Here is a 144,179-nt window from a genome sequence, read left to right on the forward strand (position 1 = left end):
TACATTAAACATATGATCCCAATGTGTATGAGACCTTTCTGTAATAGTTCCATCTCTTTGTTTCTTGATGCTGCATTCTGAGCAAATTCTTCAGGGATGTTCTCCAGTTTGCTAACTGGTTTATTTCTCTTTAATTCTGCCTAACCTGCTATTTAGCTTGTACCACATTTCTGATATGTTATATATATTTTTATATATAAAAAATTTATCTCTTGTTTCTTTTTCAAATATTCCTAATTATTTTCAATAAACATGTGTTCCTTTGCCATACTTTCAGTGGTTTATTTCCTTAGACCATATTATTTTATATATTTTGTATTTGGTATGTGAATAGTCCAAAATTCCATTCTTGGAAATTTGATTCTGTTATTTTTTCTTCCATGGGACTCTTGCTTATGGTGACTTACTCTTAATATATTTTGTGTGTGTGTGTGTGTGTGTTGTTTTTTTTTTTTTTTTGCACATATGTTTTTCAGAAATTTATCTATAAGAATCCTTTGAAGTCAATCTAAAATATTTTCCTCCAGAGATATGTTTCCTTCTTCCAAGGGTCTGGAGGCACAGCCAATACAGCAGCACACTAGATGAAATTCTCTACAGTTTCCACAAGGAGTATGATTTCTATTCCCAAATTCATATGACTATGGGGATGAAATTAGCAATTTCTAGAAAGATGCTTTTTCCCCCACTCTACCCAGAACTAAGGTAAAATCAAATGGCTATTTCCCCCATCTGTCTGTGTAATGTGGGCATCCTCCTAGTACATTTATGGGAGAATCAACTTTGTTCAAGAGCCTCTGATCTGACCCCTACCCTCCTCAGAGCCAGCCTTTATCCACACATACATAAGTGTGACCCTCTAAAGTGTGACCCACCATAACAAATGCCCCTAGGCAAAGGCCAGATACAATATTTATAAGCTGCCTAGACTCATGCTTTCTCATTGTTTCTATTTTACTATAATTTTCCTTACTTCACTATTAGCTTAGCCATTTTAAAATATATTTTAATAGGCATTTTTTGTAATTTTTGATAGGATATATTCTCCAGATGACTACTCCATAAGAATACTGAAAATCAAAGTTGGCGCTTTTCAATTGATGTTTTGAAAAAACTTTGGATTGGCCCCCAAGTATTCCACTGAAAACTGAGCACCTGTGATTTTAAACACTGCCTATTTTAACAGGGAAATTCTAAAACACCAGCCTTTGTTCTTTCAAGGACTAACTTGATGAGTGGTGGATTGGTTTTGCTGTTTATCTATGAAAAGCAAATACCAGATGTTTCACTTTCAACAAACCTCATTTTTACTTCACTCTGTGTAGTGGAAGCATCATTTAGCCTATTTACAAATATGGATAACAAAATACCAGAATACATGGGTCACCGTGAGGAGTTGGATATCAAATCCATAAGTGGAAATGAAGGGAACGGAGTCCGGTCATCTCTTTCATTGTCCTTTGCTCTTCCTATGCAGGCTGTATGGTCCTACACAGATTAGAACTAGTTCATTTGTAAATAAAAACTGTACTCAGAAATATCTTAGGCTTATCACATGAGTGTCTGGCAAAAATGTAATAGGAGTCCTGGAAAAACACTTTGTACATAAATGTGGAGATGAATGCTCCATCTTAAAAAGAAAAAGGGGGGCTTATAAATACTGATGCAAGTAATAAGGTTAAGAAGAATCTGTTCATTTTTCCAGACTTGCACCAGTGTTCTTGAATGATGAGCAACAACACATCAGCTGCGTCATACGTCTGTGTCTTGAAACTGTCAAACACCCATAATAGTTCTTACTGCACCAGCCTGATAACATCTTCTGAGGGATTTGTCTGTCTTGACTAAAGCACAAATAAAGTGATGGTTGGAAAGGGCACATTTTAATCAAAGTTGGATGCTTACACTCTGAGACAAGGGCAGCAATAAGAAAAAGAAAAATTAGTATCAGTTTCTCCTTGATGTCTCAGGAATTTAGTAAACATCCACTGCCATTCTCATATATTTGGTTCCCAGAATGTGCTCAGTCCAGTTCCCTATGACTCTGAGGGTCGCCTTGGGAAAGGTAACAGAACTTGGCAAGGGCGGACAGGCAGACTCCATGGGTCCTAACAGAGCAGTGGGAAGTGTCTCACAGCACCCCACTTGACCTCTGTCCTTGGGGCCATGAGTGGAGCTCAGCTCTTTCTCAGTGTTGCAGCATTTACCCAGAGCACCACACATCCATAAGAGGGTCTAGGTTCAACCCCACACCAAAAAGGTCGGAATCTTGCTAGGAGCCAAGCAGACACAAGGTGCAAGTAATAAGATAAAGATTAAGAACCTGCCTCTACTTTTCCCATCAAGTTGCCTCTCAGTTCCCAGAAAATCAACTCCAAGCCAGTCTCAAATCCATCCATCTCATCAAGTGATTGGCTCCAGGGCCTTTGTCCTGATACTACCTCTGTAATAAGGTCAAGATCACCATTCCAAGTTCTATTACTGGCTCTATACTTGGATATTTCGAAGTGGCACTTACAGAAAATATGAACCTCTCTCTCTTGCTTAAAATAAATGACCTCGCCTAGCACAATTTTGATGTGTTTTTATGCCGAAGGACCCCACTTCCCATCATGGGTAAGGATGTAAAGGCTCACCTTATTCTCCTACAGCATAATGACCACCCTTGAACAGGATGTCAAATAAAACAAGACAAAACAAAAGTCTCAGACCAATCATCATACCATATCCATAGGGACAAAATCCTAAATGACATTTTATGTGGACATTGAATCCAAATAAAAGAACATGGATGAAAAGATGTTGCCAAGCCAAATCTTCATCATTACTTCCTTGGACGGTCTAGAATTCTGGAAACAAAAAGCCTAAGAGTATCTATTTGAATTCCTGTCTGGCACTGAGTTCCTCCACTCCTGAAGTTACAGAAAATGAGGAGGTAGGCCAGGATTCACTAAGGGAAGGAACATAAAGGCAGCAGGAGTCCCCTTAGTAAATAATCTGTCCATTTACCTTATCTGTTACACCATTTCCTCTAAAAATCAGCTGTAAGCTCCAAATCATCCGATCAGGAAGGACTCCAACTGCTGTTGCTCTGCATGGGAGGCAACAACCATAGACAGGGGCCCTCACTGCTGTTCACCTTCTGCATCCTTCCCAACACTCCACCATTTCACCAGAGATCTGCAAGCGGGAAGACCAGCATGGATATCTACAAATGCCTAGGCAGATTCAGCAACACACCCCAATAAGCACCTGATGTCTACAGAGAGGTTTCTGTAACTCTCACACTGTGTACCGAGTCTGCCACAATGAGCGTCTCTAAAGAAGATTCAATATGACAATGAGGAAAAGGGAAATTCAGGCAAGGAGACAGAAGACTGGCTCCAAAGACACCACTGGCAAAGGGGAAGAAAGAAGCAGAGGATTAGAGGGCACTGTATTCTGAGAGATGGTTTTCCTAATCAGCTTTTTAATTTTTAAAATTTTATGACCACTTTCAGAACATTTGAAAATAGGAAAAAGCAGTCACCCATAATTGCAAAGCTTAATGATATTTTCCTGCTGAATTAAATTCCTAAGATTTGTCCTTATGGATCTGGTTTTCTGTCCAAGTCTTACTGTCATTTTTTCGCCTCCCCATGCACAGTCTTCATTTTTCCTGACTCAATGTCTTCTAAAACTTTCTCTCTGGGCCATTTTCTCCAGACACAATATGCACCTTGGCTACACACTTGTTTCATGGCCTAGGCCTCCTCTGAAATGAGTCCATTGAAAGGGCTCTCAACAAACTGCAGAATATGTGTTCTTGTCACTCTTGTTATTGGTGCCTCCTGTCCTTTTTCTCTGCCTCTTTCTGCTTCTGTACCTTCCCACTCTGCACTGGGCCAGGAATGCTTACTCCTAGAAGAGGAAAAGAATGATTCTTTCTTCCTGGTAGGAAGAAGAACAATTTTTGTTCTGCTGTGGTGAAAATTATGTGTTATCTCCTTAGCTTCAAGAATTTTCTTTGAAAGGACTTCCCCCTTCTCCCTGAAATCCAAGTAAGTGCTGCAAACTACACTTCCTGTTCCCCACTGCAAATACTTTGCAGCAATTATACGGCAGGGCAAGAGAACTTTTTGCCCCTGAGATTACGGCTACACCTGTTAGAGATCTCATTATTATAAATTAGTCAAGTATTTCTACCAGTACATACCAGTTAAACTTGTAATATAGAGAAATTTTAAGGAAACAAGGATTAACCCTTTGAGACTCCTATGATGCTTGTTTTGAGTCATAATTAAAGGAATCACATACACTGAGAGGCATATATGAGCCACAATATCATTGCACAAAACATCGATTTAATTTTTTTAATAAAATTATATCTGACTCCAATCATTAAAATGATAAGATCTTTGATCTCTCCTGTTATTGTTGTATGTGTGTTTTTTTGTTGTTTTGTTTTTTGCTTTGTTTTTTTTGTTTTGTTTTGTTTTGTTTTTGGAGGTGGGGGAAAGGTCTATTTCCTTAGGACAAACTCAAACTCGGAAGAACCTCTGGGAAACCCAAAAAATGAGGCACAAGTCTGACCCTTAGGCCACTGTGACCAGTGTATTAATTTCCTACTACCTTTATAAAAAAGGACCACAAACTTAGTGGATTAAAACAATACAAATTTATTATCTTACAGGTTTGGAGGTCAGAAGGCCAGAATGGGTCCCAGGGCCAAAATCAGGGTGCTGATGGGGCTGCATTACATTAGGAGGCCTTTCCTTGCCTTTTGCAGCTGCTAGAGTCTGCCCATACTCTTTGACTCATGGCCCTCTTCTGCCTTCAAAGCCAGCAATCTCATCACTCCTACCTTTGCTTCTATCCTTATATCTCTGCCATTGCCTCTCCTGCTTCCTTCTTTCCCTCATTAGGATCCTTGTGATGACACTGTACCCATCCAGATAAATCCAACATCAACTCCCCTTCTCGAGATCTTTTACCAATCATATCCATGAAGTCCCTTTTGCCATGTAAAGTATCATAGTCACAGGTTTATGGGACTGGGACATGGATGTCTTTGTCACGACATGACATGATACCATGTCATGGTACCACTGCTGGCATTCATTCCCCTCTGTCCATCAGACACTACTGTCCTAGCTGTCCACAGAAGCCCTTCATCATGACTCCCTCTACTCAAACAGGCTCAGCCTCAGATCTTGTCTTCAGTAGCCCAGTCACTGGGTCTGGAACCATCCTTAAGCCACTGGCCTAGTGGGATCCTTGCAGCACACAGGGCTTATATCTCTGTTACTGGTGGATCCTCCAAACCCATCTCCTTCCCAGTCTCGAAAAAGCTTTCTCTCTGGTATGCTGAGCTGTCTTACTTCTCCATAACCCCCAACATGATCTCCAATGACCCTCTTCAAAGACCTTCAGATCCCCCAAAATCCTATGTAAGGGATTGTCCTCAGATGCTTGGTAACTTCTAATGTGGCAGTAAAACAGAAAAGTTTTTTAATAAGAGTCTCTAAGACAAGAGCTTAGACTCAGACACTCTGAGGGTTGTCTTCCCTCTTGAGAGTTATAAAAGTAAAAATAATTCCTTTTGCTTTATATCTTCTACAGAACATATGAAAATTTTGATAAAATTTTATGTCTCATCTATAGGAAAAAAAATTCCTGGGCACCTGGTTGGGTGGCTCAGTCATTAAGTGTCTGCCTTCTGCTCAGGTCATGATCCCAGGGTCCTAGAATTGAGCCCCGCGTCAGGCTCCCTGCTCGGCGGGAAGCCTGCTACTCCCACTCCCACTCCCTCTGCTTGTGTTCCCTCTCTCGCTGTGTCTCTCTCTGTCAAATAAATAAAATCCTTAAAAAAAATGTCTAAGACAAAAGTGAACAAGGGCAAAGTATTAGAAACTGGTATGACTAAGCAAGAAGAGCATATACAACAGAATTAGCAGAATTTCTTTCAGTCCATTTTCAATTAAATACAAAAAAAACATTATAACACTGATATTAGAGATAATCAGAGGCAATCCACAGTAGAAGAAAATTTTTACTTAATATGTAATAATTCCAGTCTTACCCAACAGCCCTTTTTTTAATCTATAAACTTTCTTTCTTTCTTTCTTTCTTCCTTCCTTCCTTCCTTCCTTCCTCTCTCTCTCTCTCTCTCTCTCTCTCTCTTTCTTTCTTTCTTTTACAATGGGGTTCTACTCCTGTTGGAAATGCTTTGAAAAACAGCAGGAAACAAAGAAGTTGGAAAAGGAAAGGAAGTGAACAATCGAACAGAAAAGAAATTCTTTTGTAAGGTCTTACAAAACACAGAACTAAACCTATTACATCTTTGAAATTGTACCATTTCTTCTAGGAATGCAGAAACTGAAACACACATCCAAAGAGCTACTGAGCCTGGAGAGAAAGGCACAAAAGCTTAATCTTGGGTTCTCAAAGGTTCAATTTCATTACAGAAGCTTCATTTATAGTAGCTAAGAACTGGAAATAACCCACAGATGTGACAACAGATAAATAAATTGTGAGATTTTCATGCAATCATTTTTATTCAGCAATAAAAATGAAACCTATAATATGGATGACTCTCTTACACACATTGAATGAAAGAAGCCAGATTCTGGGGAGTGCATATTGTTAAGTTTCTTATTTTATTAGATAGACAAAAGTAATATGTGGTGAGAGAAGACATAAGAGTGGTTACCACTAGAAAATGGGAATGGACAGCAGGATTCCAGACAACAAGTAATGTTCTATAAATCTTTCAGAACGGTGGTTACTCTGATATATTCACTTTCTGAAACTTTTGTGAGCAGTAGACTCAAAAATGGGTGCTCTTTATACCATATATGTTACATTTTTAAACTTAAAACAAGTCTACAGTAAAAGAAAACAAAAAGATAATTTGTAAGAACAAAGTGTTCATTAGATTTAGAAAAAGAGAAGTTACCTTTAGGTGAGAGCAGTTTTGTGGTGAAGTGCAGGGTGGGGAGATTCAAATGGGCACAGGCATGAAAGAGACATGAGAACATTGAGAAAATACCTTCCCTGAAGTGTATAAATGGGAAGAGAAACAGGAGACACATATACATATAATTTGCTTAGGAGGGAAGTGACTAAAGCATCTTATGCTGATGGGAAAAATTTAACAGAGAAAAAGATATTGAAGATAGAGTAGAGAGGGAAAGGTTGAACACAATTTAATACCTCAGACTATAGAAGAGATGAGACTTAAAGGGTAGAAAAAATTTTGTTCTGTGAAGAGAGTTAACAGTTCCATGGAAGCAAAAGAAAAGAGTTAAACAACATGGGATTAGGGGCGCCTGGGTGGCTCAGTGTGTTGAGCCTCTGCCTTCAGCTCCGGTCATGATCTCAAGGTACTGGGATCAAGCCCCGCATGCATCTCTGCTCTCTGCTCAGTGGGGAGCGTACGTCCCCCTCCCCCTCTGCCTGCCTCTCTGCCTACTTGTGATGTCTCTCTCTCTGTCAAATAATTTTTTTTTAATCTTAAAAACAAGAACAAAAACGAAAACAACAAGGGAGTATATATATGTAAACTGATAATTTGTCCACTGTGTTTTCTGTTTTATTGCTTTGGGTTGTTTTTGTTTTTGCTATTTCCAACAGTTTAAATAGTCCAACTGGGGGTGCCAGGGTGTCTCAGTCAGTTAAGGGTCTGACTCTTGGTTTCAGCTCAGGTCATGATCTCACAGTACTGAGTCTGAGCCCCAAATCGGGCTCCCTACCCAGCACAGAGTCTGCTTGAGATTCTCTCCCTCTCCGTCTGTCCCTCCCCCCTCAAGCTCTCTCTCTCTTTCTCCCTACAATAAATAAATAAATATTTTTAAATAATAAATAAATAAGTAATTTGTACCCAACTGGTGACTTCTCTTTTTCTGTGAGAGACAGATCATCATTTGAGTAATGGACACAGACATTAGACCCTGTAAGGGTTAAGAAAGGTTTGAGAGAGGGGGAAAGAAGCTGGTTAGATAAATATAGGAAAATCACTAGGCTGTTTTGTGGGGCCCAATTCAATGTCATAAAGGCATCAAATCTCCTCCTGGATTTTCTGTCTTGATACCCCTAGGATATATTTTGTTCAATGAAGTAGGTTGGAGAGCAGGGGGGGTTTTCTCTTTTAAACATGTTTTTGTCATGGTTCTCAACACATGTATTGAATAATTCATCCTTTGCCCACTGCTTCTAAATGATAAGATAAGCATTTATATACTTAGAACTGCCTCTGGATTTTCTATTCTAATCCTCTGATCTGACTTTCTCTTCAAGCTCTAGTAAATTATTTAGAGATACTGCTTTATAATATATTAATATATGGTAAGGCATGTATCTCTTAATCATTTTTTTGTATAGTTCTTCCAGTTTATGGTATGAAATAAGAATCCATACATCTAATTTTCAATTTTGACAAAAAGTTTTACCCTGTTTATTTTTGATCATTTCTATGCAAATTTGACAGTAGTAGTATTACACATATGAGCTCTTGATCTCAATTCAGGGCTTTTTTTTTTTTTATCTGAACTCATTGTTTAACACAATTTTGTGTTTCTAATTTACTTTAGTATTTTTAACTTCCAAAAGATCATTCTGGCTGGTCATCCCTTGCCTTCCAATTTGCAGATGAGCTTAGTCACTTCAAAATGTGTTATTTCTGCTTGAGCAACATAAAACACTGAAGTTTATGAAATAACAGTAATTTGGGTTTTTTCTCTTTGCTACTTTGCCTGACTTGATGATTCTTCCATATAAACTTCCATATTCTTCCAGAATAACTCTGCCAAGTTCCAATAAATGTAGCTAGTATTTTACTGAATTTATTATGTACATTAATTTGGGAAGGATGAGCATCTTCCCTATATTGACTTCCCTCATCTTGAATATGGTACGTCTTTCATTTTCCCCCAAAAGGGATCCTGCCTAGTTTTTATTTAGATTAATCTTATCTCATATTTTTATTCATGCTGTGAATGTATACTTTAACCAGTTAGTTCACATGTTTGAGCGTCAGAACTACCTGTGGCGCTCCTCAAAAATATAGAGCCCAAGCCATTAACTCTACTGATTCTAATTTTAAAAATGGGGGTGATTTGTGACCATATCCTTTTTTTACAAGTAATTTTGATGCACAGCCAAGATTAAGAACATATGAAAAAATGTAGAAAAATAGAAAGTAGGGGTTTTTTTTAAGATTTTATTTATTTATTTGACAGAGATGCAGAGAAGAAGGCAGAGGGTGAGAGGGAAGCAGGTCCCCTGCTGAGCAGAGAACCTGATGCGGGGCTCGATTCCAGGACCCTGAGATCATGACCTGAGCAGAAGGCAGAGGCTTAACCCACTGAGCCACCCAGGTGCCCCAAAAGTAGGTTTTATAATGCTTTCCATACTGACTTTTCCAACTTGATTTTTGAAAACAGTATTGTCTCTAATTTTCACTTATGTATTTTTACCCTTAACATTTGTCCCTTCTGTTAATTAAAATGTCTTTTAAATGCCAATTTGTTACCTGCATTGTATTCCATCTTATGGATAAATGTAGCACAACTTACTTAACTGTTCTCCATGTTTTCCCCCATTTTGTTATGAGCTTGTACAACATTACCTCTGTTTGGGTCAATAGAGAAAACAAAAGTAAATAACCCAGAATCCTAAATATGTCATTATTTTTCACTAAAATTTTCAAGCATAGACACCTTTGTTTAACTCATAGTCTTTACCATGTGACCTAGATGATGTCACAACAAATGAAACTCTACTCTATACCTTTAGTTTTACTTCTTAAATCCATACCAGGGTAGATACACTTAATGAAATAGTCCTTGTTGCTAAAATGAAGCAGAAACAGTGATATAACTGAATACTTAAGTAAATACTAGAGAAAGTTTTACTGGTATAATAATATGGATTGAATGCTTCCCCTTACAATTTATAACAAAATTATGCAAATATTGTGCTATGAAATCTAATGGAAAGACTTCTAGGCTGAAATGAATTTATAAATCATGTATATTCATACAATATATATAATTTTACAGTACAATTATAATAAATGAACTTAAAGTACATGTACGAACATAGGTAAATATCAAAAATATGATCAGAGCAATTAAAAGCAGTTGCAAAATGGTACTTACTATTCAATCTACATAAGTATTTGCAGTTTCAGAACAGTGCTGTATACTGCATAAGAGCTAATACATATGAATTAGGATTATGGAAGAATATGTGGGAATGATTAAAATTCAATTCAGAAATAGTTACCTTGGGGAAGAGAAGAATAAATATAAGAAAATTAAGGAGTATAGGGGAGTATATATTTTAACTGTATCTGCAACATTTATTCTTCCAAACAAAAAGAAAAATAGAGCCCAAACCTGCCAAGTGTTAGGATGAAAAGATAATGGATGATAGTTTCATGAACACTTCTTATGCTAATTTTTGTACTTTGGTATTTGTTCAGCATTTTTTTTTAAATCACTGAAATAACAATTCAAAGCACTAAATTCTAATGTTGATATTAATGTTCCTATTTGATCTGGAACACATTACTTACTTTATCTGTTCTCAGTAAAATGAAATGTTAATATTTGTCCTTCCTCACTTTACACAGATGGTAATTGGCTAAAGCAACTATAACTATAAAGCACATCAGGTTTTATGTAGAAATAAAACACTTAAATCAAGAAGAAAGATCTTTTTTCCCCTCTAGTAAAGAACCACTAATCTACAGGAGCAAGAAAAAAATCAATTGAAGGCCATATAACTTAAAAGTGATGCAATTCATCTTCTTTTGTTGCTCTCTTATTAAACAGAGTAAAACAAACATTCTACTTGTTGGACTTTTTTAAATTAACAAGAAACATTAAATGGTATCCAATAAATGTAAAAAATACAAAATAAACTTCCATTTTGTATTATTTTTAGAGAAAAGAAACAGATGAAGGACACCTCCTTCATCTGATAAAATAGAATAGGGGATAAGGGCTAAGTAGAGGGACAGGGACAAAGGGACTCAAACAGAAGAAAAGTGAGTCATTGGTCCTAAAAGAGAAACATGCAGAGATGGATCATCCATGCACATACAAAGCAGCACCTACAAATAAATAAGCACTGAGAAAACATCCAAGAGGCCCTCAGTTATGAAAGAGAGAATATCAGAATCACAATACACATCTAGACTTGTTTGCAGCCTCCACCGGCTTTATATAAAAACCACTCCATTCCTGAAGTCCAGTTGAAAACAGTGATGTAAGAAGACTCTCAGCTCGCCTCCTCCACAGAACATACCAAATTACACCTATTAATAGAACAATCCCTCCTGAAGAAAAACTGAGGGCTGACTGATCAGCTACTGAACAACCAAAGATGGAAAGAATGGCAAGAGAAGAGCAAGACAGATGGAGACATGCTCCCCTTTAAAAGAACATATACACCCACAGCTCCAGCCAGCCAGCAAAAGTCACCAAACATACATAATCCACATAGAGGACATCAGACAAAAGACCACTCCTTCTACTTTTGGAGAAGTAGGCATTTCTTCTAAATCATAGAAACAAACACAGAAAGTCAGGCAAAATGGGGAGACAGAGGAATATGCTACAAAAGAAAGAATAAGAAAAAAGGTCAGAAAAAAAACTAAATGAAACAGAGATAAGCAATACACTTGATAAAAATTTTAAAATAATGATCATAAAGATACTCGCAGGGATGGAAGAATAGGAAAATTTAGTGAGACCTTCAATAAAGAGATAGAAAATATTAAAAAGAATCAGAATTGAAGAATGTAATAACAGAAATAAAAAATACACTAGAGGAAATCAACAGTAGATTAGAGGACGCATGAGAATATATCAGGAATCAGGAAGGCAGAGTAATGGGAAGCACACAAGCTGAATAGCAAAAAGAGAAGAATTTTGCCTTTAATGAGGACAGATTAAGAGATCTTTTAGACAACATCAGGCAAATAAACATTCACATTATGCGGTTCCTAGAAGACAGAGAGAAATGTGTAGAAAACTTGTGAAGAAATGGTAACTGAAAACTTTTCTAACCTAGGGAGGAAAATGGACACCTAAGTCCAAGAAGTAAAAAGAGTCCCAAACAATATGAACCCAATGAGATTCACACCACAGCACATAATAATTAAAATGTCAAAGGTTAAAGATCAAGAGAGAATCTTAAGAGCAGCAAGAAACAAAAAGTTTCCCACAAGGAAAACACTATAAAACTATAGGCTGACTTTTCAGCAGAAACTCTGCAAGCCAGATGGGAGTGGCACAATATATGTTCAGAAGGCTGAAAGGAAGAGACCTATAACCAAGAATACCCTACCCATCAAAGTTATCATTCAGATTTGATGGAGAGATTAAAGAGTTTCCCAGTCAAAAGATAAAGGAGTTTATATGAACCAATAAACCAGACTTACAAGAAATGTTAAAGAGATTTCTTTAAGTGGAAAAGCAATGGCCATAATTAGACATAAGAAAAATATGAATAAAAAATGTGAAACATGACAACATATACATAAGATGTGGAGGAGAAAGCAAAAAGGGAAGCGAAAGGCAAAAAGAAAAAGAAAGATTTTTTTTTTCTGTTCCTGTTTTTTTAATATATTTGAACCGAAATGACTATCAAATTAATACAGACTGCTATTTACTTAGCATATTATACATGAACCTCCTGCTAACCACAAACCCCAAAGCTATGATAGATACACAAAAATAAAGAGAAAGGAAGCAAAAAACCCAAAAAAACAAACAAAACCATTATAGCTACTCAGCAATTATAAAAAAAGAGAACAAGCAAAGAAAAAGGGAACAAAGAACTACAAAACAACCAGAAAACAATTCTTTTAAATGGCAATAAGTATATTCCTATCAATTACTACTTTAAATATAAATGGTCTAAAAGCTCCAATCAAAAGACATAGATTGGCAGAATGGATAAAAAGAACAAGACTCATCTATATGCTGCCTATGAAAGATTGACCTCAGACCTAAAGATGCATACAGACTGAAAGTGGAGGGATAGAAAAACATTTACCATGCAAGTGAAAGTGAAAAAAAGTCAGAGTAGCAATACTTACACCAGGTAAAATAGACTTTAAAACAAAGAGTGTAAACAAGAGACCAAAAAAAGGGCATCACATAGTGTAAATGGATCAATCCAACAAGAGGATAAAACAATTTTAAGTATCCACACACCCAATGCTGGAGCACCTAATACATAAAGTAAATATTAGTGGATATGAATGGAGAAATTGATAGTAACAAAATAATAGTAGGGGACCTTAACACTCCACTTACATCAATGGATAGATCGCCCAGACAGAAAATCATTAAGAAAACAAAGGCTTTGAAAAACACTTTAATCCAGATGGACTTTACAGATATATACAAAACATTCCATCAAAAAATAAGACAATTCGTGTTCTTCTCAAGTACACATAGAACATTCTCCAGAAGAGATCACATTTTAGTCCATAAAACAAGCTTCAGTAAATTAAGAAGATTGAAATCATAACATATACCTTTTTCTTGAGTGTATAACCTGTCTGTATATATTGACAACTATCTAGATTTCTCATTTCTGTTTTCTGTTTGCCTTTTCCAGCTTAATAACACTATCTTGGTCTCTCATCATAGATGGTCTGCTTCTCTGGGAAATGTTGCTACACCATCTGAATGCTAGATGTGCTTCCTAAACTGATTATTGCATTTGCATCTTCAGCTAGGGTAATTCCCTGAGTTTTTAGGTAAGTCTGATTCTAGGTTCTAGTCTCCCCATCCATATCCTGAGATAAGAGGGAATACACCCACATCTCTGTAAAGGAGCAACTTGGGACCTCTACCTAGGTGACCATACATCCTAATTTGTCTGAGACTGTCCAGGGTATTTATGAACACTGCTCTCTCTCATTCCCAGACACTTGGAGATAGCCTCCTAACCACTATCAGCCATGTAGTCCCCACTTGATAACACTCATATTCCTCCCACAGGTGTTATCTCCCAATGACCCCAAGGCTGCAAATACCAACTCTCCCAAGTACTGCTGAACTCTCCAGATTCCTCAGTATACCATGACACATTTTGAGCAAACAAATTTGGGGACAATTCTCCTTTTTATTCCGCTTTTTCCAACAAATGTTTATTTTTGATTAGCACTGTGCTGGTCACTAGGGCTACAATGGTTTGTGAAGATGGACATAGTAACTGCTTCCAAAGAGCTTAGAGTTTAGTGAGAAGAATATCTAATATTTACTGATAGTATTCTAGGAATTATACTAAATATGTTATCTGTATTTGCTCCTTCATTGTTACAAGACCAGGAGGTAGGCATTTACATTGTCACTATTTTCTAATGTACTATAGTACAATGAATAATGACCACTCAAAAATTTTAGGTCCTAATTCCCAGAACCTGCTAACATTACCTTATAAAGGAAAAGACTCTTTGCAGATGTGATCAAGTCAAGGTTCTTGACATGAGAAGATTATCCTAGATTATCTACATGTGTTCTAAATCCAAACATAAGTATTTACTGTAAGAGAGAGGCAGAGGGAGATTCCACACAAGTGAGACAGAGACAAAGGAAAGGAATATACAGACAGGTAGAGCTTGGAATGATGCAACCACAAACCAAGAAATTCTAGAAAATTCTAGTAACCACCAGAAGCTAAAAGAGTCAAATAACAAATTCTCTCCAGAGCCTAAGGAAGCATGGTCCCACCAACCGCTTAATTTTGGAATTCTGGCCTCCAGAACTGTGGGACAGTAAAATTCTGTTTGCCACATTTGTAAAAATGTGCTATGGCAGCCACAGAAAAATAATACAGCTGGGAAACTGAGGCTTAGTGAACTAATTTGTCTAAGGTCATATTTTCCAGAATTTTATAGAGCTGGGATTAGAACTCAAGGAAATGTCTCCAGAACTCTCTCTTAGCAACTAGGGTAAAGCACTCACTCTATCTCCTCACCCTTCTGGGCAACAAATCCATGATGTCTGTGTCCCAGAATCTCAAAAAAAAAAAAAAAAAAGAGAAAAACAAAAAACAAAACAAAACAAAAAAACGTTTTATACAAAGAGCTTATTCAGGCAGCCTTTCTTCCTACAGTTCAGGTAGAAATTGGGGGGGGGGGGGGCTGATATATATGAACAATCCCTTCCACACACTCCATGCTCCTTCTCTTCCACTGGCTCTGTGTCTTTCTGTGTCTGTCCTCTCTCTTTCCACCAAAACAAAAATCCTCATGAGAAGAGACTCTTGCAAATCAACTTCTGTGAGCCTACCAACAGTTCCATAATTAGGTAAAAGAATGAGTTCAAACAGTAAGGCCCTAGATTTATGTTACCTGTCAAAAATGTATCTCCAGATAATTAATAAACTCCCTAGATATATAAATATTAAATAAAGAAGGAAAATAGAAAACCAGTCATAGGAACAGTCTCAAAGTAAACTAAGCCATTCCCTGGATTCTTTCCTTAATATTGTATTTTACGTGTTTCTGCATGTCTAACATGTTCAGGATCTCACTTGTGTTGCAATTATTCCAGCGCCTCCATCTATACTTTCCAATTTAATGAACTGACGATTTCTTCAAAGAGCATCACTGAAATATGCATTATGCAGAATATTTTTAAGGAAACTTTGCACAACCAAGAATCACTTTTTTTTTTATTGCAGCTAACAGAACTGATTTGAGGTGTCTCTCTAGAGTAATAGATTCAATTTTGTGAAACATTAGGAAAACCAGAAATAGTTCAGTGTTTCTGAACATGGAGGAAAGGGTTTCATTTTACTTCATCTTGGGCTCTGAGCTCAATAGACCTATCTGATTGCCTCTGAATGCAATGTTGCAGCACACAGAGATATTTTTTGATTTCATACATCATTTATAACTTCTATAGCAATTCTATAAAACCAATACACATTATTCTTCCAAACCAAAGAAGCACTATCCTGATTTTGTTATTCTACTGGTCACTGGGCCTTCCATTCAAGCATAAATAGCTTGTATATCTTTCTATAAAGAATGCTGACAAGTTTTCAAAACACCATCATGCAATTTTATCCCAGCCTGCACTCTCTTCTCACTGCTTCTTCACTTCCTTTCTCCCTCCACTTTTAATTACAGGTGTTTTCTGAGGTTTAACTCAGAAACTCCTTTCCTTTTTCTATATATTCAGTTGCCTTTCTTGCAATCACCGTGCCACCTCTGGTCTCAAATATCACGTGTACTCAATATTCTCTCCTACATCTGATTTATAAAAAATTAAAATAAATAGAACACAAGATATCTTAAATATGATCATGCTTAAAAGGAAACAGTAGTGGCACTGTCCCCAATTAAGTCAAGAACAAGGTAAACACAGCAAATAATTCCACTGCCATTTTTACATTGTTCTGGAAGAACTAGCCAATACAATTAGGTAAGACAAACAAATGAGATGCATAAAAATTGTAAAGGGGAAGGTAGAATTACCTCTCCTCCAGGTGACATGAACACACAGGACCATTGTGTTTCACGACCCCAGGGACTATCACCACCACTGTAGACTTGTTGTGCAGTGTAGCAAACTGGCATGACAGCATTCCTGGAAAACCAATAGAATCTAGTGAAAAACTACTATAAACAGTAAGACAATTTAGTAAGATGGCTGGAAAAGAAATAACATACAGCAAACAATGGCTTTCATGTAAAAAAACATCACTAGTTAGAATATGTGATGGTAGAAAAGAATAGCAACAGAAAGTATTAAATACATAAGAATAAAGCTGACATGGAAAGGGCAACAGAAGACTTCTGGTTTCCAGTCCAGCTTATAAAGAGCTCAGAAGTTGTCACTCTGCCCTAACAAGTAAAAAGCTGAACAAACTTCAGTAAAACAAGTAAAAAGCTTGAACAAACAAAATTCAGCAACTCTTCTAGATCTGTCAGAGAAATAAGGTAACAAGAACAGATCACTATCCACCCCCTACCAGCCCCGGCAAATGAAAAAAAATACACAGGAGAATACAGAGAATCACAATTCACCAGAGCAGAAACCCAGAAGAACTTCCCCAGAATGCAGTATCAGGGTAGGAAAACTGAAACTGTAACTGAAAAAATGCAGGAGGCTCAGTGTACAAAATTCTGAGAGTTAAAATCTCTAGGGGGCCCAACTCATACGGAGGACCCCACAGTTTTGTAGGGTTTACCTCCAGAAGCCTTACCAGGTTCTCACAGTGAAACTGAGACAAAATATGCCTTCTAGCAAGGGGAAAGGAAAAGTGGTAATTTTTTATACACCAGAGAATTCCATTATTCTGAAAAAAATTTGCCATCAAGAGAAATTATTTTACCAGACCCTAATCTACTGGGATTTTGTCAGAGCCCAAGTGACCTAACTCTTAGAACAAATAAATGAATTCAATAAAGTTGGAGGATACAAAATCAATAAATAAATATCAGTTGCACTTTTATATACTTATAATGAACTATCAGGAGAATTAAGAAAACAATTCCATTTGCAACTGCATCAAAAAGAATAAAATACTTAAGAATAAACTTAACCCAGGAGGTGAAAGACTTATACAATGAAAATTCAAAGACATGAATAAGGAACTGAAGAAGACACAAATAAATGGAAATAATACTTCATAATCATGAATTGGAAGAATTAATATTGTTAAAATATCCATATTACCAAAGCCATCCACTGATTCACTCCAAACCCAATCAAAATTCCAATGGCACTTTTCACAGAAATAGACAATTCTAATATTTGAATGGAGTCACACAAGAAACAGAATAGACACAGGAATCCTGAGAAAGAAGAACAGTGGTGGAGGCAATTATGTTTTCTGATTGCAAACTACATTACAAAGCTATAGTAATTACAACAGTATGGAAATGTATTTAAAAAGACACATAGATCAACAGAACAGAATAGAGAGCCCAGAAATAACCCAACACATACATGATCAATTAATTTACAACAAAGAAGCCAAGAATATACAACAGAGAAAGGACAGTCTCTCTGATAAATGGTACCAGGAAAGCCACTGGAGAGCCACATGCATGCAATGCCGAGCACCATCTTACACTGTGCACAAATATCAACCCCAAGTGGATTAAAGATTTGAATATAAGATCTGAAACCATAAGACTCCTAAAAGAAAACATATAGCTATCCTATAATCCAGTAATTCCACTTCTTCATATATATACAAGGGAAATGCAAACAGGATCTTTACTAGATATCTATACTTCCCTATGCTTAATGCAGCCTTATTCACAATAGCCAAGATATGGAAGCAAGCTCTGTCTGTCAATGGATAAATGGATAAACAAGATGTGATATATATATGGGAAATGGAATATTATTGAGGCATGAGAAAGAAGGAAATTGCCATTCGCAACAACATGGATGCACCCTGAGAACTAAGTGAAATAAATCAAACAGAGAAAGAAATACTATAGGATACCACTTATATGTGGAATCTAAAAAAGACAAACACACAGAAACAAAAATCAAAGAAGTAGTCACCAGGGACTGAGAGTGAGGTGGGGAGAATGGGGAGACATTATTCAAAGGATACAAGCTTCCAGTTATGAGTAAGCTGAGGAGATCTACAGTACACCATGGCAATTATAGTTAATAATACTATATTATATACTTGAAAGTTGCTAAGAGGGTAGCTCTTAAAAGTTCTTATCACACACATACAAAAAAATATGCTAACTATGGGATGTGATGGAAATGTTAGCTAACACCATGGTAGTTTCATTTTGCAATATTTAATATATCAAATCAATACCTTATATATCTTAACCTTAAACAACATTAAATTTCAATTATATCTCAATAAAGGTGGCCAAGGGTTGGGGAGATGCTCTCACAGTAGGCAAGTTGCAGAAAATTTGCAAATACAATCTTTGTTTTGCTTTCCCCACTTGTCATGCTCATAACGAAAAGCTTACATCAAAAGTTCAAGTCTCGGGGCACCTGGGTGGCTCAGTGGATTAAGCCTCTGCCTTCAGTTCAGGTCATGATCTCAGGGTCCTGGTATCGAGCCCCACATCGGGCTCTCTGCTCAGCAAGGAGCCTGCTTCCTCATCTTCTCTCTGCCTGCCTCTTTGCCTACTTGTGATCTCTTTGTCAAATAAATAAAATCTTTATTAAAAAAAAAAAAAAGTTCAAGTCTCAAACCATAAGAGACTCTTACTGTCACAAAACAAACTGAGGGGGGCCAGGGGAAGGGGGTTAGGGAGAGGGTGATGGGGTTATGCACATTGGGAGGGTATGTGATATGGTGAGTGCTGTGTAGTGTGTAAATCTGGTGATTCACAGACCTGTATCCCTGGGGCTAATAATACATTATATGTTTATTAAAAAATTTTAAAAAATTTTTAAAAAGTTCAAATCTCTTACATTTCAATGTCTTCCAAAAGTAAATGCATTTGTGAGTGAGGGGGGACAACAAAAACTTAATATGCATGTACCCTGACATTGCTTATTAACTATTCTGATTTTATATTTGCAGGAGGGATAAAATTGCTTAATAGCAAATACACAAGAGTGTGTCTAGAAAATTAGTGTTTCCCAAAACAGTATCAGGAATCTCTGGCTTCCTTGCACAATCAGAGACAGAATAATACCATTAGTTAATTTATCTGCTCCTGAAGAGGCTGACGGCTTTATTTAGTTTATGTAGTTCAGAAAGATAAAGTCCAGTGGCTCCCTTTTCTCTAGTATTACATGTGAATTACAAAAACAATTGTAAAAGGAAGGGAAAAGATCAAATGGCTAATAAAAATTCATTTGGTAAGATACCATTCAAAGGTAATAATGTTAATTTTTGAGAAATCTAACATCCTCTTGAATGATAATTATTCTCTCAACATGAAGGAGAAAAAGAGAAAGACAAAAAGAAATTCTGTATCAAAATGTATGACTAAATTGTAAGCTCTTTCAAGATTTGAAATGTAGGGGCACCTGGGTGGCTCAGTGGGTTAAGCCTCTGCCTTCAGTTCAGGTCATGGTCTCAAGGTCGTGGGATCGAGCCCCACATTGGGCTCTCTGCTCAGCAGGGTGCCTGCTTCCCTTCCTCTCTCTTTCTGCCTGCCTCTTTGCCCACTTGTGATCTCTGTCTGTCAAATACCTAAATAAAATCTTTAAAAAAAAAAAAAAGATTTGAAATGTAATTGTTTTCGTATCAGATAAACTTTTGTGAACTAGTGAGTCACTATATAATTCCATCTGTCAGTAATGTTTAACATTTTTTCCTCAGTAGACCAGTTGTACTTAAAGGAACACTTCTAACTAGTTCAAAAGCTTAGTCTGCTGGTTTAGTAAGTGTTTTTAGTACCTGGTATTCATAAACCTAACAGCTAAATATGACTGAAGGTGAGTGACAAAACTACTTTGATGAAGTGCAGCAACAATATCAATAATAGATCATATTTGATATCTGAAAGTAGTACTTATAAGAGACAAGCTATTTGGACTTTACTGAAATGCAAAGATAGAGGAAATTTATTTTTTATTGAATAAGATTATTTCATTCCATCACCTATAAAAGCAAAAACTTGCCTGGAAACTCTCCTCATTAATTAAACTAATTTTACAGGGTGATGGTCCTTCAGACTTGAACAGGAAGGGAAAGTCACAGCCTATTTTCTCACTTTTATAAACTCTTTTCCCACACATTACTTATTTCTGAAATCAGAAAGAGATTTGCTGTGATGTGTCAATTGATTTTTACCCACGGTCCCCCTCCCCTGAAAAAGAGCTCCTATCAATTTGCTGATCACCTTGGAATGAAAAGGGACTTAAAATCCAGGAATATAGATGAACCTATTTATAACCAAAAGGAACAAAGGGAGTTGATTTAGGAGAAGAATAAGCTGACAGAAAACAGTGGAAATGTCATTTCTTGCCATAAGGGAGTTGTGCCTCAAGACACTGTCAGTCAGAATGGTACTTACTTTTCCTCCTCCTTTTCTCCCTCCTGCTCCTCTCTCTACCATTAACTGAACAACGGCTTATAGCAGGCATTGTCCTTGCAGCATCTTACTTTTACACGGGTGATGTAGAGTGATGTGTCTTCAATCCCACCTGCACCATAGAATTTCAAAAACTATAAAAAATACAGCCATCCAGACCCATTACAGACCAACAATTTCAGAATCTGTTAAGGTGAAGCCTGGACATCTGTAATCTTTATGTCTCCCCGAGTGATTCTGACGCAGAGTCAGTACTGAGGGCTGCTATTTTTCTATACTGCTGCCAACCAGCAGTGAGCGCTTGGAACAGAAGCTACACTGACTCACATCATAGTCTTTCCAATCAAAAGAGGTAACACTCCCAAAATTTATAAAGCACAAGGAAAAAAAATAGCCTAATAAAAGGCATCACTTCCCTGATGTGTTTAGAAGAAGAGAAATGACCATAGAATTAATAGGTTTGAAATGAATTCTTGTAAGAACCAGAATAATATTAATAACTACCAGGACCTCAAGCACTCAACCCTGGACTCTAACTTTCAGTATATTTGTCATTTGACATAATTAGTGCCAAATTTTTAGTCACTTCTAGCAGATAAAAGACATTGGCTATTGGTAGCTAATTGCCACAGTAAAACCAAGTAACTGTTTGGAACTCTGAGGTTCCATGCTGGATGACTCCAACTATTTCTGGAAATACTCCTCTCTTCAGTTACTCCCCTTTACCGTGAGACTCACTTTAAAAAGAAAGTGTCATCTTTTTTTTTTAAGTGACAAAACAATTTTATGAATATTTATTGATAATGACACAGAATATTTATTGATAAGTCAGCCACAGCATTCAGTCAATAGATAGCAAAACTACTATAACCTTTTTTTAAATTTTTTATTTCTTTTCAGCGTAACAGTATTCATTGTTTTTGCACCACACCCAGTGCTCCATGCAATCCGTGCCCTCTCTAATACCCACCACCTGGTTCCCCCAACCTCCCACCCCCCGCCCCTTCAAAACCTTCAGATTGTTTTTCAGAGTCCATAGTCTCTCATGGTTTACCTCCCCTTCCAATTTCCCTCAACTCCCTTCTCCTCTCCATCTCCCCTTGTCCTCCATGCTATTTGTTATGCTCCACAAATAAGTGAAACCATATGATAATTGACTCTCTCTGCTTGACTTATTAGTATCTTGCTCACCCATGGTGGCTCCTTGGAAGCGTGTGTCTCATAGAGTAACTTTCATCTATTTCCTACAGCAGTATCCCTTTCCCAGAGAGACAAGCTAATTTCAGTGGCCCTGACATCAAATTCTCCTCTCAGAGAATTTGGCTTCTCTGAAGCACCAAAAAAAAAAAAAAAAAAAAAAAAAAAAAAATTCCCAGATTCAAAAAGAGCGTGCTCTGTTTTCTCCTTTCTCTCAATTTGGAATATGCTGACTTCCACATAGCTCGTGAGAGACCCCAGGGACAGCTTTGCTGGCATTCTGTTAGAAAATGGTGAGAGAAAACATATTTTCTTATTCTGATTATTTGAAAAGTAATGCAGTTTTAATAACATGTTCGCTGGCAACACAGAACCTTTAGGCAAAGGCTTTTACTCCATGTGCAAAGTACATGATGGTATCATGACGCATTCATTGAAGAGTTGCCCCCACAGACACCATATGCCTATTAAGCACTGGCAGTGTGCTTGATCCAACATGCATAAGCAAAAGAGATACATTCTGTTCTAAATAGCTGCTACTCCATTCTCTTATGGTCAACACGTTTAATTTTCTTGGGGTAGAACTGTGGACATACTTAGAATATTTCTGTCTGTGTGTTCATAATGGAAGAAGAGGTGCTGGTATACTATGGGTGGTCTTCCTCTGGAGCTGCATTTCATTGCTAATCAGAACACAATTCAACAAGCCATGATACACAGGTAATTGTATAGCTTTTCCTTCCATAATTTACTAAATACAAACCTTGCTCACTTACTTTCATAACTTTATCCATGACTAGTAAGAGAAATACTTTAAATGATGGTTTAAAGACAAATGTGTTGGAGAAATAAGGTTTAAATATTTACTTTAATTATACTACTGTGTGTGCTTTGGGCAATTACTCATTATTCAAGAAGATACTCAGCAATTTCTGGGTTAAAACACAGTACATGAAGAAAACCAAATAGTACTCAGCCCTGGTCCTCTTCAAGGAACTTACAGGAGAGTAAAAGAGACTTCTATCCTGAAAGTAATTGTGTTCAGAAATTGTTTGTATGGAAAACACATGAACAAGCTTAGTATCCAGTGAAGTTCTTCATATGTCTCTGTACTTTTTCATCATTATCAAAATAAATTAAAATACCTGGTGACACACAGAATACCTGAGATGAAAGGAGAGAATAATGTGTGTTAGCACATTGTCTGTTACCACAATATAAATTAGCTTATATGGGATTGATAAATCAAAGAATGATATCAGGATAGCATAAAAGTTGCACTGATTGGGCACCTGGGTGGTTCAGTGGGTTAAAGCCTCTGCCTTCGGCTCAGGTCATGATCTCAGGGTCCTGGGATCGAGCCCCGCATTGGAATCTCTGCTCCGCAGGGAGCCTGCTTCCTCCTCTCTCTCGGCCTGCCTCTTGGCCTACTTGTGATCTCTGTCAAATAAATAAGTAAAATGTTAAAAAAAAAAAAAGTTGCACTGATTTATCCATGTCTTTTTCTTTTTTAGCCCATTAATGATCTGTGCCAGGAAGTATTCGTAGATGAATTCACACAACACTAAAAAAACTAAGTAAAAGGAGTCAAAGCCAGCTGCTATGCATGTGCCAGGTCCTTCCTCTTGACTCAGCAGTCAAGTACTTTGTCTTAGAAAACCTTGCTGTAGATTCTTCCAGATCTTGTACATTTGGCTCTCATCTCCCTAACTCAGCAGCAGCCTTGACCTTGCCTCACATCTTCCCCCATTCACCCTTCAACAAACTACCTTCTGTTTTGTTTTGTTTTGATGTAAAGTCCTCCATTTACTGCAGCACTTTTCATTATTCAGAAATGGAACTGGTCTTTTGATACTATACTAAAAGTTATATTAAGATTATTCTTGTTTTCATTAGTGCTGTGGTCACAAAGTTGCAGAGATTTCTAATGATCTCCCTCAAACCCATTTTCCTTATGAGTTCTGGTCTTTTTAGTGCATGACTGTGAAGAATACAAGGTTTTCCAGGAACGCATACACATGCCAAATGGGAAACTCGAGGCAGGCAAAGCACTGGGTCTTGGAAGAGGATCAGAGATGGGGTCATGGGTACACACTCCAATTTAGACGCTGAAGGAAGCATAAGACTCAGTTAAGTAGAGGAGAGGCAAGAGACGGAAAGAACAGCAAAAGCAAAGAGGAAAAAGCCATCAATGTAAACCATGTGTGTAGAAATATGAGTAAAATTAGGTCAGATAGGAGAAAAATATTTTAAATTAGCATTGCCCAGAATATAAAGAACATAAAGACCTAAGAGTCTCAAGTTTCTTCTTTATTTTTTTTTTCAGTGTTTTGCAGTGATTTTTTTTTTTAAGATTTTATTTATTTGACAGAGATCACAAGTAGAGAGGCAGGCAGAGAGAGAGAGAGAGAGAAGGAAGAGAGCCAGATGCAGGGCTCAATCCCAGGACCCTGGGATCATGACCTGAGTGGAAGGCAGAGGCTTTAACCCACTGAGCCACCGAGGCACCCCAATTGCAGTGACTCTTAACTGAAGCTGTTACCATTTCCACTTTTTTTTTTTTAATTTTTTATAAACATATATTTTTTTCCCCAGGGGTACAGGTCTGTGAATCGCCAGGTATACACACTTCCCCACACTCATCATAGCACATACCCTCCCCAATGTCCATAATAACCCCATCCCCCACACCCCCCTCCCCCCAGCAACCCTCAGTTTGTTTTGTGAGATTAAGAGTCACTTATGGTTTATCTCCCTCCCAATCCCATCTTGCTTCATTTACTCTTCTCCTACCCCCTTAACCCCCCATGTTGCATCTCCTCTCCCTCATATCAGGGAGATCATATGATAGTTGTCTTTCTCCGATTGACTTATTTCGCTAAGCATGATACCCTCTAGTTCCATCCACGTCGTCGCAAATGGCAAGATTTCATTTCTTTTGATGGCTGCATAGTATTCCATTGTGTATATATACCACATCTTCTTTATCCATTCGTCTGTTGATGGACATCTAGGTTCTTTCCATAGTTTGGCTATTGTAGACATTGCTGCTATAAACATTCGGGTGCACGTGCCCCTTCGGATCACTACGTTTGTATCTTTGGGGTAAATACCCAGCAGTGCAATTGCTGGGTCATAGGGTAGTTCTATTTTCAACATTTTGAGGAACCTCCATGCTGTTTTCCAGAGTGGTTGCACCAGCTTGCATTCCCACCAACAGTGTAGGAGGGTTCCCCTTTCTCCGCATCCTCGCCAGCATCTGTCATTTCCTGACTTGTTAATTTTAGCCATTCTGACTGGCGTGAGGTGGTATCTCATTGTGGTTTTGATTTGTATTTCCCTGATGCCGAGTGATATGGAACACTTTTTCATGTGTCTGTTGGCCATCTGGATGTCTTCTTTGCAGAAATGTCTGTTCATGTCTTCTGCCCATTTCTTGATTGGATTATTCGTTCTTTGGGTGTTGAGTTTGCTAAGTTCTTTATAGATTCTGGAGACTAGCCCTTTATCTGATATGTCGTTTGCAAATATCTTCTCCCATTCTGTCAGTTGTCTTTTGGTTTTGTTAACTGTTTCCTTTGCTGTGCAAAAGCTTTTGATCTTGATAAAATCCCAATAGTTCATTTTTGCCCTTGCTTCCCTTGCCTTTGGCGATGTTCCTAGGAAGATGTTGCTGCGGCTGAGGTCGAAGAGGTTGCTGCCTGTGTTCTCCTCAAGGATTCTGATGGATTCCTTTCTCACATTGAGGTCCTTCATCCATTTTGAGTCTATTTTCGTGTGTGGTGTAAGGAAGTGATCCAATTTCATTTTTCTGCATGTGGCTGTCCAATTTTCCCAACACCATTTATTGAAGAGGCTGTCTTTTTTCCATTGGACATTCTTTCCTGCTTTGTCGAAGATTAGTTGACCATAGAGTTGAGGGTCTATTTCTGGGCTCTCTATTCTGTTCCATTGATCTATGTGTCTGTTTTTGTGCCAGTACCATGCTGTCTTGATGATGACAGCTTTGTAGTAGAGCTTGAAGTCCGGAATTGTGATGCCACCAATTCTGGCTTTCTTTTTCAATATTCCTTTGGCTATTCGCGGTCTTTTCTGGTTCCATATAAATTTTAGGATTATTTGTTCCATTTCTTTGAAAAAAAATGGATGGTACTTTGATAGGAATTGCATTAAATGTGTAGATTGCTTTAGGTAGCATAGACATTTTCACAATATTTATTCTTCCAATCCAGGAGCATGGAACATTTTTCCATTTCTTTGTGTCTTCCTCAATTTCTATCATGAGTACTTTATAGTTTTCTGTGTACAGATTCTTAGTCTCTTTGGTTAGGTTTATTCCTAGGTATCTTATAGTTTTGGGTGCAATTGTAAATGGGATGGACTCCTTAATTTCTCTTTCTTCTGTCTTGTTGTTGGTGTAGAGAAATGCGACTGATTTCTGTGCATTGATTTTATATCCTGACACTTTACTGAATTCCTGTACCAGTTCTAGCAGTTTTGGAGTGGAGTCTTTTGGGTTTTCCACATATAGTATCATATCATCTGCGAAGAGTGATAGTTTGACTTCTTCTTTGCCGATTTGGATGCCTTTAATTTCTTTTTGTTGTCTGATTGCTGAGGCTAGGACTTCTAGTACTATGTTGAATAGCAGTGGTGATAACGGACATCCCTGCCGTGTTCCTGACCTTAGCGGAAATGCTTTCAGTTTTTCTCCATTGAGAATGATATTTGCGATGGGTTTTTCATAGATGGCTTTGATAATATTGAGGTATGTGCCCTCTATCCCTACACTTTGAAGAGTTTTGATCAGGAAGGGATGCTGTACTTTGTCAAATGCTTTTTCAGCATCTATGGAGAGTATCATATGGTTCTTGTTCTTTCTTTTATTAATGTGTTGTATCACATTGATTGATTTGCGGATGTTGAACCAACCTTGCAGCCCTGGAATAAATCCCACTTGGTCATGGTGAATAATCCTTTTAATGTACTGTTGAATTCTATTGGCTAGTATTTTGGTGAGAATTTTTGCATCTGTGTTCATCAAGGATATTGGTCTGTAGTTCTCTTTTTTGATGGGATCCTTGTCTGGTTTTGGGATCAAGGTGATGCTGGCCTCATAAAATGAGTTTGGAAGTTTTCCTTCCATTTCTATATTTTGGAACAGTTTCAGGAGAATAGGAATTAGTTCTTCCTTAAATGTTTGGTAGAATTCCCCCGGGAAGCCATCTGGCCCTGGGCTTTTGTTTGTTTGGAGATTTTTGATGACTGTTTCAATCTCTTTACTGGTTATGGGTCTGTTCAGGCTTTCTATTTCTTCCTGGTTCAGTTGTGGTAATTTATATGTCTCTAGGAATGCATCCATTTCTTCCAGATTGTCAAATTGGTTGGCATAGAGGTGCTCATAATATGTTCTTATGATTGTCTGTATTTCTTTGGTGTTAGTTGTGATCTCTCCTCTTTCATTCATGATTTTATTGATTTGGGTCCTTTCTCTTTTCTTTTTGATAAGTCTGGCCAGGGGTTTATCAATCTTATTAATTCTTTCAAAGAACCAGCTCCTAGTTTCATTGATTTGTTCTATTGTTTTTTTGGTTTCTATTTCATTGATTTCTGCTCTGATCTTTATGATTTCTCTTCTCCTGCTGGGTTTAGGGTTTCTTTCTTGTTCTTTCTCCAGCTCCTTTAAGTGTAGGGTTAGGTTGTGTACCTGAGACCTTTCTTGTTTCTTGAGAAAGGCTTGTACCGCTATATATTTTCCTCTCAGGACTGCCTTTGTTGTGTCCCACAGATTTTGAACCGTTGTGTTTTCATTATCATTTGTTTCCATGAATTTTTTCAATTCTTCTTTAATTTCCTGGTTGACCCATTCATTCTTTAGAAGGATGCTGTTTAGTCTCCATGTATTTGGGTTCTTTCCAAATTTCCTCTTGTGATTGAGTTCTAGCTTCAGAGCATTGTGGTCTGAAAATATGCAGGGAATGATCCCAATCTTTTGATACCGGTTGAGACCTGATTTAGGACCGAGGATGTGATCTATTCTGGAGAATGTTCCATGGGCACTAGAGAAGAATGTGTATTCTGTTGCTTTGGGATGAAATGTTCTGAATATATCTGTGATATCCATCTGGTCCAGTGTGTCATTTAAGGCCTTTATTTCCTTGTTGATCTTTTGCTTGGATGATCTGTCCATTTCAGTGAGGGGAGTGTTAAAGTCCCCTACTATTATTGTATTATTGTTGATGTGTTTCTTTGATTTTGTTTTTAATTGGTTTATATAGTTGGCTGCTCCCACGTTAGGGGCATAGATATTTAAAATTGTTAGATCTTCTTGTTGGACAGATCCTTTGAGTATGATATAGTGTCCTTCCTCATCTCTTATTATAGTCTTTGGCTTAAAATCTAATTGATCTGATATAAGGATTGCCACTCCTGCTTTCTTCTGATGTCCATTAGCATGGTAAATTCTTTTCCACCCCCTCACTTTAAATCTGAAGGTGTCTTCGGGTTTCAAATGAGTTTCTTGTAGGCAACATATAGATGGGTTTTGTTTTTTTATCCATTCTGATACCCTGTGTCTTTTGATTGGGGCATTTAGCCCATTTACATTCAGGGTAACTATTGAGAGATATGAATTTAGTGCCATTGTATTGCCTGTAAGGTGACTGTTATTGTATATTGTTTCTGTTCCTTTCTGATCTACTACTTTTAGGCTCTCTCTTTGCTTAGAGGACCCCTTTCAATATTTCCTGTAGAGCTGGCTTGGTGTTTGCAAATTCTTTCAGTTTTTGTTTGTCCTGGAAGCTTTTAATCTCTCCTTCTATTTTCAATGATAGCCTAGCTGGATATAGTATTCTTGGCTGCATGTTTTTCTCTGAATATATCATGCCAGCTCTTTCTGGCCTGCCAGGTCTCTGTGGATAAGTCTGCTGCCAATCTAATATGTTTACCATTGTATGTTACAGACTTCTTTTCACGGGCTGCTTTCAGGATTTTCTCTTTGTCACTAAGACTTGTAAATTTGACTATTAGGTGACGGGGTGTGGACCTATTCTTATTGATTTTGAGGGGGGTTCTCTGAACCTCCTGGATTTTGATGCTTGTTTCCTTTTCCATATTGGGGAAATTCTCTCCAATAATTCTCTCCAATATACCTTCTGCTCCCCTCTCTCTTTCTTCTTCTTCTGGAATCCCAATTATTCTAATGTTGTTTCGTCTTATGGTGTCACTTATCTCTCGAATTCTTCCCTCGTGGTCCAGTAGCTGTTTGTCCCTCTTTTGCTCAGCTTCTTTATTTTCTGTCATTTGGTCTTCTATATCGCTAATTCTTTCTTCTGCCTCATTTATCCTAGCAGTGAGAGCCTCCATTTTTGATTGCACCTCATTAATAGCTTTTTTTATTTCAACTTGATTAGATTTTAGTTCTTTTATTTCTCCAGAAAGGGCTTTTATAACTCCCGAGAGGGTTTCTCTAATATCTTCCATGCCTTTTTCGAGCCCGGCTAGAACCTTGAGAATCGTCATTCTGAACTCTAGATCTGACATATTACCAATGTCTGTATTGATTAGGTCCTTAGCCTTTGGTACTGCCTCTTGTTCTTTTTTTGTGGTGAATTTTTCCTCCTTGTCATTTTGTCCAGATAAGAGTATATGAAGGAACAAGTAAAATACTAAAAGGGTGGCAACAACCCCAGGAAAATATGCTTTAGCCAAATCAGAAGAGATCCCAAATCGTGAGGGGTGGGGAAGGGGATATAAAGAGGTTCAGAAAGAAAAAAAGAAAAGAAAAAAAAAGAAAAAGAAAAAAGAAACAAATAAAAAAAGAAAACCAATAATGAAAAAATATAAAAAGGAAAAAATATATATATATATATTAGATGAACTAGTTAAAAAACATTAAAAAAGAAAAGGGTAAAAGTTAAAAAAATTTAGCAGAAGAAGAGAAAAAAAATTGAAAAAGAAAAAAAAAATTAAATTAACTGCAAGGCTAAAGAATCATGGGGAGAAAGCCATGAGTTCCGTGCTTTGCTTTCTCCTCCTCTGGAATTCCGCTGCTCTCCTTGGTGTTGAAACTGCACTCCTTGGTAGGTGAACTTGGTCCTGGCTGTGTTTCTTGTTGATCTTCTGGGGGAGGGGCCTGTTGTAGTGATTCTCAAGTGTCTTTGCCCCAGGCGGAGTTGCACCGCCCTTACCAGGGTCCAGGCTGAGTAATCCTCTCGGGTTTGCTTTCGGGAGCTTTTGTTCCCTGTGCGCTTTCCGTAGAGTCCGGAGGACGGGAACGAAGATGGCGGCCACCCAGTTTCCGGCCCGGAGGAGCCGAGAGTCCGGGGCCCACTCCTCAGTGCGCCCTCAGAGAACAGCGCCCAATTGCTCCCTTCACCCTGGCCTCCGGCCGCGCTCCGAGCTGACCGAGCCTGAGACCAGTTCAAGGTAAACCCGAGTTTAGAGCTCACTCCTCGGCTCTGTCTCTGTAGCCGGCTTCCCAGTTCTAATACCTGTAAGCTCTGCGACACTCAGACACCCCCGATCCTTCTGTGACCCTGCGGGACCTGAGGCCACGCTGACCCCGCGTGGGATTCACCCCAGTTAAGCCTCTGGAGCGATGTCCCTCAGCGGAACAGACTTTTAAAAGTCCCGATTTTGTGCTCCGTTGCTCCGCCGCTTGCCGGGAGCCGGCCCCTCCCCCCGCGGTCTATCTTCCCGTCACTTTGGATTCACTTCTCCGCCAGTCCTACCTTTCCGAAAGTGGTTGATTTTCTGTTTCTAGTATTGCTGTTCTTCTTCTCTTCGATCTCCCGTTGGATTTGTAGGTGTTTGCAATCGTTAGATAAGCTATCTAGCTGATCTCCTGCTACCTGAAGTAGTCTCAGCCTGCTACTTCTCCGCCATCTTGACTCCTCCCCCCTCAAGTTTCTTCTTTAAAGAGGGAAGAGCCATTGGAGACTTTGGTGTGGAGGTGGGGGCTAGGGGAAAGTCAAAGCCAGTCTCCTTTGGTGCAGCAAGAGCTCCTGAAAACATTCTAGCCTATCCCCATTCTTTTATGTTCAAAAACTGAGGTCCAGGTAGATGACTGACCTGTTCACATTCACAATTATTCACAACTGGTATCTCCTGGTTCCCAGGCCAAAGTTCTCAGGACTATACCCTTGTAGCACTAAAGGCATTTAAAAAATGATGAGTACTGAAATAGTAATCTATGACCCAATGAAGGACTGGTCTATGAGGTATTCAAAGAAATAGAAGGAAAGGAATTTATTTGTGCAACTTCATGAAGAAAGGATCTGTATTTAGACATAGTGAATGATTGAGCGATCAGTGTTTAAGTAGTAACTTGATATATGTTATTCTGTATATAACAAATTACCAGAGGTAATTCACATCTCTCTTTTGTGATAATAACTACTAAAGTAGTACTTGATAATACTTAGCAGGCATTTGCAGAGTTAAAATGTGGACAGTCTGCGTGGCTCATCTCTGAAAATAAGATTGGAAAAAGGAACAGGAAAAGCTAAGTCATGCAGAGAATAGTGGAATTATTCCATGAAGCTGGACCAAGATAGAGTTCCACTCTGTTTTTCCCAGGAAGGGAGTCGCCAAGCAAGAAAATCCTTTCCTCCCCATGATCTGGCTGGCTAGAAGAGAGTCAATGAAAATTCCCCAGGTGTTCAAGAAAGCCAATCCTTCACAGTCACATGTGGCATTTCAGAGCAATCATACCCATCTGGATTTAGAGCTTTAACGGAAGATGCCACTTGGTGCAATGATCTAGTGCCTTAGGGAGACCACACCAGAGTGGCATTTCCTTGGTGCAGTCTGGATTTTAAAGTCTAAACTTATTATTTTATCAGTGTACCCAAAGTTCACCACTCTTTAAGGAACTCTTCTCTCTTGTTAACCAACTCATAAAACCCTGCTGCAATCGTCAAAATGCCAATGAGAGAAAGTGGACTGCCTTACCCAGGGTCGCTCATTGATGCATACATTCTCTTTGATAATCCATTTAGGAAGTCAAACATAATCAGAAAATTGTGAGATGTGCCTGGAAGCAGAGGATGGAGAATTACACAAATGATATTAAGGCCCATGGGTCAATGACTGCCTCAAGCACCCACATCCACATCCCCAGAGATCTACCAAAGAGGAGAGAAAGTACTTGTTTACTGGTTAGGGCTGAAGTGAACTGCTTTAAAATTTTTTTTTTTCACAAACTGTTGCATAAACAACAACAACAACAAAACTTTGAGTTATATTTTTAAACAATTATAAGCAACTATGTAGGAGGTGCAATTAAAATCTTAACATGCTAAATGGGTTAAAAATACTCAAAGCAAAATTTTACTTAGCTGAAAGTTCATGTTTGTTAAAAGTATTCTATGAACTCTTTCCAAGTAATTTCAGATTAATATGATAACAGCTGCTAATTAGACTATGAGGGAAATTAGTGAATTAATTGTAGTTATCTTGGAACAACAGTCTTCCAGAAGATTGTGGTTGGGAGTGGAACTTGCTTAAAATTGCTTGTTTGATAAATGGTTTAGAAAGTAACATAGTAAAATCTAATGGGAAGTCTGGAGAGAGAGAAACACAGCATTATTAGAGAAAAAGCAAACTCTTTAATAATGCCTATAGATATGATTTATGAAAGAATATTAGAAAGTACAAAAACAGACCCTTCATTCAGTTGGATTTAAAGTGTACTATTAAAACTACTCTCACAAATATGTACATCCAGTTAAAAACCATACATAGTCAATGCAAATTCTCATCATGTGATGTTTGACGGATGTTTTCATCATTTCTCTAAGCTTGACTTGGACCTTTTAGGTGTTTTCGAAGTTTTCATCTGTCTAATTAAAATAAGCTTCCACTTAATCTATTCTGATGTAATGATAAAAATATCAATATAGGGGCACCTGGGTGGTTCAGTCAGTTAGGTGTCCAGCTCTTGGCTTCAGCTCAGGTTTTGATTTCAGGGTTGTGAGGAGATTGAGCCCAGCCTTGGGCTCCACACTTAATGCAGAGTCTGTTTAATGACTCTCTCTCCCTCTCCCTTTGGCCCTCCCACTCCACCTCAGATGAATAAATAAATCTTTTTTTTTTTTAATCAATTTAAGGTAATGAGCTCTGCCGTCTGCTGATGTGGCCAGGATATTGGACTATGCCAGAAAACTTCAAGATCTCTAGAGGAATTTTCTGTGAACAAAGGGGTTAATGGGACAATTTAACAAAGAGCCTAATTTCAATGCTGCTTCCAAGAGTTTCTGATTTTCCTTATGTCTCTGAATGGGGCCATTCCCTTATGGATCCTTTTATTCATCTTTCTGGTGACTCTTTATCACAGTAATATACTATCGGGCTGGTCTTCCTGAGCACAGGCAAAATGGCTGTACTGCAGGGATGAGTGGATATGTGGGTACAACATATATATGAGAGAAAATAGAATCACAGAGGAAAATCCAAGTCCAGCTTTGTCCCTCTCTCAATTAGAATTCTGTCAGATTAACTCATCCTACTATTTTTCTCATCTGAAATGCTTCCACATGGAAGTTGATAGTTTCTTTTTATTTTACTTTTTTATAATAAATAAAATTTTCTAAATTTCCTACTGTTTTTTCCATCTCTACCCTAGTTTTAGGCTGGACTTTTCTCTCCCAGATATTCATACAATTTTTCAATCTTTGTTTCTAATTACTCATTTCATTTATCTACAAATATAACATAGAGATAGTTTCTAGGCAATAGGACTAGAGAACAATGCTATAGATTGGTAACAATATAAAGATTTCAGATGCAGTCTCTAGCTTCCAAATGCTATACAATAAGCAGGAAGAGAAAACATGTCCATGGTACAGTTAAAGAGCAACCACAACAAAAGACTATTCAAATACATTCTAATCCACCAATACTTAGGGAGCATAGAAAACACTGCTAAAATTCATGCCCTGAAGAAGATGGGTGTGGGCAAGGTGGGGCTCCCAGCAATGTAGGATGGAGCAGGAGACTTTAATTTGGGGTGGTGGACCTTCCCACACTGTCAAATTCTCAGTGAAGTCTAAGACTGCGATACCGTCTACTCCTTAGTGTGCAACAGACGACAAGAGCCTAAACCCAGAAAGCCAGACCATCTGGTTCAAACCCTGGATCTGCTACTCAACAACTACCAGCAAGTAACCAAATTTCACTATCAACTGGTATCCTCACCACTAATAAAGTGTGCTAAGTATAAAATCAGTTAGTATATGTAAAATACTTAATATTGTGCCTTACAAAGCATAAGCACTCTATACACATTTGCTATTACTACGATTATTAATTGCTGATGATGCCAGGGCTTCTAAAAGCACATGTAAGTTTCTAGCAACATCCCTGGCCATAAAGATGGGCATCTAGTCTTGAATCACAAGATATGTCCCTCCCCTTTTTTAGTAAGCAGACTCAATCAGCACCAACAGTTATTTTTGGCATAGTGAGTTTATGGGAATGTAAATGGGAGGGAGGAAGAAAAGAAGAAAAAGTGATGGTGATCGCATCTCCTCCAATTTCAGATCATACTTTCCAAACCAGCCTGTATGACGATCCCTTGAGCTTTGGCTTAGTAACAGAGTGTGCACAGCATTTACCTCTTTATGTTTTGCTAAATCCAAAAACTCTATAGAGTAATTTTCCAAATAGTTTTTTTGCCCCTACCATCTTATTTTGTCTTAATTTCAAAAGTTGGCTCAGAAGCACCATTTGTTTTTCTAAGTGAATTTCTCATTTGTACTTAAAACTCTGTCTCACTTTTCACCCTTGATGAATATCAGCAAGATGCTTTAACTTATCAAGGTGAACCCCAGCAAACTATCGCCTACTTTGCTCTCACATGCCCTGACTAGCATTTAGGAGCATAGCTGGTGGCAGCTTGCCAGAGGCTTTTTGGTGACAGCTGGGGTGGGTATTGTTTTGATCGCTGGCATCAATGTCTCAAATTGTGTTTTTTATTGAAACGCTAGAGGAAGAATTCAAGAGCTGGGAGATCCCATGAGCTAGAAAGTTAGGACATGCTCAGATATAGATGAGAGCTATAATCAATAGTAAATGCTAGTGCAGGAAAAAGGGGAAGTAAGTTGGAAATCAAATCTCTGTTTACTTTAAATGTGCATTTTGACACATGCGCACATTCATGTGTCATTCTGTTAAGGAGACCTAGATAGCTTGACTAACCTGAAATAAGTAGCATGTGGAATACTTCAGAAGGTGAAACAAAAATAGAAAGTCTCACTGTGTCACCATCATAGCAATAGAAGCATTATTTGATCTGTGTAACTAGTACTTTGAAATAAGCTTCAGATACCAAGAAAGCTAATGTATTTTATAGGACACCTCTTAAGAGTCATGTATATAAAGTTATATTCATAACAAAACCAAGAGTAAAGAGAGTTCCCATAGGAGAGAGTAATGAGGAACAGATGAAGGAAACGAAAGGAACTGAATGAGAAAGGCAAGTTAATAAACACAATAGAATTAAACAGGGTGATACTATTTTCCTTTGTAGCTAAGGGTTACCAGCCGGCAGACTAGAACGGGTTTCTCCTCACCCTCTTTTGAAGCTCAGCCTTCCTATTTCAATTGCTGAAACCACTAAAAATAAGTGAGAACACTACAACCCTTCAAAAGTCTTCAGGGATAAGACAGAACATAAAATTGAAATCCTGGATTTACTGGATTCTAGGGATGTGTATGGCCATGGGAGAAGTAAAGTCATGTAAGTTAGGAGCAAAATGATTTATTATTCAGAACATCAACAGTGTTTATAAATTTTAGACTAAGTACAATCCATACTTAAAATAGTTAGGGGAACTACTAAAAGAAGACACAGGGAGTACATAAATTCAAAAGAGTAAAGAGGGAGTAGACACAATAAGGAAAAAAATCCAAAAGAATGTAGGAAAGAAAAAACATAATAATCAGACAAATAGAAAACAGATAATAATGTACTAGGCAAATAGTTATGATAAGGAAAATCTGTGTTCTGAGGTAGCTGACCAATCCAACAGGGGAATCTCAGTCCCAGCTTCGGAGCCATTCTAGGCTTTCCCCTAGCCCCACCGGCCACTGCTGCAAGAATGGCACAGATAGGGAAGTAAAAATATATAAAATATCCCCTTTACCTGTGCTCAGGGCTCAGACCTTGAGAGATTACTCTAGTCTAGACTCGCTAGCATGAAATAAATCTTGGATCCTCCAAGGCCTCCGAGTGCCCCCTTGGTTTTTCTGGCCAGGATCCAGTCTGTGTTCCATAACAGTAGCAACAACAACAAAAATGATGTAGCTAATAGTACATAAAACAGGTTTTTAGACAAAATATAAATCACAATTAAAAATGGTTGCTACGGGGCGCCTGGGTGGCTCAGTGGGTTAAAGCCTCTGCCTTTGGCTCGGGTCATGATCTCAGGGTCCTGGGATCGAGCCCCACATCGGGCTCTCTGCTTAGCAGGAAGCCTGCTTCCTCCCTCTCTTTCTGCCTGCCTCTCTGCCCACTTGTGATCTCTGTCTGTCAAATAAATAAATAAAATCTTTAAAAAAAAATGGTTGCTACATAATAATACAATGTTCAGTTTACTTATGCATACCTTATCACATTGCCTTACAGTAGATATAACAAAATCTGACAGAAATACTAGGGAAAAAATGGGGGATTTTCATATACTCCTCTCTTTTTGATCAAACAAGCTAAATATAATCAGGAAGGATAAAATTAATTTAAATAGTACCACTCACAAGTTTGATGATGATGAACATATGTGGAACTTCACACACATTTGGAGAATAAACCTTTGCTTTTAAAGTACATATGGAACGTGGCAAAATTTGACCACATACTTCACCAACAGAGGAATGAAGTTTGAAATCAATAATAGGAAGCAGAGAACATTTCTAACCCATGAAGAAGTGAGAAAAAAATCATAAGTATTAGAATCTGTTTATACTGAATGATAGTTAATAAATTATCAATCAAAACATGAAGGATTGATTAAGGCAGTACTCAAGGGGAAATGCACACTTTTCAAAGCTTCCATTAGAAAATTAAGTCTCAGAATTAATGAGAAAAGTATCCTATTTGATAAGGTAGAAAGAAGCAGTATAACCAATCTTTAAAAAGTTATGGTGTCAGGGCTTCCCACTATTAGCACATCAAAATTTCGGCAAATTCTACCTGTTAAAGAAACAAGTATAAAATGGCAACATTGTCTAAATCAGCTCCAGCAGAACTCTGGAAACTGACTAAAAGCAAACAACAAATGAAGGCACTGTATCAGTCTGAGGTCTCTGCACCTGGGACTGCTCATGCCACCACCCCTTAGCTCACTTAGAATGAAAGTTTTACCAGCATGGGGCAAGGCATGAAGACCAGCCCCTGTGCTGCTCTAGGAAAAAGATTCTATTTGGTAGAAGACAAAAAGCCCTGCCTGGCACATTGACAGTAAAAGTATCAGACTTGGTAGGAAACAAAGATCTACAGATCTGTAGCCTGGATATGTAGTTCTGACAAAGGTAAGTGACAGACTACCAGAAATTTAATGGGGGAGATCCTGGAAATGAAAGACCCATAGAAGGACTGGATGTGCCCTCTCCCCATCCCGGATCACTGTGAAAATATGTACATGTGCGGGGGAACTCCAAAAGAGCCAAGCATAAAATAAAAGCCAAGGCCAACCTGACAACTGGCTGAACTTCAGATGAACCCACCATATCCAACCAGACCAGCAGAGGGTGGATGACTTACACATTTGAGGTGTACGAGCAGAATCTCTGCCCAAATCTCTGACTTGTCATTACGCTACATAAACACAGGGGTGACCTCTAGGAAATCAGGCTCTAAAATAAGAAAAGCACAAACTATCCACTAGGATGACTGTAATTAAAAAGACAGATAACAAATATTGGGAAACATGTGAAGAAACAAAGATCTTCATACATTGCTGGTGCAATTATAAATGGGGCAGATGCTCTGGAGAACACTCTGTCAATTTCTCAACAAGTTAAAGAGAGTTATATAAAGAAATTCCACTTCTAGGGATATACCCAAGAAAAGTGAAAACATAAGTAGAATAGCCTCTCCTCACCCCCGCCTTATCGAGGGTTTCTCTTTCTGTAGTTTCAGTTCTATGTGGCCAATCACTGTCTGGAAGCATATGATCTCTTTCCTGACGTATCACCAGAATGTCAGTAGTAACCTAATGCTACGTTACAGTACCCACTTCATCTCATCATTCAGGCATTTTATCATGTCACATCATCACGAGAAGAGGGATAAGGACAGGATAACAAGATTCCTTTTTTTTTTTTTAAGGTTTTATTTATTTATTTGACAAACAGAGATCACAAGTAGGCAGAGAAGCAGGCAGAGAGAGAGGAGGAAGGAGGCTCCCCGCTGAGCAGAGAGCCCGGTGCGGGGCTCGATCCCAGGGTCCTGGGATCATGACCTGAGCCGAAGGCAGAGGTTTAACCCACTGAGCCACCCAAGCGCCCAGGACAACAAGATTCTTAAAGAAAGACCACATTCACATAACTTTTATCACACTATATTGTCATAATTATTTTATTTTATTATTGGTTATTGTTATTAACCTCTTACTGTGCCTAACATATGAGTTATACTTCATCATAGGTACATATATATAGGAAAAAAATATAGTATTTATAGGGTTAAAGTATGATCAGTAGTTTTAGGCACCCACAGGGGGTCTTGGGACATATTCCCTGCTGATAACTAGGAACTAGTGTACCCACAAAAACTTGCATGCAAATGTTCATAGCAACATCATTCATAACAGCCATAGAGTAGAAACAACATAATGTCTACCTACAGATGAATGGATAAATAAATTGTGTTATATTTATACAATGGAATATTATTTGACAACAAAAAGAATTAATTACCAATGTATGCTACAATATGGCTGAACCTTGAAAACCTTATGCTAAGTGAAAGAAGCCAATCACAAAGGTCCGTATCATTCATATGAACTTTCCAGAACAGGCCAATCTATAGAGACACATAGATTAGTGGTTGCCAAGGGGTCAGGAACAGGGAGTTTTGGGGGGAAATGGGGAGTGACTGATGATACATACAGGGTTTCTCTTAAAGGTGATGAAATGTCCTAAAAATTGACTGTAGTCATAGTTGTACAAGTGTGTGAATATACTAAAAATTATTTACTTGTATATTTCAAATAGGTGAATTGTAAGGTGTGTGACATATCTCAATTACACTGTTCTTTTCTAAAAATCAAAGTAAAGCAATAAACTTAACACCACAAAAAAATAGTAATAATGGGGCACCTGGATGGCTCAGTCAGTTAAGCCATAAAACACAGGAGAAATAGATTTACACAATTTAAGTCCAAATAAGTTATTAGGAATACAAAGCCATCAGGAAAAAGAATCTGGAGTTACCACAGTATCCAGTTTTTAATTATAACAACAACAAAAAATGAAACATAAAAAACAACACTGTGACCTCATACAAAGGAAGAAAAACACAATCGGTAAAACCAACAGTGATGTTGGATTTAGCAGAAAAAGATTTCAAAGTGGGTGGGTCACCTGAATGGCTCAGTCAGTTAAATGTCTGACTCCATTTTGGTTCAGGTCATGATCTTAGAGTGGTAAGACTGACCCCTTAGTGGGACTCTCCACTCTGCAGGAGGTCTGCTTGAGATTCTCTCCCTCAGTCTCCCCTCCTCAGGCTCTCTCTCTCTCCCTCTCACTAAGCTAAATAAATATATCTTTAAGAGAAATTCGAAGTGGTAAGTACAAATATACTCAAAGAGTTAAAGGATGGTATATGTAAGAATTAAAGGAATAATTTAAAAAGAACTTCATTAGAGAACTCAAAAACTACAAAATGAACCAAATGGAATATATAGGTGAAAAGCACAATAAGTGAAATGAGAATTTTATTAGATGGATGCAACGGCAAATTTAAAATGGCAAAAGAATTGGGAAACTTGATGCTAAGTCAATGAAAATAATCCAATTTGAGAAAAAGAGAACGTAAGATTGAAAAGAATGAACAAAGACTTAGGAGATAACATCAAGCATACCAACACACATAAAATTAAAATCCCAAAAGGGAAGAGAAATATATTTCAAAAAATATTTGCTCTCTCAAATAAATAAAATCTTTTTTTAAAAAAATGGCCAAAAGCAGATATTAAAAGCATTAATTTGTTGAAAAGTAATTTTCCACAGATCCATACATTTCCATGAATTCTAAGAAGGACAAATATAAAGAGATCCATATCTAGATAAAACATAATATACTGCTGAAATTAAAAAAAAAAGGAAAATAGTAAAAGCAGCAAGATAAAAGTGAGTCAGTACACACAGGAAAATGTGTGTGATTAGCAGGTGAGTTCTCTTCATAAGTAATGGAGACCAGATGACAGTAGAAGAAGTATTTAAAGTGCAGGGAAAACAAACTGTAAAGCAATAATTCTGCACTCAGGAAAACTATTATTTCAAAAATGAAGGCAAGGGGCGCCTGGGTGGCTCAGTGGGTTAAGCCGCTGCCTTCGGCTCAGGTCATGATCTCAGGGTCCTGGGATCGAGCCCCGTATCGGGCTCTCTGCTCAGCGGGGAGTCTGCTTCCTCCTCTCTCTCCGCCTGCCTCTCTGCCTGCTTGTGATCTCTGTCTGTCAAATAAATAAATAAAATCTTAAAAAAAAAAAAAAATGAAGGCAAAATCAATACATTTCAATACAGATTAAAAACAAAAACAATTTTTTTCTGCTAGTTGATCTACCTTTTAAGAAATCCTACAGAAAATCTTTCAGGCTGAAAGACATGGTAATGACTTGAATATACAGGACAATATGAAGAATATTGAAAAAAATATTTGTTAATCTCTTATCTGATATTTTATATCCATAATATAAAAAGTCCTTTAAACCTCAAAAATCAAAGAATAACCCAATTGTTGTTAGTAATAAAGAGAAACAAATTACTGATACATGTTACAAATTGTATACATCTCAAAAAATTTATACTAGGTGAAAGATTCCACACACCAAAGACTACATATTTTAGAATTCCATTTATAACTGAATAGTCCTATAACTACTCATGAAAAGTGAATCATTGCTTTTAAAGTACCTATACCACCAAAAAATCACCATACTCGGATGGCTTTACCTTGGGGTTCTAGAAATATTTTTTAAAACATAAAATTCAATCCCAAAATAATATGTTCTGAGTATCTAATGTACAGCATAGTATTTTAGACTTTGCTACGAATATGATATTGTATACGTGAAAGCTGCTGAGAGTACATCTTAAGCATTATCACCATGGGGGGGGGAGGAAGGAAGGAAGGAAGGAAGGAAGAAGGAAGGAAGGGAGGGAGGAAGGGATGGAGGGAGGGAAAGGAAAAAAAGGAAAGGGAAGAAAAGAAAAAGAAAGAAAAGAAAAGGAGGAAAGGAGGGAGGGGAAAGAAGGGAAGGAGAGGAAGAGAGAAAGGAAGGAAGGACCAACTGTGTGCGGTGATGGATGGGTTAATTCAAATCTCTTGATCATGGAAATCATTCTGCCTTGTATATGAATATCAAATCATGATGTTGTATACTTTAAATATATGCAATTATATTTGTCAATTATTCCTCAATGTGTATTATGTGTTAGTTTGTTATATTATATATAGGAATTGTTAATATATATTAATTACATATCTAGAAAAATTAAATCATATCTCTACCTCACACCATACACATATAAAAATGAATCATTTCCAAGTGAATTAAAAGAAAACTCAATGCAAAACAAAAAATGTTTAAAAAATTTCTAAGATACAACTTATTTTTATGATCTTGGAGTATGAAAGAGCTTTTTGTAAAACGAATTAGCAAGTTTCTCCCATCATTAAAAGACAGCAATAAAAAGAGGTAAAGCATAGGCCGCACCCAAGCCACATCACAAATCTTTGCAAGTCATATAACCAACAAAGGATTAGAACTACTACAGTTAAGATTTAGGGAAGTCAAAAATCTATCACAGTTTTTCAACTGTGTGGGGGTTGGGGGAATCAGTGCCCATATCCTCTGTGTTGCTCAAGGTCAACTCTGTATGTGTGTATGTAAAAATATGTATGTGCCTACGTAAAGAACTCCCATAAGTCAATTAAAAAACCAGTATAACAACAAAAACTCCAAACAAGTATTCCAGAAGATAGAAAATACAGTATATTAAGCTTTAATAAGGAATATATTAAAATTATTGAATTCATTATTAATTTGGAAAATACAAATTGAAATTATAATGTGATACCATTTCTCACCAGACTGACAAAAATTAAAAGGCCAGAAATACAAAATATTGGTGAGAATGTAATGCAATGGGAACTGTCATATGGTGTGGGTGGGAATGCAAATTAGTCAACCATACTGAGAAAAGGTTCAGAATGATCCAGTAAAGTTTACTGTGTACAAACCCTATGATGCAGCAACTTCAATTCTAAATATATAAAATAAAGTACATTTGTACCAGAAAACAGGTATGCAGAAGAATGTAAAGAGCAGGACTCTACCAAATCAAAAGCCAGAAACCACCAAACACCCATCAGAAAAATATTATTCATATAGTCAAATCTGATACAGCACTGAAACAAATGAAAAATCTCAAGAACATACTGTGAGCCAAAGAGATTACATTACATATACCACATTACATATGGTATTATTCAATTATATGAAGTTCAAAATTAAGCAAATATAACATTTTAAGAATATATACATAGGTGGCTAGACTATAAGTAAAATCAAGCACTGATAAAAATCAGAATAGTGATTACCTTGGTACAGCAAGGAAAATAATGCCACAGTGAGGGACATACAGGGAGCTTCTAAGGTACATATAATGCTCTACTTACCAAGGGTCCTGGGTACATGGGTGTTCATTTTATGATTTTTAAAATTGTGCATACACAATTTTAATAATTAAAATAAAATAAAAATATAAACAATGGTTTATACAGTTTTTTAATGTATGTTGTATCTCACAATTTTAAAAACTATTTTAAAATTCCAACTCAGATTTCATTCACAACTTTCCCTGTCCCCTATTACAAGGCATTCTTGAGACCTGATGGTTGTACAGCCAACCATCCCAGTTTGCCTAGAATTGCCCGTATTTAGCCCTGAGAACATGTCCCCAGACAGCCCCTCAGTTCTAGGCAAACCAGAAGAGCTGCATCTGCTACCTGGAGAGTCTCAAGCAAAAAGGACAGGATTTGCTTGTTTGCCTCTCCTGCCTATTCATGACCTTGGAGCAGTGGAAGTATGTTACACCTCTGGGACCACTTCCCTCACCCCCACCATTCCTTTTCACAGCCCTTTACTTTGTTGCTGAGAGATGAGGATGTAAGAACACATGACTCTTACTGGTCACTGCTGCCATCTTCTTTTGTTATCTTTGCTTATCTACAAAAGAGTGACTTGTCACAATGACCTCGGTGAATAGAAGCAAGCCCTCTTATAGGGCACAGAGGAGAGGACACCAGGTCTATGGGGCCTATCCAGCATATATTTCTCTCAGATGGGAATTCTTATTCCAGATCAATCTCTTCTGGTCTGGTGACACACCCAACTCCCTTTTCTGCTCATATCCCACTAGATGTCCACTCAACTTGAGAGAGACTGAAAAGATGTCACAAGCCTTGCTTTCTTCTCTGGTTACTACTTGACTTGGGCAACCCTGTATCACTGCTACACTATCAGTAGGAGTTCAGGCCTCCTGTTGTTACGTTCTCTCTCAGCCATGCTGTCTCCGGTTATCAAAACCTCTCCTCAAAAGGCAGAGAGAGAGCAGAAGAGCAACCCCATCGCCTATGCAGATACCCAACAAGAAAATAAGGTGCCAGGCTTCCCAACCATGGCCTCCCAAACCTCTATGAAGAATTCTCCTGGGGCTACTCTCACTCTGCGAGCATCCCCACCATGGGGAATAGGGTGGAGGAAAGAGCCTTACCACCACCTCACTCCCTACTAGGCCAGAACCAATAGCTCTCTTTCCAAATTTTTCCCAGTCCTCGTCTCACACAGACATGGAGTGGCAGGAGTGGGAAGCAGGTCTACGGTAACAAGCCTGGTACTCCAACATCTCTGGGCCCAATTTGAGGGACTAAGCACCTCGTTGTTCTTTGGGCTGAGAAAACCATGGCACCAGCGCCTCATTCTCTATGGGACACAGGCTCTGAAAAACCAGTCTTTCTACCCTTGCCTCCTTGAACATAAATGTCAAAAGACACAATATAAGATCCACCCCTGGTGTTTGAGACATCTCCATGCTGGCCAATACCTTTTTGGTTACCAATACCTTTTTTTAGGAAAGCTCCCACACCTGCTAGCAACATGGCAATTTCCTTTAGTTGACGTTAGTGAATAGTGAGGTTAAGTGTATCCATGGCTTACAACCCAGGGGCTGAAGTGGGAAAGGCCCGGGGAGCATGAACAAAGTCCTGAGTCCCTATCCCAGGCCAAATGAATCAGCCTGTCTGTAGCTGAAGCTGGGCACAGGAAGTTTTTGAAAGCTCCCTCAATGCAGTTTATAACATGTAAACCATACATCAATAAAGCTTATTTCTTCAAACTCCCTGGGTAATCTAATCAGGCTTCTATAACTTTTTGAGTAGGCTAGAATAATCTTGAAAGAAAAATCAGAATCGTGGTAAAGAATATTTTAGTGTGACAGACCTGAGATGAGCATGCCTTCAGGCTACTCTTGATACTTCGTGGCCTTAGGGAACTGGGTAATGTATTGTCTGTTTTCATAGGAAAAGGGCACTCCATAGTCACCAGCTGCATTTGGCAATATGTGGCACCACTTAAATTTAAAGAGAGAACTGCAATGCCAAAGCTATTTACATACTTATCAAAAATTTTTTCTTCGTTTCAGACTCACATCAACTGATGAAAATCATCAAAGAATTCTTGATGAAACTGTAATCTAATTTTCGTTAATTGGCTTGTCTAGCTGGGGTGCTAGGTACCTTACCTAGGAACTTTCTCCCAGACACCTAACTACCTGTCTGTCAAAGCTCTAAAATCCAGAATTATTCTAAGGACTAGCTAATACGAGACAAAGACAAAAGGAAGCTCACAGCCAGTAGCATACTGATTTGATATAAATGTGTGAGATCTGCCTGCATACACAGCTAGTCCTAATCTTAATCCTCCACTCATAATATTCTTCTCCTAGATCTTCGACCCCTCAGTCCCCAGGTAAACCTGATTAGCAGAGCCTGCATCACTGAATACATCCAATACAGCTTCATCTCTAATATGACAACATGAAATCACTTGTCAAAGATTTGCAAAAATGGCTCATAGAAAATAGACACAAACAAAATTTATTTTAAAGAAATGTTTAAATGAGAAAAAGTAAAATAATGTTACCTAAATAACTCACAAATATGGGCACTGATTTTTTTTTTTTTAAGAGAGAGAGAGAAACTACATGTTGCTTGAATAGTAGTGTGGGGGACAAAGGGAGAGGGAGAGAAAAAACCTTAAGCAGGCTCCATACCCAGTGTGGAGCCCTATGTGGAGCTCAATCTCATGACATGAGATCATGATTTGAGCCAAAATCAAGAGTTGGATGCTTAACCAATTAAGCCACCCAGGCATCCTGGCCATTGATTTTTGACAAAGCACAAAAGCAGTTCATGTTTTTCACAACTAGTACTGGAACTACTGAACATATCTATGCAAAAGCCATGAACCTCAATATAAATTTGCATGTTATAAAAAAGTCAACTCAAAAAGGATTATAGCTCTTTGAGATCCTGATTTAGATTATTTGAGATATATACCCAAAAGTGAGATTGCTAGATCATAGGGTAATTGTATTTTTAATTTTTTGAGGAGCTTCCACACTGACCTTCACTGTGGTTGCACTATTATACAAACCCACCAACTGTGACAAGGGTTCTAATCTCTGCATATCTGTGCCAACACTTTTTAACTTTTTTCTTTTTTTCATAATAGCCATCCCAACAAGCATGAGGTGGTACTTCATGATAGTTTTGATTTGCATTTCCCTGATAATTAGTGACATTGAGTATTTTTTATATACCTGTCAGCCATTTTATGTCTTTTTTGAAGAAATGTCTAGTGAGTCCTTTGCCCATGTTGTAATTGGATTATTGGTTTTTTGCTTCTGAATTCTAGAAGTTACTTACATGTTCTGGCTATTGACTCTGTAACAGATATATGACTTATAAAAACTCTCTCCCACTCAGTAGGTTGCCTTTTCATTCTGTTGATTCTTTTGTTGTGAAGAAGTTTTTTCATTTGACAGAATCCCACTTGTCTATTCTAGATTTGTTTAATGTGCTTTTGGTGTCATATCCAAAAAATCATTGCTGAAGCCAATAGTCATAAGCTTGTACCCTCTTAAGGAGTTTCACAGTTTCAAATGTCACACTCCAGCCTTTGATCCCATTGAGTTGATTTTTCTGTATGATGCAATGTAAGTGTCCAATTTCATTCTTTTGCAATAGATATCAAGTTTTCCCAGCATCATTTGTTGAAGACACTGTCTACTATCCTTTCCCCATGGGATATTCTTGGCATTCTCACCAAAAATCAGTTGACCATATATGCAGGGTTTTTTCCAAACTCTATTCTATTCTATTGGTCTATACATCTCTGTCTCTATATGAGTAACATACTGTTTTAATCACTATAGCTTTGTAACATATTTTGAAATCAGAAATTGCAATGCCTCCAGCTTTATTCTTTCTTAAGACAGCTCTATCTGAGATCTTCTGTGCTTCCACATATATACTTTTTTTTAAGATTTTTATTTATTTGGCAGAGAGAGAGAGATCACAAGTAGGCAGAGAGGCAAGCAGAGGGAGAGGAGGAAGCAGGCTCCCTGCTGAGCAGAGAGCCTGATGCAGGGTTCAATCCAAGAACCCTGAGATCATGACCTGAGCCGAAGGCAGAGGCTTATCCCATTTAGCCACCCAAGCACCCCTTCCACATATATTTTAGCATCATTAATTTCTACTTTTGTAAAAAAAAAAAAAATGCCACTGGGATTTTGATGGTGATAGCACTGAATGTGTAGATCACTTTGGGTAGTGTGGGCATTTTAACAATATTCAATCTCTTGATGTATGAACACAGGATATCTCTCCATTCATTTGCCTCTTCTTTAATTTCTTTCATTAATGTGTTGTAGTTCTCAGAATTGAAATCAGGGTCTCAGAGAGATATCTGCATTTCCATGTTTACTGCAACATTATTCACAATAGCCAAGATATGAAAACAAATAAATGTTCACTGATGGATGAATGGATAAAGAAAATGTGGTAAAGATGTAAAATGGAATATTATTCAGACTTTGAAAATAAGAAAATCCTGCCATATATGACAACATGGATGAACCTGGAAAACGTTATGCTAAATAAAATAACCCAGTCACAAAAAGACAAATACTGTATGATTCCAGTTATATAATTAAAATAGTCAAACTGATGAAAACAGAGAATGGTGGTTGCCAGGATCTGGGGGCACGGGGAAGAAGGGAGTTGTTCAATGGATGTGAAGTTTCAGTGGTGAAAGATGAATAAGCAGATCAAGAGATCTGCTGTACATCATATTGTCTAAGTTAATAATTCAGGATTGTACCCTTAAAAATTTGTCAAGAGAGTAGACCTCATGTTAAGTGTCCTTTATACAAACACACACACACACACATACACATACACACACACATACCCGTGGGGGTTAAGAGGAAGCTTTTGGAGGTGATATATCACCTTAATTGTGGTGATGGTTTCACAAATGTATACATCCCTCCAACCTCATCAAACTGTATACACTAAGTAGGTCCAATTTTTGATATATCTCAATAAAGCTGTTTTAAAAAGAATAAAAGAAAATATATGTAAAAATGATAATGATAACTAAAGGATTATAGCTCTAAATGTAAAACATATTATAAAATTTTTAGAAGAAACTAGCAGTGCCTAATGGTTAGGCACAGTTCTCAGACATGATTCTAAAAGCATAATCTGTGAAAGAAAAGAATTATTAATTTAATCAAACTTAAAAAGTTTTTTTTCTGTAAATGTTACTTATTGTTAAGAGAACTAAAAGTAAAGCCAAAGACTGGAAGAAAATATTTACAAGTCACATATCCAACAAAAAGGGCTTTTATCCAGAATATAGGAGGAATTCTCAAAACTCATTTGATAACAACCCAATTAATAAATGAACAAAGACTATTAGAGGGCAAAAGACAATTCAACAAAAGGATATAAGGATGTTAACTAAGTATAGGAAAAGTTGTTCAACATTATCAGTGATTCAGGAAATGCAAATTAAAACTATGATAATATGGTACTATACATTCTATAGAAATGCTAAAATTAAATATAATGACAATACGAGGTGCTGCAAAAGCTATGGAACAAATGGAATTCTCAATCATTGCTAGTAGGGAAGCACAATTGTAAAAACACTCTGAAAGACAGTTTGTCAGTTTCTAAAAAGTAGAACATATACATACCATATGACTCAGCAACCCCATCACTGGATATTTACCCTCAAGAAATGTAAAATCATGTTTACATAAAAACCTATACGAATGCATATAGCACCTTTATTCATAATCACCAAAACTGGAAACAACCCAAATGTCTTACAACCAGTCAATGAATAAATAAATTACAGTGTAGCATTCAGTGGAATACTAGTCAGCAAGGAAAAAGGAACTGTTGAACCATGCAACAACCTAGATGATCTCAAAGAACGAAGCCCACTTCAAAATGTTACACCTTATATGATTTCACTTATACAATACTGTTCAGAAGATAAAATTATAGTAACGAAGAATAGATTCTATTCTTCTAACCAACTATATGGTTAGAGGTGGGTGAAAGATGTAATGATAAAGGTATATCAGGACAGAGTTTATCCTGGTTGTCAATCCTGACTGTAGCGGTGACTTCACAAATCAACTCATATGTCAAAACTCATAGAATTTGGAGCACCTGGGTGGCGTATTTGGTTAAGAGTCTGCCTTTGGCTCAGGTCATGATCATGATCCCAACATCTTGGGATCAAGCCCCCCACCAGACTCCATGCTCAGTGGGGAGTCTGGTTCTCCCTCTCCCTTTACCCCTCCTCTCTGTTCATGTTCTCTCCTCACTCTCTCAAATAATAAAAACCCATAGAATTCTATACCCCTTCCAAAATGTTAATATATTACTATATAATTATATATATTTTATATATTATATAATATATAAATGTTAATATAATATAAACTATAAAATTAAAATTTTTTTTCCTGTTTAAAATTTGAGTATAGTTGACATACAATGTAACATACAATGTTATAGACAATGTTAGTTTCAGGTGTATAACATAGTGACTCAAATTCTCTATAGGTTATGCTGTGCTCACCACAAGAGTAGCTGCCATCTGTCATACAACCCTGTTACAGTATTGACTACATTTGCTGTCCCGCACCTTTTAATCCTGTGACTTATTCATTCTGTAAGTGGAAGCCTCTACCTTCCACTCCCCTTCACTCATTTTGCCCATCCTCTTACTCTTACTTCTCCTCTTACTCTTCTCCCTCCGTCAACAATCAGTTTCTTCTCTGTATAAAATTTTTAAATATCTATATTTACCCATATAGAACCAAAAATGAACCTTGAAAACAGACACTCTTATCCCTATACAACCTATTCTCCACAGAACAATGAAAGCAATCCTTTTAAAAAGCAAATTTGTCACAGAGGACATTGGGTGAAGGAAAGGAGAAGTGAGTTGGGGGAAATCAGAGTGAGAGATGAGCCAAGAGAGACTGTGGACTCTGAGAAACAAACTGAGCATTTGGAGGGGAGGGAGGTAGGGGGTTGGGAGGGCCTGGTAGTGGGTATTAAGGAGGACATGTATTGCATGGTGCACTGGGTGTGGTGCATAAACAATGAATCTTGGAACATTGAAAAAATAAAATTTATAAATAAATAAATAGGGGGAGGTAAAAAAAGGTAAATTTGTTCATGTCAGCCTCTGCTCAAAACATCCAGGGCCTTCCCAACAATCTTAGAATTCCAAAACCTATAAGGACTTGTGATCCCACTGTGCCTCACTCTCAGCCTTCAATCCTTCTATGCTCTCACTCAATCCCTGTGCTCCAACTATACTGCCCTTTTCGCTGTTCCTTAAAGCACCTGCCAGTCTCAGGACCCTCACGTTTGCTGTTTGCTTTGCCCAGAATTCCTTTCCCTCAGATATCACAGGGCTTGCTGTCTCCTTTACTCAGGTCTCCACTCAAACCTTGTTTCTTTACAGAGGTCTTCTAGGACCACCCTATCTAAGTTAACAAGCCCCCAGCACAGCTTTTTACTATTATTATTATCACACTGCTTATCTCAACCAATTCATTAAACCTTCTCCCCTCTCTCACCTTCTCTTTCTATATTCAATGAGAATGGGCACTTGGTTGGTTGATTGGTTGGTTGGTTGTTTAGTGGACTGGTTTTTTTCCACTGGTGAATCCCCAGGCCCTAGAACAGAATCTGGAACATAGTAAGTATTTGAATTGTTGTGGGATCAATGCCCGAAATATAATTATTTTCATTATGCCACTCAGAAAGTCACAAGTAACTTTCATCATCTCCTTTGTCCAGATCAGCCCATTACTTGGCTCTTCCCGCTTGTTGATTCAGGTGAACAATAGCTACTCAGTCCTCCTCCTGCTATCAGTGAATTGTGAAAAATCTCAATTTCCTTCTTCCCTAGTGAAGAGAGGAGATTTAAATACATGCTAAATTTGCTGAAGTTATTTATTTCTGTGTTATTAAAATATTACTAAATGTTATTCAACCTATTGTTTCTTGTCAATGAACATTAAATCGTCCTCCTATAGTTTCTTTTTGCAACACTTGTTATTTTATTAAGAGATAACATTTTGAATAAAAAATAACAGTGCTTCTTTGATTTCTGTGGGGGTTTTTTGGGGGGAGGTGAAGTATGCTTAGCCATTTATTTTAGACATATTTCACAGAATTCAAGAGAGCCCATTTTAGAAAATCACTGCATTCTCATCCCATCATATCTTCAGAATTAAATTACTTATATTTCATTTTATTCTGAAAATAGCTTGTCATAGCCAATTCTTTGTACCTTGGAACCTACATTTTGCTTGAAGAAGGAATAAGTATAAAGCCATATTTGTTAAATCTGAAGCTCTTCAATTGGTGGTTTCATGCTTTTTTCCCAGAATTATAGACAAATGTTAAACTTTGAAATGTCATCTCTTCATTGCCAAATAGCCAATCTTTTCCCTGAGAAATTGTTAGTTCTGAGATCACTGATTGTATCTTTACAATTGTACCATATTCCAAATGTGGAATTTTAGCAATTGTAACTTGGCCAGTCGGAAACACAAAAAGTCTCAAAGCCAGATATTTTATAAATAGGAGATATCTTAAAGTTTAATAAAAAAATAAAGTCTGTCTCCCTTGTTTGAAACAATATACCAAGGTATATTCCTAATTTTAGAAGATATTTTCATTTGAAGTTTTAAAAGTGATATTATGCCTTTGTTATAAAAAAAAGACTTGAAATAGTTAATTCATGTTATAAAGTTTCTCAAGAATGGACAAATTTTAGAATTTTGCCTTTCTTTCTTCAGACTACTATCTCAAATACACTTTTTTAAAAAAATTTCATCTATAATGTCAGAACTTGTGGTTAAAATTACATACCCCGCCAAAGGGAATAAACAACAACAACAAAAAAAAAAAAACCTTACTGAGAGTGACAATTTAGCTCCTTAAGTTAAAAGTACATGAACAGTTAAAAGAAAACATATGGGAAAAACTTCATGACATTGGACTTGGCAAAGACTACTTGAATATGACACCAAAAGCACAACAAACAAAAGCCACAGTACACAAATGGGACTACATCAAAGTAAAAACCTTGTACATCAAAGGACACAATGAACAGAGTGAAAGGCAAACTATGGATTGTGAGAGAATATTTGCATATCATACATCTGATAAAAGGTTGATATCCAGAATATATAAATAACTCCTACAATTCAACAATAACAAAATCTAATAATCTAATTAAAAAATGGGAAGGGGAGGTAAGATGGTGGGAGAGTAGGGTGACCCTATGCTTGCCTCCTTCCCTGAACAAAACTAAATAAATATCAAATCATTCTAAACATCCAAGAAGTCAATCATAAGTCTTAGAGAACAAAGCTACACATCTACAAATTAAAAAAAAAAAAAAAAAAAAAAAAAACCAACCCATGGAAGGTAGGAACTGCAGAGAGTTCCTGGGGAAAAAAAAAAAAAGCCATGGGCACTGTCTCAGGAAGGGAGCCCTGCTTGTGGAGGGAGTGGCAAGAGAGAAGGAAAAGAGAAAGAGCAGGGGTTGGGGACAAAGAAACAGTGAAAACACACGCAGGAGACTAAACTAAAAAGCTATTCCCCAAAACCTTTGACGGGTAAGAGGAAAGGGTTATAATACCACCCATTTTCTATAAACAGCAAAGTGCACATTGCACAGTTTCAGTGGTCTGCAACATTGCCACATTCCCACCTGGGAGCCAAGGATGCTCTGCTGGGAAAGCAGAGCTGAACCCCAGCAGCAGGCAGCCTGTGGATCCCCAGGGTCCCTCAGGGAGAAGTGGTTTTCTTATTTGGAGTGCATTTGGTAGAGGTGATACAGCCTCTCCAAGGGCAAAGGTCCTGTAGATGCCACCAAACCATCTCACTCACCAGTACAGGAATGGATGCTGGCAGAGCACAGCAAACCCTGGCACGGGCTGTGTACTATGATTTACCATAAACTCTGAACTGTTGGATGGTCACATGACTTGTCTTCTGCAACAAGCTGGCACCGACAACAGTGCAGGGAAACCTTCCTTGGAGGATCAATGTGGGTCTGCAACACAAAGGTCTCTGAAGTAATGAGCTTTGAAACAGCCTCACCTGAAATAAAACAAAGGAATGCTGTGCTGTTTGGAAGGTAGACAGTTCAGACACAATGTGAAGGCATGATTCTGACAGAAACCAAAGACACAGGCCAGGTCACTGTTAGTGTGTCTGGAGAGCTTACTGAAGAGAAGAGTCATGCATTTCTACCCTGGGACACAAGAGAACAAGGCCTAACCATTTTCTCTCCTCTCCCACCAGCTTGCTCCACCTCAGGAAATTAAACAGCGTCACCAAGTGGAGAATGGAGCCACTATATCAATTTCCTTTTTTTTTTTTTTTGGATACAGAAAGAATTTTTTTATTTTAATTTATATTTTTTAATTTTTAATTTTTTTCCTTCTCTTTCTACCTTTTTTCTATCAAGCTTTTCATAACAGGTAGACCAAAACATAGCCAGGAACTAGCTTCTTGTATTTTTTATTTTATTTTTTAAATTCTTTTCCATCAATTTTTAAATTTTCATTTTATTTTGCCTTTTTCCTCCTCCCCAAAATGACAAGATGGAGAAATTCAACCCAAAAGAAGAACAGGAAGAAATGACAGCCAGAGATAAATACAGAGATAAGTAAGATGTCTGAATTAGAATTTTAAACAATTATAAGGACACTACCTGAGGGGTGCCTGGGTGGCTCAGTCAGTTAAATGTCTGCCTTTGGCTCAGGTTGTGATCTCAAGGTCCTGGAATTGAGCCCCATATTGGGCTCTCTGCTCCCCAGGGAGCCTGCTTCTCCCTTTTCCTCTGTGCTCATGCTCTCTCTATCCCTCTCTCTCAAATAAATAAATAAAATCTTTTAAAAAGGGAGGGGGATACTAGCTGGGTTTGAAAAAAGTATAGAAGACACTAAAGACCCCCTTACTGCAGAGGTAAAAGATCTAAAATCTAGCTAGGCCAAAATTAAAAATACTATTACCAAGATGCCAAATAGAGGCTCTAAAAATGAGGATAAGCAAGACAGAAGAGAGAGTCAGTGACAGAGAAGATAAAATTATGGAAAGTAACGAAACTGAAGAGGAAAGAAGGTAATGGGCCATTAAGGTAGACTTAGGGAACTCAGCAACTTATTAAAATGGAATAAAATTTGTATCATAGGAGTCCCAGAAAATGAAGAGATAAAAGGGAGCAGAAGGTATATTCAAACAAATTATACCTGAAAACTTCCCAATCTGGAGAATGACACAGACAACAAAATCAAAGCAGCACAGAGAATTCCCTTTCAATTCACCAAAAGCCAGCCATCACCAAGGCATATCATAGTCAAATCCACAAAATACAAAAATGAGGAAAGAATACTGAAAGAAGCAAGGGGAAAAAATTCCTTAACCTCCAAGGGAAGGTAGATCAGGTTCAGAGCAGATCTGTCCACAGAAATATGGCAAGCCAGAAGAAAGTGGTAGGAAATATTCAAGGTGCTGAATGGGAAATATATGCACCCAAGAATTCTTTCTCCAGCAAGGCTGTCATTCAGAATACAAGGAGAGATAAAGACTTTCCCAGACAAACAAAAACTAAAGGATTTTGTAACCACCAAACCAGCCCTGCAAGAAATAATAAAGGGGACTTTTTGAGTGGGGGATATGAAACCAAAAGCAACAAAGACTAGAAAGGACAAGAGACCACCACCAGAAACACCAACTGTCCAGGTAACACAATGACTCTAAATTCGTATCTTTTAATAATCATTCTGAATGTAAATGGGCTACATACTCCAATCAGAAGACATAGGATATCAGAATTGAGAAAAAAACAACTCAAGATCCATTGAGATGCTGCCTATAATAGACTCATTTTAGACCTAAAGACACCTGCAGATTGAAAAGTAAGGGGGTGAAGAATTATCTATCATGCTAATGGATGTCAAAAGAAAGCCGGAGTAGCCATACTTGTATCAGACAAACTAGATTTTAAAACAGACCATAACAAGAGTTGAAGAAGGGGATTACATCATAATTAGGGGATCTATACATCAAGAAGATTTAACAATTGTGCTCCCCCAACTTGGGAGCACCCAAATATATAAGTCACTTAACAATAAACATAAAGAAACTCATTGTTAATAATACAATAATACTAGGGGACTTTAACACCCCACTTACAGCAATGGGCAGATCATCTAAACAGAAAATCAACAAGGGAACAATGGCTTTGAATGACACACAGGACCAAATGGACTTAACAGATATATTCAGAACTTTTCATCCTCAAGCAGCAGAATACACATTCTTTTCAAGTGAGCATGGAACATTCTCCAGAAAAGATCACATACTGGGTCACAAATTGGCCCTCAACAAATACAAAATGATCAAGATCATACCATGAATATTTTCAGACCACAATGCTATGAAACTCCTCCCCTTCCAATTTCCCCCCTTCATTTTTCCCTTCCTTCTCCTAATGTCCTCCATACTATTCCTTATGTTCCACAAATAAGTAAAACCATATGATAAATTACTTTCTCTGCTTGACTTATTTCACTTAGCATAATCTCCTCCATGTTTATGCAAAAGTTGGGTATTCATCCTTTCTGATGACTGAGTAATATTCCATTGTATATATGGACCACATCTTCTCTACCCATGTGTCTGTTGAAGGGCATCTCGACTCTTTCCACAGTTTGGCTATTGTGGACATTGCTGCTATGAACACTGGGGTGCACATAGCCCTTCTTTTCACTACATCTGTATCTTTGGGGTAAATATGCTAACATAATAAAAAGAAAAAAAAGAAATTCATGATGAGAAGCACACTCATGATGATGAGCACTGAGTAATGTATGGAATTGTTGAATCACTATATTGTACCCCTGAAACTAACATAACACTATTAACTATACTGGACTTAAAATTTAAAAAAAAAATTTTTAAAACTCCATTTGTACTTGCAATAAAAAAAAACCCACATATTAAAAAAGAAAAAGCTGGGGCGCCTGGGTGGCTCAGTGGGTTAAAGCCTCTGCCTTCAGCTCAGGTCATGATCTCAGGGTCCTGGGATTGAGCCCCACATCAGGCTCTCTGCTCTGCAGGGAGCCTGCTTCTCCCTCTCTCTCTGCCTGCCTCTCTGCCTACTTGTGATCTCTGTCAAATAAATAAATAATATCTTTTTTAAAAAAAGAAAGAAAAAGCTATGAAACTTGAAGTCAACCAAAAGAAAAAAATTTGACTATATTCTTTACAACAGAATTATGTTCAGAATAAAATTGTTTTCTTATGTATCCCATGTATCTACTTACACACAGCCTCCCCCATTATGAATATGCCTCACCAGAGTGGTAAGTCTGTTGTAATTGATAAACCTACATTAACACATCATTATCACCTGAAATACAAGAAGGTTAAAGAACATCCTACTAAAGAATGAATGGGTTAACCAGGAAATTAAAGAAGAAATTTTAAAAATGCATGGAACCAAATGAAAATGAAAAGATGACAGTCCAAAACCTTTGAGATGCAGCAAAAGCAGTCCTAAGAGAGAAGTATACAGCAATACAGGCCTACCTCAAGAATCAAGAAAAGTCTCAAATACACAAACTTACCTTACACCTAAAGGAGCTAGAGAAGGAACAGTAAATAAAGCCTAAGGCCTACAGAAAAGGGGAAATAATAAAAATCAGAGCATAAATAAATTATATAGAAACAAACAACAATAACAACACAACAACAAAAAAAAACAGAACAGATCAAAAAAACTAAGAGCTGTTTCTTTGAAGCAATTAATAAAGTTGATAAACCCCTAGTCAGGCCTATCAAAAAGCAAAGAGAAGTCACGAATGAAAAAGGAGAGACCACAATCCACACAACAGAAATACAAATAATTATAAGAGAATACTATGAAGAATTATATGCCAACAAATTGAGAAATGTGGAAGAAATGACATATTCCTAGAAATTTACAAACTACCAATACTGAAACAGGAAGAAACAGAAAATTTGAATAGATCCATAACCAGCAAAGAAATTGAATCAGTAATCAAAAATCTCCCAACAAACAAGTTTGTTTGATGGCTTCGCAGGGGAATTCCACCAGACATTTAAAGAGGAGTTAATGCCTATTCTTCTCAAATTGTTCCAAAAAATAGAAATGGAAGGAAAACTTCCAAACCCATTCTATGAAGCCAGTATTGTCTTGATTCTAAAACTAGACAAAGACCCCACTAAAAAGGAGATTACAGGCCAGTGTCTCTGATGAACATGGATGCAAAAGTTCTCAATAAAATACTAGCAAATCAAATTCAACAGTACATTAAAAGAATTATTCACCACAATCAAGTTTCTGGGCGGCAGGGGTGTTTCAATATTCACAAATCAATGTGATACACTACATTAATAAAGGAAAGGGTAAGAACCATATGATCCTGTCAATAAATGCAGAAAAAGCATTTGACAAAATACAGCATTCTTTCTTGGGGAAAAAAAAAGGAGCTCAACAAAATGGGGTAGATAGAACATATCCCAACATCATAAAGGCCATATATGAAAAACCACAGTTAATATCATATTTAATGAGGAAAAAACTGAGAGCCTTTCCACCACAGGCAGGAACAAGAGAATGATGTCCACTTTTATCATTACTATTTAACATAGTACTGGAAGTCTTAGCCTCAGCAGACAACAAAAAGAAATAAAAGGCATCCAAATTGGCAAGGAAAAAGTCAAACTTTCACTATTTGCAGATACTCTATCTGTAGATATTTGCAGATACTGTATCTGTAGAAAATATGAAAGACTCCACAAAAAAATTGCTGGAACTAATACATGAATTTAGTAAAGTTTCAAAATATAAAGTCAATGTACAGAATCTGTTGCACTTCTACACAGCAATAATGAATCATCAGAAAAAGAAATCAAGGAAGTGATCCCATTTGCCATTGTACCAAAAACAAAAAAATACCTATTATAAACCTAATAATAAACCTAACTAAGAATAAACCTAACTAAAGAAGTAAAAGATCCGTACTCTGAAAACTACAGAACACTTCTGAAAGAAATTGAAAAGGACACAATGAAACAAAAAAGCAATCCAGGCTCATGGCATGGGAGAACAAATATTGTCAAAAATGTCTATACTACCCAAAGTAATCTACACATTTAATGCCATCCCTATGAAAATATTACCAGCATTTTTTGCAGGGCTAGAAAAAGCATCCTAAAATTTGTATAGAAGCACAAAAGACCCCAAATAGCCAAAGCAATCTTGAAAAAGGAAAACAAAACTAGAGGCATCACGATTCTGGATTTTAAGCTATATTACAAAGCTGTAGTTGTACCATACATCAAGACAGTATGGTACTGGCACAAAAACAGACACATAGATCAATAGAACAGAAGAGAGGACCCAGAACTGGACCCACAACAATATGATCAACTAATATTTGCCAAAGCAAGATAGAATATCCAAAGGAAAAAAGCCAGTTTCTTCAATGAACAGTGTTGGGAAAACTCGACAGCAACATGCAAAAGAATGAAACTGGATGACTTTCTTACACCATACACAAAAATAAACTCAAAATGGATGAAAGACCTAAATGTGATACAGGAAATCATCAAGTCCTAGAGGAGAACACAGGAAGGCAATTTCTTTGACCTCAGTTGTAGCAACCTCTTACTAAACATGTCACCAGAGGCAAGGGAAACAAAAGCCAAAACTAGCTATTGGGATTTCATCAAGATAAAAAGCTTCTGCACAGTGAAGTAAACAATCAACAAAACTAAAAGACAGGGAGATGTTTGCAAATGACATATTTGATAAAGGGATAATATCCAAAATCTCTTAAGTTCTTAAGAACTTACCAAACTCAATACCCAAAAAAACAAATAATCCAGTTAATAAATAGGGAGAAGACATGAATAGACATTTCTCCAAAGAAGACATCCAGATGGCTAACAGACACATAAAAAGATGCTCAATGTCACTCATCCTCAGAGAAATACAAACTAAAACCGTCAGATACTACCTCAGACCTGTCACAATAGCTAAAATGAACAACTCAAGAAAGAGCAGGTGTCGGTAAGGATGTGGAGAAAGGGGAATCCTCTCACACCGTTGGTGGGAATGCAAACAGGTGCAGCTACTATAAACAACAATGTGGTGGCTGGTTCCTCAAAAAATTAAAAAGACAACTACCCTATGATCCAGCAATTCCACTACTAGGTATTTACCCAAAGGATAAAAAATACAGATTCGAAGGCATACATGCACCCTGATGTTTTCAGCAGCATTATCAACAATAGTCAAACTATAGAAAGAGCACAAATAACAACTGACTTATGAATGGATAAATAAGATGTATCTACATATACAGGGGAGCATTACTCAGCCATCAAAAAGAATGAAATCTTGCTATTTGTAATAACATGGATGGAGCTAGAATGCATTATGTTAAGTGAAATAAGTCAGAGAAATACAAACACCATATGGTCTCACTCATATGTGGAATTTGAGATGGAAAACAGATGAACATATCTGGGGGAAAGAAAGGGGAGAGGAAGGGAGGAGGGAAACAAACCATGGGAGACTCTCAACAATAGAGAACAAACTGAGGGTTGATGCAGGGTAGGGGAGATGGGCAGGGTGATGGGTATTAAAGAGGGCACTTGTGGTGATGAGTACTAGGTGTTGTATGTAAGTGATGAATCACTAAATTCTACCCCAGAAACCAATATTGCATGGTATGTTAACAAAGTTAAATTTAAATTTTAAAAAATAGGGAAGAAAGACTTTCTCCAAAGATGATATACTAAAGGGCAGCAAGCATATGAAAATGTATTCAAAGTAACTAAACATCAAAGGAATGCAAACCAAAATAATGAGGAAATATCACCCCAAATCCATTAGGATGGCTAATGTTTTTTAAAAAATCAGAAAGTAGTGGGGTGCCTGGGTGGCTCAGTGGTTAAAGCCTCTGCCTTCAGCTCAGGTCATGATTCCAGGGTCCTGGGATCGAGCCCCGCATCGGGCTCTCTGCTCAGCAGGAAGCCTGCTTCCTCCTCTCTCTCTTCCTGCCTCTCTGCCTGCTTGTGATCTCTGTCAAATAAATAAATAAAATCTTTTTTAAAAAAATCAAAGTAGTAAGTGTTTGAGGATACAGAAAATATGGAGCTTTTGTGCCTTGTGCACTGTCAATTGAATTGTAAAATGGTGCAACTGATGAAAAACAGTAGTAAGCTCCTCAAAAAATTAAAAATAGAATTACCATATGATCCAGCAATTCTTCCAAGCAAATGACCAAAAGAACTGCAGGATCTCAAAGACATATACGCACATCATGTTCATAGCAGTACTATTCACAGTAGCTAAGAGATAAAAGCAACTCAAACACCCATCGACAGATAAATGGAAAAACAAATGTAGTATATACAAACAGTGGCATATTAGTCTATATTAGGGAAGGAAATCCTGTCTATAGCGTGGATGAATCTTGAACACCTTATGCTAAATGAAATAAGCCAGTCACAAAAAGACAAACTGTATGATTCTCCTTATGTGAAGTATATAAAGAAGGCAAATTCATGGGAACAAAAAGTAGAATGGCGGTTCACAGGAGCTGGAGGAATTCAGACAGGGGGAGTTTAATGGGTTTAATGGGTACAAAGTTTCAGGTTTGCAAGATGAAAAAGTTCTGGAAATCTGTTTCACAACAATATGCGTCTATTTCATACCGCTGAACTATACTTAAAAATGATTTCATGATGGCAAGTTGTTATGTAGTTGTTACCACAATTTTCTCTAAAGTTGCAAGAGTGTTTTAACTGGCCTCCTTATCCAAACAGTTGCTGTGATCTTTTGCGGAAGTGTGCTTTAAGCACATGTCCAAGAAAGTCCTCAGAGAAAGAGGCCATTTCTGTCCCTTTAATACTTAGCCCAGAGCTAGAGGAGCATATGATGATAAGAAAGTACACAAAATTAAGGTTCTCTGTCCAATATGACTTAAAGAAAGTCAGAAAAATTCTGAGTGACTCAAAATATCTGCCCTTAAGTGCCTCAAAATTTCTCCTCTACTTTTACATAGTGCCTCAATTGCTTTCAGTTAAAAATTAGTATATGTTAATAAGTATCTACTTCCAATAAGCAATTCACATGAATTAATTTGGTTCTATGGCATTTTCTTCCTCAACTAACAGAGATTTGCCCCAAGAGACATTATTAGAGAAGAGAGGGTGTAAGTATAGATCACTGGATGCTTCAATGGAAAGCCATCCCAGGTGGAGTGCTACAAGTCAATACTAGATATACGGACAGTAAAAAGCACTGAAGAGTAGGGAGAAAGATTCAGACACACTAATGAATTATCCAGCTGGACATCTGCAAACTCACTGAGGCTATTTGGTTCTATATCCAACAAGTACGGAATTTAAAGTACTAGGTTTTATCCCATTTAAATAATGATTGGCTAATAAGATACAAGTTTAATTACAGAATGACCTTTATTGCTTAGCTTTTATGAAACATTATTTCCCCTCTACTTTAATACAAATGTATTATTTTTTGCACTTTGTATATTTGTGGATTTAGTATTTCAGTACTTTAATGTATTATTTTATTACAATGAATTGATGAACTACTAAGAATATTCTTAAGGACATGGTGAGGTTTACTATAAAAATAGGCCCAATAAGATATCTATAAATGAGGGACGCCTGGGTGGCTCAGTGGGTTGAGCCTCTGCCTTCGGCTCAGGTCATGATCTCAGGGTTCTGGGTTCGAGCCCCACATTGGGCTCTCTGCTCAGCGGGGAGCCTGCTTCCTCCACTCTCTCTGCCTGCCTCTCCGCCTACTTCTGATCTCTGTCTGTCAAATAAATAAATAAAATCTTTTAAAAAAAAGATATCTATAAATGAAAAGTTCAGACATATAAATCTAGATTTTTTTAAAAGAGCTAATCTTTCTTTGAAAAAAATTCTGTTAAATTTACTGTCCCCCCAAATTCTATAGGCCAGTGGTTCTCAAACTCAAGCAGACATTAGAATCATATTAGAGGACTTGTTAAAATAGACTGATGGACCTAGCCTGAGTTTCCTACTTGGTAATTCTGGGATAAGGTCCAAGAATCTGATTTTCTAGCTGGAATTTCTAAATCTAGCTGGTGTTGCTGATCAGGAACCAGAATGCGAGCATCCTTGCTACAAAAATTATTTTCATGTAGCAAACTGAGTAACTGCCACGAGAGAAAATTTTGAGTAAAATAAATTTTCATTAAAAAAGTATCATTAGCCTCAAATTCATTCATTGTTTATAAATCACATGGCTGTTTGGTTGCCTAGGCTTGTAGCTCAGTAGACCACCCAAATGTTCCATTAGGTTTAGCATAAGATCATAATCATTTCCAGAATGGCTCCACTACTGTGTGAAGGTCCAGCTTGAAACACATGGGTATACTGGATTTTTATGTTGGTAGTTCTCTATTATGAAGAGTACACAGAATTCTGGAAGTACTCTATGTCACTCCACAAGTTCATGAATGAATGATAAAACAGAACTTAACAGCAATTTGTCCATAAATAAGAACCACTGTTCTATGTGGCCTGTAAAATGTTTCTTTGAAATACATCAATACAGACATTTGCATTTATTTCTAAGGTCTTATGGAAGTTCACTCTGTAGTGTCTCTCTATCTCTCTCTCTTTCTCTCTCTCTCTCTCTCTTTTTTTCTGTGAGATGATTTCTGGGGAAATGAGACCCAAAACATGATCACATTGATAAACGAGATATAAGGATAACACTAATTAACAGTAATTCTTACCAAGAGAACCAACCCATGTTCATACTACATCAAGCACACATATATAGCACTTCTTTTTAAAAAGAAACAGTTTTAGCACATAATATTTTCCTCTCATTTATCTTGACAGTATTAAAAAGAAGTTATCTGAGAGTGCACAGATCACAAATCAACACTTTTTTATGTTAAGTTTCTCAGCTTTTTTTGACAAGGTTAGTAAACAACTCAGTTTACTAACTCGGCTCTGAGATGAGTTCTTGGAGTTCTCCCCAACAATCTTGCTACCTTCTCTTCCAAGACTAAGCACTACTTCTGTTGTGACATATCTCTACACAGACAGACACCTTGACTGGCTTTGTTTTAACCATGGGAAACTACTTGAAAGAAAGAACGAAAGGGGTAGGCATTACTAATGAGACTGACATTGCGCTAGGATTTAGGGTCAGACTGCTGAATAGACAGGGTCTCTGCCCTTGTGAAGCAGATGTGAAAGGTGCGGGACAAGCATCAAGTGTGCAGGAGGAGGCCTTCAATGCCTATAACTAAACCAAGCTCAAGTAGAGATGGAGTGAGAAGGGACTGTCATAGTACGCCCAAGTTGTTCTAGAATATACGATAGATATCTTTTAAAATATTTGCTTATGGATTCAATTGTTTTGTGATTGAACGAAACTTAAAATATGCCAGGCATAGTCCTTTGGAGTTATTTCATCCATAAATATTATATGAACTGCCAGAAATATTACTCATTTGACTTTGATTTCTTTATAAATGTTAAGGTTTCCAGGAAAGGAAGCATTTCAGATGACAAATTTCATATAAAAGTTGTCACTTCCTTCATGATCTAAAATACACTTTCTCTAATATAAAATATAAATGTGATAAATATACATGTTCTTTTACATATTTCTTTATTTTACTCAAGCAGACAACCAATATAACTCATATTTTTAGCAAGCAGAACAAACTAGCTGGTGACTTTGGCATTAACTGACATTTGGATTAAATTGCTCAATGAGTCAATTTGGTTATAAATCTGGTCAAAAATTATTTCTTACACATTTGTGGGTCAGGACTTAAACTAAACAATTTCCTACACCATGTGGCATCAAATGTGGCTTTTCCATGATATGCAGCTGGAAGTTGGGCTGGTCTGGATGGCCCAAAATGGCTTCACTCACATGGCTGTATTCTCCACCAGGACTGCTAGAAAATTGGACTTACCTGGTCTCCTCTCCACCTTTCCCTTCTCACTCTTCCCTTCTGTATTCTCTCTGCAGACTTCTAAAGCTTCATAAAGCTCAAGGCTTTGTGTGACTAAGGTGGACTCTACCAGTTCTCTTAAAGGTTAGTCCCAGAACTGCCACACTTCACTGTACTTCTTTGGTCAAAGTAATGGCAGTCCAGACCACAAACAACGGAAGGAAAATGGACTCCATCTCTCAATGGGAGGAGTGTCAAGGAATTTGTGCACATTTTCGATCTACCATGGTGGTAAACATGGCAGTCAGGGAGAGAAAATTATACACAGAAGTCCCCATAAGAGGAGGAACTTTGGTACAGTTGAGGAACCTGGAGATCTGTGTGATTTCAGTGGACAGATCCAAGTTGAAGCTGGACAGATATATCCGAAGTCAAATTAAGAATGGAGTCATTGTCCAAAAAGCAATGAGGAATCATCCAAAGTTCTTAGCAAGGGATAAAATGATCAGTTTTGTAGCTCAAAGGGATCACTCTACACAAAGGTATAAATTACCAATTAGAGGGAGGCCAGAGTGACTGCATGGGGGCTGGATAAGGAATGATGTTAGCTGTGAATATGGAGATAAATGGAGGGTTCAAGAGCTTTTTTAGCCAATGAAGCTAACAGGACTTAACCAAAGTATTCAATATGGGAAGGAAAGAATAGGGAGATAGAGGTCTCAAGAATGGTTATTAGGTCTGGCGGATGTAATAAGATGATAAAATTTCCACTGTGCTGGAAATGCTAAAAGGTGATGTGCTTGAGGGAATAAGATCCTGAGTTCAAATTATCTTAGCTCTGTAGGTGTGAAAATCAGACCAAAGAGCTATATTAGAGGTAGAAATCCCATATACATATTTAAGAATAATCTCTCTATAATAACACATTCATCCCAGCTTCTTTAAGAAACTATTGTGGCTCCTACTGTTTTGCAGATCAAATATCTAAAGTTATTACCCAGCACTGAAGTTTATCATCCCCTTCACTGACAGTCATAAGTCTGCTATAGTTATTCTTCTCGTGGCTCTTCTAGCACATGAGACTTTATTACTATCCATGACAATACCCTTCTTTAAAAGTCAGCTGATACCTCACCTCTTTCTTGTGGACATTCTTCTTGTTAATCCAACTCTCATATATTACATTTTGTCATCATTTGTATTGCTTGGGGGGCCTACCTCATGTGCACTAAGGTTTGTCTTTATTTTGTTTCATTTAGATGGATCTTGTTTCACCAAACAGAGTACACATTTTTGGAAGGCAAAAACTGTGAGTTCTACTTCTTTGGCAGTCTTAATAGTATATGGTAGTATGAATACAGCAGGCATGTCAAAATTGAATTAAATTGCATTTCAGCTTATGACTTCTCTAGTTATGGTAGTTTCTGAGAAATCTTTCTTGGAAATAGAATTGAGAGAGAGAGAGAAAATTGGTCCCTGGAAAAGTAAAGCAAAATCTTTGCTACGGTGCTCTACAACTAAGCAACAGAAGTAAGTTTAATATTACTTAAATAATATTGCCTTTTAACTTGACCAAAAGATGATGAGGCTACTGACATAAATAAATAAAAATAAATGTACCACTGTTTAACATAATTCAGATTAAAGTCATTGAGATAAACACCTACCACCATGTGAACTTCATTCTTTGCCCCTTATGTTTTTATAATTCTTCCATGTGAGTATATGTCACTGGAAAATTGGAGCTACAAAATTCTTTAAATCTTTCTAATGTTTCAGCAAATTGAACTTAAGTTCTACACTGTACTTCTAAGTATGTTTATTTTCTTCAAGCTTAGAAACATTAGCTTAAAATGCTATCTGTCCAGTTTATTTTTAGATATAATTCAATTTTCTAATTTGTTTCTCTGAGTTTTTACTTTTTTAAAGATTTTATTCATTTGATAGGGATAAGGAGAGAGATAGAGCACAAATAGAGCATCAGGCAGAGGGAGAAGGAGAAGCAGACTCTCCACTGAGCAGAGAGCCTGATGTGGGGCTTGTTCCCCAGACCCTGGGACCAATGACCCAAACCGAAGGCAGATGCTCAACCAATTGAGCAACCCAGGTACCCCTTTCTGTGTTTTTGTAATTTTCAATAAAAATTCTCAATGGGAACAATTTTGTGGACTCTGAGCACTCATTAGAAGTAACCATCAGAAGAATGACCAGTTGTCTCAAACTGTCCGAAGCACCCAGTTTCAACCCCAGGGTAACTTTACTGGGGTCAAAATCACCAAGATACCCTTCAGCCTATAACTGAGTAATAGGAACCAGATTTGTTCTTAAAATGATATTTTAAACTAGAAAACCAAATGAAACAGAATCTAGAAGGGTTTTTTTCTATTTATTTATTTTTATTTTTTATAAACATATATTTTTATCCCCAGGGGTACAGGTCTGTGAATCGCCAGTTTTACACACTTCACAGCACTCACCATAGCACATACCCTCCCCAATGTCCATAACCCCACCCCCCCTCCCAACCCCCCTCCCCCATCAACCCTCAGTTTGTTTTGTGAGATTAAGAGTCACTTATGGTTTGTCTCCCTCCCAATCCCATTTTGTTTCATTTACTCTTCTCCTACCCCCTTAACCCCACATGTTGCATCTCCTCTCCCTCATATCAGGGAGATCATATCATAGTTGTCTTTCTCCAATTGACTTATTTCACTAAGCATGATACCCTCTAGTTCCATCCATGTCATCGCAAATGACAAGATTTCATTTCTTTTGATGGCTGCATAGTATTCCATTGTGCATATATACCACATCTTCTTTATCCATTCATCTGTTGATGGACATCTAGGTTCTTTCCATAGTTCGGCTATTGTAGACATTGCTGCTATAAACATTTGGGTGCACGTGCCCCTTCGGATCACTACGTTTGTATCTTTAGGACAAATACCCAGTAGTGCAATTGCTGGATCATAGGGTAGTTCTATTTTCAACCTTTTGAGGAACCTCCATGCTGTTTTCCAGAGTGGTTGCACCAGCTTTCATTCCCACCAACAGTGTAGGAGGGTTCCCCTTTCTCCACATCCTCGCCAGCAACAGAATCTAGAGTTTTTAAACATTGGAAAATAGGCAGTAAGGGACAGTGATCCTTAATATAAGGGAAACAGATGAAATTAGGAATCAAACAGAGCCCAGCTAACTCTTTGAGTTGAGAAGAGAGAAATATGATCTTGTGGAGGACAACCTGTCCAAAATTTGTGGGACAACATAAAAGAAAGGAAGGAACTGCATATAGAGTTATCTGCAGAGGTCTTCAGGTTTCCTAAAGTCTTTGGCTGAGTACTGATCTTTTTGTATGTATGAAGAAGTAGCAAAGGCCTTAGAAAACAAATTCATGGAAGAAGTAGGCAAAATGTTTTTATTTTATTTTTTAAGATTTTTATTTATTCATTAGAGAGAGAGCACACAAGCAAGGAGAGAGAGAGAAGCAGACTCTCCACTGAGCTGGGAGCCCAACATGGGGCTCGATCCCCTGGAATCATGACCTGAGCCAATGGCAGATGCTTAACCATCTGAGCCACCCAGGCACCCCTGCAAATGTTTTTAGTGTCCACGCCAGAATATAGATAGTTTTATTCCTACCACCCTGAGTGGAAATACCTCCAAATACCTAGGGCTTGAGCGGAATCCTTCAAAAGATAGTACATTAGTAGTGGGGACAAATTAGTCCTTGACTAAGGGCGGAATTGACCCACACTAACAATGTTTTAAAAGAAGCTTTGGAAGGATCAAGTTAATTTCACATGATTTACCTATTTCCCAGAACAAAACCCAATAATACATAAAGGAATACAACAAAATCCATGAAGCACCAATGTAAAATTTACGATATCTAACATTTAAAATTACCAGGCATGCAAAAATATCAGAAAGTATAACCCATAACCATGAACAAAAGCAATCAGTAGGAACAGATCCAGAAATTACAAAAACTAGGGGCACCTGAGTGTCACAGTCAGTTAAGCACCTGACCCTTGGTTTCAGCTCAGGTCATGATCTCGGGGTCATAAGATCAAGTTCTGCTTTGGGCTTGTGCTCAGCATGGAATTTGCTTGAGAGTTTCTCTCCCTCTCCCTCACCCCTCCCCCATCTTCTCTAAAATAAATAAATAAAATCTTTTAAAAAAGAAATGAAAAAAATTATAGAATTAGCAGGTATTGACAGGTATTATAACTCTGTATCTGCAGCCCATACACTTAAGAACATATATCTATATATAATATAGATGTATCAGCTGTTATATCTATAGTCCCATGTTTAAGAAGTTAGGAAAAACTAATAGCATGAGAAGAAAAATACTGAAGACATAAAAACACCCCAAATAAACTTCTGGAGACAAAACGTACAATATGAAATGACAAATAACCCAGATGAAATTATCTATATATAACAACAGAATGAAACATCAGTGAACTTGAAGACATAATAAAAGAAACTCTCCAAACGGATGTCCATTTTTGCCTCTGGCAGCTCTACCTCAAGAACCACTATGTATTGATAGTCAAGACTTGCCCTGGTAGAGGTCTGTGCCCTCACCCCAGGGTGGATGGCCAAGAAGAGTGTCACCAATCATCCAACTAAGAATAGACTCAACTTGGCCCAGTATTTCTTCTGCTTCAGGAATCTGGAAGGATAGGAGGGACATAAGGAACTACAAAAAAACCCGCAATCAACAATAAGCAAGAGAATGGGAAGAAACTGCAAAGAAACTACAATATGCCCATTGAGCAGCTGAGGGTCTTGGAGTGACATCTCTCACCTTATTCACTCAACCTCAATTAAAAAAAAAAAAAAGTCACTCTCAAGTAATGTTTTCCCATGTTGCCAACTTTTCTGTGGGATTCATTAAGCATGCTTTTGCCTTCAGAAGGAGGAACTTCAGGGCGCCTGGGTGGCTCATTCGTTAAGCATCTACCTTCAACTCAGGTCACGACTCCAGCACCGCATCGGGTTCCCTGCTCTGTGGGAAGCCTGCTTCTCCCTTTCCCACCCGCTTGTTTGTGTTCCTTCTCTTTCTGTCTCTTTCTATAAATATATAAATAAAATCTTAAAAAAAAAAAAAAAAGAGGAACTTCAAAACTGAAAAAAGGGAGAGGAGTCAAGACGGAAGAGGGGTAGTAGACTGAGATGACATCAGGTCACAGGAGTTCAGCTAGATAGTTATCAAACCATTCCAAACACCTACAAACCCAACAAGAGATTGAAGAGAAGAAGAGCAGCAATTCTAGAAACAGAAAATCAACCACTTTCTGAAAGGTAGGACGTGCAGAGAAGTGAATCCGAAAGGATGGAAAGTTATACCGCAGGGGGAGGGGCCGGCTCCCAGCAAGGGGCAGAGCAACGGAGCACAAAATCAGAACTTTTAGAAGTTTGCTCCACTAAGGGACATCACTCCAGAGGCCAAGTGGGGATGGAACCCTCATGGGGACGGGATGTTCTCAGGTCCCACGGGGTCACAGAAGGATTGGAGGTGTCTGAGTGTAGCAGAGATCACAGGTATCAGAGCAGGGAAGCTGACTACAGAGATGGAGCCAAGGAGTGAGCTCTCAGCTTGGGGTTACCTTAAACAGTGATCTGTGGCACAGTAGGGTCACTGCTCTTTGGACGGGGACCCCAGAAGTGGCAGGTCCAGGGAGACTCACCCTCCTCCCCTGGAGGCAGGAATCTTCGGGTTTGGAGACTCTAAATGGGACTATGTGCCAGAGACAGAAATACCCGGACAGGCTGGGGAGCTCAGAATACGGCCGAAGACCAGGGAGATGGGAGTGATTGAGTGCTTTTCTCTGAGAGCACACTGAGGAGTGGGGCCCCAACCTATCGGCTCCTCTGGGCCGGAGATTGGGAGGTCACCATTTTCATTCCCATCCTCCAGAGCTCTATGGAAAGCATTCAGGGAACAAAATCTCCGGAGAGCAAACCTGAGCAGATTACGTAGCCTGGCCCCTGGCAAGGGCGGCACAATTCCTCCTTGGGCAAAGACATCTGAGAATCACTACAACAGGGTTATCCCCCAGAAAATCAGCAAGAACAACCAGCCAAGACCAAGTGCACTGATGAAGGAGAACAGCAGAATTCCAGAGGAGGGGAAAGCAAAGCATGGAATTTATGTCTTCCTCCCCATGATTCTTCAGTCTTGCAAAGTTAATTAAATCTTTTTAAATTTTATTTTTTTCCTATTCTAGTTATTTTAACTTTTTCTCTTTCCTCTTTTAAAGTTTTTTAACCGGTTTACATTAACAATACCTTTCTTTAAAAAAATATTTTTAATCACTTCTCCACGTTTTGGCTAAGATCAAGTGTAAAAAAATCTTTTTAAACCTTTATTATTATAGTCATATTTTATCCCTCATTATATCTAACATTATTTTTGTATACATATAGAGTTTTTTCTTCTAAAAAATTTTTGGGATACAATTTCTTCTAATAGATCAAAATATACCCTAAATCTAGCACAGGGCTTTGTTCTAGTGTCCAGCCTGAGCAAATTCTCTCAACTTTCTTTTTTTTCTTTCTCCAACCAACTTATCTTATCAATTCTTTTTTTAGAATTTTCTTTACAGTCATATTCCATCCCTTCATTGTGTTTACCCTTATTTTTGTATATAAATATATAAATTTTTCTTTAAAAAATTTTGGGAGGTAGTTTCTTCTAAGAGTCCAAAATACACCCAAAATCAAGTGGGTGGCTCTGTTCTATTCACCAGTCTAATATATGTATGTGTGTCTATGTGTGTGTGTGTGTGTATTTTTTTAATTTTTTTAACCCTTTCTTCTCCCCCTGATTTGGGGGTCTCCTATGATTTGGAAATTTGTACATTTTTCTGGGGTCTTTGCCACCCTTTTAGTATTTTATTCTCTCATTCATATATTCTTATCTGGATAAAATGACAAGGTGGAAAAACTTACCACAAAAAAAAAGAACAAGAGTCAGTACTAAAAGCTAGGGACCTAATCAGTACAGATATTGTTAATATGTCAGATCTAGAGTTCAGAATGACGATTCTCAAGGTGCTAGTTGGGCTCAAAAAAGGCATGGGAGATATCAGAGAAACACTGTCTAGAGAAATAAAATCCCTTCCTGGAGAATTAAAAGAACTAAAATCTAACCAAGCTGAAATCAAAAAAGCTATTAAGGAGGTGCAATCAAAAATGGAGGCTCTGGGAGTCTGGGTGGCTCAGTGGGTTAAAGCTTCTGTCTTTGGCTCGGGTTGTGATCCCAGGGTCCTGGGATTGAGTCCCACATCGGGCTGTCTGCTCAGCAGGGAGCCTGCTTCTCCATCTCTCTCTGCCTGCCTCTCTGCCTACCTGTGATCTCTGTCTGTCAAATAAATAAATGAAATCTTTCAAAAATAAAAAATAAAAAAATGGAGGCTTTTACTGCTAGGATAAATGAGACAGAAGAGAGATTTAGTGATATAGAAGACCAAATGAGGGAGAATAAAGAAGCTGAGCAAAAGAGAAACAAACAACTACTGGACCCCAAGGGGAGAATTCGAGAGATAAGTGACACCATAAGAAGAAACAGTATTAGAATAATTGGGATTCCAGAAGAAGAAGAAAGAGAGAGAGGGGCAGAAGGTATATTGGAGCAAATTATTGTAGAGAATTTCCCTAATATGGCAAAGGGAACAAGCATCAAAATCCAGGAGATGCAAAGAACCCCCTTCAAAATCAATAAGAATAGGTCCATACCCCATCATCTAATAGTGAAAATTACAAATCTTATTGACAAAGAGAAAGTCCTGAAAGCAGCCTGGGACAAGAAGTCTGTAACATACAATGGTAGAAATATTAGACTGGCAACAAACTTATCCACAGAGACCTGGCAGGACAGAAAAAACGGGCATGATATATTCAGAGCACTAAATGAGAAAAACATGCAGCCAAGAATACTATAGCCACCAAGGCTATCCTTGAAAATAGGAGAGATAAAAAGCTTCCAAGACAAACAAAAACTAAAAGAATTTGTAAACACCAAACTGGCCCTAGAGGAAATATTGAAAGGTGTCCTCTAAGCAAAGAGAGAATCTAAAAATAATAGATCAGAAAGGAACAGAGACAATATGCAGTAACAGTCACCTTACAGACAATACAATGGCACTAAATTCATATCTCTCAATAGTTACCCTGAATGTAAATGGGCTAAATGTCCCATATCAAAAGACACAGGGTATCAGAATGGATAAAAAAACAAAACCCATTAGTATGCTGTCTACAAGAAACCCATTTTAGACCCAAGACACCTCCAGATTTAAAGTGAGGGGGTGGAAAGCCATTTACCATGCTGATGGACATCAAAAGAAAGCTGGGGTGGCAATCCTTATATCAGATCAATTAGATTTTAAGCCAAAGACTATAATAAGAGATGAGGAAGGACACTATATCATACTCAAAGGGTTTGTCCAACAAGAAGATCTAACAATGTTAAATATCTATGCTACTAACATGGGATCAGCCAACCATATAAACCAATTAAAAACAAAATCAAATAAACACATCGACAATAATACAATAATACTGGGGACTTTAACACTCCCCTCACTGAAATGGACAGATCATCCAAGCAAGAGATCAACAAGGAAATAAAGGCCTTAATGACACACTGGACCAGATGGACATCACAAATATATTCAGAACACTTCATTCCAAAGCAACAGAATACACATTCTTCTCTACTGCACACGGAATATTCTTCAGAATAGATGACATCCTGGGTCACAAATCAGGTCTCAATTGGTACTAAAAGACTGGGATAATTCTCTGCATATTTTCAGACCACAATGCTTTGAAGCTAGAACTCAGTCACAAGAGGAAATTTGGTAAGAACCCAAATACATGGAGGCTAAAGAGCATACTACTAAAGAATGAATGGGTCAACCAGGAAATTAAAGAAGAATTGAAAAAAGCCACAGAAACAAATGATAAGGAAAACACAACTGTTCAAAATCCGTGGGACACAGAAAAGGCAGTCGTGAGAGGAAAGTATATAGCGATACAAGACTTTCTCAAGAAACAATAAAGGTCTCAAGTACACAACCTAACCCTACACCTAAAGGAGCTGGAGAAAGAACAGCAAAGAAAGCCTAAACCCACGAGGAGAAGAGAAGAGAATAAAGATCAGAGCAGAAATCAATGAAATAGAAACAAATAAACAAACAAACAACATCAACAACAAAAAAAAACCAGTAGAACAAACCAATGAAACTAGGAGCTGGTTCTTTGAAAGAATTTAAAAAATTGGTAAACCCCTGGCCAGAATTATCAAAAAGGAAAGAGAAAGGACCCAAATAAATAAAATCATGAATGAAAGAGGAGAGATTACAACCAACACCAAAGAAATACAAACAATTATAAGAACATATTATGAGGGGCACCTGGGTAACTCAGTGGGTTAAAGCCTCTGCCTTTGGCTCAGGTCATGATCCCAGGGTCCTGGGATCAACTCCCACATTGCACTCTCTGCTCAGCGGGGAGCCTGTTTCTTCCTCTCTCTCTCTCTCTCTGCCTGCCTCTCTGCCTACTTGTGATCTCTGTCTGTCAAGTAAATAAATATTTTTTTTTTAAAAATCTCCCAAAAAACAAGAGCCCAGGGCCAGAGAGACTCCGAGGGGAGTTCTACCAAATATTTAAAGAAGAATTAATACCTATTCTCCTAAAACAGTTCCGAAAAGAGAGAGAAAGAAATGGAAGGAAAACTTCCAAACTCATTTTATGAGGCCAGCATTACCTTGATCCCAAAACCAGAGAAAGACTCCATCAGAAAAGAGAATTATGGGCCAATATCCTTGATGAACACAGATGCAAAAATTCTCACCAAAATACTAGCCAATAGGATTCAACAGTACATTAAAAGGATCATTCACCACGACCAAGTAGATTTTATTCCAGGACTGCAAGGTTGGTTCAACATCCACAAGTCAATCAATATGATACAATACATTAATAAAAGAAAGAAAAAGAACCATATGATACTCTCAATAGATGCTGAAAAAGCATTTGATAAAGTACAGCATCCTTTCTTGATCAAAACTCTTCACAGTGTAGGGATAGATGGTACATACCTTAGTATCCTCAAAGCCATCTATGAAAAACACACAGAGATTATCATTCTCAATGGAGAAAAACTGAGAGCTTTTCCCCTAAGGTCAAGAACACGGCAGGGATGTCCGTTATTACCACTGCTATTCAACATAGTACTAGAAGTCCTAGCCTCATCTAGAACAACAAAAAGAAATTAAAGGCATCAAAATCAGCAAAGAAGAAGTCAAACTCTCACTCTTTGCCGATGATATGATACTTTATGTGGAAAACCCAAAAGACTCCACTCCAAAGCTGCTAGAACTTGTACAGGAATTCAGTAAAGTGTCAGGATATAAAATCAATGCACAGAAATCAGTTGCATTTCTATACATCAACAAGACAGAAGAAAGAGAAATTAAGGAGTCAATCCCATTTACAACTGCACCCAAAACCATAAGATACCTAAGAATAAACCTAACCAAAGAAGCAAAGAATCTGTACTCATAAAACTATAAAGTGCTCATTAAAGAAATTGAGAAAAACACAAAGAAATGGAAAAATGTTCCATGCTCATGGATTGGAAGAACAAATATTATGAAAATGTCTATGCTTCCTAAAGCAATCTACACATTTAATGCAATCCCTATCAAAATGCCATCAATTTCTTTCAAAGAAATGGAACAAATAATCCTAAAATTTATATGGAACCAGAAAAGACCTCAAATAGCCAGAGGAATGTTGAAAAAGAAAGCCAAAGTTGGTGGCATCATAATTCCAGACTTCAACTTCTATTACAAAGCTGTCATCATCAGTATGGTACTGGCACAAAAACAGACACATAGATCAATGGAACAGAATAGAGAGCCCAGGAATGTACCTTCAACTTTATGGTCAACTCATCTTTGACAAAACAGGAAAGAATATCCAATGGAAAAAAGACAGTCTCTTCAACAAATGGTGTTGGGAAAATTGGACAGCCACATGCAGAAGAATGAAGCTGGACCATTTCCTTACACCACATGCAAAAATAGACTCAAAATGGATCAAAGACCTCAATGTGAGAAAGGAATCCATCGAAATCCTTGAGGAGAACACAGGCAACCACCACTTCGACCTCAGCCACAGCAACTTCTTCCTAGAAACATCACCAAAGGCAAGGGAAGCAAGGGCAAAAATGAACTACTGGGACTTCATCAAGATCAAAAGCTTTTGCAAAGCAAAGGAAACAGTCAACAAAACCAAAAGACAACTGACAGAATGGGAGAAGATATTTGCAAATGACATATCAGATAAAGGGCTAGTATTCAAAATCTATAAAGAACTTCTCAAACTCAACACCCAAAGAACAAATAATCCAATGAAGAAATGGGCAGAGGACATGAACAGACATTTCTGCAAAGAAGACATCCAGATGGCCAACGGACACATGAAAAAAGTGCTTCACATCATTTGGCATCAGGAAAACACAAATCAAAACCACAATGAGATACCACCTTACACCAGTCAGAATGGCTAAAATTAACAAGACAGGAAATGACAGATGCTGGCAAGGATGCAGAGAAAGGGGAACTCTCCTTCACTGTTGGTGGGAATGCAATCTAGTGTAGCCACTCTGGAAAACAGTATGGAGGTTCCTCAAAAAGTTGAAAATAGAGCTATCCTACAACCCAGCAATCACACTACTGGGTATTTACCCTAAAGATACAAATGTAGTGATCTGAAAGAGCATGAGCACCCAAATGTTTATAGCAGCAATGTCCACAATGTCCATCAACAGATGAATGGATAAAGAAGAGGTGGTATATATATATACACACACACACATATACATACAACGGAATACTATGCAGCCATCAAAAGAAATGAAACTCTTGCCATTTGCAACAATGCGGATGGAACTAGAGAGTATTATGCTGAGCAAAATAAGTCAATCAGAGAAGAACAATCATATAATCTCCCTGATATGAGGAATTTGAGAGGCAAAGTAGAGGTTTTGGGGGTAGAGAAGGAAAAAATAAAACAAGATGGGATTGGGAGGGAGACAAACCATAAGATACTCTTAATCTCACAAAACAAATGGAGGGTTGACAGGGGGTGGGGGGTTTGGAGAGGGTGGTTGGGTTATGGACATTGGGGAGGGTATATGCTTTGGTAAGTGCTATGAAGTGTGTAAGCCTGACGATTCACAGACCTGTACCCCTGGGGCAAATAATACATTTTATGTTAATTTTAAAAAATTGAAATATAATTTTTAAACTATATTTTTTCTTAAAAGGCAACAGAGACTGCTCCTCTCTGTGAAGCTGGTGATGATTTCAGTATATCCTTTCTCGGTCTCTGTTTCTCTATCACTCTGTCTCTCTCTCTCCCTCCAATAATTTTTACTTTATTGACTCCTGGACTCAATTTAACTTTGGTTCCTAATAAGAATGTCTTGGGGAGGAATGAAGAATGCTCATTTTGCTAAAACTGATGGATTTGTTGATATAGTAAGCCTTTGCACAGAGAAGCAGACAGACTTCCAGTTGTTAACTAGATGCCACTCTCTTAATAACAATATTTGAGAACTAGATTATTTGGTGTTTCAATGAGACTACAGGTTCAATATGCAGAGTCAAGGAGGAAATTTCAACTTTACTTGTATAATAATCTAAATTGACATTGTGTCTTTCTCACACTATGTTCAATACATTGTCTCATTTTTCACATATATAAGGACTCTGTCTTCCTTTTACCCCCTTAGACCAGTGATATTACAGCAGCTCCCCCTTACTCCAAAGTGGATTACATACAATCACATCACTCATCAAACCTCTGAATTTGCCACACATACAACGATTTTCCTTGCTTGTTTATATTGGTTTCTGCCTTTTCATCATTTAGAAGTACATGTATTTTGTCATCTGAAATTTCCATATATGAAGAATGACATTAAATAGCAGAACCCTGAATCTGAGTTGATAAGTATGCTTACATTCCTTATCAGGTGACTACAGCATGGAAGGATAGAAGAAATGAAGGAGCACTAATGTTTTGGTCTTCCTTTAAAGTCAGTTGAAAATATTTATTTTGTTATAATTTACCTCCAATGGGCTCATGATGAAGTACCAACATCCCTCTAAAGCAGACCAGAAATTTCCTAAATGCCAGACAATTATTTTCCATAGTCTCAGGTCACTACTCCCTCCTTTCTCTAATTAGGACAGTGTCACAAGTTAAAGTACTGACAGCAATCATGACATACATGCCCAGGTTATAACTGAAGAAGATCAGTCTAGATGAGGTTACAATATATAGGTGGTGAAGTGTAGGGAGGTAAAAGTGAAATACCCATGTTAAGGACTTCCTGGTCTTCATATTCTTTTTTTTTTAAGATTTTATTTATTTATTTGACAGAGAGAGATCACAAGTAGGCAGAGAGGCAGGCGGGGTGGGGGGGAGGGCGGGGAGCAGAGCCCTGCCGAGCAGAGAGCCCAATGCGGGGCTCGATCCCAGGACCCCGTGATCATGACCTGAGCTGAAGGCAGAGGCCCAACCCTCTGAACCACCCAGGTGCCCCATGGTCTTAGCAAACAGCTACTCCCCACTGATGACAGATTAGTTGCTTCATAATTTATTTGTCTACGGATGAATCTTCTTTCCAGAAGGCAATGAGATTAATTATTTTTTTAATGAACAGGGGAAAAATTAAAACACAGAGAGGGAGAAAAAAAAAACTTTAAAAAATGAACAAAAAATGACCTGTAAAACAAAATCAAGCACACTAATGCATGGAACTATAGTAAAAAAGTGTTTGAAAAATAAAGGCCAAAATGTTTTCCAGACGTACTAAAAACTATAAAATTATGGATCCAAGAATCTCAGCGAAATTCAAACACACAAAACCTAAGGAAAACTATGAAGTGCCTACTTTGAAGGCACATTGTAATCAGATTAATAAAAAGAAACTCTTAAGAGTAGCCAGAGTAAAAATTACACATTACATACTGACGAACAAATACAATAGTAACAGGAGGCATCAGAAAATATGCAAGATAGAAGACAGTGGGGAAACATATTTTAATGTACAAAGAAAAAACTTTAAACCTATAACCCCATGCCCAGCAACATATCCTTCATTAGTTAAGCAAAAAATAGAGATCTGGCCAAGAAACAACAGCCAGGATTCTGATTTCCAGCAGAGCTACTACGTAAGAAACATTAAATTAACTTCTTCAGACAGAAGTAAAAATGATACAAGATAGAAATTTCCATGTACACAAAGGAATTTAGGACACCATAAATGATAAATGTGTAAATAAACAAAATTTTTTCCTCACTTAAAAATTTTATTTATAAGATGACTGGTTGTTTCAGGAAAAACTAACACTTTGAATTCAGAAATGAAAAGTATGACAAAAATAGCACAAAACATGGGAGGGGGAAATAAAAATGTGTTGTTCGGGATTCCTACAATGGTGTAAATTCACGTAACATTAATGAATGTAGAATGTAACAAGTTACAGATATAACCTTGGAGCAACCATGAGAAAAAGGGAGAGACAGAGAGAAAGCTAATAAGCCAATAAAAGCAATAAAATTGAATTCTAAAGTAATATTCTATTAACCTAAAGAAGGCAATAAAAGGGGCACCTGGGTGGCTCAGTGGGTTAAGCCTCTGCCTTCAGCTCAGTTCATGATCTCAGGGTCCTGGGATCGAGCCTTACATCGGGCTCTCTGCTCAGCAGGGAGCCTGCTTCCCCCTCTCTCTGCCTGCCTCTCTGCCTACTTGTGATCTCTGTCTGTCAAGTAAATAAATAAAATCTTAAAAAAAAAAAGGCAATAAAAGAGGGGATGGGAACAAAGAATAGTGGGACAAATAGAAAACAAATAGGGGTGCTTAAGTGGCTCAGTCAGGTAAGCATCCAACTCTTGATTTTATTTGACAGATCATGGTGTCAGGGTGGTGAGATCCAGCCCCAAGTCAGGCTCCATACTCAGCACCGAGTCTGCTTGAGATTCTCCTCTCCCTCTGCCCTCTGCAAAAAGGCATACTGTGCTCTAACAGAAATAAAGAAGAGTGGCCATGTTAACATCAGACAAAGTAGACGTCATAAAAGGAACATTTCCATGGATAAAGAGGGCTATTACATAATGATAAATGGGACAATTCATTACAGAAGAGTATTGCTTTAGGGGAGCCTGCATGGCTCATTCGGTTAAGCATCTGCCTTCAGCTCAGGTCATGATCTCAGGGTCTTAGGATTGAGCCCCACACCAGGCTTCTGCTCAGTGGGGAAGCCTGGTTCTCCCTCCCTCTCTGCCTCTGCCCCCCTGCTCATGTGCTCAGTCTCTCTCTCTCTCTTTCTGTGTCAAATAAATAAATAAAATCTCTTTTAAAAAAAAGGAAGACTATTACTTTATATTCCATTTATATTAAAATTCTAGAAAAGGCAAAACTATAGTGATATAAAGCAGATCACTGGTTGCCAGATACCAAAGGGTCGAAGTAAGATACTGAATACAAAAGGGTACAAGAGGGATGCCTGGGTGGCTCAGTTGGTTAAGCTGCTGCCTTCGGCTCAGGTCATGATCCCAGGGTCCTGGGATTGAGTCCCGCATTAGGCTCCTTGCTCAGCAGGGAGCCTGCTTCTGCCTGCCTCTCTGCCTGCTTGTGTGTACTCTCTCTCTCTGGCAAATAAATAAAATCTTTAAAAAGAAAAAAGGGTACAAGAGAACTTTTTGAGCTGGAAGTACCCTATAAGGTTAGTGTAGTGGTGGTTACATGATTCTAAACATTTGTCAAAACTCACTAAATTATACATTAAAAATCAAGACTTGTCATCAGGAGGCTTTTTTAAAAACACACCAAAGTATGGTGGAATGAATACCCATGCTGAACTTTCATATGTTCTAAAAACAGTCAAGGGGCACCTGGGTGGCTCTGTGGGTTAAAGCCTCTGCCTTTGGCCCGGCTCATGATCCCAGGGTCCTTGGATGGAGCCCCGCATCAGGCTCTCTGCTCAGCAGAGACCCTGCTTCCTCCTCTCTCTCTCTGCCTGCCTCCCTCCTATGTGTCATCTCTGTCTGCCAAATAAATAAAAATAAAATCTTTTTTAAAAAAATAAAATAAAATAAAAAATAAAAATAAATAAAAACAGTCAAATAGGTCTACATCTAAAAAACTATTTTCAAATCTCATTATTAGGGATGCCTCCCCTCCCTTCAAAACGCTTCCAAAAATTGAGGTGAAGATACTCTAAATCCTTGGAGAAAGAAAAATATATAGAGATATTTGTAATCAATTAAAGGAAGCTCTCTTGGAAGGATGTGAAAACAGGCTCCAGTGTGCTGGCTTCTCTTCACTAGAGGAGAAATGTGCTCACTTACTAAAGAATCAGAGAGGGAGTCTTGTGGGAGTTAGCTGATCAGGGAATAACAGTATGATTGCAGTAGTCACATCCAAAACGCTGTGGTGAATAATATTACTAAAAGGAACTTATCTGACTACCTCATTTAAAGCTTAATAAACATGTGTACATGGGGTGCCTGGGTGGCTCAGTGGGTTAAAGCCTCTGCCTTTGGCTTAGGTCATGATCTCAGGGTTCTGGGATCAAGCCCCACATCGGGGCTCTGCTCAGCAGGGAGCCTGCTTACCCTACCCCTCTCTCTCTGCCTGCCTCTCTGCCTACTTGTAATCTCTGTCTGTCAAATAAATAATTAAAGTAAAATTTAAAAAAAAAAAGAAACGTGTACATTTCTATCCCTTGAATTCAAAAAAGTCATTTCATTTTAATTCAGGCTACATCTTATCAGACTAAAGCAGTGAAAAGTTCTACTCTAAGAGTGCCTTAAAGATGGCCTATTATTCTCTGAAACACTTGGGCCAAGAAAAAGGATTGTGTTTTTGCAGTAACAAAGCATATGAATTAAACAGGCATATTTTCAGGACCTTTCAACCCAGTTCTGGACTCCATGTCATCTGAACCGAGAGACCTAAAAAGAAAAACTTCAGCTTGTTTTTAAAAAAGAAAGAAAGAAAGAAAGAGAGAGAGAGAGAGAAAGGAAGGAAGGAAGGAAGGAAGGAAGGAAGGAAGGGAGGGAGGAGAAAAGAAAGAAAGGAAAAAGAAGAAAGGAAAAAAACCAATAACCTGAAGAAAGTACCAGAGCCTCAAGAACCAACAATATGTGTTTATTTTTAATGGCATATCAAGTACTGAAGTAACAATCTGTTAAATAAAAGAAAAGGTTTAAAAATGCATGACTGTGTACTTCTGGTAGAGAAGCTGTGTAACAAGGTTGATATGCACCCAGTAAGGACCAGTGTGATTAATAATGGGGCGCTGAAGAACCAGAGATGAGAGAAGAATCTAAGCCTGGCTGACTGCTTCGAACCACAGCAGAAGTGAGGCTGCCTCCCTCTGAAGGGAAGCCAGCACCGGCTAAACCGAAATGATAGCCTGACCATGTGTGCACACTCAAGAGACAGAAAGCAGCAAAACTAGCTTTCCAACCGGGACCCTTGTCCCAGGTCCACAGCTCAGTGATGCGGATAATCAGAGAGAGACAGAAAGCTCAAGAACCGAAGGTACCCAGAAAACTGCTAGGTGGGCAAGTATGAATGAGGAGAGAGAGAAAATGCACAACTCAAGTGGACACACAAACTAAAACTTCACTCTACTGAAAAAGACAACCAAACAAATCAATGACTGGGAAAAAAGCAAGATTAAAATGAGAAAATGGAGCAATTTGAACTAAATATTAAGTAGAAATGGAGAATTTTTATATTTTCATAATTCTGTGAAATAAATACATGGATCCTAGTATGAGAACATTTACTGCAGCCTTATTTGCAGAAGGAAAGAGTCAAATGACAGTCAGTGAATTTGGAATAAAAAAGGAAAATGTGGTACATCTGCACATTGGAAAAATATATGGTAGTCAAAAGTAATACACAGCACGAATGAAGTTCAATATTAATGTTAAGTGAAACATAATTAAATTTAGGTGATAATATAATTGTACATAACACATAATTTTGTGTGTTAAAACACAAACACAAAGCCAACACTAAATTTACAAAAGCATACACAAACATCTAAGTAAATACAATATGCTGCAGGCTTATGGGCAGGAATTAATGCATCTGAGGATAGGCTGAGGATAAAAATGATTATCTTTAAAAAATAAGAAGACTGGGGAGCGTGGGTGGCTCATCTGGTTAAGCATCTGCCTTGGGCTCAGGTCATGATCTCCAGGTCCTGGGATTGAGCCCCACGTTGGGCTCCCAGCTCAGGGGGGGAGTCTGCTCCTCCCTCTCCCTCTGCCGCTCCCTCTGCTTGTGCTCTCTCTATATACATATATATCTCTCTCTCAAGTGAATAAATAAAATCTTTAAAAATAATAGTAATAAAACCGAAGACAGTGTTTGCATGAATTGACGATATCAGTGTGCTGTGAGCTAAGAAAAGCAATCAGCTGATCTCATCCACCTGAGGTACTTGAAAAAGAAGACAGGATATGAATTAGCCAATCATAGTTTATCATTCCAAATTCTCATGGGACTCCTGGGTGGCTCAGTCGGTTAAGCAGCTGCCTTCTGCTCGGGTCATGATCCCAGGGTGCTGGGATCAAGTCCTGCATCTGGCTCCTTGCTCGGCAGGGACCCTGCTTCTCTCTATCCCTCGGCCTGCCTCTCTGCCCGCTTGTACTCTCTCTTTCTCTGTTTAATAAATAAATAAAATCTTTTAAAAAAATTCTCTTCCCTTGTGTAAAATTTCAACAGAGAATAAACTCACTTTTGATAACACTTTACTTTGAAAAAAAATCTGATCCAGTGACTGAACACGGAATACAATGAAGAAAAAAAATAGTTGTCTTCGATGTGTGGGATGAGTTACTTTTGCATCACTTACTAGTGAAGGGATATGCATCATTCAACAAGGATTTAAGACATTAATTCAACGTGGCTGGAAATCCTAGTTAGAACTAGAAAACTCAAGTTTCAGTGGGACAAAAGTAGGAAAATTATCTTCATGAACACTATTATATGTCTTTTTAAAAGTTCTTTTCTTAACCTATAAACGGAAAGGAGCTAACCACATTTGCTCTCCACAAGCTTCCCTCTGGAAAAAATAATTATCTTGTGGGCTTCAAAAAATCTTTGATCACTTTAAAAAACAAAAAATGGTACCCCTGAATAGCTGAGTGCTTCTCATTCCAAAATATCTTTCACAATTTCTGTGCTCAATAATAAAACTGTAGTAACATTGTTTGGTAACAGGTGGTGAGTCTGCTTACCATGGTGAGCACTGAGCAATGTATGGAATGGCTGAATCATTATGTTATACACCTGAAACTAATATAATACAGTATGCTAATTATAGCTCAATTAAAAATAATAATAAATAAAAATTAAAACTTTTGAAAAATGATATGCATTGCAGAACAGAATCTATTGCATGTCCCTTCACTAGCCTACAATGTGACAATCTAAACCCCTCATGAGGGAAATAAACTCTGTATGGCATTAAAACTTGACAAGCCCATCACACTGACTTTCAGAATTTCTGTTTAGAATAGTATCATGAATTACCAAAGCCCCCTAGTAAGTATGTGTCTATACTGCTACCCAAGAAAAGCAGAAATTGTGCCTGAATTTTCCAGACAGACTGTGTAGCTAATCCACTGAAAACCGCAAAAATATTTTGACAGGGAATGATCTCATGATGATGTTTTTGAACAATAGGGTACTGAGCAGAATTAGCACATAAAATTGTTTCTATCATTTAGTCTTAATTAAAGAGTTCATTTAGTAACATCCTACTATTGATAATAAAACCAATTAATAGAGAATTATTTTAAAGGTGGGAATAATTCATTAAAATGAATCTGACAGGCTGTTTGAGTAAATTAATCTGACAGTATAATCCAAACCACTAAATCAGTTAGGATATTAATTTATGCTACCAGTATTAGCATCTTTGTTTAAATCATTTTCAGGCAAATGTCTCTCCAATCTGTAAATAAGTTACTTTTTAAATTAATGTTTCCATTTGCTTTGGGTAAATACCCAGCCATTAAATTATTGGATCATAGGGCACTCCTATTTTTAAATTTTTGAGGAAACTCCACATTGTTTTCCATAGTGTCTATACCAATTAATATTCTCAAGAGCAGTACACGAATGTTCTTTTTTCTTCACACACTCACCAACACTTGTTATTTTTTTTATTTCTTATCTTTTTTATTTTAGCCATTCTGACAAGTGCAAAGTGATAACTCATTGTGTATTTGATTTGCAATTCCCTGGTGATTAGTGATGCTGAACATCTTTTCATGTGTCTGTTTTCTATCTATGTATTTTTCTTTGGAAAAATGTGTATTCAGGTCTTCTGCCTATTTTTTTAATTAGATTTTTTGGTATTGGTAATATAAGTCCTTTATATATTCTGGATATTAGCTTCTTATCAAATGTTTCATTTGCAAATATCTTCTCCTATTCAATAGGTTGTCTTTTCTTCTTGATGGTTTCCTTTCCTATAAATAATCTTTTTATTCGGATGTAGAGGAAACATACCTTAACATAATAAAGGTCATATGAAAAACCCACAGCTAACATCATACTCAAAGGTGAAAAACTTTTTTGAGTTTTTCCTTTAAGATCAGGAATAAGACAAGGATGTCCATTCTCACCGTGTTTATTTAACATAATCCTGGAGAACTTTACTGTAGCAATCAAACAAGATCAAAATATGGAAAGCATTCATACTGGTGAGGAAGAAGTTAAATTGTCACTATTTGCGGATGACATAATAGTATACAGAGAAAACCCTAAAAATGCTATCAAGAGCTAGCAGAATAAATGAATTCAATACAGTTGCAGGATACTAAATGAATATACAGAAATTGTTAGGGTTTCCATGTACTAAAATGTAGTAGCATTAAAAGAAATGAGAAAATAATCCCATTTAAAATTGTACCAAAAAGGATAAAATAACTAGGAATACAGTTAACCAAGGAGGTGAAAAATACTTACTCTGAAAACTATAAAACACTAATGGAAAAAACTAAAGATGACACAAATGAATAAAAACATACTCCATGCTCATGGATTGGAAGAATCAACATTGTAAAAATGTCTGCACTATCCAAAGCAATCTACAAATTAAATGCAGTCCCTATCAAAATACCAACAGCATTTTTCACAAAATGTAAACAAGTAATATTAAAGTGTGTATGGAACTACAAAAGACTGAACAGCCAAAGCAACTCTGAGAGAGAAAAACAAGGAGGTATCACAATTCCAGATTTTAAGATATACTATGAAACTGTAGGAATCAAAACAGTATAGTTCTGGCACAAAAATAGGCACATAGGTCAATGAACAGGAAAAAAAAAAGAGTCCAGAAATAAGCCCATAATTATAGAGTCAATTAATCTACAACAATAAGGCAAAAATATGCAATGGGGAAGAGACAGTCTTTTCAATAAATGGTGTTGGGAAAATGAGATAGCTACATGCAAAAGAATGAAACCATACACAAAAATAAACTCAAAATGGATTAAAGGCCTAAATGTGAGACATGAAACCATAAAAATCCTGGAACACAGACAGTAATTTCTCTTACATTAGCAATAGGAAAAATTTGTCTAGAAATATCTTCTAAGGCAAGGGAAACAGAAGCAAAAATAAACTATTGAGACTGCTCTCAAGAGTTTTTGATCCATTAAAAGTATATGTATTTAGGTATCATGTGGTTTGATCTTCATAATCTCAGGCTACAAAAAAAGAAAGAAGGAAAAGAAGAAAGGTATTCTTATTGGCAAAATCAGTTAGAGCAAGTTCAAATCAACTCCCCACACCTGGAAATGTAACTAAAGCTAATGACTGCATAAGAATCATTAGCAAATCATAGTTGCCTTCTCCCTCCTCTGCCTTTATCAGCAATTGGGTACATCAACCCCACCTACGCCACTGGTGTATTATTTTATTTTTAGGAAAGTGCATTTATATCAACTCTTCCATAGGTTCATAACAACCAAGTCTGCAAGTAGATGAAATATATTTATATTCTCAATCACTAGATAAGGAAATAGACAAAGGAGATAATGTATTCATGTATTCAACAAATATTTGAACCCATAAAGGAACATAGAGAATATGCTAAAGTTCTAGAAATACAAATATGCAAAAAACATAATATATACTAAGGACTTGTGATAATGAAAGGGTAAATAAACAGAAAAATAAAAACAACCAATTATGGAGAACCTTTATATGATGTATCAAATAGCTAGCTTACATACAATATCTCCTTTCAATCTCACAACACACAGCAAGATAATTTTACAGTTGAGAAAAAAATAAATTGGGGGAGATCAGCAATTAGTTCTAAGTCTTATAGCATAAGATCATACTTGCATCCTCACTGCATGATTCAAAACTTGACTTTGAGAATAATAATTAGCACAACAATGAGTTCTACATACTCTGATAAAAGAACAAAGTACAATGGGAACTTGGGTCATGGTGGCAGAAAATGCAGGGGGAAGTGGAAAAGGAGGTTTTATAGGAAAGAGCTTTTTTCAGTATGGTAGGTGGAATTCTGGGCCAGAGTATGAATTATTTGGAGATCACTATGGAGGTCAGTCAATGTGGTAGGTGAAAATGATCCCTGCCCAAAATTCTATGTCTTAATCCTTAGAACCTATAGATATAATGACATATTGCTCACACAATTAGGTTAAGTTATATGGCAAAGTTGATTCCAAGATAGGGAGATTATCCAGTTGAACCAGATCAAATCATAGGAGTTCTTAAAAGCAAAGAGCTTTCTCTGGCTGGTGGCAGAAAAGGAAGTCAGAGATATTCTAAACATGAGACGGATGTAATTTGTCATTGCTGACTTAAAGATGGAGGGGGGCCACATGATTAGGAAGGTGGGAAGCCTCTAGAATTTGAGGGCAGTCCCCAGCTGATAACCGTCATGAAAAAAAGGACTTCAGTCATACAAACACAAAGCAGTGAAATCTGCCAACAATTTGAATGAGCCTGGAACAGACTCCTGCCCCGAGCCTTCAGCTAAGAACAGACCAGACACCTTGGTTTCAGCCTTGTGATATCCTAGTGTAGCATCCAACTGAGTCCATCCAGGTTTTATAAAACTACAGAACCGTGACAATCATAAAACAATTAATAGAATGTCAATAGTAAGTCTTTATCTATCAATGATTACTTTAAATGTAAATGGATTAAATACTCCAATTAAAAGATGCAGAATGATTGAAGGGATTACAAAAAATAAGATCAAACAATATGCTGCCTATAAAAGACTCAGTGTAACCGTAAAGACATAACTTTTATTAGCCACCTCCCCTTGTGTTTTACCTCCCTTTTCCCCTACTGTGCCTCCAAAATAAACTACTTACACTCAAAACCTTGTCTTAGGGTCTTCGTCCGGACTAAAACAATGGATAATGTATACAAAGACAGAGAAGCCTGAAGTGATGGGACTTAGAAGTAGTATGTTGGGAAGTGACTGGGCCAGAATATGAAGCATCTTGCATACTCTCCTGATTATTTGGAGACCACTTTGGAGGTCAGTCAATGTGGCAGAGGGTACCTGCCAACTTACTCCTTAGTAAAAGAAACCTGGGTTACATTTTCAGCTGAAAAATTCCAGTTCTCAATCTCCTTTGAAGATAGGGATGGCCTATGAAAGAAAAGCAAAATTCTTACTGGACCTCCTCAGAAATCCCTTTTACCTCTATGCCCTTCCTACTTCTTGTTTAACAGGAAAGCAGACACAGTAGCTGAAGCTCCAGCAGCCATCTTAGGACTGTGAAGAAAAGAACAAAAGAACTGCAGAGACTTTGGCCAGGAATTCTTGAGTTAATAACCTAACACCAACAGCTACCTACGTCAGACTTACTATTACAAGAAAAATAGAAGGAGAAAAAACTTTTAAGCTTCTGATGTCATATCTCTATTACTAGCTAAGCATAGTTCATAACAGATAAAGTGACAGATCTGGAAAATGAACTTGGATGTTGATTACTTGCCTAATACTGTGACACAAGGTCACAGAGATTTATCCCAACTTTCCATGCAACCAGAGAAATAAACCATGAAATCTCAGGACATAGTTTAGAAACAACAGCAAACCCAGCAAGAAATCTCAGGACACTCTGCAGAAGTATCAACAAAGCCTTCCAAATTTTAATTATGAAACTTCCAATGCCAACTTTATATTGCCATTTCACTTTTACTTAAACAGAACGTTTTGGGTTTTCCAAGTCATTTCCAGGAGTGTTAATGAAGCACTCAGGGACCACATTTGGTGGTCTCTGCATTGTTTGATAATGTCAAAAATGCAAATGTCATTTTGACAACATTGAAAAATATCTTACAACATTCTAAGATCTTTAATTATACTGAAAAGAACCTCTTCCAAGAAAAAAACAAAGCAATACTACTTTTACTACTACTCTGAAAAGGATAAATATAGTTCATTCGTTTCTAATACATGCAGGGGGTGGGGGGAGGCATAGTAAATTTCTAGTACAACATCTTACTACTACCTCCATCACACAAAAGAAGAGTTGGAGTAACACATACATTTTGGCCCATATTTAGATAGATAGATAAGATTGTTCTGTTATGTATCACAATGCAAAAAACAAACAAGAAAAAGAAAAAAACCCTACCATTTCACTAACATTTGCCCAAGTTATCTTTTGCTGCATTCGTGTCATCAGATTCAATAAATGGCTCCAAGTCATGCATTGTTATTTTCCTTTGTGTATTAATGTTTGTGTGTCTGTTACTTCAGAGGGATCTGATATTAAAAGCAAGAAGGAAAAATGAGCAGAGGAACCTTGTGCCATCCAGAGCAGATATCTGAAGTTCCTTAATATTAAAAGATATTTATCAAACATATTACCAGTAGGCTAAGAAACATACCTATGTAAATATGCTATCTGTTGATCTAAAAGCATTTCTCTTGTGAATGAGATCATTTGTATAAATGACACTTGGAGTGGCATAAATATATTTCCTCTCTGCCTCTCATATTTATTCAATTTAGAAATCCCAACAAGCCTTTATTCTTTTCAACATTGCAACATTAATATTGATATGAAAAGACATGATGATATTTTTGCTTCATGCTTCAGTCCTAAGAAACCTTTCCAGAGTTGCACAAACTTTTCTGATCTTGTTACCTTTGTGACTTTAAATGGTATTAATTAAGGAATACCAAGGTCAATTCAACCTTGAAGCATTTAGAGAGATGCTCCTGCCCCAAACTAAAGAAAATTCACTGTCAAGAAAAGTAGTGCTATGCTCTGAGGCACAAATGAATGGTAATCAAATGAAAGAGAGGGAAGAAACAAAAGGGATCGAGAGGAGGCTTTGTAAATGAAATCCGATCTGAAGGATTAAATTCGTCCTAAGGAGGTTTATTATTTCTTTGATTCTATGATAAGAACAATTTCAAGAAGCCATTAGCAACACAATACTCCTTCTGAGAAGGTGAAAATCACTGCATTTTATTGTCAGATGCATCCTATTTTCAGGAAGTAAATGTGAGGTGGGAAAAAGAAGATACAAAATAACTCAGAAGAAAATGTTACTTATCAGACTTTGTCTTCCCTGGCTGTGCTCAATTTCAGGCACTGATGCATCCAACTGCTCACTCAGCTGCTTGCTGCACTGGGTAGCTATTAGAATCTCACGTCCTTACCCTGAAGTCTGAGGTGCCCAGTGAGCTGTGCCATACCCTCCTTCCAGCTCATGCAGCTGTTCGCTCTGAATTTGCGCTACAGTTCCTCCGCATGACATAGCAGCCTGCTATCCATTCTAATACAGCTGACCAAGCCCCACTGACAACCTTGTCTGCCTCTACCCTGTCTGATCTCAGGTGCTGCCTGAAAAGCCACAAGTGTGGTCCTGAACAGCAACAGCAGCATTAGAAATGCACATAGGCGCTACACCCCCTTAGATCCATCCCAGACTTACTGAATCAGAAACTCTGAAGGTGAGGTTGTAAAAAGCCTTCCAGATGATTCTGATGAAGGCTAAAGTCTGAGAGACACTGATCCAAATCATTTCAATATTTCCCAGAGTTTTGTTATGAGATGGGAGATTCACTCTGTAAGATAAAATAAAGGGACTGGCATCTACTAGCATGAGTAGCTAATAATTACTGAAGTATTGCTATAAGCTAAGTACTGCTTTAAGCTCTTTACAATTTTCAAACTCATTTAGTCCTCACAAGAACCTAATGACACAGTTATTTTTATAATTTTTCCCATTTACACTTTGAAAAATGAAGCAAAGAGGTTCAGTTGTTGAAGGACACAAAGATAATAAATAAAGAAGTTGGATTCAAACACAGCTATCTGCTCCAGAGACTAGCCTCTCAGCTGCTTGTCTACGCAGCCCCTGACCTCCTGCCCATCTCGCAGTCACACGAGGGATTCCCAGAAAGAGTACCAGGCACCTTAACAGTAAGGGACTTTAACACAGGCTTACGAAGCCCTCGAGACAAAAATGTGAGGTAAGCATTAAAAGCCCAATTTCCCAAAAGAATAGAAATAAGGGAAATCTCACTAATGGGAACTTTGTTGATTTGGAATTAATAATGGACATTCCCTTCCTGGTGGCTTTGTTCCTAAAAAAAAAAATAAATAAACCTTGAATTGTCTGTTATTTATCGTGTATCACTCTCAGTCAAAAGAAATATTAGAAGCGGCAGTCTAGGAGCACCTGGGTGGTTCAGTTGATTAGCCTTCTGACTCAGGTTTTGGCTCAGGTCATGATCTCGTGGGTGGTGAGATCAAGTCCCAGGCTGGGCTCCGCAATCAGCCCAGAGTCTGACTGAAGTTTCTCTCCCTCTGCCCCTCCCCCTCCTCAGTGCACATTGTGCTCACTCTCTCTCTTTCTCTCCCTCAAACAAATAAATAAATCTTTTTTAAAAAGGAAGTGGCAATCTATAGGGAAGAGATCAGGAGAAATGCCTGAAGACTCCACTTCTGGTGAACTTGGGTCAGAGACCCAAGGGGTGGGATTGGGTGGACATACAGAGCTGTCTGGCCACAAATCATACAGTGATATTTCTATAGGACATTGGAAGCAAACTCTGATGATACTAGGACCAACATGAAGTATGCATCATATCTGCATGGGACTAATGTAGGGCTCCAGGAACAGTACAGTGTGGTACCCATGGGGCACTGGGGCACTGAGCGGAAGGAGCAGCAGCATTTGGCAGACGTGACCACACCCCATGGGAGACAGTGATTCCCAGGAGAAATGGCTCCCCTGCAGGCTCTTCTAACAGCTTAATCAACAGCAGACACCTGAGCAGCAGGCACTGAAGAGTGTGTAAAAGGAAGTCAAAGAAGAAATGGCAGGTGCCATTCCTGAGCTGAGGAAAAGTGAGCCACCATAGCAACTCCCAGAAAAGAACTGAAGTGGGAAGTGGGGGTGTGGGGATGGGGAGGTAACTGGGTCCAAAAATCCTGCCTTAGCAAGAAAAGTCATACTGAGGAAATTTCAAGTTATTTATTTATACCGAACTCTTAGATTACTTCTCTATGTTATATCATAACCCTTTCAGGAAAATTCAGTTTTTAACTCATTCCATTAGTTACCTTAAAATAACTGTGATGTTTAACTTTTGGATTAGTGATTGTTGAATTTTCACTATAACAAGCAAAGTATAGCATTATCCTTTAACTTGTCTGCTTCACCTGATTTTATAGCTACACTATAAAATTATCTATTTTCTAAAATGCTTTAAGGTATATTTCCTAAAAAAAAAAAAAAAGAAAGAAAGAAAGAAAGAAAAGAAAAGAAAAAGGAATTGAACCGTTTGCCTTTCTCCATCATAGTGAACTATTCAATGTGTACTTTATATGCTGCAATATCTTACTCTACTCCTGAAAAAACTATAAATCATTTAAAATAAAGAAATTATATTAATTGGTAACATATGTAACACAAAGGAGACTTGTCGAGGACCTTTAAAAATGCTGTTCAACTTATTTCATAATACAAAAAAAGTCTTTAACAAATGGAAGGAATAAAATGGTGCAAGACACATTGTATCATGATTGTTCTATACCAAAGGACTATCAAATTAATTCTAGCATGACATTTTTTTTTTCCTAGCATGACTTTTTTTTATCACATCCTATGACTAAGCAAGAAGGTTTGAATACTATGGTGTTTCAAATTATATTTCCAAATTATATTTCCTCTGTCATTTCCAATTATATGGAAATAATTCCAAAGGATACTGTCTAAATAGGACTGTTTGGATCACTTAGAAGCTTTTCTTCCTCAAAACAGATTGGCTTTTGAAACATTGTTTTAATTAAATCTATAGATTTGTAACTTCATACTAAGAGGGGTTTAAGTTTTCAGTTTCCAAATGCATTTCCTCAAAGTGAGAGCACAAAATAGTCCTTGGAAGCACTGAAGCCAGTCATATCCTACTTATCCTTGGAGTTATATAATCTGTTTTCTGCCCCCCAAACTTACCAGTTTCATCTACATTAAAAATTTACTGAGGCAGGGGCTCCTGGGTGGCTCGGTGGGTTAAAGCCTCCACCTTCGGCTCGGGTAGTGATCCCAGGGTCCTGGGATCGAGCCCCATATCGGGCTGTCTGCTCCACGGGGAGCCTGCTTCCTCCCCTCTCTCTCCCTGCCTGCCTCTCTGCCTCCTTGTGATTTCTCTCTCTCTGTCAAATAAATAAAATCTTAAAAAAAAAAAAAATTTACTGAGGCAGATTTGAAGAGAACTCATTGGCATCTTTGGTGGGTACACTAATTAACCCTGACTAGCTTAAAGTGCTATAGAATAGAAAGGGCTTTGACCTAACAAGCCCTTTTTAGTACCAAAAGGAACTTTCCACCCGCAATTCTTCCTTGTGCTGTTTGTTCTCATATCTGCCATCTACCATCTGGCTGACGGTCAGAAGGTACTATGCTAGCAATCTCAAATGCCTTCAGACCAGTCAGCTCAGGTGAAACAGGGAGCCCCTCCACACCCTCAGATGCAACTGATTTTCAAACACTGCCTTGAGATTAATCCTAGCTTCCCATTTTTATTAATCTAGCCATATGCAAATTTTAGGGCTACCTGATCACTTGCCCTTGTCTCTTTTTAAAGGATATGATACTTTTCCCATGTGTCTTCAATCACAGCCACCTGCAATGTGCATCATTTCTTATCACCACACTTATACTTTAAAAATTATCTTACTGTTTTAGTCATTTTGTTTTAATGATTTTAGTTCCTGCCATAATTCTAACCTTAATACCAGGGCTTTTAACATGCTAACAACTGCTGGACTTATTGGTCATGAAAGAAATAAGGCTTTAAATCACCTCAAAATAAATTTCAAATGAAGCAAATGATCATGGCAAAAAGTTCAGTAACTATGAACCACTAAAACTGCTATTTATTGATGCCAGGCAAAGCTTTTTCCCTGGTACACAGCTGTATTCACATCTGTGGAAGTTACTACATAGAAAATAATATTGTAACAGCTAAGAGTGTGCTGGGTTGTCACCAAGAGGTGGGTGCTGGGCCAAGGACTTGGTCTGCACTTTCTCTTTTGAAATTCATCAGAGTCCTAAAAGAGAGACATGTTTATTGTCAGTATTTGACAGAGCTGGAAACTGAGACATAAAATAGGTGTTAGTATTCCTTAGCCACACATTCAGATTGAGCGTTTGATATGAACCCAGGTATCTGAATGCAATCAGCAGGTTCTAAATCTCTAGATACTTAATACAACTCAAATCACACATAGCTTTATTTCTGGAGGAACCCCAAATTCTCAAATATGTTGTTTCTATATTATAAAAATACCATGCCCTCAGCACAACCATTTGCCAAAAAAGTGTCTCATTTGATAAATGAAATAGATAATGCAAAAATCTGTATTTCAAATGTTTCAGTCTTAACCCATGAAAAATAATTAGAGGCTATAAGTTGGTAAAAAAAAAAAAAAGCTTACAAATTTTTTATGGCATTCATATAAAGATGAAAAGGTATTCACAAGAAATATTAGGGCAGATCAGAAAGTGTATGGATTAGGTCTTTACATACTATACTAGAGAAATGAGTAATGAAAGCATGAAGGCTAAATAAATAACCTTTTTTTTTTCAAGAAGAAAAAATTTTTAAATGTATAACACTAAAAAATATTTAGTCTTTTATGTATATATAAAAAAATTTATAAGAGAAATACCATCTTTACCAGTTTATGCCAATTATATCTCAATAAAACTGGAGGGGGAGGGGGAAGACCATCTTAAGAATCTTTTAAGAGGCGACAATTAAGAATTTAATGAGAAAAATATGTGACAGGATCTACATGCTTCCCTGACCCAAGCTTCATACCTGTTCAGCAAGGGTATTGTCATCCTGACTGTACTTGTACCCAAGGCCATGATGGGGAAGGCCCTTCTGTCCACAGTCAGAAGTACTGATCATTTGCTTCCACTCCTAGCTACTATGTAAATCATGTCTGAAAATATTCTACATGAGGACAGCAGACCCTTGTTTAAAAACCAGTGTCATGGAAGCTACTGTTCTCAAGGCATTTCATCCTTAGACTCTTCTTAGTTAAAAGTTTTTCCTATTTTAAGCTGAAATTTACTTCCTGGAAACATCTGTCACCCATCCTTGCTCTGCCCTCAGTAGCATGAGTTAGGGTGCTGGGTGGAGAGGAACCACTGTGCGGTGATGAATGAACCACAGCCTTGTGTGTAAAAATCACCCACAGCAGGATGGTCCTTACACACCCTGTGGGGAGCATCTCGGCATGACATCACCATTACCTGTTGGCTGTGAATTTCTTTCCCCAGAGGAAGGTACCACCGTATGTGACTTGGGATGAAATGTCATCAAAATCTTACCTCCCCTGCCACAGAAGCACATGACCCAAGCTGGTTGAGCAATATATTCTGTCACCCTGGATCACCAGATCTTTTTGGGGTACAGATACTGGGAAGAAGGAGGGACCCTCTCCCACACTGAGACTGTAAGCCATGCTCGAGAACTGCCCTGTGCAGAGCCCAAATCTGAATGCAACACCAAGAAACCAGACCCCATTATTTGAAACTCTGGATACCTTCAGCTATGCCTTCATCCTCTGGACCTTCTGGTTAAATGAACCAATGATTTTTTTTTTTAACTAATTTGAGTTGAAGTTCATATTTTTGATCACCTTCAACCAAGAGTTTTGCCAAACACATCCCAAAGGAACAGATTTCTCCTTCCCCACAAATTTTCCTAGTGTCGACCCTCACTGGAAGGGAAATGCTAGCAGGAGTACTGGTGGGTGGAATAAGCCACGTGCATAGAGATTAGAAGTTGAATGATTGGCACAGTCAAGAATTGGAAAGGCAAGGGATGAAGAACTGTCCCCTGAACCTACCTTAAGCAGAAATTATCCTGCATGATAAGATTTCTGGAGTATTAAGAGACACCACTAACCAATAAAAAGATCCTGCATTAATGGTCCATGATGTTCTGAAGTCCCTTTACAAAAGAGTAAGGTTTTCATTCAAAAACTGGAGATGAACTGCTAATATCTCTGAAAAGCTCAAATGGGAAGATGACAGGAATCACAAAAACACGAGGAAGAGGGCTGCCATCAAGGTGCGTGGTGTGTGGGAACTATTTCTGCCCACTTCAATTTTCCTGAAAACACATCCTGCTGTCACAGCCCAAGTCTCTGGAGCAGGCAGAGAGGACCCCTGCCTACAGCTTATCTCCACTAGAGGATTTATGTCTGGATAATGCCTTGGTGTTAATTAAAAATGTCCATAATGATTTTTGGAGAGATTTTCAGGACAAATGTCATATCCCCAAATATTTCACTTGCTAGTTCCTGAAAAGTATGCTATACAAGTTTAATTTAAAATATATATATTTAAGAATATACATTAAAATGCACATTTCCTTTTTCATAGGGCTAAGAGCATGGAGCAGGACGACAACCTGGCATAAGCATATCACGGGTGGGATTTTTTTCCAGATACAGGCTTTATAAGATGCCATCTTAGTTAGTCTTCTAGAATAACTATGCTTGGATTCTATGCAAAATCTTTGATATGTCCTTTTAGAACTCTTTTGCCTTCTTTCTGTCTTCATGTTTCAGTGCAACTTCACTAAGAGGTTTTTTGGTTTTGGGGGAGGAGTTTTTTGGTCACTTACTTTAAGTTATCTATTGCATACACCCTGTTTCTGATATAAAAAGGGAACTTCATTTGCTACTGTTTCCATTTAAAATTTAAGGTCCCCGATGTAATAACTTAGACTTTGATTTGTATAGAAAAGCATAAAGAGTTTAGGCATCAAATCTTCCTGAAATAATAGTTCCAATTATTTCCTTGATGAACTTCAGAGCAAACAATTAACTCATTGTCCTTGAGAGAAGATAATGTTCATTCCCATTTACGCTCTAACAGGAGATACTGCTCTAAACTACTCCAGAGGGTTGAAAGAGGAAGGTGTCATGATAATCCGGTTCCCTCAGTTAATCAAGCAAATTGTCAGCTTCTTGAAGGGCTTAGATGCAATAAAAATATGTCTGGGGAAAAATCAGGCAGCTACATTTTTGACAGTTTAGATTAAAAGCTACCTGCATGCAGTTGCATTTTTCTTTTATTAAAGTGATCCTTTTTGCTCATCCTTGCTAGGCTCTTAAACACAGAAGGCACCTTGAGATACTCTGTCCTTCAAGCTGTTTAGCCCTGAACTTATGCCTGGTTGTTGAAATCCCACTGAAAATGAAACCTCTTCACTGAGCATTCGGATTATCTATTGCTGCTTAGCACACTTTCCCCAAATATACTACTTTTGTTTTGGTTTAGGAATTTTGGTTTTGTTCAGGAATTCAGATACGGCACAGTGGACAAGCCCACTTCTGTTCTCAGGGTCTTGGGCCTCACCCAAACAGACTCAAATGTCTGGGGCCTGGACGAGCTGGAGGCTGATAAGTCATCTTTCTCTGGGCGTAGTCTCAGGGCTTCTCCATGTGGTTTTTCCATGTGATCTCTTTCGCATGGTGGTCTTAGAGTAGCAAAATTTCTTATATACTGGCTCAGTGTTCTAAGACCAAGTATTCCAAAGAACCAGGGTAAACAACCTGCTCTTGAAAGTCCTAAGGCATCACTCCATTATGTTTAGTTTGTCCCTCAGCTTTAGCCCCCATTCAGTATAAGAGGAAACCTCTCAAACATGTGAATACTGGGTGATGTGAACATTGGGATAAGAGGTAGGGCTCATCTTGGAGACTAGCTACAACATGGAGTCCTTACCAAGGGTAGTGAGACTCACTTCTGTTCACTGTACTAACTCTTCTTAGAAATGAAGAAAAGCTAGTTTTTGCCTAGGCATCCACCGTTGCCCACTATGCCTAGAACGTTCTTTTCATGGGCAGCTGAAGAGACCTAAAACAATCTCTGTCTGATCATGAGTCTTCATGCTTAAAGCTTTTCAATGGCTTGCTATTTGTCTTAGATAAAGACCTTCATTCATCAAATATCTATTGGATGCTAAATGTCTCAAGCAATATTCCAGGCCCCAGGGATACCACAGTGACTACAGCTACCAGAAATTCCTGTCTTCATGGAGCTTGCATTCTAGCATATGTGTGGGACAAAGTAAATTAAGGCAAAAATTTACTGTGATTTATTAGGGATAAAAATAATCCAGGTAAAGAAAAGGCGAAGAGTGATTTGCAACTCTAAATAAGATAGTTAGGGAAAGCCTTACTGAAAGGACAACATTTGAGCAAAGATTTGAAGTAGGTGAGGCTGAGAGCTATGTGGGTATTTGAAGAAAAAGGATATTGGCAGAGCATGGGGCACCTGGGTGGTTCAGTCATTAGACATCTGCCTTCGGCTTGGGTCATGATGCCAGGGTCCTGGGATTGAGCCCCACATCAAGCTTCCAGCTCCTCAGGGAAACCTGCTTCTCCTCTAACTCCCCCTGCTTGTGTTTCCTCTCTCCCTGTGTCTCTCTCTTGTCAAATAAATAAATAAAATCTTAAAAAATAAAAAAAAAATGAATATTGGCAGAACAAATAGTAAGTGCAAAGGTCCTGAGAGGGAAGCATGTCTACCTCTCAAGGAAAGTGGGGATATTGGGTCTGTGGCACACAGAATGAGAAGGAGAGATTTAGGGGATAAAGTCAGAGTCTTACTAGTAGACCAGATTATGTAGGACCTTGTTGGCCATAATAAAGAGACTAAGGGGTGGACATGGTGTCTCTGAAGACTTTCAGAAAGTCAGTGGGATGTGGTCTGACTCATGATTTAAAAGTATCCTCCTACAGGGCTGTGGGAGAGATAGAAAGACCTTTACATGGCTATTGCAATAATCTAGGAGAGGGGATGGTGGCTTGCGCTGGGATCGTACAATGAAAATGATGAGAAATAGTCAAGTAAAGGGTATATTTTGAAGATAGAATGACTACGTTTCTGTAGTCAATGTAGGATATTAATGATAGAGAGGAATCACAGATGATGTCAATCAAATAACAGGATAAAGTTGCCATTTACTGAGGTTGAGGAATCTCATCCACAGATTAAGGGGAGTGTTCCACTGGGAAAATTAAAAAAAAAAAAAATCTTTAACATGAGCTTCAAGGATATATTTACCTCCCCATATCTTGACCCCCTGACTTGGTACCTCCTGCTTTGGTCCTGCTGATCTCTCACTGCCTTGAGTGACCAGGGCCTCTTCTCCTCTTAGGGTTTTTGTACATATTTTCCCCCTCTCTCTGGAATGCTCTCCCTACTCCCCCATAGCCAGTTAATCCCTAGTCTTTCAAGGTCCAGGTCAACTCTTACTTGCTCAAAGAAGCTTTCCAAATGTCTTTAACTGGCTTTACAACACCCTTAAATAATGTTCAATGTCTGAAGGTTACCTCTGGCAGGAATGTGTGCTATATCCCCAGAGGGACCCTTCTGGTCTGCTCATCTTCTTATCCCAAGTGCCTGCCTGGAGCCTGGAACCTGGTAGCATTCAATAATTAGTTTAATCTCTTCTATACTTGTTCAAAGATTATTTAAAAAATTATTCCACAACTTAATAAAAAAAAGCCCATAAACTACTTTCTTTAATACAGAACCTCCTTAATAAAGATAAAAATTAGGCTAGTGGCTCTGAAAATAATCTCAAATGTCTGAGGATTATTTTTTTTTACTATTAGCAAGATCATATCATATTCATATTATATTCAGACTTGCCCAAGGACTTTCTTCATCTGAAAACCCACTGAAGCATTCAGTGACAGATCAGTTAGTAAAGGGAGGGCCTCCCTGGTGTTTCCCACACTCTGGACCATCATGTCCTAAAGCCTCACATTTTCCCATATATGGAGGCACTTATGTCATATGTATGAAGAACTTAGAATGTTTCAATGAGAAGAGATGCTGACTCACCGCTAGTGAAATGTCATTTCAACTCTTGGCTACCTTTCATGAGGAATATTTGTAGAAGTGACTTTTCAGCATTGAAGGAGAGAAGAGAAACAGAAGTATCTGATAGATAGAAGGTAGTTTATTCCCAGCACATATTTAGTAACGTACTCCCTAGCTGCCCTGATAAAAGACAGCAAAATATGTAGCACCGCAGGGGTAGGGTAAAGCTTTGAAGAGGCAGAAAGTACGAGATGAGACAATGCTTTTGGGTGAAACTTCATATTTTTAGTTACCTATGTTTCAGACATAGTTATTGTCAATGGATGAATTTATCTCTATTTAATTTTTCAAAAAATTAATATATATTTTATAATTTATTTTTTTAATTTAAATTCAATTAGCCAACCTATAGTACCTCATTCATTTTTGATGTACTGTTTGATGCTTCATAGTTGTGTATAACACCCAGTGCTCATCACATCACATGCCCTCCCTAATGCCCATCACCCAGTTACCCCATCCTCCCATCCATCTCCCCTTCAGCAATCCTGTTTCCCATAGTTAAGAGTCTTTCATGGTTTGTCTCTCTCTCTGATTTCTTCCCACTCAGTTTCCCTCCTTTCCCCTATGATCTTCTGAACTATTTCTTATATTACACATATGAGTGAAACCATACGATAATTGGCTTTCTCTGCTTGACTTATTTTGCTTAGCATAATGTCCTCGAGTTCCATCCATGTTGATGCAAATGGTGGGTATTCATCCTTTTTGATGGCTGAGTAATATTCCATTGTGTATATAGACGACATCTTCTTTATCCACTCATCTGTTGATGAGTTTGGCTATTGTGGAATTGCTGCTCTGAATGTTGAAGTGTATGTGTCCCTTCTTTTCACTACATCTGTATCTCTTGGGTAAATACCTAGTAGTGCATTGTTGGTCATAAAGTAGCTCTATTCTTAACACCTTGAGGAACCTTCACATTGTTTTCCAGAGTTGCTGCCCCAGCTTGCATTCCCACACACAATCTTGCAGCACTACTGAATGTACTATACAGTTCCCCAAATGTACTATACTATTTCACGTCCTTCCAACTTTGTTCATATCCTTCTCCTTTCCTAGCATGTTATTCTCCATTTTTTAAGACTCAGTTTAAGCATTGCCTCTCCTGTGAAACCATTCCTCTCTCCTTCCCTCCAGGCAGATTCTGGCCATTCCCTCCTCTGAGCTGTCAGAGACCCCACACATTATTCTTTCATTTTGTCCCCCTACTTCTACTTGACTGAGTCATGTGGGAGAGCAGGTAACCTTGTCACACAATTTCCCTGTCAGAACCCCCTAAAATACAGGCCTGGTCTCATTTACGGAAATAATAGAAGAAAGTGTGATAATCCTTCTAAAGAAAAGGAAAAGATTTGAGGACCCCATCTTTGGAGACAATGCTGTTGACCCCTTATGCAGAATAAATCATTTTCCACTTCCCATCAGCAGGATCGCTTTCTCAAAAAATTAACTGGAAGTGTTTCCATGAGTTACCCTCAGATCATAACATGACATTTATCAGACCTAATTTTGATTGACAAATAAATCCATGCCACAAAACTTAGGGGACCAGTGAAATACCCAGTCTATTTTGCAAAACCTCCTCCCAAGTTGCAAAAGAGACAATTCACAAAATAGCAACTAGCTACTGTGCATGAGCCCATCCAGCATGTAATCTATAACAACACAGAATTCTATCTCAAACACTCTGTGGTTACAGGCACACACATATTTTATTGCGGAAGTGTCCTTCAATTATTAAAAATCTTTAAGGTAGTCAGAACACCTAAAAGGGATTAGATACCAAAAATGTCAATCTGATGAGTATCTAAAGATAGAAGATGAATGTTCATATTTAGTAAGGAGAAATGAGTGACAGAGTTATTCACCTTTATGTCTGGGAGCAAAACTTGGGCTAAAAACAGAGATTGAAGAGGTTGAGGTACACTTGCTTCATATTGGCTTTTAGTCTTCATCCATTTCAGTCAGTGCCTATTAATCTATTCTCATGGGATTCTAAAAAATTGAATACTTACAGAAGATTTTTTCCTGGATGGAAAGTACTATAAAATGTTGAATTTCACAGAAAGTTTCAAAGTAATATTATGGTCATCAAATTTCAGCTCAGCCTTTAAATACTGAATATGATGGCCAGCATATAAAAATTATAGTCAATATTATAACCTATTCCTTATTTGATGGACACATAACCTTGAAGAAATGAATGAGACAGAAAATACATAAAGTTTTAAATCAGTAACTATTGGAGACCTTTGTCATTTCAGAGAACCCCTCACCCATAAAGGCCGTATTAGAGATTGAGCATAAGCAGAACCTGAGAATTAAGGACTAGATCTTTGAGAAGTAGAATCATTTATTTGAGAAGTAGAAACATTTCCAAAGCTTGAGGATTTGGAACAGGAGATGAATGATGATCTTCCCCTCTTTGACTAAATAGCGGGTGATGGTATCCTATTGAGGAGAGGACAAATGATGCATAATGAAATGTTCATCTTTTTTTTTAAGGTTGTTTGATCTGCAACTCCTCAAGTAAACCCAGAAGTATAAAGAATGGTCAACCTACATAGACTTATTACCCAGCTTTATGAATTAGCAACATTCTGTCATTTTTTTGTTTCATCTATTCACCTTCCAACCTTTTTTTTTTCTTTCTGGAGAAGTATCAGACATTGTATCATTTCATTCACAATACTTCAGATCATATCTCTATAGATAAAAACAATTTCAAATAACAACAGTACCGTTTTAACCAACACTATTTCTAACTATTTCTTAATATCATCTAAGCCCCAAGTCTACTCCGTTTCCTCTGATTATAAGAAAAATGTCTTTTAATATGATTGATTTGAATCAGAATCCCCACAAAATTCACATACTATATTTGTTGGTATATTTTGTAAGTCTCTTTTAATCTATAACAACTCCCCTCTCTCTCTCTTTATTTTTTTTTCATGAGATTTACTTGCTAAAGTTTCTAGATTTGGCTAATATAATACCTCTTGGTATTATATAAGATGATGCTCTACCTACCCCTCATGTTTCCTATATATAGTTAAATTCGAGACTGAAGTAAATTCAGATTCAAATTTTTTGGCAAGAACATTTCAAAGGTGGTGCTGCAAGTCACGTCAGAAGGCACATAGTATCTTTCTGTCCTACTTTTAGTCATGTTAAGATTGATCAGGGGTTTCAAAGGATACCAACCTGAACCATTTGTAATAAAGTGCCCAAGTAATATTTCACCTAATAACTTAGCATCTAGATTGCCTAGATCCATTATTTCATTAGGGGTTGAAAAGGGATTAAGCAAATCCCTCATTTCTTCTGCTTTTACTTCCTGTTATTCTTCTATTAAAAAGGAAAAAGGAAAAGCAAGCCCTTTCTCACAGAAACAGAAAAGCAGCTCCTAAACTCTAAAAGCTGGACTGACACTCATAGCTAGACCTCAGTGTTCTTTTGCTGGATGTAAACAAATTCATAGGACATTGAATCACCTTATGACTCTGAAGAAGTAAGATTAGAAGAAGGAGGAGGAGGAGGAGAGGAGAAGAAAGAGGAGGAAGAAGAAGAAGGAAGAGGAGGAGGAGGAGGAGGAGAAGGGGGGGGAGACCATTTCATAACGTTGCTTAATCACAGGCAAAACGGTCACTGTGCAGCCCACAAAAATATCAAACAGCCACCTTTTCCTGATCTGAATGACTGCTGCCTCTGCAATAATTGCAGCATAAGTCTTGCTCTAGACTGATTTGTAAGGTTTAGCAAATACCTAATCATATCATTCTTGAGACTAGATTGATTAAAATATCCAATGATAGAATTATCCTCCCTCCCAATCCAGAGCAAAGTCCCTAAAATCCCTCTTCCTTCAACCCTCCCCAACATTATCCACTCGGTGTGCAAATCCTGTAATGTTTCCTTTCTAACACCCTCTTACTGAGATGCCCCAGTTCCCCACAGGTCAGTTTCCTTCTCTGTGACAAGTAATAAAACTGACTTGCTGAGCTCTCCAGCTATGTTCCTGGTGGTCTGTGACCTCAAGAGAAGGGGTAGGAGGAGGGACATTTATACCTGTATGGTTGTCATGGATTATAATCTACAAAGGAATGACAGCAGAGACTCAATCCTTTCCCTTTAGAAGAATGATTTTTTTTTTTTTGCACTGGCAGTATACAAAGTTACCCAATGTGGTATACTTTTTCCTTTTCAGAGTATTACTAGGAATTTAAAGATTTTTATTATTTCTATCTACAGTAGTCTCTTTTTTTTAATGGAGCTGTAAGCCTCTAGACAGTGATATGGTCTAGAACTTTGAAACTCATGTCAAGTGTCAGGAACTGGCTGCAGCACCAGCACACAAAACTCATCTGCATGGTTCTCCTGGACATATAAACACCTCCATCCCTCAGGACCTGGAAACTGCCACGCTCATTCTGTCTACTGGGGGCCGGTGGGGAGCACCATAGTAAGGCATCCAGAACTGCCATCACCAAGTTTCACTTATTTCCTGGTCCACCAAGGGAGGATTCTTCCCAGACCATAAGAGACGCTATAACCTATAGCAATCCTTTTTTTTTTTTTCTTTCCCCCAGCAACCATTTCTTAATGCCTAAATATTCCCATCTCTAATCAGTAAGTTCCCCTTGAGGTTGACTCCCATGTCCTACTAGGATGACTCAAGAAGTCTCTGATAGTTATGTTTCAAGGCACAAGTAGATATCTCAGATTTATTTTCTACCTACAAGAACTGTATTAGTCCAGGTTGTCTGGAGAATGAGAGAGAGAGAGAGAGAGAGAGAGAGAGGTGAATATTGTATAAGGAATTGGTTCATGCAATTATGGAGGCTGAATAGTCCAAGATCTGCAATCAGCCAACTGGAGACTGAAGAGACCCAATAGTGTAGTTCTAGCCCAAGTCTGAGACCCTGAGACTCAGGAGAGGTAACGGAGCAAGTTCCAGTCTGAGTTTGAATGGAAAGCAGGAGAAGACTGATGTCCTAGCTTAAAAAGAGTCAAGTAAAGAGAATTCTTTCTTAGCCTGTTATTTCATTCAGACCTTCAAGTGATTATATGAGGCTCACCCACACTGGAGAAGGCAATCTGCTATACTTAGTCTCCTGATTCAATTGTTAATCCAGTTCAGAAACACCCTCAAACATGCATGCAGAAATAATATTTAAGCAAGTATTTGCCCACTCCAAGGCCCAGTCAACTTGACACAAAAAAATTAACTATCATCAAAAAATCAGCCATTTCTTCATAACCTTCAATTTAAACAAATATAAGAGTGGTAATATCTTGTCTAAAGATAAACTTTGTAATATGCTGAGTGGCTGGAAGACCTATCTATGAACATCATGGGTAGTTTCACTGATGAATGTAAAGGCAAGGAAATCTCAGGGAAGAGCTATTATAAATGGTTAAAGAAATAGAAAATGTGTCCAAAGAGGAAATATTAAGGAACTTGCTTGAGAAAGAGAAAACTGAGGAATAATTTATTACTGTCCTTTAAAAAAAAAAAAAAGTTTTTCCAAAGAGAGGTGTTGGGCAGTCTGGGCTACGTTATGAAATATGCTGCCAGAGAAAAATGATTAAAACAAGGGATATTTGGCTACACCTAAAGAATTTTAAAGTCACCCAGTCTTGAGTATCTGGAAGTAACCATTCAAGTCTGGAGACTAGCTCTAGATGATTCAGAAATTATCAAGATGTTATGACCACATGCTGTCAAAGATACTTTTGGAGAAGTAATTCTATTGTTTAATTCAAATAGATCCTTCCCACCTGACATTGTGTGGAAAGTAGATAACCCTATGTCTAATCCATCCCAGAAGGTTCCACTGAAAGCTGGTTTTTGGCTGCCTCTAAAAAGAGAGGTTGTTTTTTGTTTTTGTTTTTGTTTTTTTAACTTTTTGAGGAAACTCCAAGTTGTTTTCCAGAGTGTCTGCACCACTTCACATTCCCACCAACAGTGTAAAAGTGTTCCCTTTTCTCTGCATCCTCACCAACATCTGTTATTTCTTATGTTGTTAATTTTAGCCATTGTGGCTGGTGTGAGGTGATATCTCATTGTAGTTCTGATTTGTATTTCCCCAATGATGAGTGATGAGTGAATAAAGAAGATATGGGGTATATGTATGTGTGTGTGTGTGTGTGTGTATACATATATATGCATATATATAGCAGAATATTACTCAGCCATAAAAAAATGAAATCTTGCCATTTGCAATGATGTCGCTGGAACTAGAGAGTATTATGTTAAATGAAATAAATCAGTAAGAGAAAGATAAATATCATATGATTGCACTCATTTGTGGAATTTGAATAACAAAACAAATGAACATAAAGGGGGAAAATAAAGAGGAAAACCAAGAAATAGCCTCTTAGCTATAAAGAATTAACTGATGGTTACCAGAGGGGAGAAAGGGATAAAATAAGTGATGGGGATTAAAGATGGTATTTTCTGTGATGAGACTCGGGTATTGCATACAAGTGCTGGATCACTAAATTCCACACCTGAAATTAATATTACTCTGTATGTTAACTGGAATTTTTTTTAAAGACTTTATTTATTTATTTGACAGAGAGATAACAATCAGGCAGAGCAACAGGCAGAGAGAGAAGGGGAAGCAGTCTCTCCGCTGAGCAGAGAGCCCAACGTGGGGCTCGATCCCAGGACCCTGAGACCTGATCTGAAGGCAGAGGCTTAACCCACTGAGCCACCCAGGTGCCCGTTAACTGGAATTTAAATAAAAACTACAATAAATACAATAAAATAGCTTTAGTGGGTGTGGCCCATGGCTCCCTGCACGAGGAGAAAGGGCAGCAATTCCAGAGACCACTCTGGCGGTGGAAGCACGCAATAAGCTCCTCTAGAAGCTAAAAAAGCCCAAGAGGAACCTCCATTTTCTTCCTCTAGAAAGCTTAAGTCTTCCCTCAAAGAATTTCTGAGCCCATTCTTGTTTCCAGGGGTGAGAACAAGGGCAAAAGAATTCGGCTTAGTAACCACAGATGCTGCTACCCCCTGCAGAGATTACAGAATAAACAGGTCCCGGTTTAAAGTCAAATAAGGAAGACTAGATGTAAACATGAAGAAAGTGCTTCTCACTGGAAATAACTTTGCGGTTTTCAGACATCCCACAAGAGAAAGTTATTAACAGGATGCTCAGAATAATTCCCCTCCTCTAATTTAGTAGGTGGGACTTGGGACTTAGATGACTGAAGGAAAATCTCTAACAAGAATAACTATACAAAAGAGGATTTCCTCAAGAAAGGTTGACTCAAAGACAGCAGTATAACTAACTGTGCTTTCCTGAACTCAGAAAGCAGCGTGAGAGAATTAGACAGGGAACACACATGTGATAGAGGAAATGACTGCAATAACCTTTATAAAACTACATCTATTTTCTCTCAGCCCCTTCTAAGCCCGGAAGCTATTTTCTACTTTTATATCTGTTTTCCCTTTTGGACTGACAAGACAGCAAGGTAAAGGCAGACTGTTTCTTTAATAAACTGTTTTACCACACTTCACAGTATTACCTATTTAGTCAATTCCTCTTCCATAGTTATCTGCCGCTTTCATCCCGTATATAGAGATATTCAATAAGGAGAAAAGAGGTTTGGTTCAAATACATTCTCTCATTACATAATCGGAATGTGGCCAACTGGTGCTATTGTTCAGTGGGATTATGAATCGATACATTTAAGTTATCACAAATCCTTTTCATGAGATGGTTATTCAGAGATAGAGGCAAAATCTTGAATCCAAGCTTGCATCATTTATCCCCGTTCTTATTCTTTAGAAAATGTTTGTTGTAGGGGAAAGCCCTGGAAAATATCCTCTAGAGTTCAAATACTGTCTATAGTGTGCTGTGTGGTGGCCCCCAGAAAACTTGGGCCCACATCCTAATCTTTACAACATATGAATATTGTCTTATATGACAAGAGAGTGAACACTACCGTATGTGGCAAAAGTTAAAGATTTTGAGATGATGTCCCCTATGGACTATGATTTTGGGTCCTAAACATAACCATACATACCTTTGTAAGACAGAGGTGGATGGCGTTTTGCAACAGACACACAGAAGAGAGACCCACCTGGAGGAGAAGGTAATATGAAGACAGAGGCAGGGATTGTAGTGATGCGGCCCCAAGCCAAGAAATGTCAAGACATGCCAGCAGGCAGTTAGAAGTAGAAGAGGCAAGAAACAATTTCTCTTCTAGAGCTCCAGGAGGGAGCGTGGCTCTGCTGTTATCTTTATTTTGAGATTTTGACCTCCACAACAGTGAGAGAATACATTTTTGTTGCTTTAAGATGCCAAGTCTATGGTAATTTGTCAAAGGAGCCACAGGAAGTTAATGCAAGGCCTAACCAATACCACCTTCTTTAGAATAGCCCGTGATAAAGAACTAAGCCTGAATTGCATGTTTGTTCAAGGTAACCAAGATTTTCAGCTATAGCTAATGGGATCAGAAGTAGACAGTGACCAAAGGCATTCAGATTTTCCCTCTCAAGAATGTGAATAAGAGACATAAAAACCAGAGTTAAGACCATGTTGGTCACAGAGCTGTAGAGTCGCATAGACTTGAGGTTAGAGTTGGTCCTAAGACAAACCAAAGTCATTTTCAAACTTATGTTATAGAAGAGTTAAAGCACAAAGTAATCTGAGAAATGGGAAAATGAAGAGCCGAGAAGATAGAATCAAATACCAAAGACTTTAACTCATACTTCACAGAATAACTAAATGCAATCAGATGAAGATTATATTTTCCCACCATCAAAGTGTTATCCTAAGTGGATGCATGCCCACACATGCTGCTTTCTTCCCTTTACAAAGGAAAAATTGTCCCTTCCCCTAAAGAAAATCCTTTCACCTAGGTTACAGATCTCAACTCCTCATGCCTGCTCAAGGACTTCCCCTGAGCACTGCCATGCTGCCAGAATTCTGCCTTTGACTAACTTCCTGATCTCCATTTCTCTTCTCTTCCTAGATAATCTCCCTTGACTGAAAAAGATGGCAGAGAAGTAGGAGACCCTGTTTCAACCGGTCCCCTAAAATGAGCTAATTATCTACCAGAACACTATGAACATCCATGAAATCAGCCTGAGATGTAGGACTATACACTTCTGGATCTCTACAGAGCAGAAGACTCCAGTGAAGAGGTAAAGCATACTGGAAACAATCAGACTGATATCGGACTGATGCTGGATTAGGCACACTCCCATGGGCACATATGAGGGAGTCTGGTGTGGACACCAGCTGGCACTCTCGAGAACCACAGCCTTTTACACTCTGCACACACACTGCACAACACGGAACTGAACCACGCTCCCCACCGGCACCTGAGAATGCTCTGTGCTGGTGCTAGCCAGCACGCTGTCTCTGCTTGGGAGCAGTCCCTGCAAAGGCAGGCACTGGAAGTAGGCTCCCTGGACCAATATCGCTCATGGTTTTAGTGGCATAGGGGTGCAGAGACAAGTGGGAGCTTTGGGCGACCCTTGTGACGGTGGCTAGGGGTGCACACTGCCTGTGGGAGGTTGCACGGCTCACTGGAGTTTGCAGAGGGGGAGTCTGTGTATTCTGGACCACCCAGAGGGGAGTAGACTGAGGCTTCTCTCTGAGACGGAGGTCTGGGTGCAGTTTGCTTTCCACTAAATGTCCAAAAGCTGCAAAAAGCCTCCAAAGAACAAAAACCTGCAGAGAACAAAAGCCTGAAAAACCGGTTTCCACAGAGCCCAGCCCCTTGATAGGGGGCAGGAGGACTCAACCTAAGCAAGACTGAGTGAAAAACAATGTGGCAGGCCCCTCCGCCAGAAAGCCAACCCAAAGAATGAGAGGACAACCACCACAGGGTCCCATGAAAACTGTAAAACCCCAACATCAGGGGAAAACAAGATATTAAGCTCCCGGTATTGCCCCAAAACCTGTATATTTCATAGATACAACTTTTATTTTTAATTCATTCTCACTATTCTTGTTCTTTTTAATTTTTTTAACCTATTTACCATTACGAGTGGTTCAATACAACATATTCCATAATAACCTCTTAATTTGAACTTTTTTCATACATATACCTGTGTTTTTCTTTCACTTTTCTATTTTTCTTAATATACATATAGATATAAGCTTCAAGGCAATCCTCTTTCCCTAATCAATACTACCCCTATATGTAAACCAGTTTTAATCATCCCTTTATCTCTGGAAAGTTGAGTCCTTTAACAAAGATATCAAGATACACCCAGGAAGAATCAAAATAACCTTCCTTGCTCACATCCTCCCATCTTTTTCTTCTGTCAATGTTTCTGTGCATTTGTTTTTGTTCTGGTATTATATAAATCTTATACTTGGGGTTAATTTTATTGGGTTCTTTTTTTTTTTTCTTGTCATTTACTTTTGTCGGTCTTTTTGTTTGTCCGTTTTTGTTTACGTACCTTATAAATCTTACTTTGGGGGCCCATTCTGGCTGGGTCTTCTCTTTTTTTTTTTTTTTTTTTCTTCCTGTCTCTCTTTTTCTCTCTCTCTTTTTTTCTTTTTTCTTTCTTTTTGGTGGTGGCTTCTGATTGCTCAGAAGCATTCCAGGGTGGACCTTGCCTGGATCACAGTTGATATATTCAGCTACACATCCCCTCAACCACCTCTCACCAAAATGACTAGGAGGAGGAACAACCAACAGAGGAAAAATTCAGAGACTGTGCCCTCTCCATCCGAGCTATTGGGTATGGACATAAACAGTATGTCAGAAAGGGAATTCAGGATAACAATTACCCAGGCAATGGCTAGGCTGGAGAAAACCATTAATGACAACATGGAATCGATTAGGGCAGAAGTGAAAGATGTCAGGGAAGAAGTTAAAAATGCTATCAATGAGATCCAATCTAATCTAAATTCTTAACAGCTAGGGTAACTGAGGCAGAAGATAGAATTAGTGATCTAGAGGACAAACTGATAGAAAAAAAGAATCAGGAGGAGGCCTGGAACAAACATCTTACAAGCCATGAAAACAGAATTAGGGAAATAAATGATGCCATGAAATGTTCTAACGTCAGAATTATCAGGATCCCTGCGGGGGAGGAGAAAGAAAAAAGACTGGAAGATACAGTTGAACAAATTTTCCATGAAAATTTTCCCAGTCTTGGGAATGGAACCAACATTTGTGTCCTAGAGGCAGAAAGATCACCCCTCCAAGATCAACGAATCTAGAAAGACCTCGACACACTTGACTGTGAAAAAAAATGAATCATATTTTAGACAAGAGTTTTGAGAGCAGCTAGGGGGAAGAGATTCCTTACAAACAGAGGAAGGTCCATCAGAATAACATCAGACCTGTCCATGGAAACCTGACAAACCAGAAAGGGCTGGCAAGACATATTCAGGGCACTAAATGAGAAGAACATGTAGCCAACAATACTTTATCCTGCAAGGCTGACATTCTAAATGGATGGAGAGATAAAGAGCTTCCAAGACCAGCAAGGTTAAAAGAGTATGTGACCACCAAGCCAGCACTACAAAAATATTAGAGGGAAGTCCTATAAAAGAAGAAAGAACCCAAGAGTGTCATAGAACAGAAATTTACAGAGACAAACTATAGAAACAAGGACTTCAGAGGCAACATGATGTCAATAAAAACGTATCTTTCAATAATCACTCTCAACGTGAACGGCCTAAACAGCACAGGACTGCGGACTGGATAAAACGACAGGACCCATCCTTATGTTGTCTATAAGAGACCCATTTTGAACCTAAGGATACATCCAGACTGAAAGTGAAGAATGGAGAATAATCTTTCATGCCAGTGGGCCTCAAAAGAAAGCTGGGGTAGCAATTCTCATATCAGATAAATTAGATTTTAAACTAAAAGCTGTAGTCAGAGATAAAGAAGGACACTACATCATTCTTAAAGGTCTATCCGCCAAGAAGATCTAACAATCATAAATATTTATGCCCCCAAAACAGGATCAGCCAAATACATAAGCCAACTGTTACTCAAGATAGAGTCATATTGATATGAATACATTAATAGTAGGGTATCTTAACATCCCACTCTCAGTAATAGATCATCCAAGCAGAAAATCAATAACAAAACAAGAAACAAGAGCATTGAATGATGCATTGGACCAGATGGACCTCACAGATATATACAGAACATTCCACCCTAAAACAACAGGATACTCATTCTTCTCAAGTGCACAGTATGTGGTCTAATCTGGAACTTTCTCCAAATTAGGTCACATACTGGGTCACAAATCAGGGCTCAAACAATACCAAAAGATTAAGATTATTCCCTGCATATTCTCAGACCACAATGCTTTGAAACAGGAACTCAACCACAAGAAAAAGTTTGGAAGGAATTCAAACACTTGGAAGCTAAAGACCACCCTGCTTAAGAATGTTTGGATCAACCAGGAAATCAAAGAACTTAAACAACTCATGAAAACAATGAGGATGAAAACATTTTGGTCCAAAACCTATGGGATACAGCAAAGGCAGTCCTAAGGGGGAAATACATAGCCATCCAAGTCTCCCTCAAAAAAATTGAAAAATCCAGAATACACCAGCTCTCTTTATACCTTAAAGAACTGGAGAATCAAGAACAAATTAAGCCAACCCCACACTCAAGAAGGGAAATAATCAAGATGAGAGCAGAGATCAATGAGATAGAAACTAGAGATACAGTAGAACACATCAACGAAACTAGAAGCTGGCTTTTTGAAAGAATCAGTAAGATTGATAAACCATTGGCCAAACTAATCCAAAATAAAAGAGAGAGGACCCAAATTAATAAAATTATGAATGAAAAGGGAGAGATCACAACTAACACCAAGGAAATAGAAACAATCATCAGAAATTATTATCAACAGTTATATGGCAATAAGTTAAGCAACCTAGATGAAATGGATGCATTCCTAGAAACCAAAAAATTCCAAAACTTAATCGGGGAAAAAACTGACAACCTGATAGACCAATATCTAGTAACAAGATTAAAGCAGTGATCAAAAACCTCCCAAAGAAAAAGAGCCCAGGACCTGACGGATTCCCTGGAGAATTCTACCAAACATTCAAAGAAGAAAGAATACCTATTCTCCTGAAGCTGTTTCAAAAAATAGCAAGAGATGGCAAACTTCCAGACACTTTCTATGAAGCCAGCATTACCCTGATCCTCAAACGAGGCAAAGACCCCACCAAAAAGGAGAATTTCAGACCAATATCCCTGATGAATATGGATGCTAAGATTCTCAACAACATCCTAGCTGATAGGGTCCAACAGTACATTAAAAACATTATCCACCATGACCAGGTGGGATTTATCCATGGGATGCAAGGGTGGTTCAACATTCACAAATCAACCAATGTGACAGGACAAATCAGTAAGAGAAGAGAGAAGAGCCACATGGTCCTCTCAATTGATGCAGAAAAAACATTTGACAAGAAACAGCATCCATTCCTGATTATGACAATTCAAAGTATAGGGATAGAGGGAACATTCCTGAACTTCATAAAATCTATCTATGAAAAACCCACAGTGAATATCATTCTCAATGGGGAAAAGCTGACAGCCCTCCCTTTAAGATCAGGAACATGACAAGGATGCCTATTCTCACCACTCTTTTGTTCAACATACTACTAGAAGTCCTAGCAATAGCAATCAGACAACAAAAAGAAATAAAAGGTATTCAAATTGGCAATGAAGAAGTCAAACTCTCTCTCTTCGCAGATGACATGATACTTTATATGGAAAACCCAAAGGACTCCACCCTCAAACTACCAGAACTCATACAGCAATTCAGTTATGTGGCAGGATACAAAACCAATGTACAGAAATCAGTTGCTTTCTTATACACTAACAGTGAAAATATAGAAAGAGAAGTTAGAGAATCGATTCCACTTACTATAGCACCAAGAACCATAAGATACCTGGGAATAAACCTAACCAAAGAGGTCAAGGATCTGTGTTCAAGGAACTACAAAACACTCATGAAAGAAACTGAAGAAGACACAAAAAGATGGAAGACCATTCCATGCTCATGGATCAGAAGAATAAAGATTGTTAAAATGTCTATACTGCCTAGAGCAATCTATACTTTCAATGCCATCCTGATCAAAATTCCATTGGCATTTTTCAAAGAGCTGGAACAAACAATCCTAAAGAGAACCAGAAGAGACCCAGAATTGCTAAGGAAATGTTGAAAAAGAAAAACAAAACTGGGGCATCACATTGCCTGATTTCAAGCTTTACTACAAACCTGTGATCACCAAGACAGCATGGTACTGGCACAAAAACAGACACAGAGACCAGTGGAACAGAGTAGAGAGCCCAGATATGGACCCTCAACTCTATGGTCAAATAATCTTCAACAAAGCAGGAAAAAATATACAGTGGAAAAAAAACAGTCTCTTCAATAAATGGTGATGGGAAACTTGGACAGCTATGTGTAGAAGAAGGAAACTCAACCATTCTCTTACACCATACACAAAGATAAACTCAAAATGAATAAAAGACCTCAACATGAGGCAGGAATTTATCAAAATCCTAGAGGAGAACATAAGCAGTAACTGCTTCAACATAGGCCACAGCAACTTCTTTCAAGATATGTCTCCAAAGGCAAAGGAAACAAAAGCGAAAATGAATTTCTGGGACTTCACCAAGATCAAAAGCTTCTGCACAGCAGAGGAAACAGTCAACAAAACAAAAAGGCAACCCACAGAATGGGAAAAGATATTCACAAATGACACTACAGAAAAAGGGCTGATATCCAAGATCTATAAAGAAGTCCTCAAACTCAACACACACAAAACATATAATCATGTCAAAAAATAGGCAGAAGACATGAACAGACACTTCTCCAAAGAAGACATACAAATGGCTATCAGACACATGTAAAAATGTTCATCATCATTAGCAATCAGGAAGATTCAAATCAAAACCACATTGAGATACCACCTTACACCAGTTCGAATGGCCAAAATTAAAAGACAGTAAACAACATGTGTTGGAGAGGATGTGGAGAAAGGAGAACCCTCCTACACCGTTGATGGGAATGCAAGTTGTGGCAGCCACTTTGGAAAACAGTGTGGAGATTCCTTAAGAAATTAAAAATAGAGCTACCCTATGACCCTGCAATTGAACTACTGAGTATTTATCCCAAAGATACTGATGTAGTGAAAAGAAGGGCCATCTGTACCCCAATGTTCATAGCAGCAATGGCCACAGTCGCCAGACTGTGGAAAGAACCAAGATGCCCTTCAATGAACGAATGGATAAAGAAGATATGGTCTATATATACAATGGAGTATTATGCTTGCATCAGAAAGGATGAATACCCAACTTTTGTATCAATATGGATGGGACTGGAAGAGATTATGCTGAGTGAAATAAGTCAAGCAGAGAGAGTCAATTATCATATGGTTTCATTTACTTGTGGAGCATAAGGAATAACACGGAGGACATTGGGAGATGGAGAGGAGAAGGGAGTTGGGGGAAATTAGATGGGGAGACAAACCATGAAAGATTGTGGACTCTGAGAAACAGACTGAGGGTTTTGGAGGGGAGGGGGGTGGGGGGTTGGATGAGCCTGGTGATGGGTATTATGGAGGGCACATATTGCATGGAGCACTGGGTAGTGTATAAACAATGAATTCTGGAACACTGAAAAGAAATAAAATAGAAAAACAAAAAAATAAAAATGGAAATATGTTCTAATAATTTACTTTTCCCCATCAGCAATCTTAATTTGCCCCTGAACTTCACACTCAGATATCCAACCACCTAATCTCTATCTCCATATGGCCCTCTAATCATTACCTCACTCTTAACATGGACCAAAGGCTTTTTGGATTCCCTGGTCTTCCTTGTCTTCCTCTTTTCAGCAAATGGCACCAAGATCCCCTCAATTAATCAGATTAAAAATCCTACAAAGTCATCCTTAATTCCTCTCCTTCCTCATATTCTGTATCTAAACCAACAGCAAGTCCAGTGAGGTCTATTTCAGAACCACCCTAAATCTACCACCACTCACCAACCCTGCACCCCACCTCATCACCATCTCTCACTCAATTTCTGCATCCTCCTTTTAATGTCAGTCAGTTCTACAAATGGCAGCAGGATCAGTTACCACATTGTTCATTATTCCTTGACAAATTTCCACTGCCTCCACATTAAAATACAAATTTTTTATCCAAGTCTAAAAGGCCTCTATAATCAGTTCTCTGCTTACTCCTTTAACATTATCACCCTTACTTTTCTCCTCAATTCCTGAAGTTGAGCCACATCAGCCTTATTTCTGTCCTTCAGACATTTTTTCAGTTTTGTTTCAGAATCTTTGCACTTCATGTTCCTTCTAGTTAGAAGCATCTTCCCCAGATCTTCACATGCCCAACTTCCTCTCATAATTCAAATCTCACCTCCTCCCAAAAGCCTTTCCTGACTACCAGAACTGAAACAGAATCTCCTGCTCCATTCCTATTACGTTTCCCTATTTTATTTTCTTCATAGAATTTTTCAGTATCTGAAATTTCCTCCATTAATCCATTTGCATGTTTCCTGTTTGAAATGTCCCATTGCAATGCCAGCTCTTTGAGGCAATGATTTTGAACTTTTCATTCTCATGACCCCAAGTACCTGACAGTCACTTAGTAAATACTTGCTGACTCTAAGACTCTCTGAGAACCCTTTAACTCCAACCCCTCTCCTGGCTTGATGGAATGTCATTTCCCTTCCTTAAATATATGATACTCATTGCTAATTCTTTTAATTAACTCCCTTAATTTGTGCCAGTCTTTCTCATCTTTGTATCCAAAAAGCCTTGATAAAATTGTTGAAATCACACTGTATCCTGGGTTTGGACATTAATCAAAGATTCCCTGATAGGCTGAAAATGTGGGGTATAAGAAACAATGTTCAGTGCCAGCACCCATTCTTGCCTATGCTGACCCTTGTTTCCTTAATTTAGGCTTAAAATATAACTTCCAAAGCTTCTTTGAGGAGTTAAGAATGAGATCTCCATAGATTATACTCTGCTCTCTACTACTATATCCTTCTCCCTAGAAAAATAAATGAAACTTTAGATGTGTAATCTATGTTCTGATTTGTCAAGGACATTGAACATAAACTAGGTATGAGCTTACCTAACCATTAAATATAACAGCAACATGAAGACAGCACCTGCCTTGGAGACAGAGACCAGCTGACCTGTTAGAACACTTGACCACAATGCTCTCCATACCAATTATCCAATTTGTGTACCTATTTCTTTTTTGTTGGTTCTATTTTAAAACCTGCTTTTTTCTCTCTCACTTTCCTAAGAGAATCAAAGCTCTGGAAAAGCAGCTGGCTAAGTTTCACTTGCAATGCACTTCTGATCACATAGCAAGGCACGCTGCTCCCCTGGCAGAGAAATGTGTGATGGTTGATTTGCACCTTGCAGCTGGATATGTGCAATGGCAAGTGGGAATATTATTGGGTTCATGGCACGGAAGGATAGCATTCTATTTCTTCTAGCTTGGGGTATTTTTGTTTGCTTCTTTAGTTTGATGAGAAAACACATTTATTCGGGTGCTCAGCTACAAAGTGAAATGTGGCTCCACACAATGAAATTCTGTGCACTGAAATTCAAACTGCAAACTATAAACCCCCACATATTTAGACTGAGCAAGCCAACTTCTTATAAGAAATATTCAAAGGTGAGGTGAAATGCAGATTGCAAATGCCAGGCTGTGTATATCTGCAGCAACTTTAGTACATGCTTGACAAATCTTACCATGACTATAGGTTAAACTGAAGTCTGAAGCCCCCTGCAAGTGAATCTCTGTGTACCAAGTCTTAGTGGGCAGATAAATAAGACTGTTTTCATTTTCACTGACCACTTTCTATAATTTTCTGGGCTTCCCATAAAATAGGATGGGGGTGGGGATGATGAGACAGCTACTAGTAGGTCCCTCCATGTCCCCTGCCTACACTCAGGCTTGTGTACAGTGAGTGCCCATATCTTGGTTTATAAAACCATTCTCCAATGAAGAAAACAAAGACTTTGGAAAAAATGGCTGATCCTAGAACAAAGATAAAAAATAAACAAGATGAGCCTGGAAGTTCTTATAGTAGCAGAAGTAAGGAAATTCTTTTTTAAAAAACTTAACAATCACAATCATGAGTGTATGTCAACAAGACATAGGAGTCAACTGAAAGAACTCTGTCTGACCAAAAATCAAAAAACTTGAGCAACAAAATAAGTAAAATAGTATTGAGTTATAATTCAAAGAACAAAAATAAATATCTATGAGTCCATATTAATGTAAATACTGATTGAATACATAATAAGAAAGAAGAGACAAAGTTCCCATGCAGCATAATTTCAAATAATTGAAGTAGATACTCCTCTCTCAAGGAGATAGAGTACAACTTTCCACTCCTTAGGCATGGGCCACTTATACTGTCTTCTTCCAAAGAGCATGAGAAAGGGGAAAAGAGTAACTCGAGATTGGAGAGACCGGATGAACACATACCACCTCAGCTGGGAAGTCAAGTCAAGGTTCATATCAACAGTGATAAGTGTGTGATGAGAACGGCACTTGATCTCTGCACTCTTCCTCCCTAGAACTGAGAACCCCAATGTTATCATGAGAAACACATCAAGCCAATCCCAACTGAGGGACATTTCACTCCTCAAAACTTCACTCATCAAAAACAAGCAAAGTCTGAGAAGTCATCATAACCAAGAGGAAACAAAGGGAGATGTGACAACTAATTGTGCTGTGATATCCTTGATGGGATCCTGGAACAGAAAAAGGACACCAGGAGAAAACTTAAGAACTCTGAATGAAGTATGGACTTCAATTAATTAAATATTTCAGTATAGGTGCATTAACTATGATATGTACGCTACACTAATATGTTAATAATAGAGGAAATTGGGTGTGGGATATATGAGAATGCTCTGTACTATCTTTGCAAGTTTTCTGTATATCAAAATGTATTCTAAAACTAAGTACATATTTTTAAAACTTTTGCTGGTTCTAGTTAAATTTTAATTGAAATTTATTTAAACATATTTATTTAAATTTATTTAATTTCATTAAAATTTAAATGGAACCAGCAGATTTTTTTTTTCATTATGTTTGGTTAGCCAACATAAGTTTTTGTTGTAGTGTTCAATGACTCTTTAGTTGCATATAACACCCAGTGCTCATCCCAACTACTTTTCTTCTTCAACAGGGACTTCCTTTACACCTACTCTCGGTTACCAAATACCTAAAAGTTACTTTCTTGTCTGTTCCAACAAGTCTTTCTCACATGATAACATACCATTGCATTTTATAGAAGGAATGTAATTGTCTCTTCTCAGACCAGAACTTTTCTCTCCTTTCCTTTGTTGTTACATGTGAAAGCCACATAATTTGCTCCAGTATCAATGGGACCCCATTTGTAAAATCCGACAGGAGTAGAGATTTGCAGCATGTTCATTTATCTCTTTCAACATTAACTCTCGGTGCTTTTCACATCCTTTTACCAAGATTTCCTCCACTTCAGCTCCTGATTGATTTTCCAGTTTGTTCCCTCCACTAGTAGTACAGAATCTCTCTTAGCTCTCCTTAAATATTAGAAAGAGCTGAGGTCCTTGCTTTCTTCAAATTTCCATGAAAAGAAAGGTCCATTCTCAATGATAAACATCACCTGTATGGCTAAGGATTTATCCTGCGGGTAAAGCCACTGATAAAGTCATCTTTTGGTGAGAATGGAGAAAAAGGAAGCTGGCGTTTGCCCTTTCTTCTTTTCTTAGTCACTCAATCCTTGACAGAATTTTTTTTTTTTAATCTGCCTGAGACTAGTTTAAGATTACCCCCTATTATTTGCTAACTTTGGAGAAGAATGACCATTACCTATCTTCATATTACAAATTATCGATACAGATAAATACATTTCAGGAATTTCCCCCCTAAATCTCTCCAGGGAGAAATTGTTCACACATCTGGTGTATAAGCATACATGAAAGTGAGTGAGGATATGTGTTAATATACAGGCAAATATTCATATGTAGGAAATGAGCAAAAGATCAAATCCTGTTAGCCCTTCAAATCTTCTAACAAGCCAGAGATAATACCGCCTACTGAAATTTTCACCATTAGTATCTTTCTTTTAGTTTTAATGATTTTTCTAGCCTTGAATCCCTATTCCCCCTAGGGTCCTTTTTAATATCAAATTTTTTTAATATCAAAAATTTTTTAATATCAAAATTCTCTTCGTATGGTATTCATTTATTTGAAATATAACATGTTTATGATGCAAAGGCTAAACACCGCGTACATTCCCTTGTGATTATAATCATATGAACTCAGAATGCTGATACTTATTTCATGCCAAATTGAAGCTCTTAATTAATAGTAAAATATATCCTTACTTTCATCTGTTTATTAGATAAAATTCCTGTAAAATTTGGGGTCAAAGAAAGAACATTGTAAGACAGACTGTCAGTGGCAGAAACACTGGGAAACACTAGGTTATAGTCCTTAAGGATGGAGACTGGCCTTGAGAAAGTCTCTAAAATTGTATAGAATTGAGGGAAGTAAAGGAGAGCTCCTCATGTTTCCTTTAAGCTTTGCCTGTGAGAATTTAATAGACTGATAAGGGACTACCTCTAGCAAGGAAACCGGGGGAGTGAGACACTTGGCAGCCAGGGTGAGGGCCCCATGAGGATACACTCAGGACAGTGGGGCTCATGGCTCTGACACCTGGAACAGGAGGGGGTAAAAAGATAGGGGGAATGGCAAATAGGGAGGAACAGGCAGTAACATCTTTCCCATACCCACATAAAATCAGTTCTAAACATGTTTAAATCTTCACAAGCTTGACTATGTTTCTGTTTTGTTCTAAAATGTTAGTGATTTCAGACAAACAAGTCTCTGGAAGAGCACTGGAATTATGTAAATACCAAAATTGCCCTATCAGGGTCACAAGGTTAGAATAAGAAGAATGAAATCCAGAATTATTACAAAACTCCTCAATAGTGAAGTTGAAAATCTTAGAATACAAGTGTGTTGAGGCTTTATGCAGCTTTCCAAGCACTACCTGAATGCCAGCTTTTCTTCTTATGCTAATTTTTATTAAATTCATATCATATACATATATATTTATATATAAATTCATTTAATTCATAATATTCCATAGGAAAAAAATAGTTGCTTAATGCTTACTCCACAACAAAGAACCTATCTCATGCACATTCTCCTTCCAAGAGTGACTTCCTTACTTCCCTTTTCTACCTGTAGACATGGGATTCATCTTTAGGTCCAACATGAATCTCACATAGGGAAGAAGAGTAAACAGAAAAACATAGCCTCAACTATAAATGTCCTTTCCTCCTAAAAAGTCCCATAAAGTATGTGCAATAAAAACTCGATATTTACAGAACAAATATTGAGACCCTAATATGTGCACAAAACTGCCAGAGCTTTTCTTTTTTTTTTTTTTAAGATTTTATTTATTTATTTGACAGAGAAAGAGAGAGATCACAAGTAGGCAGAGAGGCAGCCAGAGAGAGAGGGGGAAGCAGGTTCCCCGCTGAGCAGGGAGTCCGATGCAGGGCTCTATCCCAGGGCCCCGAGATCATGACCTGAGCCAAAGGGAGAGGCTTAACCCACTGAGCCACCCAGGCACCCTGCCAGAGCTTTTCTTAAAAAGTCAGATTGCATTTTCCCAAGGTTAAGACTCTGAGAAGTCATAGAGTGATACCTACATTGGGGTATGGGGCACCCCAATGTTTTTAAACTTGGCTTTGGAACCCTAGGTACCAAATACTAATGACTATCACACAAATAGACTTGTCTACCCCAAAGTTTGGGGTTTCTTTAAATTGAGGTATAGTGGGGCGCCTGGGTGGCTCAGCGAGTTAAAGCATCTGCCTCCGGCTCAGGTCATGATCCCAGGGTCCTGGGATTGAGTCCCACATCGGGCTTTCTACTTATTAGGGAGCCTGCTTCCTCCTCTCTCTCTGCCTGCTTCTCTTCCTACTTGTGATCTCTGTCTGTCAAATAAATAAATAAAATCTTTAAAAAAATAAAATAAAATAAATTGAGGAATAGTTAACACACAATGTTACAGTAGTTTCAAGAGCACAACATTAGTGACTCTACAACTCTATACCTTAATGTTTTTTAGCTTGATTGATTTTGGAACTTTGACTACCATCTGTGGTAAATTTTATATATATATGTGTGTGTGTGTATGTGTATTTTATTTTACATATATATTTACATATATGTATATATACATACATTTTGTACATTTTATATAAATTTTCTATATATAAATTATATAGTATGATGTATATACATATAGATTTTATAGATTTCATATATACATACATATATGTAAATATATAGTCTATTTATTTTATTTATAATAATTATAACATATAAGTTTATATATATATTATAAACCCTCTATCACCAAACTCCAAGCCACACTAGAAAGTGCTTAATGCAAAGGCCCTCTTTAAGCCTGAGGTTAATAACCAGATCTTAACCACAGTTATAGGTAGTAGCTAGCAAGGGCTAGACACACAGTAGGAACACAATGAATGTTACTGCAGAAAAGGAGAGCAACATAGAAAATAACTAGCACTTACTGTGGGGCTATTTTATGTCAAGCACTTAGCTGGAAGTATCACATTGAATTCTTACAGCAAGTCAGTAAAATAAATGTTACTATCCCCATTTTATAGAAGAGAAAACAGACTCGAGGATTAATTAATCTTTCCAAAGCTCACACACTAATAACAACAATTCTTGTTGGAGTCAGGATATTTCTGTTTTAAAATATTGGCATTCTCAGGGCACCTGGGTGGCTCAGGTGGTTAAGCGGCTGCCTTCCACTCAAGTCATTATCCCAGGGTTCTGGGATCAAGCCCTCTGTCAGGCTCCCTGCTCCACAGGGAGCCTGCTTCTCCCTCTCCCTCTGCCTGCCACTCCCTTTGCTTGGGCTCTCTCTGTCAAATAAATAAATAAAATCTATTTAAAGTTTTTTAAATATTGGAGTTCTCAAATATTTCATTTGAAAAAATGTTGCTTTGAAAACCCAAGTCTACAAAGGAAATAATCTGACAAAAAAAAAAAAAAGAAAAAAACACTGAAATATTACTAAACTGGTTTCTGATGACAAAAGGGTCTTTTTAACTTTGATTAAAAATTAAAGTCTCCATCTAGTAAAATATCCCATGTAGTCATACCAAGAATTTTGAAAAATAAATCCATCTGACATTCGTTCTTTTAAAATTGCTTTAGGGTTTGAAATAAATGGATTATACTTATCAAATATATATATCATCTGGAAGTAAAACATAAAATGAAGAAAAGAACTTTTGTTTAGTGTGTGATGTTTACCAGCTGCTCCAGACCTAAAGAGAAGCATTTAATTGAATGTCTAAAAATATCATTTTACAACACTTCAAGTTCAGTTTTATAGTCATGGCAACCAAGGTATACTTTCTTACTTTAAATTTTAAAAGTGTCCCCAAGTGGATGAAAACAAGTTTTAATCTTGCAAGTTTCATCTAAAGATGTCATTGCAGGAAAGACAAAGGGTGCTTCATTTAATGGCTAAAGAGTATTTCTTAAAAGAACAGTGAACAAAAAGATGGCTGTATTTTTCAGGTTGTGTGAGGTCTAGCACCTGCTGCTATCCAACCAGAATTTCATGCGCTCATCCAATAAACTGGTGAGCACAAGATACCAAGCACTGTTCTGGGCTCTAGGAGCAAGGTATAAATAAATGAACAGTATCGTTTCTGATGGTGGAATAATCTCTAAAAATAAAACAGGTAGATGTGATAACAGCATGTAAGGGTAGGTGATGTGTGGAGGTAGCTACAAAAAGGAGCTCCAGAAGAGCTCCCCAAACAAAGGGCCTCAGCAGTAAGTAAGACTGTCATATTCAAGGACAGAAATAAGGCCTGCGGGGTAGAATGATCAGAATGAAGCAGTAGTATCAGATGAGGTCAGAGAGACAGGCAAGGATGAGGAAACCATTCGGATTTATTCTCTGTACATTTGGAAGCTACAGAGGGCTCTAATCAGGGGAATGGAGCACTGGGATTGTGTTCTATGGTCACTCTAGACAGTTGGGGGGCATGGAGGTGGGCAGGGAGGTTGCATCATAGCTTAAGATAAACTGTTTGCATGGGGATAGCTGAGAATACAGAGAAAGGTAATGAGCCCAAGGACACACTTTGGAAATGAATGAGAGAAGACTGGCTGGTATATTGAAAAGCATACGGTGAAAGAAAGAGGGAAGCAAAAGTGATTCCTAGGTTTTTTTACCCTAACAGCCCAAGGCAACATCAGTCCATTTCCTGCAATGGGAACTATTTCCTAAATGTGTTTGACCACAGAACCCTCTCTTCTGCTGTGCTTCCTAACAAGTCATAAAACATCAGTGTCTGGAAAACACAGAATGGGAATGTTGTTACAGGTCTACCTAGGTATCACTTCTTCCTCTCCTCTAACTCATCCCCATTCTTTTTTGGGGGACTGAATCAGTTGGTACAGGGAATTTAAATGAGTATTTGTTCAAATATAAACAAGTCTCAAATCTGATAATATTTTAATGTGACTATTTTCACTATGACTACAATTTCAAGTCTTACTAATTAATCCATTACTAAATAATAATGACTTTTTTATTGTTTTTGTGTTTGTTTGGTTTTTCTTTTTGTATTTAGAACACATTCTACTAGACTATATAATTAAATGACTATCTAAAGTGGGGCACCTGGGTGGCTCAGTCAGATAAGCAGCTGCCTTCAGCTTGGGTCATGATCCCAGGGTCCTGGGATTGAGCCCCGTGTCTGGCTCCCTGATCAGCAGGGAATCTGATCCTCTCCCCTCCCTCTCTTTCTCAAATAAATAAAATCTTTAAAAAACCAAAAAGACTATCTAAAGTCAGTTGAAAGAATTATTCTCTCACTGTGGCTATGCCAGAATTTTTTTATTGAGGTGTAACTGACATATTATTTTCAGGTGTACAACATAATGATTCAATATTTGTATATAGTGTAAAATGATCATAATAAGTCTAATTAATATTCATCACCACACATAGTTACAAATTTTTTTCTTTTTCTCTTGTGATGAAGACCTGTAAAATGTACTCTCCTAGCAACTTTCAAATATCCAACAGCAGTATTACTAGAGTCACTGTGCTTTATATTACCTTCTTATGACTTATTTATCTTATAACTGGAAGTTTGTATCTTTCAACTCCCTTCACTCTTTTCACACATCCCCTTTCCCTCCACAAATTTGTTCACTGCGCCTATGAACTTGGTTTTTGAGTTTTGTTCTTGTTGTTCTAGATTCCACATTATAAGTGGAATCATATAGTATTTGTCTTTTTCCGTCTGATTTCAGTTGGCATTATGCCCACATAAATGTCCAAGGTCATCTATGTTGTCTCAAATGCCAAGATGTAATTACTTTTTATGGATAAAGTATGTTCCATTTTATGTATATACCACATTTTCTTTTTTTTTTCCTTAATATATAATGTATTCTTTGCCCCAGGGGTATGGGTCTGTGAATCATCATGCTTACACATTTCACAGCATTCACCATGGTACATACCCTCCCCAATGTCCATAACCCAGCTACCCTATCCCTACCCCCTCACTCCCCAGCAACCTTCAGTTTGTTTTGTGAGATTAAGAGTCTCTTATGGTTTGTCTCCCTCTCAATCCCATCTTGTTTCATTTTTTCTTCCCTATGCCCCACAACCCCCGCCCTGCCTCTCAAATTCCTCATATCAGGGAGATCATATGATAATTGTCTTTCTCTGATTGACTTATTTCTCTTAGCATAATACCCTCTAGTTCTCTCCACGTCATTGCAAATGGCAAGATTTCATGTCTTTTGATGGCTGCGTAGTATTCCATTGTGTATGTGTGTGTGTGTGTTGTGTATACCACATCTTCTTTGTCCATTCATTTGTTGATGGACATCTAGGTTCTTCCATACTCTGGCTATTGTGGACATTGCTGCTATAAACACTTGGGTGTACGTGCCCCTTCGGATCACTACATTTGTTTCTTTAGGGTAAATACCCAGTAGTGCGATTGCTGGGTCATAGGGAAGCTCTATTTTCAACTTTTTGAGAAACCTCCATGCTGTTTTCCAGAGTGGCTACACCAGCTTGCATTCCCACCAACAGTGTAGGAGGGTTCCCCTTTCTCCACATCCTCACCAACATCTGTCATTTCCTGACTTGTTAATTTTAGCCATTCTGACTATATACCACATTTTCTTTATTCACTTATCCACCAAAGGATATTTAGGTTGTTTCCAAGTCTTGGATATTGCAATAACTCTACAATGAACAACACGGTGCATATATTTTTTTGAATTAGCATTGGTTTCTTACACAGAAGTGGAACTACTAGATCATATGGTAGTTCTGTTTTTAATTTTTTGAGGAAACTCCAGACTGTTTTCCATGCTGACCACACCAATTTACATTCCCACCAACAGTGCACAGTGGTTTCCATTTCTTCACATCACCTCCAGTATTTGTCATCTCTTGTCCTTTTTTCACAACCATTCTAACAGGTGTGAGGTAGTATCTCACTGTAGTTTCAATTTGCTTTTCCCTGCTTATTAGTGACATTGAGCATCTTTACATGTACCTATTGGTCATCTCTATGGCCATCTCTTCTTTGGAAAAATATTCAGAATTTCTATCGATTTTTTTAAACAGATGTTGGTTTTTTGGCTGTTGAGTTGTATGAATTCTTTATATATTTTGGATATGGACTCCTTATCAGATAAATAACTTGCAAATATTTTCTCCCAGTCAGTAGGCTGCCTTTTCATTTTGTTGATGTTATAAATACACCTTATGTTCCATGTGCTATGCTAAGAGCTTCACGTAGATTAGAGCTTTTAATCAGCATTTCAGTCATGGGAAGTAGGTCTCATCATTTTAATTTTATAGAGGGGGGAGCATCCAGAAGTCACACAAGTAGGAAGGGAAAAATATCTATCTGTATTTAATCATGGGTTTGTTTTTCCCCAAAATTTGACTTCCAGAGCACCAGAGTTCCAAGGAGACGTCATCAAACAAATAGCAAAGGTAGGTAAGAAAATAAAAAGCCCAACAATAATTTTATCTAGCCCATCAAGAGTTAATGGTTAATCGTTTCAAATCTCTTTTTCCTCTAAATTTAGTCTAACTGCTGAAAATAATGAAAACATCTAAAGATGCTGAGAAAAATCCACCAAGTAAGTGAGAATTTTTTTGTTTCAAGTTGTAAGTTCTCTAGCCCGGGGTTGATTTTATTTAAAGCTTACCAAAAAAAGTGTGAAAGACTAAAACAAAATACTGTTGAAGGAGGAGGGTAATGAGAGAAATAGCTGCTTGGGACAGTGGCCAGAGGTCACACAGCAAAAGAAACTTCCAGAACTTGATACAAATATGAACCAACTCGTTTTGGGGAGGCCCTCCCCCAAAGCAGGCCACTCCTTTATTTGTTTGTTTGTTTACGTTTTTATTTAAATTCCAGTTAGTTAACATACAGTGTAATATAAGTTTAGCATGTACAATTCAGTGATTCAACACTTCCATGCAACACCAGGTGCGCGTTCTGGTATTTAGAGCACTCCTTAATCCCTATCACCTGTTTCACCCATCCCCTACCCATCTCCCCTCTGGGAGCCATCAGATTGCTCTCTATAGTTACAAGTCTGTTTCTTGGTTTGCCTCTTTCTTCTTTACCCTCCGCTCATTTGCTTTATTTCTTAAATTCCACATATGAGTGAAATCATATGGTATTTATCCTTCTCTGACTGACTTATTTTGCTCAGCAAAATGCCCTCTAGTTCCATCCATGTCATTGCAAATGGTAAGATTTCATTTTTCTTTCTTTGATAATGAGAGAAAGAGTGTGCATGAAAGAGTGTGCAAGAAAGAGTGTGCATGAAAGCGGGGAGGGGCACATCGGGGAGAGAGAGAGCATTTTTTTTCTCTTTTTTATTTTTAAAGATTTTATTTATTTATTTGAGAGAGAGAGAGAGAGAGAGAGTGGGCATGTGTGCACGCACAAGGTGGGTGGGGGCACAGAGAGGGAGAAGCAGACTCCCTGCTAAACACCCCTCCTCGATGCAGGGCTCAATCCCAGGGCCCTTGGATTATAACCTGAGCTGAAGACAGATGCTTAACCCACTGAGCCACCCAGGTGCCCTGAGAGAATGGATCTTAAACAGGCTCCATGCCCAGGATGGAGCCCAATGTGGGGCTCTATTTCACAACCCTGAGATCATGACCTGAGCCAAAAATCAAGAGTCAGACCCTAAAGGACTGAGTCATCCATGTGCCCCTCATTCTTTTCAAGCCTGAGTACTACTCCTTTAAGTAGCCATGCTCTCTCTCAGGTCATACAGCAGGATAAACGGTGGACAAAGACACCCTTCCACTAGAAATCCATCTTCTGACAGTTCTTGGTCATCCTCTGCACTCCAGAGGATCTTAGATATTGATAATTTCAATAGGTCTGTCTATCCCAACAGTGTTTGCTGTGGAGGGGAGAGATGGCATGGCACAGAATTACCAAGGACCTGGTACTTCCTCATGGGTGGGGGAATTTTGTGTAAAGAATAAATGGTGGGGGGAAAAAAGCTCTACCACAAATCTAAATTAAAAGTCACATCAGGGGCTCCTGGGCGGCTCAGTGGGTTAAGCCGCTGCCTTCGGCTCAGGTCATGATCCCAGGGTCCTGGGATCGAGTTCCGCATCGGGCTCTCTGCTCAGCAGGGAGCCTGCTTCCCTCTCTGTCTCTGCCTGCCTCTCTGTCTACTTGTGATCTCTCTCTGTCAAATAAATAAATAAAATCTTTAAAAAAAAAAAGTAAAAAAAAAAAATAAAAGTCACATCAGCATCTATTGAAGCTTCAACCACATCTTTAGGATAAAGAGAAGGGGAGATAAAAGGCATAAAAAGGACACCCGTTTTTGTTTCTTTTTTGTTCTACAAAACGTTTTTGCCTTAGCAACTAAAACAACTAACACTGAAGATAGGTAAAAATTAGTTTGTTTTTTTTTAGTTGATTAAAAAGTATTATAAAAAAAATTCTTAACTTTGGATATCTTTGTGAACCAGGTTGCTAGAAAGGCTGTCCTAATCTTTTTGAGGGAATCTTCATTAGATTAATTCAACAAAACTGATATCTATTCTGTTATTATACTCTGTGCCACACATTGAGAGATACACAGGATATAAAGATCTCAGTCTCTCTTTCTCCCCCTTCCCATTCTCACTCTCGCTCTCTGTGCATGTGTGTGTGTTTGTATTTGTGTATGTATATATATATATGTTCATAAAATCCTGCCTAACTTTCCTCTATTTCTGACTCATTCTCTAAGGTTACTCTGAAATCGAATTGTTCTCTCCCAGGTCCTCAAGCCACCTACTTATCATGATCTAATTTGCACACTTAATGAGATGTTCTCCAGTCTACCATCCAAATCGAACTATGAAATAGGACGGAGACAGTGTGACCTTATGCAATGCCACATGCCATGCTAGAGGAATTCAACTTATAGCTACAGGGCTCTGATTTCCAACAAATAGTTGTTGAAATTCAAACTGTACCTATTCTTAGGGAAACACAACAGAAACCATGTAATGTAAACCCACATCTCCCTGAGTGTGTACTGAGACAAATCTGCTCATAAGTCCCTTGAGAACTGAGAGTGGGTCAGAGGTTCAGCTGGCTCCTGGCTCACCTAACCTGAGGGGAGCTACACAAAAGACTCGAGACTCAAGAGAGACTCGTGCTGAGAGGGAGAAAGAAAGAGGCACAATTAGAAAAACAGAGCAGGCACACATTTACAGCTCTGAGCATTGAAAGAGGTACAGGCCTGTAGACTGGACAAATGGCTGATGGAGGTCAGCCAGCAATTTGCCTTCTGAGCCTTTTATACTGCAAGCTTTGATCACCTGCTTTGAGTTTGTATTGTCCAGATATGCAAATTAGTACTTGTCTATTAACCAAGGACATTAATGAAATTACTCCTTCTGGAAATCTTAATTTTAATTAAAATTAGACCCACAGCCTCACAGGTCTCCAGTGCATTTCTTTAAGCTATGGATGTGGTTTTCTTTCTTTCTTTTTTTTTTTTTTAAGATTTTATTTATTTATTTATTTGAAAGAGAGTGAGGGCAGAGAGAGAGAGCGCACCAGCTGGGGGGGAGGGGCAGAGGGAGAAGCAAACTGCCCGCTGAGCAGAGTGCCAGATGCGGGTCTCCATGTGGGATTCGATCTAAGGAGCCCAGATCATAAGCTGAGCCAAAGGCAGATCCTTAACCCACTGAGCCACCCAGGTGCCCCTGGATGTGGCTTTCTACCAAATGCTAACCCAGGGCCTTGGTAAAGCCTAGGGAAGTGTCATGTTGGTCTGAAGTGCTTTTGCTTCATTTGGTCTTACATTTTCTTTCATAAACCTAAGATGATCAGGTGTATGTCCTGGCTTTTAGCAAAAAAATTTTGGGATTATGTAAAAAAATTACTCAAAAGTAAAGAAGGTACGGGCGCCTGGGTGGCTCAGTGGGTTAAGCCACTGCCTTCGGCTCGGGTCACGATCTCAGGGTCCTGGGATCGAGCCCCTCGTCAGGCTCTCTGCTCAGCAGGGAGCCTGCTTCCCTTCCTCTCTCTCTACCTGCCTCTCTGCCTACTTGTGATCTCTCTCTGTCAAATAAATAAATAAAATCTTAAAAAAAAAAAAAAGTAAAGAAGGTATTAGAAATGCTATACTAAATCCTCAGTAGGGACAAAATGCACCAAAAATACTTATGTCGTAGAAGTTTTTGATGACACTAATCTAATAAAAGAAAAAAAGGACATCCATCCCTCTGCAATGTGAAAAAGATAAGGGATATTTTTACCCAAATTAGCAGCAATTGTGATTTGCTAACCATTCTTAAAAGAGTGTTTGCTCTGCCCTGAGCATAGAGCTTTGTGAATGTGTACCTAGTCTTCCCTGCTTTCCCAATGAATCTTTGAAGGCCGTATTACTCTCCCAACTTATAGAGGAGGAAAAATAAAGCTTAGGAGTGGTAAGCAAATCACTCACAGTGACATAACTTGAGTAACAGAGCAGAGATCAATGCTGCCTCACTCCAAGACACATGTGAACCACAAGAAAACCCACAACAGGTGATCAAACTGCCATAAGCCTGAGGTTGAGTGTACCTGGTATAAAAAAATGTGAAACAGCTACCTCCTTTCCAGAGACCACCTCAGAATATATTCCCAGAGGTGCATTTCCAACCCCAGGTTATACCAGAGCAATAGTCAGCCTGGCCCTGGACTGACCACTTTGGCTCCAGAGGATGTTTGTTTATGGAATGTCACTGTGGCATTATTAACTTAGCTCGTGTGCTAATAAGCTGCCGCTTGGAAAAAGCAATTGTGTTTATTACTGGAACATGCTGTGAAGCGGAGGACATGGGTCAATTTTTCACACAGCTCTCCTTCAGGAAGATAGAGAGCAAAAAATTTTCCCAGTTTTCGAAACCAGGAAAAACATCTACCTTTCTTGAGGAGCAGATATGTTTCTGTGGCTTCTATGAGCCTTGTGACTGATCATCTTTCCCTGTTTGCTTTGACAGCTGGGAAGCTGAAGAGCAGCTGACTTCAAAGACCTGCACACAATGTACGAATAATTATCCAGGAGTAATTCTATCATCCTGACCTTTTCTACCCCCCCCCCTTTTCCTGATAACTTTACATTTGTTTCCCATGGTATTATACTGCAGATGTTTATGCACTGAGGTTCAGGGCCTATCTGGAATAGAGACACTCAGACATTTATCTATTTCCCCGGGTGACACAATCTCTGCCACTTGCACCTGGAACAGAAAAATGGCCCCCATTAGACTGAGAGCTCCTCAAGGACAGGAAAGACCTCTTAGTCACCTCTGTCTCCTCAGTACAAACCCTCTGCTCTGCATCTTGTGAGCACTTATTTAATACTCACTGAACTGAATTTTGAAATATCCCCAGGGGATCTTCGGGAAGGTCTGAAAAACCGTTAAGAACTTTGAATGACTGTCTCAGCACTTTCGTCCCAATTAGATGAAGGATCTTTTTGCTTACACTCTGGCTCTTAACATAAGCAAAAGGAGAGAAGATTCTGCTACACTAGAGTCCATGTCTGAAAATGCCAGTGCTCCTAACAGAGTGCTCGCCACACAGTCCTTCTAACACAGTGCCTCTGACCCACCACCCCTATGTGGAGCAAATGGAGCACTGCCCGGGGCTACACACTAAGATGCTGGGCTCAGACAGATGGGTTCAAATCCTGTCTGTGCCACCAAACAGCCTTGCCACCTTACTTCTCCTAAGTAAGCAAGTTATCTAACCCCTCTCAACCTCCATTTGTTTAAATGGTAAGCAATCATAATACTTACCCATGGGATTACTGTAAGGATTCGACACAACAAGCTCTGTGCACTTAGCCCAAAGCCAGGCATGGTGTGAGTACTCAGTCAATAGAGTCTGTCTTACCCATTTTCTTCTATCATTCCAAAGCCAAACAGCAAATATCTACCCTTAAGAAAGTGACCGCTGGGTAGCACACTTGTAACCCAAACACCCCAGATTTCAATCCCTAACAGCATCTCAGACTTGCTCAGTCCACCCTCCTTCCCCAAACCCAGGGCCAAGTAAGCGTTCACCCTCCTTACTGCTGTGGAGAATTGCAGTGGGGACAGACAGGGGGGAGCAGGGCTCATTAAGAGATAGCTTTGAAATCTGCTTAACATACTAGGAATAGCTGGAAAATGACAGGGCTTCTTGACTATTTCAAAGAGATGTTGAAAAATGGGATTTGAATTTAAAGCAAGCATTATTAACAAGATTGAAATATTTGGGAACCTTGTGGCTGATTTCTGAGGATTAGATTTAGAAAAACAAACACTCTTCTAAGTGAAGCATGGACTGAATTTCTGAGTTAGAGATAATTCTTTGCTCTGAAAGATAAAGCTTTTCAAAGTAATGACAATATAGAAGTATGTTTGCATTTAATTTAGTGTTTATGGAAAACATTGTATACTTACCTTCCTAGAACTCAAGCTCACAGGCCTACTGAGTTGGTGATTAGGATAATCTCCCGCTGAAACCCTGTCCTCAAGTCACCACAAATCCATCTGGGTCCTTTGTATGCTCCATCTGTATGAAGGGGAATGAGAATGATATTAGTATCGTGTCCACAGAAAGACCAACTTTGCATTTAGAGGCAGGAAGAAGGAGCCAGTGAATGTACAACTACCCAGTAGGCTAAGCCTCATGGGGCTAGAAATGTGCATCCCTGGGAACTCTGATTTCAAGGTCATGGGCACCATTTTGGGGTGTGTCTTGCAGCTACCCAAACTGGGATACAAAGAACTCTTGTTTAGACACTTCAGGTCAATCTCATTTTTAAAGGGCCAAGTTGAGTATCCTATCTATCCCCCAACCCCACAGCTCCAAAGGCCTATCCTCTGGGCTCAATACCAACAGTTACTGTTTTCCACCCTATCACTGTAAGGGAGCAACCAAATGAGTACACTAGCTGCACTACACCCTGTCCCATGAGGAAACACAACACGGAACAGGAGGGCATTTCCCTGAGCTGGCAGGGCGCCTCCTCCAATGAGTTTGTTGGTACTAACAGGTGGCTTATGTTTGAGAATTTGCTCTTGTGTTTTTATATACTACACAGTGGTTAAGAGCACATGTCTGGAGTCTGACTGCATGGGTTGGAATCACTGTGGCCCTGGGCAAGTCACTTTCTTCAACCCCAGTTTTTCTCTCTGTAGAAAGACAGTAAGAATAGAACTATTTCAGAGAGCTGTTACGATGATAAAATGAAGGAGTATGTGTTAGTTTGCTTGGGCTGCCGTAACAGAAATACCAGAGACTGGGTGCTTTACACAATAGAAGTTGATTTTCTCACGGTTCTAGAGGCAGGAAAGTCTGAGATCGAAGTTCTGGCAGGATCTGCTTTCTAGTGAGGACCCTCTTCCTGGCTTACACACCACCACCTTTTCACTATCTTCCCACATCTCTCTCCCCTCTTCTTCTTGTAAAGCTCCTAATACCATCATGAGGGCCCCACACTCATGGCCTCATCTCACCCTAATTACCTCCCAAAGATCCCATCTGCATAGAGAGTCACACAACAGGTTATACATTTTGAGGGAATGCAAGTCCCTCCATAACAGACTATATGAAGACTTTTATATCAGGGCCTAAAATGCACGAGGCGGTCAATACATGTCAACTATTATTACTCTTGTGCCAGGCACTTCACATAGAATGGGCTTACTTAGAAATCACAGTAGGACAGACATAGGTACATCCTCTTCATCTGAGGAGCTCAGGGAATTACTTACCTTGAGTTTTTCCACCTCTAGTTTTTCCAGTTTTTAGGTGGGAGGAAAAATCCTGTTTCTATTACTCTTTCCTGTCTAGGAGCACATTTTCATAAGAGAGAAAGTGGCTTCTTACTTTTTATTTTCACTTTATCATCACAAATTCAAGTTATATAAAATGCTTTTCTCTTAAAGAAAATGAAAGACTGAATTAAACTGAGAAATAGGACACTCAGAAGATTAACTCAATTTTTATTTTCATCAATCAGAGCCCTACTTACATTTTTTTAAAAGATTTTATTTATTTATTTGACAGAGAGAGATCACAAGTAGGCAGAGAGGCAGGCAGAGAGAGAGGGGGAAGCAGGCTCCCCGCCGAGCAGAGAGCCTGATGTGGGGCCCGATCCCAGGACCCTGAGATCATGACCTGGGCCAAAGGCAGAAGCTTAACCCACTGAGCCACCCAGGCACCCCTGGAACCCTACTTACATTTTAAAACCATCTTTTATTTGCAGTTTTCATTTTTGGGGTTATCCTTATTTTCATTAATTTCAATCACCATGGGATATGTTTAACATTATAAAATATTTCTGCTGTTTATACCATATTTTTAATATGCTCTCATAGAACTTTCAAACGGGAGAGAATCTTAGCCATCCATCCTCTGTTGAAATCTCTTCTCTTTCTACATGGCAGGTAGGCTTAGCAAGGTTTTGGGGGCAATACAACATGGTTACCCACATGCAGAGTAAAAACCAAAATTCATGTCCCCTTTCATTAATGTGCTGATTTACTAAACAGTCAACTAGGGAGCTCAAACCAGTGCCAGGTACCACTCTAGACATTTTCTGCCCACTATCTTCTTCCCTACTCTAGTGGTGCTCATGGTCTAATAGTTGTGACAGTTACTTAACATAATTAGAACATAATGTGGGAAATGCAACAGTGAAGGTGTGCACAGGGTGTGATAGGAATAGGAGGGAGGGGATTTTGTCATTGCTACTGTTATCAAAACCATGACTGTATTTTCCCCCTTAATATCAGACACCAAATATTCTTTTAACTTTTTATTAAAGTGTTCCACACATGCAGAAAAGCACATAAATCATTTTCATAAAATGAGCACAGCCATGTAATCAGCACCAAATTAAGAAGCAGAAAATGTCCAGCATCTGAGAAACCTCCTCCCAGTCATACTACCCCTTAAGGATAACTCTACTAGTGATCGATTGTGCCTGGGAAAGTGGGGTACATCCTCCCATGGAGCGGTCACTCAGAGTCATTCCCAGTTCACTGCTCTGAATGCACCAATGTCCCTTTCCTTCAGGCCATCTAAAATCTTCCCAAATTCACAGATTTCAGAGAAACCTCTTCTATGTGATTAAACATAGGATATTCCCACACTACAGAAAGTATATATGCATTCGTATCATTTGTATGACTTATGTTTAAAAGATTTTTTTTTAAGATTTTATTTATTTGACAGAGAGCGATCACAAGTAGAGAGAGGAGGAAGCAGGCTCCCTGCCTAGCAGAGAGCCCGATGCGGGACTCAATCACAGGACCCTGAGATCATGATCTGAGCTGAAGGCAGAGGCTTAACCCACTGAGCCACCCAGGCAGCCCTAAAAGATATTTTAAATACCATCAGGGAACTTTCACTTTAGAAATTTCCCTGAGGCACTTAAAACACTTTTAGAATCATTCCACAGACTATTCTCTGAACAACACCAAATGCAAGTCTGAAAGTTGGCAGACACAGAAGACACTACCTATCAGGCAGGGAGAGTTTAACCTCATTGGAGGATAAACGCTTCGATCCTCCCTTCGTCTTTCAGCGTCAGGATGATTCATCAATGAGGAAAACGGAAACATATATTCATTTTCTTTCCTGTCCTAAACAAAGTAAAATGTGAACTCTACCAAGAGAATACAATGGGAAAGTGTGGATATTCCTTGGGAAAAATAACTATGACAGAAAACAAATCGTAAGACATGTGCTGTTGGAGTTCTGACAGGGGTTCTCGCTTTTCCCTGGTTTATCATCTTTATGATGTCATGCTGGTTTTTCCAAGTTTTTGAAACAGCTTTTGTCCTTTGGGTTTGGCCTGGGTACACAAGTGGTAAAAAGGAAAGGGAAATAGAAGGTATGTCTAATCGTGTCAAAATGCTTATGCCCCGAAACACCTGGAACAGGTAAATTTCTCCTCAAATACATATACGGCAAGTTTGCCATGAACACCTATCCTGAGTAATTATTAAATTCATTTTTAATGTAGGTAAATTTTCTTTTAAATTTCCAACAGAAAATGAACATATGAAATGCTAACAGGGATGAAAAGTACAACAGCTGAAATGTTGCTTAGGAAGATTCAATTTCCTGCTTGTCCCCTGGTTGTACCTCACAGAACTAAATTTGCCTTCCATTCCTCGTTAGACATTTTTTCATTAAAAAGAATTTGTAACACTTCACAAATTTTATAATCCCATAACCCAGACAATTAGCTAACAAGTCATCACAACCAGATGTTACTGTATCAAAACTATATGGAAAATGTTAGTCGTTGTCTAATTTTATATCACTGTAAAGACCCTAATGAGTGACACTGTTTTGACTGAGGATACTTTGTGGGTCTGATAGACTTCTGAATCTACTAAAGTCCTATAGGTAGTTCTAGCTTTGCAAAGTATCTGCATTAATCAAAAGTTGACTGTACAAGTTTTGATATCACTGCATTCAGGGTTATCTCAGGGAAACAATCTGTGATGCCTCAAACTCCAGAACATTGCTCTTCCACGTCCAAATGATGCATCTATTTTCTTCCAGATGTTCTGGCTCAGGAAAGAAGTTTTGGCAATTCCTCAAGTTATAATCCACACCAAACTTGTGCCTCCAGAACATACCACTTGATAAAAATAAGCTTATGAACTAGAAATTGTTTGTTTGTTTTTTTAGTAAGCTCCATACGTAGGGTGGAGCCCAACACAGGGCTTGAACTCATGATCCTGAGATCAAGACCTGAACTGAGATCAAGAGTCGGACACTTAACTGATTGAGCCATACAGGCACGCCTGATCTAGAGCTATTTGAAAGAGGATGAAATAAATCTTAACAGAGCACTGTACATCTATAGTTATGGCCTCACCATCTCCTACCCACCACCTGGCCCAGTCGAACAGTTTGACCCAATTTCCCATCACCAAATATTATCCCCTCCTGATCATGCAATCAGTGGCTCCAAGTTACAATTTGATGCATCTGATACTTCTTCCTTGGCATTATTCCAACATTTTAGCTCTAGGTTAACTCCACTAAGCTTAAGGTCCAGGCTTCCTGAGGTCATGGCAGAGAGATCCCTGCAGGGTTACCCTGCTAGGTGGCTGCTTTCCCTCTTAGCCTTCCTTCTTAGTCTTTTCTACCAGGGAAGTGTCTTCTAAAATCCTTTTTCACTGCACTTCCAGAATTTCAAAAGTCTTGCTGTGTGCATGATGGTAAAAAACCTACCTTTGAATTAATCCCCCAAGTGGGAGCCCATAATTTGAAAATGGAGACATTCAGATTGCTCCATTATTCCCATCAATTTTGTGAATTAGTACAACAGGTACCTTAACACATACATACACTTGGCAGGCAGAATTGAGAAATAATTCTGCAAGAAGTGGTTTAAAATTAATGGCTAATCATTAAAAAAGAAAAGAAATCTTGCCATTTGCAATGATGTGGATGGAACTTCAGGGTATTATGCTAAGAGAAAAAGTCAATCTGAGAAAGAAAATTATCATATGATCTCACTGATATGAGGAATTTGAGAAACAAGACAGAGGATCACAGGGGAAGGGAGGGAAAAATGAAACAAGATGAAACCAGAGAGGGAGACAAACCAAAAGAGACTCTTGGTCTCAGGAAAAAAAAACTGAGGGTTGCTGGAGTGGAAGGGGAGTGGGAGGGATAGGGTGGCTGGATTATGGATATTGGGGAGGGTGTGTACTATGGTGAGTGCTATGAATTATGTAAGACTGATGAATCACAGACCTGTACCCCTGAAACAAATAATACATATGTTAATTTAAAAAATTAATGGCTAATAAAGTGACTAATTGCACACCGAGGACCTATTCATAGAGCAAAGTCATATGTAGAATATTAGGTCTTTAGCGCTCTTAAAATACAGATCAACTGGTCTGTTATATGAGAGCTTTGGTAGGCACAATTTTAAAATGGGCTGATTAGAGCTGAAGACTCTACTTTTCAGGCTTTGCCAAATATGTGTTTGTGTGTATGTGCGCGTGTGTGCACGTGTGCGTGTGTGTAAACACGGCTTCTATGGAGTCCCTCCTGCACAGTTACAATTTTATAGTTCCTTTACAAAGTCTCAAATGGGTCAGGATTAGCTCTGTGGAGGTTTGTTTTTCTTTCTGTGAGGTGATTACTCGACTCAACCCACAGATACTAAGACTTGGTAATAACATAATGTACCGTGTACTGAGCCATCTGCTCAGAAGTCCAATCCACTTTCTCCTCCTCGGGCCTTATAAATTCTGAGGTAACTGATAAGAAGGGAAAAGGCATGATTCTGGTAGAAACCATTCCTCTCAAATTGTCACTGTCTCTTTCCCTCTTTCCCTCTAGATGTCGTCAATGCAAAGGGCACTTCCCATGCAGGTAGGACCTGGGCTGCAATTCCTTCACCTTCCTCTGTGGACTCACACCTCACACTCACTCTTCCCCACTTGAGAGGTCACTGCAGTAGTAAATCTGGGACTGCAGAGAACATGATGAGGAGAGCAAACTGCCCACAATTTCCTATGCTCTTTTGCCACTTGGTCCCATTCAGCTTTCCCTCTCGCCTTCAGGGACATGGAAGTCACATCAAAACCAGCCAGAGATCTGATTAAAAATCCATATTCTCTGTGCTGGTGCAGACCTAAGAATCAGAAACAGCAGGGAGGTGACCAGGAATCACCATTTTTAACAAGTACCTTTGTCACTCTTAGCACACTGACCTTTTACAACCTCCAGCCTGTGTACCACCTAGCAGAGCAGTAAAAACAAAGTCATAATCCGGGTCTCACCTTTGACCACCCATAGTCCAAAGAATTGGGTTCTCCAGGTATCACTGGCACTGTGGAGCAAATCAGAGTCGTAGCTGAGGGCATGGCACAAGGGGTGCCCCAGACTCAGGAGAGAAGGCAGGAAAGTGCAACTTCCTTTCACCCTATGTAACACACACCCCAAAAGAGTACCCCTACAACCCCAGTTTCAACACTTGTCTCTATTTCTCCTCTGCCTGATTTGGCCCTATCTGGCTCCCGTTCTGCCTCACTCAGAAAATTCACTTTTCTATGTTTCTTGCTCACCCAAGACCGGGCTTGTTTATAATGCTTCATTCTCAAATATGAAGCATCACATTCAATTCTCCTCCTGTCTCCTCCTCTTCTGGCCCCTCTTTAGGGTCTGTCTCACATGCCAGCCACTTCACAAAGAAGGTCTAACTGGAATTACCTCAAAACTTGCTCTAAATATCCCACTGGGTTTTAGCTCAATAGCAGAGAGAGTACTTTACACGGCTGTCCCTTATGTTAAAGCCCTGGGAAAAGGACTCAGAATCTCTTCTGACCACCCTGTGTACTATTTATGAAAATAAAGGCTTTCCACAGCACTGTGGCAAACAGACACCACAACCACTTTATATGATCATTAAGGCTAGCATCTGCCTTAAAACACGATGCAATGTGTTATTCGAGAAAATATCAAAATTTGCTTCTGTCGGAATCTATAATGCTTCCGATGTCAATTCAGAATTCATCTGCACTGTGGAGATGCCCTTTCTTCCTTAGGTACAATGTCAAAGCTTATGGATTGCATTTTGTTTATTTAGAAGATTAGCTGCACACAATTTGGAACATTCTGTTTTATTGTGGATGGTTAAATATTCAAGAGATGACTCTGCTAAAAATTGCCCACAAAAGTAGCTGTGACACTTCAGTAAATGAGCAGCACATTTCCAATGTGTTAAGATGTTTGAAATACATGGAACAAATGCTGAATTTCATTCTGAACGGGAGGCCACACTCATCTCCCATGATTATTTTTTTGGAAACAGAGCAAAATGAATTGACATATGTTGGGCAAAATGTTATGCAAATTTTGATATTTTCTCAACAGTACAAATTGAAATGTGGATTACTGGTGCAATCATCAATGTACAGGTGATGTTCTTAGAGAATATGGCAATCACAAATTATAATGCATTTAAAATTATTTGTAATTTTTCTTATCATAGAACACAGAGAGCTTGTAAAATAAAAAATAACACGGGCCAAATAAGATTTTTAAAAGATAAAAGGAAAATTAAAACAGCATTTATTAGTATGCGACATTATCCCACCAATGATAACTACAGTTAACATTTAGAAAGGTATCATTACCATCTTTTGGGTAACACTTTAGTATCTTCTTTGAATGTATTTGCAGGCCACTTTCTACCCACTGAACTATTTATGAAGATAAATGGGATCTCCTTTTTCCTCTTTTCACTGTATATAGAAAAGCTGGAGATATTTTATATGCTTACCTGGTAATTGCAAATCTTGGTGAACACCTTCCTTATTGTAATTTTATTCTCTAAAGTTTCTGAGTAGGCAGTGATATCATTTGAAAAAATATTTTTCTTTTCCCTGATTCTTGTCTTTTCTTTTTCAAATTCAATTTGCCAACATGTAGTACATACTTAGTTTCAGACGTAGTGTTCAATAATTTACCACTTGCATATATCACCCAATGCCCTGATTATTTTCTTATTGAAATGTCCAGAATCTTGTCAAATGAGAATAGTGGGTATGGGTATCTTTGGGTACACTTGGGATATCTCTGTTGTTGTTGTTGTTTTTACAAATTTCAAAGAAATGATTCCAGAAGTTTTTATCACGTAGGATGTTAGCTCTTCATGTCCAATTGATAATCACTTTTGTGAGATACCCATCTATGTCTATTAAAATATTTTAAAATTGGAATGGATATCTAAAATCTTCAGATATTTACTAAAATGATCAAATCTGTTTTCTTTTGACTTTTGATAAACCACAAGTAAATTTTCTAATATCAAATCAATCTTGAATTCCCAAAACTATCCTCCATTGCCATAATTTAATCTTTGTAATATAGTGCTTGTATCCTTTTATTAGTGTTTATTGTTATTACTAGGCTGTTTTAATAATTGTAGACTTTTTCTAAAAATACTTGTATTATTTTTCTTACTTCAGAAGTGCTACTTTAATATTATAAAATATTAAAATAAAGACATGCAAGAAGAAAAAACCTGGAATGCCCTCATAATCATTTAGTTCTCCCTCTAAAAAATCATCATTGTTAATTCTTTGGATTATTGTGAATTTAGTTAATTTTGTATTGATGAAAGTTTGAATGACTTCAAGTTTTTTGCAATTATAAACAACATTATAATGTATAATCATATATTTATGACATATTGAATACACACACACAAACACATATACTTCTGTATATATGTGGGGATACTTCTATAAAATAGATTCCCAGTTATGGAAAGGCTTTAAATGTTTTATTTTAATAGGTAATAGCTAAACTGCCACTTCTTAATATTGTATCAATATAAGTTGCCACCAACTAGTAATGTGTAAAAGATGAACTGGTTCTCCATACTTCTAACACAATGACATTGCCAATATTGTAATCCTCCAGCTGTCTAATTGTTTAACTGTATTACTTCATTACCAGAAATGAAGATCTTTTCATTTGTTTATTAATAAATTGTGTTCCTTATATATGAATTATTTCCAAGAAATTTGTCAATTTATCTATTGTGGTGTATCTTTTTCTTATTAATTTTTTTGAGAGGGAGAGAGAGCTGGGGTGGGGGTGGGGGCAGAGGGAGAGAGAGAATCAAGCAGGCAGCCAGTGTGCAGCCCAAGGTGGGGCTTGATCTCAGGACCCTGAGATCACAGCTTGAGCCAAAACCAAGAGTTGGAACCTTAACTGAGTCACCCAGGCACCACTTCTTATTAATTTTTAACTATAAGGCATGTAAGGGATAATAGCCTTTGATTGTCAGTAGGTAGTTTAACAATTTAGTCACTTTTCTTTTGATTTTATACTGAATTTTTCAGTGCAAATTTTTTTGCTATACAAGGTGGTATTGTGTAGTATACATAGTTACTCAGAGTGAAGCTGGGGTCTAAAATCAAATTGACTGGGTCCACAATTCCAATTTTATCACTTATTTACTCTTACTTAACCTCCCTCTGCCTCAGTTTCCAAACCTATGAAAATGTGTAGTAATAAAATATGCATACCTCATTGGGTTTGGGTATTAAATGAGTAAAAGAACATTTAAAGAGCTCATAACAGTGCCAAGCACTTAGAAAATTTTCCATAAATTTTGTTAACTTTAATTATTGTCCATCATTATCCAAATTTCCTTTATGGGTCTTAGGTTTCATGTCAGTTCACAATTAGGAAGACTTATCCACCCAAATATTATTTAAAAACAGACAACCATGCTTCTTTCTACTGCTTTTATACTTTCTTACTTGGTTGGTTAGGGTTTGGGGGGTTTTGGGGCTTTTTTTTTTTCTTTCTTGTGTATGCATACATTTAACTCTGTGGTCAATCTAGAATTTATACCAGTGAACAGGGGCTCATTATTTTCCAAATAACTGTAAAATTTCCCCAGCACTATTTTTTTTTAAAGATTTTATTTATCTACCTGACAGACAGAGATCACGAGCAGGCAGAGAGGCAGACAGAGGGAGAAGAAGCAGGCTCCCTGCTGAGCAGAGAGCCCGATGCGGGGCTCGATCCCACGACCCCGGGATCATGACCCGAGCCGAAGGCAGAGGCTTTAACCCACTGAGCCACCCAGGCGCCCCGCACTATTTTTTTTCTAAATAATCCACTTTATCTCATAGATTTGAAATGCCATGTTCATCATGTAAATTTCCATATATCGTAAAATTTACCTTCAGAGTACCTCAGAATCACATTATCATAACACATTTTACTATTTGCCAAGGCAAGTCCTGTTAATATTTCCTCTGGTTTAGAATTTCCTTTTCTTCTCACATGTAGTTTCTTTCAGATAATCATTAGCCAGACTCTCAAATTTCAGGAAAAGTCTGTTGATAATTTGGCATTCCAATGTTTATAGACTGATTTAGGGAGAATTTACATTTTTATCATATTGATTGGCTGGTTCTATCTAAAGTCAGTTCTTCCAGTTTTTCAAAAACCTTATTTTTTTCTAATCATTTCAATCAAGTATAAAATGGCACATTTTTAATGTAAGGATTCTAGATCACTTTTACTCTCCCTCTACTTGTACCATATTACACCTCCTTCTCAGTCTTGTTAATATTTCTGATGTTTTCTCTCAATATTATATATAATTTTTAATAATGTAATATTAATCTTTAAAAGGTAATTTTATATTTTATTTTTATAACCAGATTTAAGTTCATAACTACTTTCCAAATATAGAGAGTGGAATTCCTTTAACTGCCTGTTATCAATTTTTTTATGACTTTAGTTTTGTAGCAGCTTTAGGGGTACCTCAAGCTGAATGAGAAGAACAGGGAGTTCCCATGTACCCATGTACCATGTACACTCACAGCCTTCCCCACTATCAACATCCCCTACCAGAGAGGTACATTTGTTACAGTCGGTGAACCTACATCAACACATCATCACCCAAAGTCCATTGTTTATATCAGGGTTCAATCTTCCCATATATTCTACATGTTTTGACAAATATATAATGACATGTTTCTATCATTATAGTGTCATACAGAATAGATTCACTGCCCTAAGAATCCTCTGTACTCTGACTATCCATCCCTCCCTACCTGCACCAAACCCCAACACCCACTGATCTTTTTACCATCTCCATATTTTTGCCTTTTCTAGAGTGTCATATAGTTGAAATCATAGAGTATATAGCCTTTTGGGATTGGATTTTCTTTTTCGTTTAGTCATATGCATTTAAAGTTCCTCCATGTCTTTTCATGGCATGGTAGCTCATTTTTTCTTAGTGCTGAAACATATCCCATCCTCTGGATGTACCGCAG

The sequence above is a fragment of the Lontra canadensis genome, unplaced genomic scaffold (genome assembly GCF_010015895.1).
Source record: "Lontra canadensis isolate GAN:19392208 unplaced genomic scaffold, GSC_riverotter_1.0 scaffold4, whole genome shotgun sequence".
NCBI lineage: Eukaryota > Metazoa > Chordata > Mammalia > Carnivora > Mustelidae > Lontra > Lontra canadensis.